The 144,179-nt window shown below is 39.2% G+C and overlaps 1 protein-coding gene across 1 annotated transcript; it reads right to left on the bottom strand.

The window, feature by feature from the left end:
* Positions 1-27,486: 27,486 nt before the first annotated feature.
* hs3st4 (heparan sulfate (glucosamine) 3-O-sulfotransferase 4) lies at positions 27,487-121,889 on the bottom strand. The gene is made up of 2 exons (XM_030056874.1): positions 120,453-121,889; positions 27,487-28,821 (listed from the first exon to the last, which is right to left on the bottom strand). The coding sequence occupies exons 1-2, from the start codon at positions 121,064-121,066 to the stop codon at positions 28,167-28,169; spliced, it is 1,269 nt and encodes a 422-aa protein (XP_029912734.1). The 5' UTR covers positions 121,067-121,889; the 3' UTR covers positions 27,487-28,166.
* Positions 121,890-144,179: the final 22,290 nt, after the last annotated feature.

Genomic DNA, 144,179 nt, shown 5'->3' with positions numbered 1-144,179 from the left:
TCATAATTTGAGTCTGTTCTATGTTAGATTAAAGGCTGATTCTTCCCGGTGCCTGCCGTGTATGCCAGTCTTTTCGTATGGTGTTTACGGCTTTTTCATTTCAACTGAATCATACGCCACCAGCACTGGGCTCTTGCAGACTTCTTGGGTTTTGTACACACCAACTCAAAGTCTGTGTGGAAAACATCAAACACCAGCTTCATCCAAAAACGCCAGGGAGCAGCGTCCTCTCCTTTCCAAGAAGTATCCCACAAGTCGCTCCTGAAGCCTGATGTCTTCGTCTCCAGCAGAGGAAGGCCTGTGGCTGCGATGAACACCGTGTGGTGGAGCAGAAACACGGCTGGAATTGGTTTGGTTAGATGTGATTGCAGGGGACAGGAAACAAGTGTGTGTTTTGTTTTGTTCTTTAAGCTAAAATTCTCCACATTTCTCTCTCGAAATTTAAATAATTAGGTTAGACTAAGTTAAAATTATGAGTTTTCATGAGTATGAGTTTTCAGTCATCATGCAGTTGAACAGCTACATGATGGACTAATCATGTAGCTGGCTTTAATCACATTTTTTAAATTGTTGCTACATTGCAGGCATTTAAATGTAGTTTTGACTAACTGTATGCAATTAATTAGTAATTTATTTAATTATGTTTTAAATGTAGGGAATATTGTTTAACCCTATAAAGCCATTTGTATCATATATGATACACATTTTCAATTCCATTTTTCGTTTTCAGTTTAATCAATACTTGGCCAAAATACTGTTGTATACTTTTGAACACTTCCCCTGTTCACCTTGGACCATACCATCGGCACTTCAAGTACATATCATATAACATACACCAGAAAGGTCATGTAATAACATATTTTTTGAATTATATATATATATATATATGTGTATATATATATATATATATATATATATATATATATATATATATATATATATATATATATATATATATATATATATATATAGGACTAAATAAAGGGTTCAATTTAAAAAAAAAAAATGGAATTTTCTACCAATTCTTTCATAGTTCAGGCTTTATACAAAAACGACATAAACAAGGCTTGCTATGCCACAAGGTTTGCTGCAACTTAATTGTCTGAATGATTGTCCTCTAAAATATGACATCAGCCTCATTATGCAAGGAAATCTCCAGAAATGTGAAATTAACCCAGAAATGAACATACTGACACATATTTGTGCAGTATAGAGATCCACAAATGGGTATGGATAATATGGGTAAAATAATCTCTGCTCTGTGTTTGAGAGAGCTAATATAGGAAACATAAACACATATAAACACATGAGTCACTCATTTTGATCATCCGCTGACTGAAATGCAATGCACAGAGAGGAAAGGAAAAAGAGGAAAAAGAAAGCAAAGGAGGGGAGGGATATTTATATGGTATTAGCATATTCGCATGTTCAATATGCAAAAAGAATCTAGTACAGAAAATTAGATGGAAGTAGTGTAAATTACATTGTTTTTCTAGTAGAAAGTGCTCTGACCCCTTTGTTTACAACACTGATGTAGTGATGTAGCAGGAAAGCACAACAAAACTAAATATGTTTGTTTAGTCATATTAGAGTAAAAAACAGTGCATAATGCGCATAGAAAATGTTCACTTTTTCCATTCCAGCTCAAAATTTTCTGTATAGGCCTCCATATCTCGAAAATAAATAAATAAATAAATAAATAAATAAAATAAAATAAAATAAAATAAAATAAAATAAAATAAAATAAAATAAAATTCCAGTCAGGTTCTAGTACATACTGCTAATCTGTTTGGATTCCATTAAAATGCATCTTTCCTCATTTTCCTCTCTGGACAAAACCATTGATCTAATGTGACTGAACACTAAACGACTCATGGAAACATGTAAAATCTGTGGTGTCTTCAAGCAATAAAGTGTCTGAGCATGTTATGAATAGTGCGTCATTATGACTAGCAGTCTGGCAACATCAGGGTGGGGACAGAGAGTGTGTTGCTGGGGTGAGGGCCCATTTTTTGTTTGAGCCCCAGCCCCCCAAAATGCCTGTGCACCATCCCTGTTTGTAACACCTGGGAGTAATGCAAGTGTATTTTTTTTAGCAGTATATTTACACATGTATGTGTATAAGCAGTACATGTCTATGTCAATGTAGTTCTACTGCATTGGTCATTTTCAGATTATACTGAGCGCCTGTACTCACTCTGGTCGGTCCTTTTCAGTCAATACCAAAACCTTGGGTGGCACGATTGGATTTTTTGAGCTTGGAAAATGTTCACTATAGACAAATATGTCATTGCAAATAACAGAATCACAGTGATGTGTCATAATAGTATTGTTTTGACAGACAACTGTCCAGCTGAATCTGTTAAAATGTTAATTCTTGGCTGCTCTGCATCGGTACACTGTACAGTATGAGCCTCTCTCTCTATGCGGTTTCCAATGGTGTGAAGAACTGTACTCCTGGGATGAGCAGCGGTGATTTCCAACATATTGCAAGTCTTTTTTTTTCATGACATTGTGGGCAAAACACAGGTGCATTCATTATCCTGTAATTACCCTGCTGTTAGTCTTGTGGTATATTATTCATTACAAGCGTTCTCGGCACAGTGTTGTGACAGGGAAGGTAAAATGAATGAGCACCACAGATAGGATCAACTACAGCAGCCTGCACTCCCATCATTAATACTGTTCCATAGTGAAGAAATAACCTGCTCTCAAGGCCACTGCTAAGTGACCCCTCCCTCACTCTCTCTCCCTCTCTCTCCTTTTTTCTCTCTCTCACTCTCTCACTCACACACACTCGCACGCACACACACACACACACACATACATATGGCACAACACATGCATCTGTGCATACACTCATGACACCTTGGCGATTCAATACTTCAGTACTGTGGTACAAATCTCAAACTTTTTTGCTCATATCAGTTCAACACAATGCTGTGGATGCATGTTGCATTAAACGCTTGGAACCTTCCACTTTTGTTCAGGAAAGGGCCAACAGCTGGAAAACACTTTTTTTTTCCACCCAGAAATGATGTTTTACGCTTGATGGTGAACACGACGATCACAGACTGATAATGTTCCGGGGGTTGAAAGGAGGCCAACTTTGCAGAATTTGGGAGGACACTGAATCACTCCACAGGGATCGGTACACAAGAGGAGCACTTACTCACACAGTAGCAAGGAAAACAAGGCGAGCGAGATCTCGGCGGCTTATAGGGAAGAATAAATTGAGATTGCATCAATCCTCTAGTGAACCCAGCAGTGAACTAGAGCAAGCACAGCACGAGGACAGGTCTCATCAGCTGTGGAAATGCAACACGCCATATGTAGGAAGGCGAACGAGACAGGTTGAAAGCACTAAAGATCAAATGCACTCCTTGACTCCCTAGCTGTCCTTACTTTCATGAAAATGTGTCGCAACCAGTTTCCATACAGCCGCAAAGGGCTGGCTTCCTTGTTTCCAACCTTTCCAGATGCTTGTGCATATATGTCTGCATTAAAGTGTTTCTATTACATCCACAGTAGTAATAACAATGAATTCCTACCACCATTACAACGACAAGCACCTTCACATTGCCTGCATCTATGTAATTCTTTGTACATGATACTATTTCAGAGTGTACATCCTGTTTAGTGGTAAAACAGCACCACTTGCAACCACTATGGTTTGTGGTTAGTGGTTCAAAAATTTTCCAACAGTCTGATGACATTACTCTGTGTTTATGTAAAAAGCTACTTCCCCTGTTAGTACATTTAAAATATTCAAATTGTTTCACGGTGGTTGAACTGAAATAGATTTAAGCCCCAATATAATTGTGGACTGTGTCCTTTTTTCCTATTGTTTGGATAGATTTGTGATTTGATTGCTATCTTTATTCATGGCGCGACTACAAAAGAGTCACAATATTTTGTGAAAATGCTTTGTCCGCCGCATCTCTTTGGTCTCTGCTGTATCTGACTTCCCAAAATTTCAGCAGTGATATTTTTCTTCATCGGAATAGAAAGCTTGAACAATTGAAGGAAATTAAGGGGCTGCGGGGAAAAGGCCTGTGGGAGGCAGGTACAAAGGTGTTTGGTTTGTCCAGACAATGCTGTGCTCAGACTGCTCATCAGCAGAATCATCCTAACAACAAAAAATCTGTATAAAACAATGCATCGTTGGAAGCTTTTTCTTCCCCATGAATTACTTATCTTATATTGAATATCTTTGTGGTGGATGGTGTTATCACTAAATGTCTTTTGTTATAATAATCTCAGAGATAGTCTCACATTATGAGCAATAACAATGACCATCTATGTTTACCAGTTCACTATGAGTCTCAGGATAACATTCAAAATTGATTTTGCTGCAGGCAATCCAAAACAGCGCAAAGGACTCCTCACCCTTGCCTTTTTCCTTGAACCTGAACTCCCACTTGGGGTTTGATTCTGGCCCTCATCTTGTGTCTTGGTCTACCAGAGTTTCTGCAACACAGCAACATTTATATTTCAACGGGTGAATATGAATTATGCACAATAAGCAGTGAGAAGGAATTTAATGATGCCTCGCTGGTACAGTCTGCCTCGACAAACGAAGAGTGATTCCCCCTTATCTTAGTTGGGGGATGGGGTGCTGATTTTAACAAATCTTTGACCTCATCCCTCTTGTTGCTTAGTGTTTGCAGTCGATGCACAGGTTTGGAGTGGGAGACGGGAGCGAGGGTACCTCACCCTGTCAGAATATTGATCCGCTCTGACATACAATGTAATGATTCTTTGTCAGTAATGAAATGACCGGACAGCCTGAATTTGGGTCGTATCACCAATGACTTTTAATTAAGACTCCTCTGCCATCTCCTTTTGACCTCGTCATCTTATAGCACGCGCCAGCCAAAGTGAGCTGATCTTTTTGCCATCCACACAGCGAGCGCTTCTTTCCCAGAAATTGGATGAGTTATCTTCTGCCTCGCCGTGTGACCTTGGTTCGTTAGGCAGATGAAACGTCCGCCTTGAAATAAAAAAATATATATACTAGCATTTTAACGGCAAGAGTACAAAAACAAATTCTTGTCTGTGCGTTGTGGTTTATTCACTCTCCGTTGAAAAGCTCTGCCCTCAAGTGCATCTCTAAGCCTCATAAACAATAGAACTGGAGATTACTCGGCCTCTCAGACAAACATTCCCTTTAAGCTTTGGGACCAAACTTAAAGATTTAAAAGTCTGCATTCATGTACACTGATTCAAATCTATTTTAATCTTTCACTGAATATTTGTATAGCATCTGTGGGTTTTATGAAATAGTAGGTGGAATTGTGTGCTAAGCAGAGAGACGAAACTGTGGAGGAGAGTTTCAACACTTTTTGTAACTTCATCAAACCCAGAGACGCTATTTTTGTTCACCTTAGCTACCACAGTGATGTATGTCCTAATCTTAGTAACCCAATCTTATTTGTGTAATTACAGACAGAGCTATTAAACCTGGCTCATTGCTGCTGGTTGATTTCAAATTGTATTTTTAACCCTCCTATTCTGTTCATTTTGGGCTAACACTCATGAGGTTCCCGGTCACATGTGACCGGTAACATTGTATTTGATTATAAATCCACTATGATACATATTATCACCTAATGTTGTGTTAGATCTTTTTATCAACTTCTGCTCTTGTGAAAATGACAAGTTTTGAACTTCTATTTGCTATGTATGTGCTGTAGGCCTAATTTACCTGAGATCATACCATTCGTTTTTTAGGGAAAAAAACATTATATAGATATTTTTTTGACTATAACAAATACTCAGATGAAACATATTGTAGTATTTATCACAGAGTACTTCATTTCAATGTTTTCCAAGGACACTGTTTTGAAAACATTTCAATTTTCTAAATAGTGGCAAAAAAATAGCATCTTTTGTGTTCCCGTCAGCATTGACCAGTATGATTTAGCTAGTCATTCTCATGACATTTTCACATGGAAGCTGACCGTTCCTCTCAGGTGGGGATGAGGTCCAGGAAAAATTACCATTTTTGGACCGAAAGGTGACCACAACTTCAGCTGGGTCTTCTTCCTGACACCTGACACCTGACAGGTGTCAGGTGTCAGGTGTCAGGTGACAGGTGTTGGCAGTTCCCGTGGTAGGTTCCCATGAGGGTTGCCATGGAAGCCAAAAAGGGGCAAAGTTGTGTGTGTCTGTGTGTGTCTGTGTCCATGTGTGTGTGTGTGTGTGTGTGTGTGTGTGTTTGTGTGTGTGTGTGTGTGCCTGCTCAAAGACACCTACATGTTGGGGTGTGGGAAAGAAGTCTGAGAGATACTTTCCCGTGGGGGTTGCCATGGAAGCCAGAAAGGGGTATAAGGTGTGTGTGTGTGTGTGTGTGTGTGTGTGTGTGTGTGCCTGCTCAAAGACACCTGCATGTTGGGGTGTGGGAAAGAAGTCTGAGAGATACTTTCCCGTGGGGGTTGCCATGGAAGCCAGAAAGGGTTATAAGGTGTGTATGTGTGTGTGTGTGTGTGTGTGTGTGTGTGTGTGTGTGTGTGTGTGTGTGTGTGTGTGTGTGTGTGTGTGTGTGTGTGTGCCTGCTCAAAGACACCTACATGTTGGGGTGTGGGAAAGAAGTCAGAGAGATACTTTCCTGTGGGAGTTGCCATGGAAGCCAGAAAGGGGTATAAGGTGTGTGTGTGTGTGTGTGTGTGTGTGTGTGTGTGTGTGTGTGTTCACACACATCTGTGTCTGCTCAAAGACACCTGCATGTTGGGGTGTGGGAAAGGAGTGTGGGAATGTGTTTAACTCTATTTTATACACTAATTGTAGTCTTACCCATTCATTTCCAATGACCGGTCATTTGTGACCGGGAACACGATGGGTGTATACAAGTTAAATAAAACATTCAAAAATTAATAAAAATTCTCCAAATTTATTTTATGTGTTCAGATGCCATGTGTGAACAAAGTCATGGAACCTCATGACAAACAGATGAAATTAACTGCATTTTTTGGAGAGAAAACTTGTACACCGGTCAGATTTGACCGCGAACACGACAGGAGGGTTAAGCAGAAAAATGCCCAAAATCGTCCTAAAATTTCAGGATGTCCTCAGTATGCTTTTGAATAGCCTCAAGGGTTTTTCCATTTCCATGTGAAATATGCTGTCATGGTGAAATCAATTTTGTATGCTGTAACATATATATTTGAAAATGAGTGTGCCATAATGGGTTACTAACCACAGGCCCACTACTCTTTGTCAAACACATGCAAATGTATTGGTCTCATTCATTATCCCTGCATATGCAATGACTTCTCTTTCCTTCTGTTGAACCTGTTAATATTTAGTTTTCAGCTATTAACATTTTGACCTTCTCAACTCTGAAATGAAGGGCTTTGCTCGACCATGATACTTGGAGAAATTAACCTGTGTTTGTAATACTGCAATTGTCCTTACCAATTGAAATAGCATGGCTAATGTTTGTGCTCATAAAATGTTTTCCTGTATTACTGATGTTTTCTGTTTTATTCTGTGTGACACAGATGAATATTAGCAGTGGATTTTGGCCACATGTCTGAAAGGATTTTTTTTTTTTTTTTTATGTTAAAGCATGTATTTCATACTATGACTTTTAATTATTTTACTATGTTTTATCTAAATTACATACTATGGGAATACATTGTTTGAATCCTAAATCAATTGTAGCAGTATCCTGCCAATGTCGCCGGAATGAAGTTAGTGTAAAGACACGCCATGTACTGAGACCTAAAACCGCCTCTTTCCAAATGATATCTCAATTATAAGGTTTATATGCAATGAGATTAATATGATATGAGAACCATCATCCCTTTTGCATGAGCAGTTGTTGACATGTAATATTAATATTAATGCTATGGTGACATGGGGTTTATCTACTGACAACTAAAAATGTAACTGGACAAACCTTGTCTCTTCCACTTTGGCCATGCCTCACCAACCCCACCCCCTTGTCAATAAGAGGATGCAAAATGAAACGCAAGGGAAATCGCAAAGAAAAGTAAGCACTGCAAAGAAAACAAAACAAATTGAAACAAACAAAAAGCCTTCAAACTCGACACAGCGCAAACACATTTGACTTTCATTTACAGTATTCTGATTCTGTTTAGACGTTTCATGTGTGTTTACAATACTTACCTGTTTTAGAAAACCTTGATGCAATTGCAATTTTATTAATTGTTTTTTTACACAATTTTTTTATTATTCATGTGGGCTTTAATGTGGGCTCATTTCACCTCCACTGCCACCCCAAAGCCACGAGGTTGTCAGTTTTCACTTGCTGGAAGACACTCATGCTGCACTTACCAGTAGGTTACCAAGAAACTAAATATTGCATTAGGACAACAACATCAAATAATTCATACGTGATGCGGGCAGTGGAACTTGGAACCAAATGCAGACACACTGAAGCAGATGTATGATGTGTAGTGAAAGCATAGCAACTGGTACAGGCAAACAAACCAGATGGGAATCAGCCAAGATATGAAAGTTCAGGCAACTGACAGACGGATGCAAGGAACGCGAGAAAGCTATGAAGCACACGCAGTAGACAATCTGCCGAAGGGTAGCGGGTAAATGATTGGTTGTATGTAGAGCTGAAGGCTGATTAAAGATGAGGAACAGCTGGCACAGGGAGGAGCAGGGCTGGGTTGATTACAGGCAGGGAACAGGTGGTAAACACCTAGTGGACAGGACCGGAACAACACAACCTGAAAGAGAGGAAACACACACACACACACACACACACACACAACACGCCACACACTGACAAACAGAGAGGGAGGTTTGAAAGTAAAGAGGAGGATGGCAAACTTCACCACTGCTGAAAGTAAAATGAGCAGCGGATCTCAGTAAAACAGATACAGCAAAGAGGAGCGACATGAATGAATGTATAAGTAAGCCCACTGCAAAAAGTGAGGCACTGGATCCATTTATTCTTCAGTTAACACTCGGGTGGGACTGGTGTTGTCTTCATCATCTTCTCAATAAAGACGAATAAAGTGATTCTTTATTTTTTTTCACCATACCATCTTTCCTCTGCTGCAGAATGGTAAGAATGCTGCCTGGCGGTTTCCTCCACTGATCTGAGGCATTGTAGTAGCACCATAGCATTGAACAGGTCTGAGAATGTGTGTGACAGAGTGCAGAATAATAATTGTACAGAATAAAACACCTGCATCAACGGGAATGTGTATGACTGTGACTGAGGTCTGGAGCTTCTCAACACACAGGCCAGGTGAGACCAAAACCCTTTATTTTGTTTTTACTGTGCATTGGCTAAATCACACATTTCTATGTGCTTAAAATAATTAAATCTGGTACTGTAAAAAAAAAAGTTTGTTTATTTTTTTTTCCCACATAGCCTCACTGTTACTAGAAATCTTGCGAAACTGACATAATTTTGTAACCACTGATATCATAACGACTTGTATTCATGACTTCATATTGGGCCCTGTAATAATTACAGTCATAGTTGCTGGTACATATTTTGAATCAAATTGAGTACTATGAGCTCAGCATTGCCCCCAGTGTCCAAAAGACTGTACTGCAACTTTTTTTTTTTTTTTTTTTTTTTTTTCTGGTTTGGGTTTTTCTTTAGTCTTTGATTATACTTAGTGATACTCTAGTTAAATGGTAACACTTTACAATAAGAGTACAACAATTAACGTTAGTTAATGTTAGTTAATGCTAGTTAATGCCATAATGGTTAATTAACAGTTAGTTAATGATTGTTATGGCATTTACTAATGTTAATAATATCTACAATAACCCTTAAATAACATATAATACCTTAGCATGAACAGCATTAGTACATGATTCTTTGACATATTAGTTAATGGTTAGTTAACTGTTACTTAATGTTTATTACCTGTTACTTAATATTTATTACGGCATTAACTAACGTTAATTGTTGTACTCTTATTGTAAAGTGTTACCAGTTAAATGAATAAAATCTGCCACATCTGACTCAGTGCCATTTCCTTTCTCCACACATAGCTAAAACCCTTAATTTGTATTTTGCTGCTTTTAGAAAAATAAGTGTAATTAACAGTAACCACAATGTTTGGAGGTGTGAGTTTTTAATTATTATACATTTGAAGAATTCAAACGGTTACTGAGATGTGTTCATTTTGTGAGTATGTACATGGCCTCAGGGCTTTATTTGAATCAAGTCTCAACGGTACGTGCTGTTGGACGTTAACTTGGAGTGGTGTGCTGAGTGTGTGCTGCAATGCAGTCTGACTTTTGTAAATGAATGTTGGCTCAATTTAGGGACAACTCTCTCCTTGCTGTATGGTTTGTTTGCATATCACTTAAACATCAAAGAATGTTTATGCTCAGAATGAGATTTTCTTAGCCTGCTACTCTATGCATAGCACATTTCCTCCTGCTGAATCAGATCAATGGCTTTATCACTGAAACCTATGCATCTAAATTATAAGTGGGAGATGCACACAGTACATTTCCCTGAAAACAATCTGCCCAATTGTCCACTTATTCCAGTGATAAATGAATCTGCAGTGGTGGAGTTTTCACCGGCCCCTTTTTACACACATCCCCTGGATCACACAGCTCCCCGTCATTCCCCTATGAGGTATCCCCATCTGCATTGTCTTACTATCAGACCTTTATGGGATTCAGTTATTTTGTGTCTTTGGCACAGCATGCCTCGTCCTACTATCTCTTGTGATTTCATATGCTGCCAATTTTCCATGCAATTAAATGATAAGCCTTTCTTGTCACTATTCAAACGATGGTAGAGTCCAATCAGTTTTCAGGAATAGGACATGGTTGTGACACTTGTGGTTATTCTACTCTAATTTAATTTTTAATTTTTTATTTAATTTATTTTTTATTTTTTTTATTTTTTTTTTGCACTGGAGGGTCTACCTCTAAAGCCAAAAGCTTCTTACTGCATTGATTTGAGGAACACTTACTCTTACTTGTATTAGTGAAAGACAGGTTTTATATTTATATTTGTGTCTCACGAAAAAGTGCACTGTATATATACCTTATCTTTCTTTTTTGACCTTATTGTTGATTAGAAAGTACTGGCTTCCACTGTAAAATATACAAATTGGAATACCCAGTAGACAGGATGTGGTCTTAGTTGTTGAAAAAATTAACATATTGCAGGTTGTTTGACAACATGGGCAGCATTCTGGGAATACCTGCATGTCACAGTGTAATCCCAGGAAGGTTCATTACGCTAAATCTACACACATGCCATACTCCCGCGAGGATTTGACAAAAGAACACACACACACATACACACACACACACACACATGCACGTACAACTACTGGGTATTTGAAGTTGCGATGTTCTCATGTTTGTACTGGAATCTTTTCTTGACTGTGTATTGTGTGTGTCGCTTACTGTCATTCCTATCGTACCTCATGCTGCAATTTTGCAGAGAAAACTGAAATGTTATAAAACAGAATGCTGGTTGAGCATAAGGAAACATAGGGAAAAAAATCAATTTTTTATTTGATTGATCAGTCAGGTTGTTAATAGATCAATCAATCAGTCAAGCTAAAGATAGGCTAGCGCTGATGTTCACCCTGGCGTCGGTCTGTGCCGTTTGTCTTTGCAGCCGGACTGCTCGAGGCACAAAGCTGACGTGACTTTGACTGCTGCATCATTCATGCGTTGTCAGCGTCAGGGTGCAACGGTTGCAACAGACTCAGTCGGGTGAACAAACATATTGACAATTTGCCACCAAGCAAAAGATTAAATCAGAGGCAAGATTGCTTCACATAATTCCAGTGGAATCAAATCATATTTATTCAAAGTGCATTTCGCAAAAGTGTCTCAGTGCACCTTAAACAGAGATTCAAAACAATGAAGAAAGTGAGCAAAGAGGCTGAGGCAATAACAATCATAAAACTATAAAAGGTCCCCGTCCAGTGGAGAGAGAGTGAGAGTGAGAGAGAGAGAGAGAGAGAGAGAGAGAGAGAGAGAGAGAGAGAGAGAGAGAGAGAGAGAGAGAAAGGTTCCAACAGAACAAAAACAGAAATCAAGAAAGTACAAATGACCAGCAACAGCGGAAACTTCCACACACACTAAAATACCAGCTGTGAGCTATGAGCGCACATGTCTGCAGCTGTGAGGCCTACAAATGCATGAAGCATGTGCAGTGCTGGTGGTTGCATGTGTGTGTGGTGTGTGTGTGGGTGAAGCGGAGGGGACGGGGTTCAAATGCATTGGATTGTGCGTACAGCAGTGGCTGCAGCCTTATTCTATGCACACCGAGTACAAACAGGCTATTAGTGGTGCAGCATGTCATTTATGTGGAAGGGTACAAGGCAGGGCACACACAATGGATGAGGAGAAATACCTACCAGTCAATGTGATACTGAAGGAAGCCGGCGCTGATGGTACAATGTGGCAAAAAATGTAATATTTCCTTTGAGCGTGGTGGCTTTGTTCTGAATCAATCGCAGCTTTTTGAACTCCTCAGCCTGGAATGTCACTGCAACCATGTGCACTCAGAAATATGTCAGGCAGTGTGTTTCTGTACGTCCAAGGGGCCTAAAATCCCCGCTGGAGTCTTATTTGCATTCAAGAGTAAGCAGCTTTTTGCCATTCCAAGATTAATGTCTGACACATGTGGGGTCAAGTATGCTACTTCAAACTTCATTTTCTAACCTGAAAGAAAGGATCGCTGCTGCCAAAGTGGCTGGCGTAGCTTTTTGTCGTATTTATGGGTAGAATTTATGTTGCTGTGAAAAGTAAACCCTTGTAGTGGCTAGGGCTGAGTTATATGGACAAAATCAAATATCACAGTCATTTTTACAGTATATCTCAATATCGATATTGTGACAAGACTGTAGGCATGACTATTCATGCTTGCACAAAATATTTGCACACTAAGACTTTTGCTTAATAGTCACATTATTAGTAATGTGGCTGTAATGACCAAGCATATAGAGTCAAACAGCAGAATATCTGGAACAGGCTACTAAGTCCAGAAAATTGCATCTCTTGATTGTAATGGAGCCTTTAAACAATTCCTGGGTATGTTAAGTTACATTTTGAAATATGAAATAATTCCAATATGCATTATTCATTCATATTTTTTAGTAATGGTTTAAGTACATGTGTTTATCCCAGGATAAATTCTGCATAAACACATTTGCTTATACTTACACTTATAATTTTAAGGATAAGTAATCACAGAATATATTATCCATGCATATGTTTATATTTACTCATATAATAAAATAAAAGTTTTAAAATTTACTGTATATCACACTTCATGGTGTATGCTTATGGGACTGGCCATGGACGTTTAAAATTTAAATTACTCCAACTCTAAATGCAATGTACTCAGCCTTCCACAGCTTTTTATAATAACTAATATTTGGGTTATGTGTTCTGACAATTTTATAATCCTGAAAAATCAACTTGGAAGATAAATGTGTACAGTTTTGACAATTTTTTCACACAAGGAATCCTCATTAGTGCCAGACAAAGGGCTGCTGGGTGTTGGTTCCCCGAAGTGTGAAAGTCTCTGTCTTCCTTAGTGTTCTTGTAAAGCAACACACTTTGTTTCATTCTCTTTTTCTCCCTCGATCAAAACTCTGCCATCTAACCGCTTCCTCAGAACTTTAAGCCATGAACCCCAGTACAACTTTAAATTATATAAATTCTTTGGGAAAGATGTGATATTGTTAGGGCTGTGCACAGTTTTTATTTTATTGGTATTTATTGCACACACACACTGTTGGTGGCGCGTTCAGGTGGACGCTGCTGATGTCACACTTCGGTCTCTTCACACAATTTTATTGTGGTTTCTAACCCAACAGATTGGTTTTTGAGTGCTGTTTTAATATATTCACATCATAACGCTCAAACTACAGCCTGACATAACTAACCTCACATTAAGCAGAAGGTAAAGTGCAACAACAACAACAACAAAAAGCTTGGAGAACAGTTATGGTAAATAACTTGATTATTTACAAGTAATTACTTTTTGTTTATTTGTATAAGCACTTAAATGAGGGGCTACTTTGTGTTGCAAAGTAGTTGTGATTACATAAAAACAATAATAATAAAAAAAAAAAGGTTTTAGTAATTCATAAATCCCTGCCTGTGCATTATTCGGAAACAATACTGTTAGGATACATATAAACGACTGGCTGTTTTGTGACTCAGCACCAAAGATGTCACTATGCATCTGAAACATACAGTATAAATTGATATTATAATTGGGACTATTATTCTTTTTTTTTCATTCCTTCCTTTCTTTTTTCTTTCTTTTACTAGTTCTTCAATTATTTTTTTTGCTCAAATTCTTACTTAATACTCACGTACTACACCAATTCTGACCAAACTTGACAGCACTGCGCGCTGTGTATGAACTATCACAGAGGGTGCTACCATTCAGAGCACACAGAGACACAGTCTGGTTGTCTTGCTGTGGATTTAGTGAGCCCCACAGTGGGTTCTCCTCAGAGCACTCAGTAAAAATGAATGAGTGCGATGTTCTGGTGCGGAGGCCTACCCGCTGGAGTGTGGCTTGTTTGAGGAGCACCGGCAGCCAAGACAGACAACATGTAATTCACTGTATTACACTATATTATATGATTTTATATTATTTTCAAATGCATGCGATTACAGTAGAGTGATCTCACAGTTGCACTTTAGCGATGGCTGATTTCCAGCAAGGTTTGGTTTATGAACAAAGATGCACAGTGCAAACACTTATCCACTCGGGTATGCAGACACAGCAGATTAGCCTTTGCCCAAGCCTGCGTGGTGTGCCAGCCATTTTTATCTAGCAGCGTGACTCTGTGGCTGTTACACACAGGCCACGCACACTTGGGCTCTTTATAGAGTGAAATGAGTTGGCAGGGAGAGAGAATGGGAATAGATGTGGACAGAAGGGGGATTTCAGGGAAGTCACTGCAGTGACTTTGGCAGCAAGAATTACCATTACTCTCGAAATCACTTGCAAGTCATTCTGCGTACTTATATTGATGTACTGACAATACACATAACTAATAGTACAGATCACAAGTGCTTGCATGCGGTTTTGAGGTTCTTTGTGGATTACTTTATTGACTTGCAGCAGCATTGCTCACAAATGCTGAGAGCAGGCTGGTGGCAGTTGCTCAGACAAACCTGGTGTCAAACTTTTTTAAATGTCCTGAGAGGGAGCTTTCTCCGTGATCAATAGGTTAAGCCTCTAAAAATCCTGATCCCTTGCTTTAGAGCCTTTCCTATTTCAGTTGTAATATACTGTAGCTTACAGCAAAGTTTTTTTTTTTTTTTTTTTTTTTTTTTAGGAGATGAATAATCACTTAGAAATCTCCTTACAAGTCTCACCAGAGATGAGGAATGAGTCTCGGAAAAGAATTTGAACAGAACTTGAATCATAAAGAAAGGAAAATCCCTTTTGTTGTCTGAGAATGTGTGTGTGTGTGTGTGTGTGTGTGTGTGTGTGTGTTATATTAAAAAAAAAAAAAAAATCACTCTCTATGACTATGAGGCACATTGGGACGCAGTGACCAGGTGCTGCACAATAATCCCTGATTGCCTGCTATAAAGTTATGAGTATTCAGAGCATAATAATTGCCCTCAAATGCATGCATGACTAAACAAAACAACACAGATAATCTCCCTTGTCACTTCAGGGGCAAAACATATTTTGTGTGATGTAAGAGAATTCACAGAATTGCTCTTGGGGGAGATCAATGAATTGATTAATTGAATGTAAGAAGTCTGCTGGACATTGTGAAGGGCCTCTAATGTCAGGAGTGTATTAATTATTTTGTTTATGTGGCTCCAATCACAACATGCACATACCATTCCTTTAGAAATTAATGATTACTGGCAAAAGGTTAATATCCACTCAGCTGAAAATGAATCAACAGTGAATTAATGAGACCATTACTTGCATGGATTGATAACGAAATTAGTCTTATTTAGAGACAGGGCTTTCTTGGATGTGAAGGTATTGATTGGAAAAGTAATGCATCTTTTAGTGAAGCCCTTGACCAAGATGTCCTGTGCTGGCTGATCCTTGACTATGACCGGTCACGTCAAACGTCGGGGTGGAACAATTAATCGATAACGCAATATATCGCAATCCTTCCACTTGTGATATATTTCCATACACTTGTGCCAAGTATTGATGTTTAAGTCTCCACTTTTATTTGTACAGATGCACATTTGAGTTACTGTGAGGTGTATTAATAGATATAGTCAACTTTTGTTATGAATGTTAACATATCAGCTGAACACAAAGCGTAAAAAAAAGTACCCCTTTTTACTTACATACATAGTGTTTCCTTTAACTGCTTCACAGTAAAAGCCTCCCAGTGCTTCACCGATCGAAAGCTTTTAATATGAAACAGCAGCCTTTGCGTCAAGTAGGTGTGGGCCAGTGTGTGATTTTGGTGGTATTTACTATTTCACAGGTGTGTGTCCTTTAGTATATGCACACACACACACACACACACACACACGCACATTCACACATGCATAAAGTATAAATATGTATGTAACAAATTGTTAATAAACTCACTGTGCTACAAAATTTCTTTGAAGCACAGTGAGGAGGGCATGAACTAAAAAATTGCCTTTTCAGGGTTTTTTTTTCCCCTCTTTAGTCACAGATATTGTGATGTATAGCTTATTATCTTATAATGTATTGCACCGTTATCATGGCGAAAGTATCGCACCACGAGTTAGCCAGTGATTCTCACCCCTAATCAAATGTAGGTAATGCATGTCAGGGATATGCTCTCCATGCAATATTTAATATGAAATGTACATAGTTTTATGTAAATGTAACAGGGAACACTACCCTCTTGCTCTTGCATGCACCCAGTAAGGTCTCATGTGGGACTGGGTAACTTCTCCTCCCACTGCCTAATCTTTCTATTGGTGTATTTGGTATAAAAAATGTCTTGTTTGGTAGCTTTGGATACACCTTTCACACTCTGTGCCCATGTTTCTCCCTTCTGTGGTCTCCTCTGTTCTCTCTCCAACTGGAGGACAGTAGAAATGCAATGTCATGCTGCTTTGGTCTTAGCATGTTTATTTTTGGTTAGATTCCCTATAACCTATTATTTTCCTTCTGGTAGCTCCCCTTTGTTTGTGGCTAGTGCTGACATCCATTTCAGGTAGCAGTAGGTTCACTGAACACCGGCTGACAAAGTGAGCATGCAGCACACAGACAGTTGTTATCTGCCTACCTTGGCAAGGACTTCAGTCCTGGCTGGCTACTCTCCACAATGGGTGTAATCAACCACAGATGCAACAAACTCACAAATTCTCAAGCAACACTTTTCATTTATTTATACTTGTCATTAAATGGCATTCAGACAACACACCACATTATCACAAAAAGGCTCATGACTTCTGAACGGATTCACTCGTCATCAAAAAACATTGCAACCAGACCATGTTATTCACCACAGAAGACTTGGTAAACTTCAGGCTGTTCAGACAAAAGGGGGTGGCATAGCACAAAAAGTGATATAACTTCCCAATAGATTAGCATAACAAATATTTTGAGGTTTGTCCTGGACTAGGGAACATTGTATTAACTTCTCACACTGATTGCTGCTCGTTTATTAACCAGAACCAGGAAGAGAGAGCATATTAGTCCGGTCTTAGCTGCCCTACACTGGCTCCCTGTAACATTTAGAGTTGATTTTAAATTTCTCCTACTTGTATACAAAGCACTTCATGGGCTAGGACCGAGCTACATTGCCAACTCCCTTATTGGCTATGCACCCCAAAGAGCACTGCGATCGGCTGCTGCTGGCTTATTGGTTCCCTACAACAGTCGAAAGAAAACTGGGGATGCCGCCTTTATTACTTATGCCCCTAAGCTTTGGAACACACTACCTTTAGACATCAGGGAGGCCAGCTCACTAGACATCTTTAAAAGAAGATTAAAGACCCACCTTTTCACTCTAGCCTTTAACTAGCTCCTATTTTATTCCACACTGTTATTTTTTATTGTTTTATTTGCATCTTTTGTTCTATTTCAAATTTTATTTCAATTTTTAGCCTTCTCTTTTTAATTCCACTCTGTGCTGTGTTTTATTCTTTTTAATGTTTTATTTAATGTGTTTTCAAATGTTCTTCTTTTTATTGTGAAGCACTTTGAGCTGCAATTCTTGTATGAAAGGTGCTATACAAATGAAGTTTTTTATTATTATTATTATTTGGCCCCACCCACTTCCTCTCAGGCCACGCCCATTTCCATTCTTTGCTGAGGCTACAGGATTGAACACAGTGCCACCTTTTGGTCAAAAGATTCAGTTCATGTTTGCTGGTTACAGACCCAAGAATTGCCCACCCACTTTTCCAAATTTAAGCAGCTCATGTGTGGCTCTCTTCAAGGACTACTATTTTATTGGAAATCCCATCCAGCCAGTCATGTTTTTTTTGGGGCAGAACACACATTGGTGACACTATGAAGCTGTGTCAGAGCCAGACCATGACAAGACTAACCGGAACCTTCCATTCGTTTTTAAATAGAATAAAAGTAACAGCTTTTAAATACAAGTGTGTTGTGCAATAAAGGCATTTCTTCAAGGGGAGATGTCTTTTTGGCGAATCTCTGAAGCTTTTCTAGTGGTTCATGGTGGCCCAATACCTTACTATGACACTTTATGTTGTTTTTCCCTTTGATATGTCACCCGTCTGTGAGCAGTTTGGAGGATTTGTGGCTTAGGTGTCACTGCTGCAATGGGACTAGAGTAAAGGAAAGACAACAGAACCGTCTAGGCAGTGTTTCCTCTGTAATTTTTGTGCAGCTGTGCTGCTTTTGAGCGACAGCTCTACGTTTGTCCCATATTTGTCACTGTTGGGGCCAAAGTTATGATTCAAGTTGAGGTTCTACTGCTAAAAATGTCACAATCATAATATAGTCATTCAGTTAAATAATCCAGGTATTCAGGTACAGTTTGGATGTGGTGAGATTGTGAACACACCACTGTGTTGTGTAGAAGTAGAAAGGACATTTATGTCTTAACTTTGCAAAAAAGAAAAACACACATAATTTTAAATGATTTTTTTGGCATTTCTGTTTTATTTGATAGTGACGGGGGGATTGACATGCAGCAAAGGTCCTAGGCCGTTGTGGTAAGGACTCAGTCTTGACACATGGTGCCTGCTCTGCTCGGTGAGCCACAGGGGTGCCCCCAACAGGAGGATATTTTCAGTGAGGACAGAGGAGGAATGACGGGATGGCAGAAGCTATACCTACCCCAAAGAAAAAGGCTAACTGAAAGTTTTGCTTGGCATCAGCATGTCCACAGTTGGCACACAAAAACAGGCCAGCTCTAGTTTGGACATCCACCAGCTCTGAACAATGACATAGAATTTGGGCAGTGAGATGAGAGAAGATGAAGACGGGCAGGAAAACCACGTCAGAGAGGACAGTTGCCCTCCAGGGGATCCCATCTTAGCTTTTGCTCTTGGTATAGTGATAGTCACTGTAATGGGCCTACAGCCTAGCTGATGCTTCTGCATGGAAAGTCCCAGAGAGTTTAATATTTAATTACGCAGACTCATAGTGTGTGGACTCCTGGGCAATTAATGCATTAATTTTTGAGTTATTGCCCCAAAATTGCTACACCCTTTAGGCAAATTGCAGAAGGCAAAGTAGTGGATCTGAGGTTGGACTATACCTGCTGCTGAAGGGCCTCAGTTACGACTGAGGTCAGCACCACCTGCATCAAGTCACTAAAGCAAGTATCCTGGTCCTTTTCTGGGCAAATGAAAAATCAGAGATAATCTTAAGTTTGTAGGGATTTTGACAGAGAGCTGAAGAAGGCTGATGAACATGGAGGCCAGCAGGTTGGTGCAGTTTCTAAGTTTCAGGTGAGAATCAGTCACACTGCCTGCAGTTTTCTTGATGCTCTGCTGCCTTTTTTACTCTTAGGGCTGTGATAGGAAGCGGGTAGGGCATAGGTGGCAGGTGGCAAGGTGTATGAATTGTTGAGCAGGGAGAAGAGGGGTTGGGAAGTGTTTGCTGATCTACTGTGGGTGTGAGGAGGGGGTAAAATAGGAGCTGAAGTCACAGGGAAAGGCAACTAAATGAGTGAGGAAATCTAGTGTATGTTAGTGAGCAAGAAACAGATACTGCAAATAGAGTGTTTAAAGGCATAGAGAAGATTTGATAGCACAGACACATCTGATCACCACTTGTTCATACAGAAATGCCAACCTGTTCTCTTTGTCTCACCACAGAGTTCTGCATGTTTCTGCCCAAGTCAGATGGGAGCCTTGCAGTTCCTCTGTGCCATCTGGGATCGCAAGGAATGATCAGGTTTCACAGAAGAAAAGAAGAGTGAGGTGAGAAATTGTTGAAGTCATAGGTTAACAGTTGTAATTTATGTAGGTGTTTTTTTTTTTCTTTCTTTCTTTCTTGAAGTTGGCCACTGCTTATGTATAGTCCAGGAGGTACGTAGAGGTGGAGCGATTCTTGCACCTGCCGTCAGTTTTGACACTTCACCAACACATCTGAGCAGGAGTTTAAAATTGGTCATTATGTTCAACTGAGTGGCGTACAGTTCTGCTTACAGTACAACAGGTCTTAGCCTCAGCCTTTGAGGGGTCATTATAGACCCTATGGACCAATCAGCACCATTGTTATGAGTCACCAGGAATGTATGTGCACCAAATTAAAAAAATAAATAAATAAATAATAAAAAAAAAGATCACAAATACATATCTTAAGTACTGGACTGAATAATCACTAAACTAGGGATGGGGGCGAAAGTGAGTCTGTTACAGTTACATTTGGACAATTTTTATATCAGTATATTGACTCTGAACCAATACATTTTCCTGATTTTAGACATTTCCAAGGAAAACTCAAACACTGTGGAAATATGACCAACATGTGGGCTTGTGTTTTGTAGGTTAAGATTACTGAAGAAAAAAAAACCACCATGTTTGTTCTTTTGTGGTGGGTTTCTGCCTTAAGGTCTGCAAATAAATGTTAAAAGCTCAAAGTAAATTTGACTGATGTGCTTATTAGACCTGTCTTTGGAAATATGATTCGGTTGGTTTTTTTTATATCCAAAAAAGGTCAATAATAATAATAATAATATTTTTTTAATGAAAATGCAAAATAGGATAAAAATGAAATTACAAGAATCACAGAATTGCAATACATATTGAATTGGCACACAAATTTCATTAACCAGATCATATCGTTGGGGTCCCTGCGGATTCACATCCCTGTAATTTAATTGAATTGAATTTTACAGCAAACCTAATTTTAAATTGTCAAAATTCATGAAATCAGTCCCAATCATCCCAGCCTCTTTAAACTAAATCTGTAATCTTTTGGTAATCCTTGGTAATCTTCAGTAATCTTTGTGGACGAGTCACCTTAACCAATCATGCATGAGCACTTTCTGAATTGCTGATTCACATCCCAGGTTTACTCTCCCTCCCCATAATGGAAGGAGCCATGTTTGGTGGGGTGGAGATGGTGCTGGTGGTCTTATTGTCGGAGGTGATGGGGTCATGGTTTGATATTATGCAGCTGTAACTGGATATTTCTGCACATTTTCATCCCATAGTTTGAGTTGCCCGTGCAATTTTCTACTGATTTCATCACACGCATTTAATTATGTTGGCCTACAATATTGTTCTGCATCATCAACATGTTTATCTTTCATTCACTGCAGTTTAATTGGTGATTAGACAGTAGCTGTGAAAACGGAGAGACTTTTTTTGTGTTAAAAATAATCTTTGTTCAACCAGCCCTTTAAATATTGCACAACTCCTGCATTTAAAACACGGCATCTCAGAACCAAAATGGAGACAAGTGAAATGAGAGTAAATAGCACATGCAGGCTAAAAATAGCTTAAAAATGCAAATGTTTGGAGAGCTTGATTTTTTTTCTTGCCATATGGCAACATTCGCACCAGCAAACCAACTTGTATTCCTGCATATCTTTTGTGTCTTACTCATTTAACTATTATAATCTGAGCACTAACCTCAAAAAATAGCACTAATTACACAAATAACAATGTATTTGTAGAGTGCTGTTTACTCGCTACAAAAACTTTAAATAGCTGTGGGCACAGGACGGTACGATAGAGAAGGCAGCACCCAGAGAGTATGGTGGTGTGGCAGAGATGGAAAATCACACCAAAAGCACAGAAGAAGAGTGAGTCTGATTCAAGATTTATAGGAAGATGTTTTCCTTTCCTGAGGTGGGTGGGGAGGAAGTTACAGATTCAGGAGGGAGCAGCAGAGGGAATGATTGCTCCTGGTACTGAGTCTGGTGTGTACTAAACTAGTAGATCGAAGGCGAAACTAAGATTTTTTTTCTTTTTTTTTGACTGGAGATGTCTTTAAGCATGTGTCATTATCGACTTTGTAATATTTAGTGTGGCAACTCTTTTTAGTTTGTGCGATATGATCGTGTTTCTATTAGGCGCTATGTTCTGCTACTGCAACCCTGGTTTCTGCACGCTGTAGGACACCGAAATTGGATGGCATATCGGCGCTCCTTCACAAAGCAGCGCAACACTTGAATAAATTGAAGATTCATGGGAAAGGAAGATAATGTAGCAACGAGGATCTCGGTGAAGAACCGAGAGGAGATAGTGTTTATGTTTAGGCTTAGGAGCGTGAGTATGTTCAGTCACAAATGTACACGTTGTCCTGGGCAACCGGGGAACACATTGCCCTCCTCCCCCTCCATACACATACATACACTCACATACATACAGACACACTTCGCTGGTAGACGTGGAGACAAATATTGGAAAAGAGAGGGGAAAAAAAGGATTGCAGGAAGGGAGGAGAGGGATTGCAATTGCAAAGAAACCTGAAACCGGTTGGTGCCTGTGTATTCTGAATTGGACTGTCACTGAGATAGAGATCTGGTGCAGGCTGGTTCAACGGGTAAGGTGCAGCCATCTGCATGCATGCAATATTGAGATTATGTGAATATTAAGGTGATAGTTACATTTAATCGTTTACACAGTTACCAGGGTGTGAAAATAGCACCTGAACACCTGTCAAACACAGGCTGACTTTGTCAGTGTCGGGTAAAGTGAAACAAATTAACAGACATATTGGCAAGTAGAAATCAGCTGAAAAAATAATAAAAAAAAAAATCCCTATAATATAAATGCAGGTTCATATGGTTACAACAGTCATGCAGTTAGGCTACAGTACACTGATGAAACGTGTCTGCAGTCTGGTTTTGTCAGCTTTTGAGCGCTATCAAGCCAAACCCAAACATTAACTTGAGCTTACGTGTTTCTGTGAAAATCATAATGGTCTAAGAGCAAGGACGAGGATGATGAGTATTTCGTAGTCTGAGGAGGATGATAACTGAATTCAGTGGAGGAAAACTGACACTCCATGTTTTCTAAGTTTGTAAGTGATATCACTTTAACTATGGTAGCCCTGCCTTTGTTGAAGAAAAAGACACATTTACTATTGTTTGGTCATTCAGTGGCATTGTAAGATGGATTATGTATTAAAATAAAGATTTAACAAAATGTGTGGCATAGCATGCTCATGTGGCTATGCAAATTTCATTTTCCTATGGGGAAAAAAAAGCAATTTCCAGAAAAATGTTCAAATGCCTGGTCATTTTTTAAAATCCACCAGACACAGTGGACACAGCAAGTTTTACATGCATTTGTTCACGAGGCTGATCAGTGCAGAGAGAAGGATGTGATGTGATGAGATTCGGCCCACAGTTAGGGAGGTTTACACGGCGAGTCAGGCGACCGAGCAGAAATCCAGGTGTGTTAACCAGGTGATGATTACACTGATGATAACGTAATCAAACTAAAACATTTACATGACATTTGCTGTAATCAGTGTATTGGCTTAATCAGGCTAATGCTGGATTATTTGTGTGCGTGAAAACATGCTGCATGTATGAGTAAGACACTTAAACACATGACTGCAGTAAGGCAGTGCCATTATTGTTGCCTCACTATTGGCTTTGTTTACGCTGTTTTGCCCCGGTGCACATTTCAAATACAATTGCACATACGGCACTGCAAAATACCTGAAATAACCAGACTAAAAATAATATTTTATGTAGTTAATGAAATAAATTAGAAATCTAAACACACTGAAATATGGAGAAAAAAGAGCTTATTACTGGATTTAAGAAAAAGTGTATAATTGCTTCTCATGTGAAGCCTGGTTTCTTTATTTTATAGTAATTTGTTTAACAGTGATTCAAGGTTATTTCAAAGACCTGCATGTTAATAATGAACAAATAAACACTGATATTGTAATGTTCAAATCCCTTTTAAAAAAAAAAAAATGTATTGAACATCCCCAGTGACAGCAGCAGTCCAACTGGTCAACATGGCCTCTGCCACACCACCATTACAGCTCTGCTGACTGTGCAATAAAAACATCTTTGCACAGCTGCTAGTCAGTCAAGTGGCATTCAGATGCAGCCAGAAATCCGACATTTGGATTTGAGTAAAGATTTATGTCACAAAGGTTCGAATGGGCAGGAACGGTTTGTGCACACATGCTTCAGAACGCTTTGTTCCCGGAGCCAAAATGTTCTTACACAACCTACTGTGGGTTGTTTCAAACTGTGCCTTTTACCCTATGTTTTTAAGACATGAAACATTTTTTTTTTCTTTTTTTAACCATGAGCAGATATTTCTTTAAAATGTGCCATCGCCAATGTTGAGGGTAACAAAAGAAGCTGCATAACAAGTTACATTATGTTATTACCTATGTGTGCAAGTTATTGAGAACAGGGTAATAGTATCACAGTCACTGCACCTTCAGAAAGCCTCTGTCCCTGAGATGCAGGGATCCTCCAGCGCTGACTGCGAGGATTAGGAGGTGCTGCAGCCATACAGGCGACAGTATGGTGAGACCATTCATTATTCCTGAGCGCCGCAGCCTGTTCATTATGTTGCTGACGCGATGACGGGAAGACGCTCTGGCTTAAGTGATGGTCAGTATCTAATTTAATTATTGTCATTATTTTAATAAGCAGCTCTCATTATGATTTAGCCCACACATCAGTGTTTTGTTTTGTTTCGTTTTGAGTTGTTTTTCAATAGTTTCCACTGTCAGCTTGTAGGCATATTAGGTTACCCGAGTCAAGATTATGCCGCTTTATTTATAAATGTACATTTACATTTGTGACTATTTGCAGTTGTTTTTAAACATCCTGTTTTTAAGCGAATTGTTGGATTTGTCAGTGTAACTTGCAAGTAGTGAAATTAATGTTAAAGTAACAGAATGTAACATAAGTAACATGATGAGTTGTATAGAAATTTGTGTAGTTGTATAAAAGTTGTGTAGAACTTTTTTTTTTTTTTTTTACTTTTTACTGAGGAGTAATAAGTAGCCTATTAGGCATATTTTGAAAGTAACTCCCCCGACACTCCTTGTTGCACAAACTCAAAATTGAGGCTGCAGTTGTATGTTGCAAAATCTATTTCTAAGTAGTTTTAGGTCGATGCCAGTCATTAGACATGAGTTTCTGTTTCAGTTCCTTGCCAGTGATGAGTGGCAAACACGTGTTTGTACATCAGAGTTAATCAGTGACAGCTGTGAAGAGTTGGCGATGCTCTTTTGTCATCTGAGTCTTCCTTTCTGTTCGCTGAAAACACGGAGGAGGCACATAACACCACATGACCCCCACCGGGAGAACCACGTCGAGGGCAGCTTAGCATGTCTTTCATGTGCTGGAAATCTCGCAGGATGTATCAAAGTACTCCACCTATACCAGCGCGTACCTGAAACAAGCAGGAGGTACAACAGAAAAGGTGTGTGAATCCGTTAATGAGAGGTTGAACACAAGTCTTAACTTTGGCCAGGAATTCCCACACGCACGTGTTCTTGGAAATGCAAATGATGACACTTTAGTGCACAAAATGCATATTCATTGGTTTCTGGGATGCTGGAAATGGAGTCTTCAGCTGTCCTAATAACAGCGTCTTATGTGGGTTCTTCTCAGCGTCTGAGCTCTTTGTGTAACTGGGATTGTTCAGTTTGGAGGTGATTGTTATGTATGTGCTGAAGCTTTGAAAATAAGAAGACTGTAATAAACATAGACTGCATATGTGATTGGTATGTTTTTTTTTTTTTTTTTCCTTCAATCTATGCGTAATATGTTGTTTGCAATTCAGTCATCTTAGCTCAGCTCAGCTCATTAAGGAGCACTGTACTGTTTCATATTATTGTGAAACAGCCTCTCAAGCACACCACATCAGCTCAGAGGATGAAATGAGGAATGATGTGGAGAGAGAGGGAGAGGAGATGGATGTGTTTGTGTGTGTGTGTGTGTGTGTGTGTGTGTGTGTGCGTGAGAGAGAGAGAGAGAGAGAGAGAGAGAGAGAGAGAGAGAGAGAGAGAGACTATCAAGGAGACACCATGGGAAGGCTGCACACAACAACCTCAAAGTGGAAGTTGTGACTCTGGTATAGTGAGACTCAGCGGTAAGTGTTCAGGCTTGGTGCTACAAAGGGCAGTGTAGCGCTTACTTTGATTGAATCAATTGCTCTGTGTAAGTAGCTGCTGGTGCCGGCCTCCCCAGGGTGACAGAGAGGTCTGTAGAAACTGAACCAATCCAGCCTTCTGTGGCCAGAAACCAGGGAAGATTAACAGTGCAATGCATCATAGCTGTAGCGACCACTGATGTGTAGCAGACTGTATTTATTGACTCATTGACTGTATTGATTGTCTCAATTGATGAAGAGTCCAGAGACAACAGACACACTCACAGAGGGTTATGCAAAAAAAAAAAAAAAAGATGATTGATCATGTTAGTCCTGTTATTCCACTGGATGAAACACGAGTAAAGTCGGATTTCTAGGAAGGAGCGTTTAATTGCAAAACCCTGTTATTTTCGGCGATGCTGTTGCATGTGTATCCACCTAGTTAGCACTGCTGATCACAAGTGGTTGGTAATAAATCTCAGGTACAGCACATTTCCCTGGCAGACATCAACTGATTCAAGTTAGGTACATACAGTAATGGCTTAGCAATTTATCTGGGCATGTATGTAGCTTTCCTTGACAGTGAATCCTTACTATGACATTGACATTGTTCCAGTGGCAGGTTTACCGAACAAGCCATTAATCTCTAATGACAGAAGACTGCGTTGCAGCAGATGTTTGTTAACAAACTTCTGCTCGGTCCTCCTGTGTTGTTCTTCACCCCCATTGACATATATTATCCTGACAAGGGGAGGGTCGTATGGCAAACAGCCAGATTTATCTCATCTGATATTTTGGGTGTGTATTGGCATGAAAAAAATTGTTTTTGTCAGGATGCATAATTATTAAATGCACAACTAACCTTTGATATTTGTAGTAAATGAATTCATTTGTCACATTATGCCAAACCCACTGATAATGCAACACCTCTGAGTGCATGGTCATCAGTATGCTAATGTTCAACAGTGAAACAATCCAGTTGTCGACCTTGAGTGATGGCCACTGCGCATCCATTTTGTTTTTGAATATGTATGCAATGAATGAGTGCAGAATAACTGAAATATCGATAGAGGAAATTAACACTTTGGTAATCTTAGATTGACACAAAACAGGATTGTCCTCACTCAGAATACAAACACTGACAACTTAAAGATGAGTGCATGTCAAAGGATTATTGTACTATATGTCTATCATTTCTTCTTTTTTTTTTCTTTCTACAGCAGCAGGACAGTGTTAAAAGAAATAATACATAGCACTTCATGGCCTCAGCCATTAGAATAGAATGTCTTTTTGTACTGTATGCTGGTGAGTGGGCGTGAGGGCAACAAACTGCAGGGAAAGTAAAGGGAGAAGAAACAGGCAGAGTTTACCCTTAGGGCTCATGAGGTAAGGACACTTAACTTATCGCATGCATTGCCATTAGTCAATATGATTTTTATATCAGCTCTGTGCTTTAAAAACAAAAGGAATAAATCATCTCCTTTTCACAAATATAAATATATTTTATGTATAATATATACAATAATGTTCTGCCATCATCAACAACATTAGTACTGAGGGAGAGAGAGAAAAAAGCATGTCAGTAAACTCTTGCTTATGGATACAGACACTGCAAAGACAGCCATGACTGGTTGGCGTGCTCAAGCACTCTTTCTGAACATGAAGCAATGCGATAGTTGTTTTATTGAGAAGGCTGGTGGTGTGGCTGCGCCGTGCCATGCCGCAGTCTGCTAGTCCTGAGAGCTATGATATTCACTGCCCTCCTCCAGCTCCCATTCAAAGTTCTGGCCAGTCATTTGGTAGAACATCATGTTAAAGGGTTTGTAGAACTTGTGCAGCCGCCGAATCACGTCAGGGTCAATTTTCGGATGAGTTCTCCCCTTAGACTTGCCAAGACACCTGGGAGCGCTGCTGTCCTCCGGCTTCTTCAGACAAGGAAATCCTTTTGTTTTATTAAAGTAAAAATGTTTATCCGTGACGATCCGCTTGAGTCCCAGGAAGTCCTGCACTTTGGCCATCTCGCCGGCAGGATCAACAATAAGCCTCTCTCCGCTGACAAAGTGCATCTGCGAGAGAGGGAAGTACTGCATCCAGCTCTCCAAGTGGAGTGCATATATTCCTATACGCAAAGCGCTCCATGAGGCATCTATAAGACCCAGCGTCCGGTTCTTAAAAGCCAGCACCTCAAAGGTCGGGATCTCAGGTTTCTTGGACAAAGTCTGCGTATAGTCTGAAATGGCTCTAGTGACAGGATTACGCACCACGATAATAAGCTTGATGTCCCTGGCCATGGAGTGGATGCGCTTCGGGGCATGGTTAGTCACAAAGTAGCTGGGTGTCTTCTCCATGGTGATCTGTCCCTCCAGCGTTGAAGGCATCAGGTCTCTGGCAACACAAACAGCAGAAACAGCAGCTTAGCACGGTATAATACCCAACACCTACTGCAGTGCAAATGAAATACCCAAGGACACGGTATAAGCAAATTTGGTACATTTATTAAGCAGTACATTATTTGAAATTACAAGTGAAAATAACTGTTATTATCACTGGACATTATGTTGCGAGGAGAAACATACAGCTAATTACATCCATGGAGTAATATGCAAGAGATAAAAGAAAGAAGATGAAACGGCAGGCGAGCAAGTATGCTCATTGCTTAATTGACTCCATCTGTGTTACTCCAGGAGCTGTTTTGGAACTTTAATAATGAGTTCACTGCATAACATTAATACTGGGGTGCCTGGGGTATTGTTTTGTCATACATTTATTATGCGGGCTGGGCTCCACACTCTGTGCAGGCAGTTTTATTTCTTCGTATCCACACACACTTCCCCAGCGCTGTGTATATGCACTTCTTTTCTCCTCCTTGCTGTACTACATTTAAGGTTAGAGGCATTTCATTGAAGGGGACAGTGATTAATTATGAGATTCAAGGTGATCATTTGTGGTAGAATAGAAATGTTCCCGTCTGGAGAAATTTATCCCAGGGATAACGGTAAACTATTTGCCATTGCTACAAATATTATGTTCAACTTCATCTCTGAGAATGAGTTCTGGGATAAATCAATGCAGAGGCAAGTATAATTCATACACACAGAAGCGAGTCCTGTTTCTACAGTTGCTATTTTTTGTATCGATAATAAAGCATAGCATTTGCCTCAAGCAAATCCTTATCAAATGCTTACACTGATGTTCATTCCAATCCGTGCGGTTTTCTTTGTTTATAGGCTATGTGATTCTGTGCTAAATTGGTACATTAAATCCTCTGTGAGACACGGCATTTATTTACTTACTGCAAATACTAGCACAGGAACTCTAGGATATAATGTAAAATGGAAGAGAGTCCAACCAGGCAGAATGTCCCCCCCCCCCCCCCAAAAAAAAAAACTAAATAATTTTTGCTTGGAAATTAAGTTATCGTTTTGAAAGTCCACAATAATCCCAGCCATAGGCGTACATGTTTAGTCCACAAAACTCCTTATAATTCTATGATTAAAGCCATTTCCCTCTCCCTCCAGTATTTTCTCCCGTTAAATTGGTCAGCACCACAAACCTACAGTTGTAACAATATAGTCACATCAATCATTTGCATCTCGGACATATTCTAAATGAACTGTTCTCCAGCAAAGAATCCAATTTACCCTGCAAAACACATCAGCTGTTATGCACATATCGACCACCCTCACACACATGCACCCTTGGATACTGGGCTGCAAGTCTCACAAGTGTCCTGGTAATTGCATCTCAGTAACAGTATTGCATTCCTGATGGGTAATTTCCCCCTGGATTATGTTTGTCTCAAGACACTATAGAGCTGTGGTTACTTCTTGGCCTGTAATGGGATATTAAACATATCTACAGATTGTCACTGGAAAGAGTATTAGTTTTCATTATATTCCATCACTTTTCCACCTCCTTCACTTACAGTAATGAATGGCTAAAGATTTTTCTAACCTTTCAAGGTCTTTAGTTGTGGGCTATTTAAACTCAATAAAAAGCATGGTAGATGGTATGAGGGTGGAACATCACCATGCGGGGAAATAAACAACGCAGAGGGTGATCTCGAAAACATACCGTAACGAATCACCTTGAAACAACCCATGCAATGCACCTTCAGTGTAGACCTGCTGTACGAGTGTCTCGGTGGTAATGTGCTGTGCATCTTTGGAGCATATCCAATTGACAGGACAGATGAACAATGTTCAAGGTTACCTTTTTGAAGGCTGGCACGTAACAAGCTATTGTCCTCATCAGGCTCAATGTTGCTCATTATATGTTTAATTATAAAAATATGGAAATTGCACAAGCCACATACTTTCCTATGTGATTGAGGTCCCGTTTTGATTGGGAATCAGTCATGGATCACGTACATCTAAAATGTCAGCGGGATGGAGAGGCGGAACAAAAATCAAAATGCTGATAAACAAGCTAATTTCTGTGTGCATGGCGAATGACTCTGCTGGCCTTGCAGTCTTGTGGAACTGGAGTAAACAAGAGCCAACAGTTAACTCTCGCTCCTCTCCGCATCAGCTGTTCAGCTCAACACAGGTCATTCAGGTGGGTAGGTAAATAAAATGCATAGCGCTAAAGAGCCCCTGCTTACCATCTGCTGTTTACCGGCTCAGACCAAGAAAACATCACATAACATTTAGTTCCTGTATTTTAACACACATCCAACCCTTTATTTACATAGAAAAACAAAAGTGTGAAAATAAAGTTGCCTCATACTTCTTTCAACTATGGCACAGAGTAAGTATAAGTATAATGACCCCTACTACGAAAAGTATACTAATGTCCGCTTAAATGGAAATTAACTTGTTAAAAGGAAAGACATTCATAAACGAGTAATTAACAAACACTAAATGATAGAACTTTTTTATACAGAAAATGACTCCACAGAGCTTTCACATAGCTGTTCATGGTGTACTGTTTAATGCCTTCATTCCAATAATTACTTTTAATGCTTTGAAGAATGAATGAAATTGAATTGAATAGAAATTGTCCAGTCTTACAAACATCTTGTAGTCTACCTGGACGGTAAATTAGACTGGGAAAAAAAAAAAACTGTGATGTTGTCTCGGTCAAGACTATTCTTCTTGAGGAAGCTTAAAGCCTTATATAGCAGCAAGAAGCTTCTTCATGGTTTTTATCAGCGAATCGTAGCTGGTGTCCTTTTTAAAGCAGTGCTCTGCCGGGGAGCAGCATCACTGCGGATGATAAAAACAGGATCAATAAGATGATCAGAAAGGCCGGCTCAGTGATTGGCCTTAACCCCAGACTCGCTTGAGGTCACTGTAGAAAAGACAATGAGAGCCAAACTGAAAACACTTCTGTATTTTGAAGGCCATCCATTATGTGGTGTTTTTAAAGCACTCAGAGGCCCATTCAGCGAGCGGCTAGCAATGCCTCAGTTTTCTGCTGAACGACTCAGAAGGTCTTTTGTTCCAGCGGCGGTCAGATCTTTTTAATGAACACTTTCAGATGTGGTTTTAATTCACAGCACCTTCCAGCTGTTAATCATGTTCCAAATGGAATGGCTTTTAATGGTGTTATTTATTTGTTGTGCACTGTGACTGCAATGTGTTGTCTCTTGTCTGAATGAGCTGATTTGGTTGCAAATGAGTTTCCCCATTGAGTCTATCTATCTATCTATCTATCTATCTATCTATCTATCTATCTATCTATCTATCTATCTACAGTTTCCTTTCAATGGCTTAAATTTCTAAATAAATACTGAATAAATGAATGCAGGAATAAATCTGAATGAGGATTACCAGCACAGATTCAGCCTCTAAAACTACCTTTCATCTGGTTGTTTTCAGATAATTTACTATAACCTGGGAAGAAAAGCCAATCCATTTCATACCATATCCACAAGATGGGCAGCCGACGACAAAGGAAAAGGCGCTATTCTGAACATGTAGTGTACCAAATCAGAGGAAATTTTGCGTTGGTTATAGGAGAAAATAATCCTTACACATAATCAAAATTCTTCATGCCACTGCATCCTAAATGCACAGTGCAGAAGTGCTCTGGAACATGCCCAAGCGTTTAACTCCATGTTTCATTATGTTCTATCAAACTAGTGAAAGGGGAATATTTTGAGACATGATGAGGTGAGGGATCACGGTAATTTACATCCCAGATACTAATAGGGCCGAGCTGTTTCTTGAAGCATAGAGAGAGCCTCTCCAGAGAAGCTTAGTTGTTTCTAATCAACACTGGCAGAGAAATAAAAGCTCCCCCAATCTCTCATTTGGATTGATCATGGCTCTGCTGCAGAGTGATAATCCATTGAGCTTTCTCCATGTCATGTTAAATGCAATCAATTATTCTGGAGGAGTCCACAAAATAAATAACATAAAATAAATAATATTAAAAAAAAGACTAAGATAATCATATATTAATGTGGGAATCATGTGAAAATGCTTCATTTTTTTAGTTTGCTGTCAGTCCCGACTCAGTAGCACAAAGCAATTTTCAGTTATTGGAAATGCAGAGTCTTTGCCCTTTGCAACTGCAAGGTGAGTGATTGTTGGAATAGACCGTTTCAGTTCTATTAAACAAACACTGAACTGAGCTAACCTAAACACCGAGGAGCTTTTTCACTCATCTTTCTCACTAATCAACGTAGTAAAGATATATTTGAAATGCCTGTGACTTCAAGATCAAGATTCAAGATTCAAGATTCCTTTATTTGTCATTTCACCCATAGTAAAAGTACACAGGTTAAAATGAAATAGCGTTTCTCTCTAGTTCTAGTGACCAAAGTGCAAATTGTGCAATAAAAGAGCAGTTTTTTTTTTTTGTTTTGTTTTGTTTAAAGAAAAGTAGCATTTAAAATAGATAAAAATAAATAAATAAATGAATAAATGAATACTAGTTGAAAGTCCACACAGCACTTATATCTAAAATGTTGTAAAATACGAGGTGCATACATTCTTGTGGTCTGGGTAGGAGGCAGACTTCACATGCAAGAGTTTTTTTGTTTGTTTGTTTGTTTGGTTTTTCAGCACAGCCCCACAGCAGCTTTTCCAATTACTGCTGGACAACGTCATGTTTATGAAGTTTTGAGTGACAGCTAAGTTACCTCTGCAGTTATTTTTCCTAAATGAAATCTTGCCGTGGATGGACAGTGTCAGCTAAACAGAAGTAACCGCATTGTGTTCATCTGTAATCCAACTGCAACTATCAATCAAGGATGTAAAAGGCAGCAGTTTCAGCAGCAACAATCCATCAAGACATTTGCAGTGAGAGACAGCGCGGTCAGTTTGCAATGAATGCTCCGTTTATTACACCTAAAATGACATGTTTGTGATTACAGCAGTACAAAGAACATAAACAGTGGTTTACTTTGAAGTGGAAAAAAAAAAAAAAAAAAAAAACTCGGATGGCCAAATGAGTCATTCTTCACCCTGCTAACAACAAGTGGATGTGTATTGTACATGTTTGGCAGACATAAAATCAAGCCTACAGGCCAGAGCACGGGGTCCTGGTGGGTCTGTTAAGGTGTGGGATGCATTGTTCTGTCATGGTTTAGCTGCACCTCTTCTAAAGCACAGCAAACACAAACAAGCACACACTGCCTTTCCGAGTGCGGCAATCAGCTACCAGGAACGAATCTGTTTCCTGATGGATATGTTTTTTTTTGTTTGTTTGTTTGTTTTGTTTGTTTTTCCCTCTACAATGCTCCATCTACGGGGCATAAGTGATCAATGGATGGTTTGATGAGCATAAAAATGGCACAAACTCTCTGCCAGGGGACACAGATTCGATGATTGACTGGTTGATGTTGATGTAGGAATATTTGCCCAAAGGCATCTCTGAATGGTAAAGGCCCACCCAATGGAGTGTACAAGGTTTTCTGCCTTTCTTTTTTTTTTTTTTTGACTACACCACACTTGCCTTTCCTGTCTTCTCTGTGTTGTAACAGGGTCCATACAGTTGAAGTAAGGCAGAGAGACATGGAAAAAGGTAAAACATTTTGTGATATTTGACTTCATACAGATACCCTAGAAACAATATTGCGATGATATTGTTGGGGTGACTCTTGGTGCTTTCATATGATATTTACACACTAGATATTTTTGGTTATGATCATCAAGCAGGTAGAGGTTCAGAAAGAAGTTCAGAAATGAACTGCATCTCCTTCATGTAACACAGCCTTCCAAGCCAGGAAAAGACAACACTTGCATCATATCACCATATTCAAAATCCCACAAGATATTTAGCCTTATATCATAACATTGATAATCTGAACCTTAATATATTGCCTAGCCCCTAGAGTTTCATTAAATATTTATTGCTTGGTAGTTTCATGGTGTTTATTGTAACCAGTAGTGTATATTAAATTAAATTTCAGTGACTTTCTTATGATTCTTCTTGTTCTGTCCTGCCTTCTGCACTCAAGAGAGCAAACGCTAAGAAGTCTTTGCAAATGCGGTGTGACAGAGATTTGGTTGGTCACCGGCTGAAACCTTTAAAACTAAACAAAAACAAAACAAACAAACAAACAAACAAAAAATCAGCTTAGGTGCATGCTGGCATAGAACGGAGCAAGGACATGGAAACACGTGTAGCTGTGGTTTCCTGAAATCCTATGCCAGAATATTCGTCAATTTAATGACGAGCAAAACATGTCTGTTGAATGGCGTGAAGAATAAGAGTGTGAGTTTAATTAAAACATAACAGTCTCCCCCACTGCAAATAAGCCTGTTTTACCTCTACAGAACAGTGAGTTTCAGCAGAATAGTTGAGGACAGAACTGACAGCTGGTCCTGATCAAAACCTTATTCCCTGCTCTCTTCCTGAGATCCCCTAAAGACCATTTCACTTCCAACAGTGGGCGAGCCAGGTACTTCTCTACCCACATCACCAGACTGCAGTGCCGAGATCTGAAGCTAAGCTCATATGCCCTTTGGACATAGAACATCACGAAATAAAGCAAAGGCATGGGAGAAAACTATGAGGATGTTTGGAATGCCGTAGTACCCTGCATCATTAGTCCATGATAGTGTGTTTATAAAATTAAGTCTATTTTTAACGGTACTGAAACCCAGGGAGAAAATAGATGCAATCTTAATACAAATCAAAGACTCAAAGGATATTACCTGCCTTTTTTCAAGTTCAATATCCCTGTCAGCATTTTTGATGTTATTGGCTTTAAAAAAAAAAAAAAAAAAAAAAAAAAAAAAAAGGTAACCATCCATTGTCACAATCTAGAAATAAGGATACAAGCCCCATACCAAAAATAAGAGTCTTATATAATGGCTCATCTGTGCTCAAATGCTCAAATAAAGAGAACGGCAATAGCAATCTGCCACTCCTCTGAATAATGATTTTGGTATTTTTAATGTTCTTTGCTTGTTTGTTTATTTGCCTTTGGATGAGCTGATGAGAGTGCTTCAGGCTACACTCATACAATTTGATCACAATTGCATTCAATATTCTGTTATTGATGTTGCCACTACAAAAAAAAAAAAAAAAAAAAAAAAAAAACAAGCCATCATGATGGGCAGCTGCACAAGAACAGGGAACAGACTCGTAAAAATCACTTCTATATCTATATAAGTTTCATGCATTTACAAAGTTGGAAAACTGTCCGAAAACTCTTAACCTTAAGCAGATCATATCAACCGCACTGCGAAAGTGTTCAGATGCCGCATTTCATCAGTGTTGAAATGCTTAGGATGATAATAGTAACGGGCAAGTCATTTCAATATGATCTCTAATGTTCCCTTTTGTTTGTTTATATGCTTTTGGATGAGCTGATGAGAATATTTCAGACTGCACAAAATCACTGCTCCCCTCCCATTGTCGGTATTTTAGTCGAAAACAAAACCCCAAAAAACTGATCTGATGCATTCTCCTCTATAAAACTGAAAAGAAATGACATTCATCTCTGCATCCTTTAATATCATTCACTTATAGGGTTAAAGCAGTATCAAAAAATGTATTAGCTTAAAGAAAAGCACCAACAGTAATTGGAAGTCACACCTGAATAAATCAGAAGCAAAGGCTAAAATTTACATCCAGGAAATGTTGCAGATCCAGTTCAGTTAAGCAGAACCAATTAATATGACAGTTTGAACATGACAGATTTCCTAGCCCAAGAAAAATGGCCAGCACTTATCCAATCTCTTGAGGAGATTTTACTGAAGTTGACCACAGATGCAACTCCCAATTCATGCAGCATGTGAAGCAACACTTTATTTGCATTTGGTTTTATAGCACATTCATAAAGGTTACATGACATATTCATGAATACTGATTCACTGCACACAGTGCAGTATGTAGTTTTTATTAGGTGTTCATGTAATAGTTATATTATTGGAGACGTAGCATCTCTAGAGTGTCCAACAGTGTGTCAATTTGCTGAGTATCATTTTCAAAATGGAAGCCTGTCTGACAATTGCCATTTTTAATTTGAAAATGTTGCGTGCATCCACCCTGCGGTAAAACCACATCTGACAAGATGACAAGAGTGAAGGGCATCTATTATTGTGTGGATAAACATGTGGGCATAGAAGACATAAACTGCTTTACATCAGAGAAAGCCCATATGGCTTAAACCATCCTTGTGGCCAAGTGACATAAAACCTGTCATTAAAGACACCAAATTAAAAAACATCTGTTTCTCAATTTATTCTCTACCACAGAATAGCGCACCGATCTTTAATTTTGAATAGAAGAATATAATAGAATAGAGAGCCTTTATTGTCATTGTACAAGCACAATGAAATTAGGCGTGCTGCTCCCGGTCAGTGCAATTAATGAGACAATTAAAGTCAGACATTCAATAAATATGAAACTAAAATAAATACTATAAAAGGATGCATATTGCATACAAAGGATGGATGAAAAGGATGGATATTGCACTTAAAAACACTTGGATATGCATAGATATATGATGTGTAGACTACTGATACTGTATCTAGCCCTTTGTGTATGTGATAATACTCATGTATGTTAAACTGGTTATATTTTGGTAGCATGTGCAAAAGATGTTTGGCAGGACTATCAGTTAGGCACATGAGCACTGACACGTCCAGAAAATTACGTATCAGAGTCATTTCTTCTTCCCCATTTTTCCCAATTCATTACAGAGCTGTGGGTCGGTGTGACACTGCAGAGAGGGAGCCTGCACAAACTCTTAACTTTGTCTACAAGAGACATTAGTGGATATCCAGTAACAAAGAAATTTACTCAGAAAATGAACTGAAACTCAGCAGTATTCTCCTCTGAGAGAAATTTCAGGTAACTCCCAGAATGTCAGGATAGATGTAAGGGCAAAATTACAGAAGGCAAACTTGTTATTGCTGTCATTTCTCATATAGCAAAAATGTGTGCCATAAGTGCTTAAAAATGTCAATGCCTGTCTCTGTTTGCTGAGAGAACAGGACTGCTGCTGCTGGCTGTACATATTGTATCAACCTTTACAACTTCCACAGAGTGAAGGGCACCAATGTATTTTTTTTTTTTTTTTTTTACATTTACTGGTTATTCATTTGCTTTGTCTGTACTGTAAATGTACTTGTAAGGCTAACAACATTATTTAAAACTAACTTGAAACATGATAAACCAACAATGCAAACTGTATAACTGGATATCTGGTATAAATGGGCAATAATGGACAATAAAACAGAGCACAATTGTATTCAGGAAAGCGCATAACTTTGCCAATACTATGCCAGTTCCACATGTTGGATATTCAACAAAAGTTAATCATGCCCACTGCCACACCTCACTTGGCCAACTGGTATGAAAAGCTAATGAGCTCCTCTTTGCCTAATAGCCAAACTTTCCACAATGTTGCGTGAATGTGTTTTAAAGTTAGTGCATTTTAATGTGAAGCCAATCCCACTTTCATGCCTTTGACCTGTCAGTGTGAAAAAATTACCAGTTCTTCCATGGCCCATCGTCAACCATTCCACCAAATTTCATGCATATCCATTTGTAACTGTACAAGATGTCCTGCGACAAATAAGCAGACAAACAACCCCTGTCCAGCTGGAGGAGGTAATAATACAGTATGTGCTTACTGGGTTGTATTATCTAAATGGTGGTGGTGGGAAAAAAAAATATGGCGATCAATAAAAAATATGGAAAACAGGAAAAAAGGTAAAGGTACAAGACTGTGTACATAGTTATTTAAAGAGTTAAGAAACATTGCATCCCATAAACCATTGTGACTTACATATTTCCAGTGACATCCAGTTCCTAACAAACAGCAGTTCAGCTTGTCTCATTTTGAATTTAGGGTTATAACATATTATAGTTTGTGATGTGTTTCATAGTTTAAGTGTTTCATATTGTGTATAGTTTTTTTCATTGTGTATATAGTGAGTTTATTGCATTAGTCATTGACGTGCTATAGTCCTTCATGTTGACTGCAATCATCACTTGGGGCAGTGTGGTTTCCATGGTAACAGCAAGCTCCACCAATCAACGGCATCACTGTTACATTTAAGGATTGCGGGCAGTGCAGTGTTAATTTTGACAGCAAGTTCTGATTTCGTTTTAGTCATAGTCTTTTGACTGAAATGCCATTTAGTATTAATCATATTGTAGTCATCTGAATTGTTTCAGTTTTATTCTAGTTTTAGTTGATTTAATATTGAAAGTCTTTAGTCTAGACTAAAATCTAACAGGTTTAGTGAAAGTGTAATGCATTAAAATTGTTTCTCTAGAATTTCCAAAGTCATTACTCCAGGAAACATCTATGAACCTGTTTTTATGGAATGGGATTTAGGTTTGAACGTGCAAGACAGACACAGATTTAACAGCTATGATATCAAACATGTCTTTATCTTAAAATCAAATACGAATAAAACCAAGTCTCATTTAAAAGAAACAAGGATATATATCCATGGACACATACTTCTGTTCTTCTCTTTCTCTTGAATGTTTCTGTACACAGTTTGTGTCGACATGCAGCGACAGCTAGTCGGCTTCCCAGGTGAAACTAACCTCTCACTCCACACCACACTAAGAGAACAGTTCTGATTGGATCTCTTTGCAACTCATCCCTCCCTAATACTTAGATTTCATCATAGCTTTTGCCATCATACATTAGTCATAAATTATTAAGTTATTGTCTTGATTTTGTCGTTTTGAATCTCCACTGCTCCTCAAAACATGTTGTTTCCAGAGGATTCCAAGATCTAAGTCCCATTTACCACAAACATGTATACAGTATGAAAGGCAGTGTAGCCATTAGTATTAAATAGCTGGCTTTTTCAGTGGATGTAACTAACAGCCACCTTGTCAAATGACCATCCTCAGCATTGGCGAGAGCGTGCCTCTGGCGAGTAACTCCTTTTTTCCAGAGCCAGTGAAGAAGAGGTCAAAAGATAACGACAGCTCAGGTCTTGATCAGCTGCACAGAGAAGCACTGCAGGCAGGAGTCCTGGACAGATTTGATAATGTCTTGACTGTTACCTTGTTGTTATGCACTACAGTCACCAAGATGTACAGGCACATAACTGTCTTTTCCTGTTGTTTTTAATGTTCTGCATTTTATCTCCATTACCTTTTTTTTCTCTCCTGGGTTATGAATTGTTGAGTTGATTTAATGGAAAACAGTGGTAGACTACTAACAGAATAAAAATGGCGTGGAATTGTAATTTATCGGTAATTCCAGTGCAATAACAGCCCCATCAGCCAAAATGCTAAGTGCATTAAGATTCATGGTTGACCCCTTGTAATGGGTGCATCTGCTAAAGCACACTGACATGCGATAGCAATGGAATATATAATGATGCCATGCAAAAAAAAAAAAAAAAAAAAAAAAAAAATGGTGGAACTTGATGCTGCAGGAAAAAAAAAAAATAGTGTGATGAAACAGTATGGAATTGCAATCGATGGCTCCAACTGGTCAAAAGCTAAGATCAGTGCAACAAAAGTAAATTATTTTCTCTGGAGAGCTGTACTTCTCTGTTCTGGAAGGTGAGTGTGGCAGCCCACTAGTGTGTGTAATCTCAGTCGGATGATTTCAAGATATTCACATTTTTCTCAGTCATCACTTTTTCTTTTTCTTTTTTCTTTCTTTTTTTTTTTCTATGATGATGAGCTGAGTCCTAACAGAATATTGCATTTCAACATGGGTGATAAGCTATCTTGCGTGTGATGCCGGCAGTGAATTGCTGGCCTGTTATTATTGATGATGCTATCCTCATGCAGTATTGCAGCAGTTTGAATATGGATACATCTCTTCCAATGTTATCTCTGCTACAGGTGTTTCTCATATGCAGTCTTAACTGGAGGAATGTGTGTTTTTCCTCTGCCTCTGCATGCTTGAGAAATGTAGGTCTTTGGGTCTTTGCATTTGGACGTCCTCCAAGATTTTTGTTTCTGCACCAAACAATTATAGGCAAATGCACAAAATGAAACACAATGAAAATGAATGAAAATGAAATGCTCGAACTTTAAATGAGAACTAAAATGGTTTGACCTTTTTTTGTGATAAAGACACTTGCTTAGAGACTTACAAGCAGTCAATAAATTGTGTATTTTTTTTTTTTTTTGTTCAGCACAACTTCCAACACAATGGTAGCAGAAAAACATCGTAAGTGCTAAATAAAACCATGACAACCTGACAGAGCACATGCTTTGTAGCCATATTTACATATGAACATATAAAGACAAGCCTCACTGCAACATGAGGTGCACATTATATATATATATATATATATATATATATATATATATATATGATGGTTTCTGAAGGCTTAAAAATAGCCCTACTGGACTGTGTTACACATTTTGTAAATGATGTGGCAAAAAAATGTTTCAGTGAGGTCTGGGTTCAAGGTAAACCTTTCATTATTAACGAGTCAAATGAGCTAGGTTTGAGCAAGGTTTCACAAAGTCTCGATCAGGGACAAATGTCAGCACTTCATGAGGCTCTCTGTCCATCTTCATTCTTCAGGCAGTTTCACTGTAATAGCACTTGTGATGTTCATACAGTTATTACAGTAGTGTTATGTTGTAGCATTAAAACCAACTAGCCAAGGGGAGACCGGCCAGTAGGGGTGCATGTAAGTAAGGTGAAGTCATCAGCTGATTTTTAAAAATTTTTAATGTGAGATTGGCAAATAAATTGTTGATAATAACATGAAATGAATTGCACAGTATTTCAACTAGGAACACCGAATGTCCTTTATCATTTCTGGCATTCCTGTGTTTTCATCTTGGGCACAGGCAAAGGGGAGGATTTCACAACAACCAACAGACTGAGGCTCCCCTGAAGCAACTTTGATTTTGCGCCAAAGAGCGTCTCTGTTAGCGCTTTGCACTAAACAGTGAGGGCGAAGTTGTGCTTCAGTCATTTTGAGGTTTTGAGTATTTCTGGATTTCTTTTCTAATTAGGAGGATTCTGTGCTGCTTGCATAGCCCTTGATAATATTAAAAGTCTGATGGCGGCATGTGCAGGTTCTGTGCAGAGTGTGTGTTGACACTGTAAACTGTTTACATTGCAAACCATGAATCACGGTTGAGAAGGCAGGGATTTTGAGTGTTAGCGTGTACTGCATTGGGCTGTAGGAACCAAAGAAGCATGCTGTGGTGGAACTGTGGCAGTGATCAGCTGCATGGCGTGGAGCTGCATTACAAATCATATTAACTACCTCATGTTTCTCACCACTCAATAATAGTATTGAAAACACTGAGAACCGTTTTGCTAACCTCCTTTGGTATAGTGCTGACAGCTCTCCAGTGCGAGCTGGACTCAGACAAACTGTGGAGACCCAAAGGCTATCTGGCAATCTGCTGCTCCATTGTGTCAGTGCACCATCGTAGGCAGCTGGTCACTGGCGGCTGTCAAGGCTGTGCTGCTACCACAACCGCTCAACACAGATGCACCGTGGGATTTTGCTTTACTTTAACCCCTTACCATTCCTCCGCTTTCTTTAGACCCATTTTGGTGGGAGGGGATCTTGAGAGAGAGATAAAAGGTCAACAGCAGATGCCAAATAGAAATGGTCTTCATCACCTGGAAGCTGGGAACCTGTAGATTCATTTGAGATACAGCTCAGCACAAACATGCTGTTCTGGTTAGGCACATATGTATGCATTTATTCATTCAGTTATGTATGTATGTATGTATGTGTCTATTTATTTAGTGTGTAGACTGGGTAGAGCATTATGATAGAAGCATATAATAGCCATGCTCAACTATGTTTCATGCTTTGTTGCAGCAATTTTTGGGTTGATACCATTTGTACCACAGATTTGATACAAAGTTGTGTTTACTTTTACTTGTACTTTTTATATTTTTAATAAAAAATGGTCAAAAATCCCAACAAAATAGAACTTTAGGGCACAAAGGCTTTAAGGAAAACCATAGAAAAAAAATCATGCTTTGATTTGTTTTGGAGAACACTTGGAAATTTCTGTAAGAATTGCATTTTTTTGTGATTGGATGGTGAGCAATTTCTTCAGGAAATTGCTCAGAAACTCTGCTTTATTGACAACATACCGAGGAAAACCATACATCCTCTGAAGGGCCTCGGTCTCTAGTTTGTGAATGTAAAGTTTCATGAGGCTATGATTATCCTAAAAGTCACTATAGGTCATTTTATACAGTGATGTCAAGTTTCAAAAAATGGTCTCACTACAATGAAATGGCTAATATGGGGGATGGCATCATCACACATGGATAAAATTAGGCATAATGAATCCACAAGAGTGTCAGCTTTCCAGTCAAACCCAATTTATGCAACTCCAAGACTGTTTAGCCTCCAGTTTGCACAAATTCACCATTTTAGATGAGGCAAATATAACACCTTTGTACTGCATGTGAAAACCTGCATGTTTTTTGCCCCAAACTGCATGGGATAAACATGAGGTGGGCATGTCTACAAAGGGGAGACCCGTGGGTAACTTGAACAGTAGAAAACCATTTTCATTCAGATAGCTTCACAGATAGCTGAGAAGACCATGACCATGCCTCGCCAAATTTTAGCCTAACTTTGGAACAATGTTTAGCCAAAGTTTAATTCCGGTTCCCAGTTTTCAGATGATGAATATTACTTCTATGTAGCATCTAGTTTTGACCTTTTATCTCCCCCTGAAAATCCCCTGTCCCCACTGAAATGGTCCCCCACTAATATTTTATGTACTTTGAATGCAGAGCACTGTGTCAGCTTTTGAATGCAATACAAATGAAGTTATATTATAAAGTTGCAACCCCAGTAAGTAAATGCCCAGAAGCTACCAATAATTTAACTAAATATGAATAATTCATGTTCTTTGCAATATTTTGATTTATTTATTTATTTAATTGCAAATGAAAATTGAAAATCAGATGGGAAAAAAGACAAAAAATAATGATAATAAAAATAAAATCATTAGCTACCAAACAGGTAATAAAGTGATGCATTTTATCTGTGTAGCACTTTCCTCTCATTATCATAATTTTCATCATTTTTGTGTCCTCAGTAAAGCACTTTCTGCTGTTGCACTGGAAAGGTGGACGGTAAGGATAGTTGTTATTATTATTGTCATTATTATCATTACATAATATTTAAGATCAAGGGAATTTAGCTTGGTCTTATGCTTCACATAAGCCTTGGTGAAGGGTTCTTCAGAGCCACAAAAAACTTGCATTTAAACTACTCAGTGTGTTCCAGCTAATTCCCCTCATTGACAATAACACTGTTCGTGACACACTGACAATAACACAGTCATCAGGGTGCTTATCAATCAATTGTCAGTGTTTAGCGATCAATACGCAAGCGCTATAGGACAAGAAAACTGACAGTTTTTGTCCTGCTGTAGCACCTGTTTATTGACTGATTGTTGGTGCTTGTTGACAATACACTCTCGAGCGGCGGTGATCACACTGAAGTTTACACACACACACACAAACACACACACACACACACACACACACACACACACACACACACAATCAGAAAAACAGCAGTGATATCTGTGACGTGAGAGAATAATTCACTTAATGATTAATGTATTTCTCTGGAACCACTGGAACGGTCTGGAGGGAGCTCTAATTTACTGTGCGGCAACAAATGGAACGGGTGAGAATGAATTACCATTGACAGGTTTGGGAATTACTCGACTTTTTGCAACAAGTATTTTATGGCGATGTACTTGCACAGCGTGTGCAAAATGATTGAATGACTAAATATCAATTAGTTATTTTGCATATGCCAGCATTTTACCGTGAAGTGACAAGACTGAAATGTCTGAAGTTGTTAAGGTCTGAGGGTGATCTGTAAACAAGTGAAACACACTAAAAATCATATGTTTGAGGTACAGTAATAACATTCATAACCAAAATGTGCCAAATCAATGATATAGCTGACAATATCATAATAACTAACAAACACTATTCCTAATTATCAGCGATACAGAGTCACTGTTTCCTGTTGAAATGCATCATTTTATTGATGCAAAACATATTTTAAAATGGGGCATCGTTTCATCCCTCGCTCATCAAATGACTAAATTTGTATTGAGTTTAAAAGGAGGCAATGATGTTTATACTGGAACATCTGGACGCAAGGAAATAGGCTGCTAAGAATGTTATAATCATGCAGACAAGGCCTAAGCTGCTCCATTAAGAGCTAAGCTGACCTATCAGTGGAGATTTTGCTAATCCAAATTGTGCTTTAGCCGGCAGAGATTGCTCAATTCAGACAATCTGGTGGAAAAAAAAAAAAAAAAAAAAACAAATAAAAAATAAATAATAAAAAAAAAAAAAATGTAAAAAAGTAAAACGCTAAAATATTTCACATGCCTTGTGCGCAGCTGTCGTTTATAGAGATGCTTGTCGCTTGATACTGTGTGCACAAAAGCAAAGGTTATTTATTTATTTATTTACCCGTCTTCATTTAGAAAGCAGATACAGTATTCCATTTGCTCTCCATATAAATGCCAGCTATGACCAGCCTAGAATGCCTTAAGCGTGCTTTCATTTGACACAAGCTTAATAGCCCCAGCTGCCGCGCTTACATCACACTCAGATGTGCTGGATGACAGTTATATTTGCAGTTGTAGAGGAGGGCGAGCACAAGAAAGGTTCTCTTATGTAACATTGGTTATGTTTACTTGTAGGAGCACATGAATGCTTTCTCTTAACTCTGACAAAAAGCTCTTTGAGGACACTAAGGCATGAAGACGTATGGTTAGACCGCACTAAATTCTTGTTTGTCTGCAGGCCCTCGCTGTCTTAGTGAAACTGCTGTATATGGACTAGTGCACAGAAACCAGGCTTTAATTTACACCTTTTATTCTATGACTGGTATGTATGTAGCTAATACCTGCGCCTTGTGAGCTTCTGTTTGACAGGAGGCAGATATAACACAAAAGAAATGAATCTGCTATAGTCATAATGATCAGTTGTTTGATCGCTGTTAGATCTAGTCCAGCACCAGCATTTCAAAGCATTTCTTCTTGTCGCTTGCAGAGGTCCATACCTGACGGGATTAGAGATACGGTGTACTAAAAAAAGCACCCTTGTTCCACAACACGGGGACAAGTGTGTTGACAAAACTGTATAAAAGAAAACTCAAAAATGGCTTCCGCATAAACCACTCCATTTAATGTCTCTCTCTGTACTGGAGAGGCTTTACATAACAGCATCCAAGCTTTTTTTTTCGTCACGGATTCTATTGTCATGTATATTTGATGATTCTCAGGATCAAAGCGTGGCATGTGCCTTTCCACTTTCACTGTCCAGAAAAACCACTATTTGCAACCATGATATTGGGAGAAGTCCAGCCAATGAGCTCAACTCGCTGCATAGCATGCTTGTGCAGCACCGTCTGAGCTGTGTATAATGGATGTTCAGCATTATTACTGCTGGTTACAGTGCCAAACCAATACAACGATATTCTTTATCTTTGAGAAAATGGACTGACAACACCTCAGCTGTGAAATGGCTGTCCTGTTGAACAACTCGCTGGTTTCAATACTTAAGATGGGTGGAGATATGAGTGTAATCCTTGAATGGATCTTGGTATAGCCCTTTAGAGGCCTTTGAGCGGCTTGTTTAAGCACTTCTAGTAAACCCCTGTACACACCCTTAATCTCCCTGGCAGAGGTAGTCTGACACTGCAACCGAAGCTACCGTAAACACACATCGCAAATGCAGGATAATGTTTTAGAGATATACAGATTAACGCGTGTAATCCAGGCTGCCAAAGGGAGAGCTTAAAGAGAAATGTGTCAAATGTTTATGGGCGGCGTGAAACCAAATATTAAACCTTCATCACCAAAGGCTTCTTCTATTGTTGCATTCCACAAACTCTGCTCTCTTCTAGGAGCACAGCACATGAAAGCTCAGTTATTTCCTCTGTCAACATGTGAAAATATTTCATCTTGAGAGCAGGATAGAGAAGCAGATACCTGAGGAGTTTCACTGACATGTAGGACACATTGGTCCACTGTGACAGAGGGCTGTGATGCCGGGCGCTAGCACAACACCAAACACAAACAAGCTCCATAACGACAGTGTAAGTGACCTATTTACAGCACATTTGATAATAGTTATGAAAAAAAAATCACACTTCACAAGCTATTTTGACTCCTATTCATTCACCAGCACACTGCTGAGCAACAGAATATTTCTAATTTGCATCATCATTCTCATGAACTTCATGCATTTTGGCTTAAATCAGCACAAACAGACAAAATGAGTCTTTTTTGATTGAATATTGGGGATAAAAGGAAGTTGAGAGGGGGAAAAAAACAAACCAAAACAAAACAAAACAAAAAAAAATGCCTAGTCATTCAACTGATTATTCTCTGAGCCATTTTAGCGGAATAAACAAGTGCTCCAGTATCATACAACATTTCTTAATTAATTTGGCAAGCAAGGGGTTTAAAAAAAAAAAAAAAATCCTCCTAATCAACACTGCCAATGCCGCCTTTAACGCATAAACAGATATTCTATTGGGAGATGTATTGCTACTCCACAACTGAGCTGTTGTCCGGCTCAGTTGCAAGAATCAGGGTCATTCCATGTAATCCTCATATAACTGCATTTATGACACATGATAATGCAAATGTAGAAATAATTTATACTGTATAACCATGACATGGGGCTATCGGTGCTCCCTGCTCAGTTCTGGCTCTAGGCAGGTACACTGTGGACGGGTCAATGTGAGGGAGTGATCGACCCAGGAAAGTAAAATGAGACCAAATCTGACATACCAAGAAGCACAGGCTCTGGGCTTACTAATGTTGATGTCGTATTTTAGCCTGAAGCATGCATTTTTCTTAGAGTTTTTATTTAAAATTTAAATTGTGTATTATCACCATTTACAGCACAGAAATGCTTTGTTTATGGGAGGCAAAGCACTTTTGTTCTCCACATCGGCAATTTAGTGCATGGGGGGAAAAGAACGAATTCTAGTATATAGCCAAAGACTAACTCCTTGGCTGAGACAGTCACAGTTGATTGCTCCTATAAACTGCTTTGAGCGGTCCTGAGGTTACAATTCAGTGACAAGTCAGAGAAATAAACCTAAAAAACAGAACAACGACAAAAAAGCTATTATTTCATGTGATGTTTTGTCTAGAAATATTAATCATGGCTGAGGCAACAGCACATGAGGAGCGGTTCCTGTACGTACTCGTGTCTAGTGCACTCACTTCCTGCCTGCACATGATTTTTAAGTGATGCATGCATACAGTATTTGTAAAGTGATGTGTGTAGTCTACTGTTTTGCACTGTCTTATGGCACTGAACACGGACTTGACATTCAGGTATATTTGCCACGGGCCAGTGGGCACAGTTGTAACCACTGGGCCACTGGGAATGCAACGTTCAAGTACCGGTGCAGGCATGTTTGTTCAGAGGAGCATTTGTGAACTGTTATCAAAAGGTAAAGACCTGAGCAATGAAGCAGTTTAGTGACAGTCACATCCAGTGTCGGTTTCACAGGTGTGCACTTTTTTTTTTCAGATCATATTTGTATCATCACCACTTTCCAAATCAATAATTACATATAGAGTACATGCCCTTGTAATCTATTGAGTTAACACTGAGCACTGATCCCTTTATGTAAGAATACATTTTTAAAGATATGATTTCATTATTCTTTGTGTGCCACAATGCACAGCTTTTGTATATGATCATTTAGCCGCTGGCACATATATGTTCAAATGAATAAACAATGTATTGAAATGTTTTTTTTTTTTTTTCTTTCCCATCTTGAAAGATTCATATCAAAGTGAAACAGTCAAGGATTACACATTCAAATGGCTTTTGTGATTTCAGTGCCTCCAACTAAGTAAGTAAAGTGATGAAAATGAAGTGAGGTGGTGAAAATAACACAAAATCGCCGGTGCACCTTGCCGCTGCCCTGGCCGCTGCCCTGGCCTGAGCAGGTGGGTATTGGTGGGCGCAAATCACGGTCATCCATGACACCAAAATTACAGTGTGACACTGGTTTGATAACAACACACTAGTGCTGCAGCTCTCCCGCCGCCTTGATGCCCAGCACATCAACAAAATACTAAACCAGCGCAGGTGAGGAGAAACCATCTCTGCATGTCAAAAAATGTCACTGCACCACTGATTGGCCTTGGTTTGCACCATGTACCTGTGCAAAAAAGGGTCCTCTGTTTTTTGTCCGTTTAGGAGCTTGAAATCTATTAACCTGACTGGGTTATTTAAAGGTTAATCTGCTGGCCCTGGCCCTGAGGGCAAATGGAAATGTTGGTCCCTGAAAAGTGAGGTGTTGGTGAACCATATGTGTTAACAAGAGCTGCATTAAAATGTGGCTGCACTCAGACAAACTCCTCTACATTTATTACACTTGGATAATGAATTAGCTCCGGTTTGGATTCTATGTTTCATAATCTGATGGAATTTCACTTAATTAGGCTAAATCATTTTCTGTTGCACTGAATCATGCACTTTCTTCACACCCTCTGTCATGCTGACTGACGGGTGCAGGTTGGTGATGGGAAGAGGAAGCACCCATGGACTATAATTTCAAAAAGATATCCCTTCAGGGACTGAAATAATGAAAACAACGGGCAGACACATTTCTGTCATTACGGTCTCTGTGGGTTTTTAGCCACCATAGTTCTCATGTTTTGAAGTTATTGGTTTTATGGCACAAACAAAAGAACTGACAAGCGCCTTCACCAGATATATCCAGATCAGTAGATGCCGACTACACCTGCTGGCAGCTTTAGAGGGCCGTCCGCATCCATTTAACTGCTTGCACATTCCCAGCTGACATTTATGGTGAAAGGCAGTTTTAGGTTTGATGTTGTCTCGAACTTTTCACCTTCTCAATTAATAGCTTTGCGACAACAGCACTTATTCCTCATCGGCTGGTTTTATTTTGGAAGAGGAAACAGGGCTTATTTTCAAAAGTGTTGGTCAAGTCAACGGCATTAATGATTACAAAACCACTGCTGGTTAAACACCCTGAAAATCTGCCCAAGCTGTGCTTCACTTATTGATTGTGGAATAAATGGAATATCATCAGGAGTCTCAAATTTCATGTTTCTTGCCAGTGATTGTCTACCACTCCCCATGTTAAAAGGCAGAAATGGCTTAGAAAGTTCAAGGTTGAAAGTTTTGACTTGGAAGTGTTCATGCAATCAAACTCAGTCAAACTGGTTGAATGCCACAGTTTCAATTTCCTGCAGGCTTTTGCTCATGACTTTTTTTTTTTTTCTATTAACCACTGCTTGAAAAACTACTCAAATGCTTTACTAAATTAAAACTTAAAACAGTTTTTTAAAAGCAAAAGTCCTGCATTCAAAATTTTCCTTCAGTCAAATGACAGAAGTATTAGCAGTAAAATGAGCTTAAAGACCCCATGAAATGGATATTTACTTTCTTTACTTTATGCAGTTCCTGTTGAAACAGGATGTTTGGGCGGGACATGGCGCAGGGAAGGATCGATCACAAGTGCAAACCAACAGGAAATCAGTTTGGGAGATAAAAACAGTTTTATTTGAAGGAACAGGTGCATGGGAGGATGTTTACAGATTTGTGAAGGTTTTATTGGCAACTCATGTGTTTCCTCAGGATTTAGCTGATTAACTGCCAGGGAAATGGAAACCTACATGATGGCATCAGCCTTCCAAACATATATCAAAAACAAAACAAACAAAAAAAAATCTGTTGTAAGAAAGCACCAAAAGACTGCAACCCATGCACGAGTTACTCTGAGTTACCCAAAGTAATGAAGTGGGAGTTGCTCCACTGATCACTTTGTCACGTCTGCCTCCTTAGCCAAAGCTCATTGTCAGCCTCATTGCTATATAATTCTATAGGGTGACAGTTGTGGACTCGTATGCCAAGACTGATTAAGAATAGGTGAACACAAATATACCTCTGACTATGAAAATACATCATCATTAAATAACATTTGAAGCAGGTATTCTTCCTATGAGCAGGATAAAAGGGTTAAAGCAAATTATTCATATGGGCTGAGTTTTAATTACTTATGAAACCTGCCTCGCTATCTCTAGCTGCCTGCCTCTCACATCAGTATTCAATTAAGCACTGTCATCAGATGATTTGGCACAGCAAACTGCATTGCGGCTTTCTGCTGTTTCTCCTAGTATAATGCAAGGAATCTTACACTGATGTTATTACAGAGACACTTTTTTAGTTTGAAATAAATTCAAAAATGTACCTTTATCCCTAGGAGGATTTCTATGGCTGGCAATGATGGCTTAGGTTCTTTTAGATTGTCTCTGTTTTAACCTGATCTAAAGGCTTTAAAAATGCTACAATATTCTATTAAGAAAGAAGCAGAGTGGAGCCTTAACTCCCCTCTTATCAGTACCCAGGTCTTCTCCAGCGTTGTAGTAAGTGCTGTGTCACATCATTAACCACTGTGAGCTCTTCGCTGATTTATCATCCAAGAAAATCAGTCTTTAGTCTGTATACAGGCGGAGCTGACCAGTCCTTGAACTCCAGCCGACTTCATGCTACGTTGCCATGGACTCTGATCCACCCCTTACATAAAAGAAAGTCTAGTTCACTGGGAGAATATAATTTCACTATCAATCCTCCCTCATAAATTCAAGTGGACAGCGGGATATGTAAAGTTATACAATAAATTAATTGCCTAATGACTCTTACACATACAAGCAATATATTCTGACAATTGCAGTGGCAGAACAGAGGGCTTATGAAAAGCCGTGCAGATGCTTTAGCAGGGGCGCACAAAAGCCGTGAACAAGAGGCCTTAGTTGCTCCGAGATAACAAGCGTGTCTTGTAATCTTGCGGTGACGGCTCTGATATCAGTCATGACAACTCGTGATGACTTATTTTCATCTGAACGGATGTGTTTGGGCAACAACCGCATAAAGAAAACGCAAAACAATTTAGCCCGAGGGCCCTCTGCGCTGAATTTATCAGCCCATTCAAATGCTTCAACACCTCATGAAGTAAAGTATGATTATCTCCAGCGGTTAGAAATTCAATCAAAATGAAGTTCCAGTGTGAAGTCGATGAATATACAGGAAAATGACGCTGTGACTGTTTCATTTGGCGTAATTAAATTTTACCCCCATTTGTCTTTGAAAGTCAATTGCCAGGAAGGCTTTCATCAAGAATTTCTATTAACAATTAAAATTAATTGTCTGAATTAGAGAATATGACTATTGTGCACGTAAGTGTATTATTAATACTTTGATACTGTCCGTGTGTTCAGTGACTATTAAGGTAAGTACACAATCTACTCCAGTTAATACTATCCATACTACACTGTTTCTCCCTACATTCGAGAGAGAGTTTATACAGCATATCAAAAAAACTATCCAAACTTCCAATATCAAAACTGCAGTTGTTAATCTTTATTGTGAAACATGCTCTATGACATATCACAAATACTGGACTTTAATCTCCACCATACCCTTCAAGAAGCTACCTACAGTTTGAGTATCAAACAAAGTTAACCAATAAAAAAGTACAATTATCTCTCTTAAACTAGTAAGATCAGTCATTTTTTTGAACATCGGCGGGTCACTTTCCACTAAATACTGGCTATATCGTCACATTAAAGCCACTGACTTTGATATCTATTATAGTTTTACCAACCAACTGCCCATTTGCACTTTTGATAGCTGAAAAGACTTTGAGTGACATTCAAATTGAGCATGTGCTTAGGGCCACAGGCAAAATTGTATACTGTACAGCCAAGTATAATGATGGTAGTTCACACCATCATATCCCAGAAGACGGCTAGAGTTTTTTTTTTTTTTTTTTTCCATTTTTGGTAGGGCGTTTATAAAATCATAACACATTTATTTCTGCAAGCTTCTCCAGTTTATTATAGCAGGTGCCATGGAGATGAATACGACAGCATCACGCACACCACGAGGATTTATGCTTCATCGTTCCAACCGGCAAAATCAAATTGTAGGCCTCACCAGCCACTTGGATCTTGAAGAATTTATGAAGTGAAAACAGGTTTCAACAGGGATAATCTCAGATGAACTGAACTGGTTATCGTTATTAATGTTTTTAATGGACAGTTTTTATATCCGAGCACGGCAGTTAAAAGCCTGTTGGAGGGAATTTTCTACTCAATTAATCCTCTGCTCGGCCTTCACATGATCACATTTCAGATGCACGCGTTCAAGTCAACGGGCAAAATGAATCTATACAAGCCAGCTGAATGTTGTCAGCACAACCTTCATCAGTTTGCATGACACATGTTAATGTCCACACACATTGTATAAGCACGTAATGTGCTGTTGGCTTTTTTGAAGAGGTGTGATTCAAAAGGACGTCAGGAAGGGTTCTGGTGCATGCTTGGGCAACGGTTTGCGAGCAAACAGTTTTATAGGGCATATTATGAGTAACAATATTATCACGAGGTCCAGCCTATGATTCCCTCATTATAAATCATCTCTGCATTGACTTTTACCTCACAGAGGCAGCAGGCTATTAACAGATGCGCATTTCTCCTCCTGGTTGTTCATTATTTCTCACAGCAAAGGATGTTGACATCTCAAACAAAAGCCCCGAGGTGACCAGCCTGTCACAAGGAGTTGAGATAAGCATCACACACGTATTTTTTTTTTTTTTTTTCCCCATGTCCCTAGTTCTTAAAAATGAACCAGTAATAATGAGGTACCAATCATTAAAATATCATTTTCAAAAGCAAGTATGCTATGCTGGAAACTGCAACATCTTTTACATCACAATACAGAGGTATCACGCAGTTTGCCGGTCTAACCTGGCTGTGAAGCAGCAACAAAGATGTCAAAGATGAGTGGCTACTGCAGACATTTCTCGGATAGTGTGATGCGGTCAGTGTAAGACGTCTGTGAGTGACTTTTATTATTGGAAAAGATATATAGCAGGGGTCCCATTTTGATGCCTCTGTTGTCATGAAGACTTGATGTGCGACTTGTGACAAGCACAATCTAATGACCATGTTGTCAGACCTTATCAACAAAGCCTGCAATTATTCATGTTGCCTAAGTGCTTCAAACCAGACGTCGAAATAATTTGGAAGGTGAAACTCGCTTTAGTGAGAGAAGCAGGGACTGTTAGAGTTGAACTGGGCATTACTTTTATCTGTCAGCAGTCAGAATCCTGCTGGATTTCAAATAGCTATTTCAGAAAAGACCCTGGGCACAGCCGAGTCTGGGATGTTTTGAAAAGGGCGAGGGAGACAATGTAGGGCAAAGACCCTTTTTATGGAATGCGACATCCTCCCAATGTTGCCAGGCAATTAAAATTTCCAAATAGTGTGTTTGTACACATTTAAGGTTAATTTTATTAACCCAAGCTGTGTTTTGATGTCCCTCACACGATAGTAATCAAATCAGACACTTATTATGTTGATTGGATTAGTATTTAGCAACTTAGCGCACCCATGATACCTCCCTGTTATTCTCAGACCAGATGTTCAGTGCAATCTGATGGGGCAAACACGACGGCGTGAAAAAAGCTTCGGGAACAAGCGTGTCCTTTTTTACCTTGTGGAACGGTATTCAGGGTCTGCGCCAGTTGTCGCTGAGGTTAATACAAAGTGTGAGGGGTTGACTTTGATTTAGTCAGCGGACAGACTGTGTGTGCATGTGTGTGTGTGCGTGTGTGTGTGTGTGTGTGTGTGTGTGTGTGTGTGTGTGGGCAGAAAAAGGGCGATGAATCCAACTTGCCCCATGGCGCATCAAGGTAAAAGTTTTGAACACACCAAAGGAAGATTTCAAGGTTCCCAGAGCTGACAGGTGGCTCTGCAGCAGGCCAATTTATTGTTTTGTGGTTTGTAAATATTTGCAAAAAAAAATTATATATCCATGATTTTACTGATTAAAATAACTACCTAAACAGCTTACAGTAAACTCATTCAGTGGAGCCAAACATAATGCAACACCTAGTGGAACACCTGCTGTGTGCAGGAAGTGGTTTAGTCCAACACAGGGCTCTGGCAACACTCCTCTCCAGGTCTGTGGATTCAACGGAGAGCTATTTTTAACTGTGCATAAAGGTAAGAGATTAATACAGATGATACATACATATTTATATGTTTGTAGTGTGGCTGCAAACAGGGCAGAAAATTCACCAAATTCACCCAAGGCAAGGAATTTAGCAATTCAGTTCAGTAAGTACAGCAGATTAATCCTCAAACTGTGTATTTCCAATAAAGAGTAAGGTAAGGTGTCGATAAAATTTCACTGCCACAATCTGTGGCATCATTTTCTCCCATTGCTTGAGTTCCATCTCCGGTTTTTGTGTCTTTTCCACACTTGTGATCCAAGGACTCACCACTGCCAAGCTGCTCGTTGGAAAAGCTGAGGTGACAGACAGGCAGACAGGCAGGCAGACAGACAGACAGCTCTTTAGCTCTTTAACTCGCTGACAGAAGTAGACAACAGTAGCGGCGCTGTGAATCAAACTCATCCAGAAAAAGTTGTTACATATTAAAGCGCGGCTACCTCTGCCAGTAAAGTTGGAGGGACATTTTGTTTTCGTCGCTGCCCGTTTGTTTGTCAGCAAGATGTCTCACAAAATTATCAGTAGATTTGGCTATAATCTGGCCGACAAACAGCTCTTTGCACAAGGATCGGCTGATTAGATTAATTTGGGGAGGGGGGTTCTGTTTCGTTAGATAGGTAAAATGGAGAGAGACATGAAAGACAGTGTGGAGAGAGTGGACGGCGTGCAGCAAAGGGCCCCGGCTGGAATCGAACCCGTGTCACTGTGGCTGAGACTTAGCCTCAATCATATGTGGTATGCACTCTACTTTTTTATATTTTCTATATTTAGAGGCTGTTTTAATCTATTCAACATTAAACAATTAATAAATCAGGTAGATTTTCATTAAATTGTTGGCTATTTTTATTCTCTTATCAATTTGTTTGCTGTAAATGTGTTGTTTAAAATTTGACATTGTTATTTTTATTTTTTTTTTTTTCTTTCTGAGACAAGGACTGCAGTTGATAATTATCCGGCTGGCTAACACCAGCACATTTACATAAATATTGATTAATGAGTGTTGTCCTTTAAATAGAACAAAGACAAATACAAACACAAATTCAGCACGGTGGATTGTAGCAGGCTAGCAGCACAGCGATTCCTCTGCTGTCTCCTTCGGCAAACAGTTCCCCACATTTCCTCTCGGCTCTGTGGGAAATGAATGAACAACCGTTGGGTCCGGTGATAGCGCGGCTGCTTCTGTGAGTGTACAGTTGCACCACCAATCACTTGGGGAACGAGGCAGAGGTGTCATTTTCTTTACCTGCTCAGCCAACGAAAAGATCTGTATCGGTAGCTGAATGTAGACAGACACCTGGAAGTGGGCGTGGTGTATACCGGAAGTCACTTAAATCAGGCAAATGTTGTATTATCTAATCTAATATTCAATGGAAATGCAATTGTTTTTACCATCAAAGCATCAAATTGATCGCTAACTCTCTCTCTCACACACACACACACACACACACACACACACACACCAACAAACCTCAGGCCACTGTGCTGCAAAATTATTCTAAAAGATAAAAATGCCTATTATTGTTTGCAACATAATGCATTTGATTTCTCACAGCTCGTTTCATTAAGTACACATTATTGAAAAGTGATCGCTTCTGTAGTTGCCTATTTCTTATCCATTTGGTCTGTGTTATCGGTGTATTTCATTGTTTTTCAGGCTCACTTGCTTCCACCGCTCGTGAGCAACACAAAGATTGCGCGGCACGCCCCTCTCTTGATGTGAATGGATCTGCCAGACGTGCTGCAGCTCTGCAAAGATTTTAGGTGACAATATCTGCATCACTCGGTAGTGGAAGTAATCCTGGCTCCTCAGATCCTCACACAGAGAGTATTTTTAGTTGTACATGTGCACTCCCCACCGCAATATGACCACATTTTGGTTAGAATCGGGTAGACTCAGACTACACACACATCAGATATACTTCAGTTTCACAGTAACACCACCAGAGACAAAGTTACACAACAGGTACACCTGAGAGAGCAGCTGACAACGCTGACGCAGCACGGTTACATCTATCTGTTTGAGAAAAAGGACCTTGATGGGGAAGAGGTACAATAAACACTGAAGCTACAAAACATAACAGACAATCAGATATGGCTTGTCAGGGCTCTAGGAAGTGCCCATGATTTAAAGGCATGAATTATTGAAATACAAGCTGAAAATGAATGGATTTATTGTTTTTTCGGAGGGTTTTTACACAAGTTTGATTGTGCTTTTAATTTGCCCTGTCGAATTTTATTATTACCATATTATGTTTTACAAGCGGAATATGAGCTACATATTTTTCATCGCAATGTTGAGGCACATGCATAAAGCGGATGTCTAAATTAGTTACGAGAAGATACACAAGGTTTCATTCATAAGGTCTCTGGCCGCAGTCCAAATTTCTGCAGCCACACACTCAAGCCTGCTTTGACTTCATTTACATACTTATTTATCGCATGAAATTAACACATTAATTTAAAAATAGTTTATGCAAATTTTTCCATCCAGTGTTTCAGGCTATCATCCCAAATACTAGAACCGGATTACAATATGTAGTGTCAAAGGCTTCCCTTGTTTCTTCCCTGAAGAAAAAAAAGGCTAAAAATAAAAAAAAAGGCTATCAAATATAAAGCCACCAAATAAATGACACTGCCTCAACTCAGGTGCACATTACTTCACTCACCTAACTTTGTCTTTACTATCCATAACCTAAAACGAACCATTACCTCTGCTGCCCTAATGTTAAAGTCCCATTCCACTCAAAAATGTGTTTGTCTTATGTTTATGTCCTCTAAAATGTCTGATCTTGACTATACTGACTTGTATTGGTGCAAAGTTTATCACTAGGGAGGTGTTTTTGCATGCATGCCTCTAAAATTCAATACATCACAAATCTAGCAGCCAGTCCCCTCAGCTCCACCGGTCACTTGAGTGTTTTATTGTCTGGACAACAACAAGACCAACTCGAAATGGCTGCTTCACTTGAACAATATTAGTGTAACTAAAATTCTTGCTGAAAAAAAAAAAACCTTTTATTTTCATGGTTAGATTCTCAAATATGGCACATTTTTTTGCAGCTTTCTGTGAACAAAGCTCTGGTTATGAGCCGGTGTGCCAGCAGACAGAGAGGTGGGCAGGGATTATTTGCATATTCATAGATCCACACATTTTTAATGATGACACATTTAGAGTTACATTTAAGCATTTTAAAGGTAGTAAGAGATGTTTTTTTCATGGAAGAAAGCGTATAAATATGTAATATTAATGATCAGATATTATTTTTTAGGGGACTTAAGAAATGTCTGGCGTCTTTAACCTAATTAAACAGCCATTTTTTCTTGCCTAATCACAGCTGTGATATTCAAATTATCCTTAAGGCTATCCAGGTAAAACTTGCACTTACAATGTGCATATTTTATGATTTTTAAAAAATAATATGGCACACACTCTTGCAGTTTTTTTTTCAAGAGTATGTTTCTTGGCTCCAGACATACCTCCACTGCAAGCTGAGTGACAGAGAGTCCCGTCTGGCTGTCATTTGGCCTGACCATGACAGAGAGGCACATGGCTGGAGGCTGCATACACATTCCTCTGCGCCGAATCTGCCTACAACACTGACACTCCATCTCAGCTGGAATGAGCTGTGTTTGAGGGCCCCGAGAGCCGGTGCTACTGTCTGTAATAGAGGCACTTTTGAGGAGCCTCTGAATACCTGTCAAGCCACATTGTTCCTTTTGGCAATTTCCGGCTACTCTTAACTAAACCAGCAACAAAAAAAAAAAAAACATACAAAGCAAGCTATGAAAACTCAAAGTGTGGAGAAAGACAAACACCCGCCCCACAGCTCATCAGCTTGTAGTTTGATGCCCACCTTCATGCAAATATCTCTTTTAGATAAAGTAAAAGTGCACAGATTTGAATTATGACACACATCTTAACACATTCATCTTAATTACCGGGTGAGACACAAACCAAAAGGTGATCATTTTAAGGTTCAGCTATAGTTTGTATTTTGCCAAAAGGGTGAAGCATTTCCAGTTCTGCAGTCAATAAGAGACAATGTGGGACATTCACTGTGGCTATTTTTCAGTTCAGTTGCATTGGAGGATTGTTTTCTCTTTTTCACCTCTTCACGATTCATATTGCTTGTGGAAGTGGAGGGAAGATTCACCTCAAGTCCCTTGGTTTGCTTAATCCATTGTTGATGATGTCGTATTATCATAGAGAAGTAGACACTTAGACTGACTGATTGATTTTAACTCAATATTTGCCAAGTCACTCACAGCTGGGAAATAGCTAGCACTAAGCTACTTGTCGCTTTTTTGTGTCAATTAACATAAACCGGCCTAAATGTGCTGAACAGTAGCCTTCCTCAACACCACCCCAGGGGCAATGCCTTAGAGCACAAAATAATTAACAGCTGTGCTGACACTGATATCTGTGCTGTTTTACTGTTTTCATTATCAGTGTCAAAAACATTTAGCTGTGTCATCTCCACTGAGAAAGAGCAGGAAATTGTAAACATTTAAGTATTTTGAAATGGCATACATTATTTTGAAGATAACCATCTTGACTCCATAGTTTGTCACTCTGTTATCAGGGAGCTGAATGGCCTTAGTCATAAATTAAACATCCTCAGCGCGAGATATGATTGGGCCTGGGATTTTTGTCTGAGATATGGCAATATAGTGAGTGCATCTTAAAGACTTGACTCGTTAAAACATTCTGTAAATCACTGCATAAACATGCCCTCTTGGTATGTGAATGCTGTGAATGGTTTTAACATGTCACATCCAATACTATCTTACTTTTGCCTGCATAAATAATTAACACTGAGGAAAACAGAATCAATTTTAATGGGATCTGGAGTCAGATTGAGAAAAGCCCATGGGACAAACACTTACAGTACCTTTACCAACAATTATTATTGCTCTACAAGCTAAAAAAAAAAAAAAAATATTATCAACAACTCCATATATTATATTTTAATATCAGTGGTATGAAAGTGCTTGCTGTGATTTTAGTGCAGTGTCACTGTTTCTTCTTCTTCTTCTTCTTCTTCTTCTTCTTCTTCTTCTTCTTCTTCTTCTTCTTCTACTTCTTCTTCTTCCTCTGCTTTTTCTTCTTCTTCTTCTTCTTCCCATTCCCAGTTTCATCAGAGTTGTGCTTAAACAGCCACCTGGCACTCATTCAGAGGCTAAACATGTTAAATATCCTCCCTGGTAAGTTGCGTTAGAGAGAGTGCAAAAGCTAAGACTTGTGCAACTGCCTCCTTCCCTTCCCTGCTCCTGTCAGGGAGTCTCATAATCACAGAAGAGGAGCCGGTGAGACAGATCAACAAATTCAGGATCTCTGTGGGGAATAGCTCTCTGTCCTATAAAAGTACAACTGTCTTAAATAGCCTTCCTGTTCTGTTAAAGAAAAGAGGGAAAAGAGAGAAGGAAAAAAGAAAAGTGGATATTTTTAAACCTGTCTGGTGATGGGTATAGGAAAAAGAGCCCCATGCCTATGTGTTTGTTTTAACACCATGTGTTTGATTGGACTGTTCTGTTTGTTTTGCTTATCCTGCACATGTCTTGTCTTTTACTCCTCTTGTACTGAAATATTAGAGAACCTCCGTGGGGATAAGTCTTAATTTTCTGGGCTCCTCTCTGCGCTTGCATGAGCTACTTGTTGTAACTTTAGAATAAATCTTATCTAAATGGCTGTCATTCCCTCCGAGCAGAGCTATTTCAAAGGTTTTACAAAGGAGACGGCGGGGCTATTACCCACATAGGCAGTAGTATTTTGATAGCTGTCTTGATAGGTTGGCCTTGTGAAATCTTGTGAATAAAAATGTGACGAAAATGTCAGTCAAAACAGTTAAATGTCATCTAAAATACTGCGCGGATCAGGGCTGAAAACTTCATTGCACCCAATTAAAGATAAATATGCCAAGGATTGATATGAAAGGCGCTAGGTTATCAGGTCACTTCCATTTTACAGCAATTAGTGTGCTGCAGAGTCAAAGTTCCTCTGAAGGCTGAGCCGCACGACGCAGCGTGAAGAGCTGTGCAGACCTGGCACATGACATCAGTTAGCTGGAATCAAAGTGTCTGACCTTTGCTGCCTCAAAGATTGTTGAGTTTTCTCTAGAATACTGCCTAGAATTGTAGTGATTACGCACCACAGCCAGGGGTGAACCTGTGACCTCTGGGTCAATGTGCAGGCCACTTTATCCAATGCTTATTGATGCCCTTCATGTCCAACCACACATGCCCTTTATAAACTAAAAAAAATAAAGAAATGCCTTGAATGACCTTTTGGTTGTTCTACCATTGCCATTAAAATCGGGCTGCAGGGCCTGTTACTCTTCTCCTTTGCCTTGCAGCACACAAACAGTTCCATTGTCTAGGAAGATAACAGTTTTTGGATGTGAAGCAGGTTTGGCACTCACCGTGTCATTTCAGGCACAGTCATTGCAGTAATTTTGCATTTTGCAAGACAAGCGGCAACTTCAGCAAAATTGTTATTTTGCATTTCAAAATTATCAGGACATCAGAATCTTCTTCATGTTACCTACCCTTTTTTTTTTTTTTTTTTTTTTTATCAAAGATAAAACGAAAGCCAGCACAGCAGCGGATTTAGTTTCACCTTACAGCTGTTCAGTCCCCTGTGCCAGCGCACATGATACATCTCTGTACCTGTTTAAAATGTAATGCTGGAGATGAAACTGCACTGGCAAGGCATGTGTAACATGGAGCCTCTCTTCTTGTTTCATTTAAAATTTCTCACCGTTCCTGTAATGTCATGAAAGTAATCACATATTCACAACATTGTTCCACCAGTGTATTAGTGGTACTAAGAGTGTGTGCTAAACGGCAGTTCCAGTAATTAGGATTTGTCCAGTACTTTTCATTTAATTTCGAACCCTAACCTATCAGTCACATGACAGTGACAAGTTCATGCCCGTCTGCATTGACATTTCTTGACCTCTTCTGACTCTATGAGTAACACAGGTCAAATATTTTGCCTCAGAATTTAATTATATACTTGACTCTCTTATTTCAGCCTGTGGTTGCAAACACAACAACATCTTCAGTGGGTTCCTGTAAAAATCATTATTTTTGGAGACCTTTAATCTTTTATGAAATAGGGACAACTGAACAAAGAAGACATTAACCTTCAGTCCGTAACAAATCTCCATGTGCTGACAACTTTTTTTTTTTCAAATTGGCGAGACAGTCATCCGCACCTTCCTAGAATTTAACAGGTTAATTGCCCAATTACATTAAAGCCCGTTCACATACAAAGACTATCACAGATGGACCCATAAAAAATGCAGATGGATGGGGTTGATCTGATGCCATACATACTGTAAACTAGCTGAGATGGCACTCTGGAGAGAAAGAGATGGAAACAAACAATATCATTAAATATGGATGTTTGTCTTCTCTTCTAAAGCAGTGTATTTGACCAAGTAATGGATTGTTCACATGGCAATCCAAAGAGACACAAAGAAAAACGCCATTCAGGCAAAACAATACGTGGGGGCCCTTTGAGAGGCTATGATCGCGGTAACATCTATATCTTTAGCATCTACCACTGTTAGGACTCAGCAGTGGGAAAATGAGAGGAGTGCCGTGGCTGTAGGGGCTGGACAGAACAATGGGACTTCACACACACAGGTTTGAGAGGCTAACTAAAGTAGAAGCTGGTCTACAGCTGTTGGGTTTTAAAGACCAACTACAGTATAGTGGCTCTGAATGAACACCACAGTACAAAGTAAGTCCTGTGGTGTTCATTAGAAATCTATGTAAAGTTGTGGATAGACCTTTTGGGTCCCAGTTTGCCCAATTTCAGTTTTACGTCACAACATAAACAGTGCATTGCATTCTACAGTAGTAATCTCTGGTCATCAGTATTACATATTTAGAAGTTATGAAAAAAAAAAAATCTCTCCATGCCTAACAATAACTCTAACGGCTCTAGTTTCGTAGACCGGGCGAGGCGGGGGCACAGTGTACCTGCGCTTTGCCAACTAGGTGTGGCCAGGTGGATTTTGCAAGTTTGGCACGCCATGCACGGTGACACAAGTACTCCGCCGTCCCTTCTACCGGCAGAAGGGAGGAGAGAAGGCGTGGAGTGGGTTTGACACAGCCGATTCACTTTAAACCAATCAAATGAGCCCCTGTCCTCGCCTTTAAAATGCGCTGTGCGAAGGCGTAATGAACGTTTACACAATTGACATAGAGGAAGAGAGCAGCAGCAACACACACTCAGGACAATGAGGCCAGTCTTGGCTGCTGGAATGTTGCTGGAGCTACCTGCCATCCATCTATCCACCCATCCATCCATCCATCCATCCATGCATCTATCCTTACATTCGTCTTCCTCATTCCCCTTTCTTTGCATTACCTACCTGCCTCACATCTCTTTTTTTTCCAGCTCTGTCACCGTCTGTTAAAGTTATTGATTTTTACAAGCAAATATAAATTTTACTGTGAAGCTCCCATTTTTAATGAATGTTTTTACCTCAAAGGATAATCCTTGCCATCTTCATATAAATACATGTTTGTTTTGCAACTTTCGACTCCATCACTTACTGATGCAACAACACACTAGAGGTTCATGAAAGCTTTTACATTCGCTGTTCTAAATGCCCAGTGTCTGGCAAGGAACTGATGCATTTTACATTTTCGATTTGTGTGGAATATTTATATATATGGAAGAAGAACTGGGTAGTTAACATGAGCAGCGCCAGACACCATGACTGGAAAAAAGACATCACCATACTGGACACATTGACTGACAGGTGATCAGGTAGGCTTTCCATTACGCATGCCAAACGGTGCCAATCTCCTTTGATCTGACATCAGATGTGACGGGACGATATGGAGATAAATTTATGTGCTGATTGAGATAGTAGCATTGAATAGTGGTTTTTGTGGGTATTTATTGCATTGTTAATGTGCCTGACATTCTGGAAACCTGCCTGTGAGGTTTTGGTGACGTGTGTGCACTGCGCGCCGGTCAGCCAAACTTCCACCACACCGGCTGTGCTCCGCCTGCGCTGACAGTAGACCTGGTTTTGAGTGCACCTCGGCGAAGCCTTTTGGCACGAAACTGTCACTATGCCAAGCTGAATCTGTCGACACCTCTCCCTGCTGCAGTGCCACTCCCATCTCAGGACACCTCGGTCTGCCAAACTACCAAACTGAGCGTGCCTCGGGTTGCGTTGCTTGAAACTAGCTCTGCGGGGGGTTTGTGTCACTGCACCACCCTGCGCTGTGCTGGGAAACTAGAGCCCTAAACCTTGCCCTGCCTGTTCTGTTCACAGAACGAGGAAGTCCCGTCCTGCGAAAATTGTTTTTTTTGATTGATTGATTTTTTTTGAAAATATAACATGCACGTGCAACATCTTTGTGTACAAAGAGCAAGGAAGACCCTAACGCTTGTGAAAGTTGTACCATGGTTGATAATCTAACCATATACCATGTAAAAAACTATTTTTTTTTTTTTTTTTCAACAAATCTCTTTGTTGCCGTAATATTGCTGCCATGTGAAGTTGGTCTTGCATTTTTTTTTTTTTTTTTTTTTTACTTAAGCAAGGGACTGGCAGAGCTGATGCTGATGATATGGAAAGCACAACGCCATCTGGGATTGGCTTGGAAGTACCAAATCTAGCTGGCACAGATACAAGTCAGTGCAGTCAAGGTCAGACTATACTGACCAGAGAACATAAAGGTAAGAAAAAACACATTTTTGAGTGGGAATGGTAAAAAATACATCAGTGGCCCAGTAACGTTAGCAGTGTAACAGAGGTTAGTAATGACTATTTTGTTATTTCTGCTGGATGTTGATTACAGACTAGCAGCCAAGTTGAAATTGTGTTGTGATATTCTTTTGTTAAGTAAAAATGTGTGTAGCCAGCCGCTCAAAGTAGACACTGTGTTCAAGTTTGTGTCTTCGCACAGAGACAAGTTTAAATATGTCAGCCCTTCTGCTCGGATGCAACAGGAGAAAAGTGTCAGGACGGTAAAGCTGAAAAATCCAGCGCTCTGCTTGTGTACCTGGTCAGTTCACTGGCTATCCCAGTCGACTTGGGGCAGATTTAAATTTGTACACCTTCGTTTTCAAATGATGATTAAGTGAGTAGTTTACACCTGCAACTGCATTTTTTTTTTTTTTTTTTTTTAATGGCAGGCCATTCTTTCTATGTGTTTCTGTCATAACTGCTCATGCCACCTTCAGAATGGTAAAATAAAATGGAGGAAATCTTTCTGCACTTTGGGTCGGTCACTGTGAAAATTTTTACATTCCTGTTCACTTGATTGGAAAGTACAAAATGAAATGACAAATAGTGAATGGGCTGTATGTTTCTGAAAACTAAGGTATGCAATGCATCACTGTCACAATGAAGCCTTTCCGCAGTTCACATCACACCACACACAATCTAAGTCCTTCCAGTTAAAATGCTACACAAATGAGGGCAAAAGTCAGTTGTCTCACTTTGGAAAGTCAGTGGTTATTCCAGAGGGTTATTCATTATAATTTCTTTGCAATTTTGTCCTTTCTACATAATACTGCAACTCTGGCTGTGAGAGAGGGACAGCATGCACATTATTTTAGGTTGCCGGGCCACAGGGGCTAGATTATATATTATAATTTTAGCCAGCAATTAACCTGCAAAGTTAACCACCATTCACATTTAAAAAATAGTGAACTGCAAATGAACTGCACTGACATCCCTATGGATTCATACTCTATCGGTTCTTACCACAGTACCTGTGAAGTTTGATATCTGTCTTCTAAACTGCAGCCTAAAAGCTGTTCTGCCATCAGGTTTAGCTATAAATATTATTCCTTTCATTTCATCTCTCAGCATCAAGACAGAAAACAATGGTGCTCTTATTTTGCATTTCCTAATTTCATGACCAGCATCACACAGTTTCACGCAATATTGCTTTTATATAACATGTTTCCCCGACAAAATCAAGACTGGCTGCTTTCATCTCCGGGGGAGACATAACCCCTGTTCAATTCTACTTTCAGACACTGTCTGAAGTGCATAGAGCTGTGGGGCTTATTTACTCCTCTCATCCATCATCTACATGTCAAAACCACTTTTAAACTCTTATCACTTAATCTAGGGGAAGAGAAATGAAATGGCGCTGTAAAATGAAAAATGTGCTTGATAATGACAGCTACGGCAACCATGATAAAAGGAGTATGAGTACACTGCACTGACATGTCTCCTGACAAGTGTGGCCTTGTTTAAAAAAACTGCAGCTAGTGTTTGGAAAGGAACAATCTACCTATCGATCTATCTATCTGTCTATCTATCTATCTATTTATCTATCTATGTATACATGTTTGTATGTATATATACGTGTGTGTGTGTGTGTGTGTGTGTGTGTGTGTGTGTGTGTGTGTGTGTGTGCGTGTGTGCGTGCATGTGAATGGACAGACAGGATGGCAGCTAACACACACACACACACACACACACATATATGTACTGTATAAGCCTATTTCAAGCCTCATATCTTACAAGACCCATGTGAGGGAGGACATGTTTGCACCTGCACAGAGTGGTTACCATGGTAACAATAAGAAAGGATCACATCAGGGCCCTCTCTTTATTGAGAAAAATATGAAAAAAAGATGAAATGTTATATTGTTGTGGCTGTGAAAAAACAACAACAAAAAAACTAAAATACGAAATTCAGGGTCAAAGCTTTCACAGTCCTCAAACTGGAGTCCTACTCGGCGTGCTACACAACAGAAGTACAAGTTTCATCCCAAAATAAGATAACTACTCTTTTTATTATTTATTTATTTAAGGTAGTGCTGCTGTTTAACGCAAACATGCAAAAATAGATTTCTCCCTTATTTTATGCGTTCACATGCATTTCCTCAAATGTGTTTCCCTAAAGTGCTTTGCACACACATGCATTTAAAAATACTATAATATCACAATTAAATGTACCAGAATTCAAAGGGTCCAAATACGTTTCCAACGCGCTGTATATCATACATATTATTTTGACAAAAAAAAAAAAACAAAACAAAAAAAAAAAGTTAATAAATAAATACAAATCGGGGACTCTAACAGCCACTGTCACTGAACAGCCACTGTCACTGAACATGATAAGCCGACCAAAAACATGACCTGAAAGAGCAAATACCTGATTTCTCTTCCTTCGCTGTTTATTGAAACTCCCTTTCACTGAAAATTCCCGTCGTGAATTTCAATCAGGCTTTACCTTAGAATGTTTATTTGGCAATTGTTGCATTCACATCTTATAAAACAGTGACAAATGATAACGAACAAACAATTTCATTACCTATTTCTTATGTGTGGTATGAGTGATAAAGGGGGCAACTTCATCTGAGCACCACAAACAAGCTTTGAGAAACAATAATAAAGCTGTTTTTTGATAAGCGCCATTTTTTTTTTCATTCATGGCTGATATGAAAACGGCTGCGATGACCCACTGGACGCCACACACACACACACACACACACGCTCTCACACACACACTGATAAGTCTGCCATAATGGAGTGGAGAGCCTTTGTAAGCCAACCTCCAATCAAACTCAGTAAGGAACAAAGCCCTGGTCATCATTTTTTAAATTATTTTGTTTTCGGGTTGATGCTATTTAAAAGTTATTTGAATTCAGAGGAGCACACAGTATTATGTTTAATGTGTGCACTTGAAGTGTGTGAGGAATACAAGACAATGCTAAATTTCTGCAGCTTTCTAGCAGTGAGGAGCCATGCACTTAACTGTCGCAAGAGGAATGATAATACCATGAGATAATAATGCAAACATTTCACAAATCGCATTGAAGAAAGAGTAGATGCATAGATCAGATATTTGATGGATGGTTGTCAAATAATAAAACGTCAAGGCTGTATTTACCAGTTGAATTGTGAAGGGGCGGGCGCCATATGAAGTTGATGATATTTATTTACATTTTCTTCTGGAAAGAATTTCCTTCCAGTAGCCCAACAGCTAAAGACTATCATTTCTTCCCAAGTCTTGCTGTTAAGGACATAATCCTGTCTGCTTGCTCTCTGAAAAAGCAATTATGCTGTCATACAGCTGTCCCACAAAATGACGGTTTAGAGCCAGAATCAACAATAGTTACTTTAAGTTCTTTACTAATGTTAGATATTATATTTCAGTTAACTCATGTTTGCTTTCTGAGAGGACGAATACATAAACCAAAACTTAACTTATGCATCTATGTGTGCGCCAGCTGACAGATTCTCAGTTCCTTTCTAACTTGAGATACGTTTGACAAGAAAATGGCTGATATTGATATTATGAAACCACTCAAACACAATTTGGGATTGGAGTTGCTTGCCAAACTTGTATGGATAGATAACCTCAATAGATTAACAGACATTAAAAATAAAAAGCCCTCAGATTAAAAAAAAAAAAAAAAAAAAAAAAAAAAAAATGCTGTTCATATCAATCATTACAAATGCAAAATCTGGAAATGACGGAGCACAACTGAGCTCTTTACTCCCAGATAATCCTTTAAATCCCAACAAATTCAAGGAATTTAGGAAAATAATGCCATGCTTGACCACTGTGATATGCCTGTGCTGCTTTAGCACGGCGACGCAGAGCCAACAGTGCTGGTTTTGACATCTAAATCGCTGTTTGTCAGCAAATGATCTTTGTGGAGATACTCTCAGGGACACGGTGCAGCCACAACACTGCAAACAATCAGGAAAAGGTAGCGCTGCGGAAGCTGTAATTATTGTATTTAGGACTGAAGCAGACAATAAGTATTATTAAAATGAATGACAGCTACAAAAAAAAAAGACAAATTAATTGAGCGTGTTAAGTATCCTCAAACCAAATGAGGTATGACTAAATACATCCTTGGAAATACAAAACTGCATTTGCTGCTGGAAAACAAAGAGTCATGGCTTTTTCTTTACCACACTCGGCAGAACACACGAGCATGTGGTGTCGTGCCAGCCGCATAAAATAGCAATCAGAAGAAGAAAAACGGGCGCCAAGGAAAAATCCACGATGTTAAAATGTGCTGCAGCTACAATGGAAATCCTAAATAAGCCATGCGCTGTTCTCCTGTCCTTCTCATTACACCGTGATGTGCCGCTTTCAAGCACCAATTGCCATTCTTAAAGCAATCAAAAATACATAAGTTACAGCAATGAAAACACAATCACTAATTTAAAAGCCTGATGCCAAACAACTGAGGTTAGTTTCAGGTTAGGTTCATTTTTATTTATTTATTTCATGTTCTTCTTCTTTTTTTTTCTTTTTTTCTTTTTTCTTTTTTTTTTTTTTTTGCACAGATTTCCATACTGCAAACGACCGCTCTCCTCATGCATTCTATTAGTTTTACTTCGTGGCGACAATGAAAGACTGTAAAAATAGACACAGTGATCAAAGGCACATCTGGGGACTAGTGAGAAGAAAAAGAATTCATCAGCAGTCGGAGAAAGGCAGCTCTGTTCGCGCCTGTCTGAAAGCAGCGTATGTACTAAGGAGTCGCTGCACACACACACACACACACACACACACACACACATACACACACACACATCTCCTCTGAGAGCCAGGTGCTCAGCATCACCTGAGGTCGCCAACACGCTTCCCACATGGACCTGCGTGTTCTCTGCAGGTTCAATCAATGTTTAAAAGCTCCATAAGCATGGAGAGCAAGTAACAGAGCAGAACTATTTAAAACTGAAAACAAGAGAGAACAGATACCGGTAAGAGGATAGGGAGAAACAGGGAGGAAAAACGAAGTGGAGGGAATCGAGACTGGAGAGAGAGAGAGAGAGAGAGAGAGAGAGAGAGAGAGAGAGAGAGAAGAGGAGGAGGAGGAGGAGGAGGTGGTCATTTTTGTTCACTTTTCCACCCATATTTCTGAAAGCTCTTTTTGAAACCTAAAGTAGGTCATTCATTTTGGACACTTTGTGTCAGACAGATCTAACAAATCGACACACAAATTCCCCTCTCTGCTTAAAAGCAGAATATGAGGCAAGTATGAAAAATTGATGGGAAACAAAAGACAGCACTCCCTGAATGGCAATTAAATCTTAGGGTCGTTGTACTGTGAATGCGGAATATAAATATATATGCAAGACAAAATGTCCCCTAAAAACTGGACAATAGAGCCTTATTTTATTCTAACATCAATTTAGCCAACAAGAGTACTGCCTTGCGGTGTACAACTATGGTAATTGAATACTCAGTCACTAAATATGCTGAGGACGTAATTACTCCCTAAAGCTGTAGATGAAGAATGCAGTGCTGTTTTTTTTTTCTTTTCCTTCTTCTTCTTCTTCTTTTTTTTTTTTTTTTTTTTTGGTGATTTAGCAGGTTTTACGATGACGCCTAGCTCTTTGGAATTTGGCCCAGTCACCGCCTAACACAATACTCCATATTGTGTGCAATGTCGTGTGTACACTTCAAACAAAAAGTGACATTTGGCTGAAATGCAGAAGCCTGTTTTGTAATTTATGACAATCACAGCCATCAACTAAAAGAAAGCTGTCTGCGTAGGAAAGCCATTACTCTAGATGGCTGAGGTCATTACAAAGTGCCAGACCCTGTTGGTCGAAAGTGGCGCATGTGTGAATAAGTGCTTCTGGCTTGGGAGAGCAATACTGAAACGGTGACATTTGATCACAGGGTTGAAGTACACTGCATATTTTCTTTGGGAATCACAGCTTTGCCTCGACGACTATACTGTAATTCACTAGCCAAACCTATTTCCTCAACACATCAGCCCTGAAAGCCGGACGCTTCCACATAAATGGCGCTCTACAGGAGATGCCCCTCGATATTTTCTGATGACAAACCTTCCTACCAGCATGTGATGTTATAGAATACTCTTCTATCTTTATCTATTCTATCTTTCTTTCTTTCTTTCTTTCTTTCTTTCTTTCTTGGCACAAAACCATGATTAAATGGTATGCAGCACTAACAAGACATAACATAGTCACAAAATTATGCACACGGCATGGCTAAAATATAACTAATGTTAGATGGGTGATTTAAATAATACTTGGGCAAATATACCTTTGTCTATAGTTCAGTTCATTGTGCTTACATTCTTACATTCAAACAAAATATTGCCTCTCTTACACACGTGATGCAGTGTTCAAGTGCCTGACAGTCAGCTTGGCGGTGTAAAAACTCAGAAGTGTGCATCTGGCATTGTTCAAAGACATAGTACCTATGGGTATCACTTCATAACACTCATTAATATATATATATATATATATATATATATATATATATATATATATATATATATTCATAACACTTGAGCAAGAGCTTGAAGGTTGGTTAGATATTGTATTCATAGTGACTTATGGGATAAAATTTTGAAAATGAAACTACCCTCATGACTGTCATTTTAACTGGGAAATTCTGCTCTGGTTTCTCTATAAAATGAGTGTTGTAATGCTGTTGTTTCCCTGTATTCTGTTGGTTAAATAATCTGCCTTTCCATTCCAGCTGTTATGAAGCTACTCAGGTGTTATGAATGCCCTGTATGAATTGTATGCATAGTAAATTGTTCACATTCACTGGACGATAAAAGTGAAGCAATAGTATGCCGTCAAACTCTACCTCATTAATGGTAGCATCATTAGGCTGAAGGCTCGGGGAGCAGTACTCAACCATGTGACAAGACTGCCAGAAATATGAGGTGCCACTGCGCTTAATGAAAAATTTGCATCTCAAAACAAATCTTTTCTATTGGGCAGGGCTGAGCGCCGGCTCTCTCGCTGTGTTTTATGTACATTTCAAGTTGTCAGTATTAGCCATGTCACATTCCTGAGCATGGCGCTGTGAAAGCACCCACTGTGCTGTAAACGAGATGAGATGAGTCCCGTTGAGAGGTGGCTGCACAATCTGTCCTTTTTCGTGCGCCTCTGACCTTCTAATGATCGAGTCATCGGCCCGGGATGGCAAACCTGACTGGAAGTGGAGCTCAAGCCGGAGTCTGAGGAGGGAGATATGAACGCTTAAGACTATAGAGTGCAGAGACTCATTTCATACCACCTTGCAAAGCTGATAATGAAATCCTTCTGACATTAGGGAGGTAGTTGGCTTCCCATTTTAATTACCTGGGAAACTGCAAGCCTAATGGTATTACTATACCCCTCCTAATTCTTTGATGGCATTTGCCATTTTGGAGAGATAGGAAAAACTGTCAAGTAGGGCTAACCCCTCTCTAAACTGGCACATAGATTTCCTGCTAATCCGGGTGGGAGAGGGAGACTGAATGGATAAACACTGAAGAGAACTGAGCAAGCAAACAATTTTAGCTGCAGCTCAAAGCATCCCTGAAAGTAAACACCCCCATCCCGGCATGAGAGATGTTCTTAAATTGTCATACCTTGAAACAGAGGATGTACTACCAGTGATTTTAGTTCCAACTTGGGGGGGTTGGGGGATAAACCATAAACTAGTGTATGGTTTTATTTATTTATTGTGCTGTTTTAGCTGTTGGAGGATGGGGAGCATTTTTACAGAGGACTCTTCTCATAATGGTCGAAAGTCTCCCTTGAATAAGCCAGGGTCTTTTTTTTATATTTGAGAGTGAGAGAGAGAGTGAGAGAGAAATGCTGTGTTCCGCCATTGTAAGCAATATGCCCCGGGTGAAAAGGCGCTAAAAGCTATGGTCTGCTCAAAGCTTGTGTCTGATCCACAGTATACTTAATGGCACGGAAACATGTAAGGCCACGGCAGATGTTTCTTTAAGATGTTTGTGTTGGTAACGGTGCAGTGTCCCTCGTGGTATGGGCTAAAATGATTAATGAGGTCACAATGCCCTGAGTGCTTGTTAAGACTTTCACCATGCCATCGATGCTTGATAAATGTTGCTCTTAAGAAGAATGTTATTTTTTTCCCCCTTTCCTTTATACTATCTCCGAATAGAGGCAATGCCTTTTGATGATAAGGACTGCATTTTACTTGAGCTTGAGAATTCATGTTCAAATACATAAAGCACCAGAAGAGAGGACAGCTTTAAAAATGTATTTGTTTTTGCAGAAAAAGAAAAAGAAAAAATTCTGCTGTTGGTCACTTTTCTAATTGCGTCAACAAATTGTTTCCCATAGAGATTTTTGCTGTCAAAAACCTATAGTGCCTTCCCACCATTTTACATATTTTCAAGTGGTACTGTAAGTAAGGATTTTTAAAAACACAGGAGAACACTGGTTTGCTGAAGGTTTTATTTTCAGTCACAAAGTACAGTAGCACCTTGTCCCAGCAGCAAGACTCTCATCATAGTCAATGTGGTTGTCTTAATAGGTTGTGGCCGGTGACACGACGTGCCTTCTTCATACAAAAGGTCAACAGCCGCCTCGTCTCTATTTTGCCACACAGCGTCAACTTCATCCTGCTACTACTCAACCAGGTTTTCATTACTAAAGTCACATAGATCGAGTCTGCAGTTTGTATACATTTTGACGTGACGATCACAGTGTAGACAGCACCGGCTGTCGCGACGCGCTGCACAGACACACCGATGTAGTTAGGACAAGGTGTTATATTACTCCGATCACTTCCCAGGCACTGGGATGTTATTCCTTCCTCCTAACATTATTTTGACAGCAATATGTCCAGGAACTTGCTGCCCACAAAGTGAGTACCTGAAAGAATCTATAAATAAAATAAATAATACAGGAACACTTTAATGAAGATCTTGGTAAGACAAATGGATATTTGAGTTTAAAAAAATAGAATCCAGTGAGCAGAAGACTGCAATATAACTTTAAATCAGGACAACACAACTATCAAGATGCACATGCCAAAAATAAAATAAAGGAAAAAGGTACACTGACACTGAGCACTTTGAAAGTAGATTTGGTGATGATGGCAGTGTTCCCTGCCATCATCGTTTTTCCTATGGTGATTTTATTTCTCTCTCAATGAGTGTGACTGGAGAGGATGATAAACAAAAGCCATCAGTGGTCACTTAATGGCCTAGTAAGCGTGAAAACAATGTAAACCATGTGTTATGGCTGTCTATGTCTGAGGTTTTGACCCAGCTGAGCAACTGTGAGAGCTTCTGTAACTAAGCCAGGATTTTCATGTGCTACCAACAAAGCTTTTGGACACTGGGCATTGGACACTGGTATTTCTAATGGAAGAATGATGCTGCATCAACACTGTAGGGGACCTGACACTTGCAGGATGTATACCAATGTGCACTGAAGCTATTTTTTTTTCCTGGAGGCTTGCTGAGCCCTAATGCCCAATAAAGAGCCTTATTTCCAGTGTCTCTATTATTTTGGCAGTTATCTCTAGGTGGGTCTGCAGTAATGGATGACTTAAAGAGATTTTGAGATAGACTGATACAATCATTTAATCATTGTGGTTTCACAGAGATAATGGGATACAAACACTGTTATTCGTAACTGTAATCAGTGTTAAGTACTGCAACACACTGGCATATCTTTTAGAGCTGTCTTGAGTTTAAGTAGCACAGCAAGGTGATGATGAATGAGCCTGTAGGAGGATCCTATTTGTCTCCTTGATCAATGTTATCTTTCGTTTTTCTGCAATGTTTTCTGCACTCCGTTCTTGTCCACTAGCACTAAGTCTCACTTGAGATAGTGTCACTGGAAGGGTATGGCGAGCACTTTTACTTCCCCCCTGTTCTTAAGATGCTCTTCGTTTTTCATCAAGTACCCAACCAGACATGGACAAGCATGCTAAAAGGTTATCAGTGGTCTTCACAGATCACCATCAAAGATAACACCTCCAGCACTCTGCCAATAAAAAGAACTTTAGCTGGGTGACATGGCAGTATTTTACCAAAATACAAAGCAAAAAAGGGAAAGTTCAGTTCAGTTTAAAAAATAGAAATGTAGAGTTGTTTCATAAGATGGCTGAATTCTTCCCAAAGAGTGTTACTAACTGGGTAAACAACAACCCTCAAAAACCCAGAAACCCATAAACTGTATGATTTTTAGAAACCTGAAACAAAATACGTCTCAGGAGAGGAGAAAAAAAGAGGAGTGTGCTCATTTGATTTACTGCAGAGACTGCAAAGAAGAAAGTTGAAAGACACAGGTTTACTAGAGTGAAGCAAGGTTTCCCCCGGCACACAGTAAATTATCTTTTTCACTTTGAAATTTATAAGCAGAGCTTGAACTAGCAACACACCCTTTGGGGTAAAGTTGGACATCTGTTACAGTGAAACAGAGATATTTTTCTCGCAGTGAAATGTTGTGTATGTTTACATCATTTGTCGACCCAGTTTGAAATCATTGACCTGAAGTTGGTTAGGGGTTCGAGCCTGAAGGGCTGAAACCCTATTGTTTTTGTGCTGGTTTATTATTTCCCTTCTTCTTCCTCCTCAGAAATGTTTTTGAAAATTCCCATGAGATAATAAATAATAGAGACCTGAGATTTTCTCATTAATTGGAAGCTGTGTGCAAGTGTTGCCCAAGACATGTGATCTCAGTCAGCCTGATGGGGGCGCTATAATAAAAGGCCAAATTTTTGAACTTTGAAAAGTCATAACTCCTACACTGTAAGTCTGACTTACATAAAACTTGGTACAGACATCCATCAATCCTCACTCTATGAATTTACCTCAAGATCCCATTAAGTCTTCCTTACTGAATTTTCTGTCACTTATAATTTTTTTTTTTCTTTTTTCTTTTTTTTTGTTGTTGTTGCAAACACATTGATCTCCAAATTTGCTGTGGGTCATTACTGGACCAAGCTTATCAAAGCTGCATAAAGCTTATTTATTTATTTAATTTTATTAGTTTTCAAGATATTGACCAATGAACTACCAAATGGCATGGCTCAACAAATAAACAAATAAAAGTGTGTTGGAGCAATCATCACAAAACCTGCAGGATATGTCCACAAAACCAACCGAAATATACCCTGACAATTTCCTTCAAATAAGTCACTTGAAGCTGCTACAAATGCAATAAAAAAATATATATATATTATATATTCATTTATTTGGTTACTTAGTCATTTTGTTATTTATTAATAGAATATAATTAATATACTGTAACTTGGGCAAAAGAAACAGAGGTTTTACTCCACTGTATTAGCAAGATGTCTACATTATGCAATGTGTGGTGACATTTAGTAACGAATACAGTTTTCTTGTAGGTTATTTACAGTGAACTGCCTCGTTATTAATTCTGATTGAGAAGCACAAATGTAGAAAAGAGTGCTGTATATTTTCTGTTAATCTGTGCTTAACTATCTGAGCTCATAAACAGCACTGATTATGACTGTACAGCTTTACATTTGCCTTAAACTTACTGATATAGACATGGCACTTATTTAATTTCCATTTAGCAGCTGACCTTGATCACTGGGGGAAGACACCATGAAGAAGTGAAAAGGCCTGTCCACTGATAAATTAAGTTGGCCCCCTCTGCTCCTGACATGTGGTGTCATGGGCCACGTTCTCCACATTTAAGACTTTATACGGACTGTGGCTTCCAATATGTTCACCAGAAGTACAAAAGGGAAAAGGAAGACCAGCCAGGCATTTTATAGGTACAGCAATTATTTTTTCTCTCACCAGGGAAGTGACAACATGTATGCAGAGATGAACAATGCATGCATGTTTGTTTGTTTTGTTTTTTTTTTTCAGCAAAGACTGGATTCAGTGTATATGCACTCTTGCTGAGGCTGCTAATGATATCTCCTAGATGCCTCTTTAATGTTTGAGTCGCTGTGTTATCCTAAATGCAATGTCATTCCTAAATGTGAGAAGCTTTAACCATTAATGTGTTGCCTGCCTCTATTCAGTCTCAGTGGATGTATGCTTTATCGGCCTGACAGAAACGGGACCTATGTTGCCAAAGCAATACACTTGATCACATCATCACCAGTGAACTACAGTTTCTTTAACAGTTTACCAATAATGTGGCAGTTGCTCTTATTTGACTCAAGTGTTAAAAATGTAGAATCCATTTGCAGACTACAGCATTTCTTGCACTTGAAGGACAGAGTGCTTTCGCAATGTTTTTCCAATGTGTTTATACTGTGTTTTAGTTACGCCTTACAGTTTACTTGATTTAATGAGCAGCATGTGCATATAATTACCCTAATTGGTAAGTTCCTTTGACAGGATTTAACAGTTTACAATGCATAATAAATATTCAGCATATGTAAATTGCCCCCCATAATTAATATAAGAGTGTATTTGGTACATGGGGTGTAAGTTGGGGTTCATTGCCCAAACTGTAAAAAATGTATGAGTGTTCATTTGCAGAACAGAGTTAACTGAGAGTGAGAAAAAACAAAAACTTAGTATCGAGAAGCAGTACATGCTAATTCTCTGTATACTACTTTGTGTGGAAAAGTAAAATGGGTCATGGGGTCCTGTTTTTGTGAACCAAAGGCACATGCAGAGCCAATCAATGATGCCTTGTGCACGACACGTGACCACCGATTTTTGATATATATTTTTGTGGCCAGAGGCGTACAACCCACCTGTGGAGAACCTGGGAGCAGAGTGAGATTAGGAGGAATACACAATCAGTGGGGGGGTTGAAGCTGTGTTGTGTATTGCTCTCATCCCCTTTAAAAGTAAAAACACTCCTTGTCATAGTGAGGTATGGAGAGGAGACTCCAGACTGGCTTCGCCCACAAAGAAACTGCTGTTCTTGTCCAGGAGGGGCCGAGTCACAAGGTGCGGCTGTGCAGCACCTGAAATATGAATGTACAGCACTTCACACTATCAAGGGCAGATGATGTCCCTTTTTAAGCTGAATTCACATTTTTGTAGATACTAATAGTCTGCTCACTATGGTTTCCCTGTGTAATGATGCGCAATGACTCACACAATAACCACATGTGCAGATACAACTAATTTTGTACAGTTTGTAGTACGGTTTCATTTTTTTTCGCCAGGTGTTTGCAGTTTGACTTTAGTGATTAATAAGGGTGCTTTCCATTAGTCATATTTGGCTGTGTTTACAGATGCACAATACTGATCTATTGCAGTAATGCTATAAGTAAAGCAGCAGTTTGTTTAAGCCATTTACATGACTGCATAACCTGGCAACTCCTCATAATAATCCTGTTTAAGTGACTGAAAAAGCCTATTTATGTCTGTTTTTTTGGCATTTCTGCTTAATTTGACAGTCACAGTAAAGAGAGACAGGAAAGGCAGGGGGAGGAGTGGGCATGACATGCAGCAAACGGCCTGAGGTCGGATTTGAACCCCGGACGCAGTGATCAGGACTCAGCCTGAACAAGTGGTGCATGCTCTTACAAGCTGAACTACCTGGGCACCACATTTATGAGGATTATCAAGAGAGAATTGTGGCTTGCTAAAAAATATCATTTGCTTCCTGTCCACTGCAATTCTGACTGGACTGCAGCACTGACATTAACCATTTGGCTGACTGAAAAGCACAGACTTGACGTTTTATTAATTTATTTTCTTTCTTTCTTTATTTTCATATGGCGAATAGTTGGGCTTCCAGCTCTCAGACCTGTCAGTGTTCAGAATGTGACACACCACTGTCAGGGACAGCTACTCTAGGACCCCGAGCCTCAACATTGTTCTTCATTTTAAAGGATAATGTTAAATTGAAAAAGTCACATGTATTATCCTCATCCCTCAAACTTTATAGATGTATTTGTCTCCATTAGCATTGTTATAGTGCAAGTGCACTTCAAGCAAATGATGATACTGAGTAGCTTACTTAGTTATGTTATATAGTTAAATCAGAAGCAGCATAGTTTAACCACCATAATTAAAGATTTTGAAGCTGTAGACTAACCTGTTTAGAAAGGAAAGTTTTGGTGGTAGTGTGTAAGTCATTTGGTCATTTTTATTTTATTTTATTTTTTTTTTAGTTTCTCTTCTCTCTTTGTGTGTCCTCCAGCCCCTCTCCCCAGCTTGAAGTCTTTTCTCTGCAGCCACAGAGATCACAGCATGCAATCTAATGTTGCAGGGTATGCAGCAGGCAAAGCACGTTTTAACTTTTTATCATGTGTCAGATGAGCCTACCTTTGTCTGTTGCATGCCCTGCAACATTAGACTGTACACATTGTACAAATTAGCATTGTACACATGCAATATGCTGGCATGCCTGGCCATCAAGTCACACCGATTTTAATGAGTGCAACAACATTTAATCTCTAAAGGACACCTTGACAGGGATGGAATCGGGTTGTAATGGGAATCAAGCTTATGACATTGTAATGAAAAGATTATAATATAGATATACATGGCCCACCCATGTAATTATAAAGTACAGAAATAACTACCAGTCTCGGCTTACACGGCGTTCATGCTCCCACTGATTTGTCCAAGGTTGGAAGTCGTTCATTTCAACGGAGGGTGGTTTAACAGCGAGTAGCAGGTTAGCGCCCCCAATGGCCAAAAGATGACAGATACTACAGGAGTTTTCCGAACTCTGCATTGTCGGATTCATCAAAATAGTCAGCAGTGACAAAAATATAACCATTAGCGTTGGTTTTTGGGATAGCAAATTGCCAGTAAACATTCTTTTCAGCTTACAGAAGAAGTCAACAGAAAATATTTTAATGTTTGTCTTCTTTGGAAAAGTAAGTATTTTGGCTGGTGTTTGCTAATGGCTTACACGCTGCTCAGGGGAGTGAGATTACATTGGGAAAGATGTTATGCTGAAACAGCAGAGAAAGATGTGAATGAAGCATTTAGTTTATTAACATTACAAAGTCATTAAATCTTAACATTTTGCATTCTGTTGGAAGTGGAAAAGGCAAATGTGTGACGTGGCAAATGTGCAAGCAAATACATAGCGGTTGCTGATGAGGAAATCAAAATATGTGGCTGGATAGAAATTTGTAACATGTAAAGATCGAGTTGCCCGGTAAGAAGCTTTGTCTTTCCTTCACTCACCCCCATCTTGATGTGCATCTGACAAGTTTTCCACATGGCAACATGTGCAAAGAATGCTAAGATTAGCTGTAACACCAAAGGACACCACATCTTTCAAGATCAAAACAGATGCCATATCCATGCCAGATGCTAAAGAGCATGTGCAAGTATCCTTCAGTAGAAAAAAAAAAAAGTGTATCAAAAACAGCCCATCTTGCTGTTATGAGGCCACATATGAGATTGCCTGCTGGCTGAGGCTTTAATTAATTGTCATAGAATTCCAACTTGTATGCCTTCTACACAGGATGAGAACAAAAGACAAAGGCATAACAGGGCTAGTTGTCTTCGATATTGGATATTACAGCTGATGCCCAAGGAATCACTAATGAACTTCATCCAGCTTCATTCTAATGGTTATCAGGGTGATTTCATTCCTCTGGCCTTTGTGTGTAATTATTGATTGTCCCCAAGAAAGGTGGGGTGCACAAAGCCCAGTAAACAGCAGGTAATTAGTATTTCTGGACCTTTGGCAGATTATACACAGTGTTGCTTTTATTTGTATGCATGAGAGCAGAGAATGTAGCCATTCTTTTCACAGACTGAGATAACTGCGGGACAATCCTCTCAAGCTTTTATCTGAAGGTTTCTTTTTCTTTTTTCTTTTTTTTTTCTTTTTTTATTTCTAGGACTTGGTTTTTGCAATTGGAAATGAATAATGTTTAATAAAAAAAATAACTACGATTAATTATCTGGGGAGAATCTGAACTTTCGATAATCCTAATGAGGAAAAATTACTGTAACACGGAATAAGCCTCCCTTTTGTGGTTTATCTGTGCAACATATCAACCTGCTTGAGAGAGACTGTGTTCAGCTGCGAGATTACACATTATTCCAATATGCTGGAGTTGTTCTCCTTATTATTTTTTATGTATCTCCTCAAGAACATGCAATGTGCATATCTTGCTGTTTCCAATGGGGGAAGAAAAGAACATCACTTCAAGCAGCAATGCTAGGAAAATGCTGTCTACAATCCAGACATCTTTAACAAAGTCATATCCCCATCAGCTGTCCTCTTAGGGGGCAGAGGGCTGAGCATAATTAAGGCTAAGTTTGTTTCATCACCGTTGAAGCTCCATTTAATAATTAGCATTTAATATTCACAAGCACTGATTACCAAACACACTGCAGGTGGGATGCACAGTGTCAGCTTTGCACAAGCAGAGCATTAATTCACCATTATGGCAATCCCGCAGTGTGAGCGCATCAGTCGGGGAGGTGGGGAAGGGGGGTGCGTTTGCCAGTAGAGAAAGTAGTTGCTTTGTCTGCTGTTTAATGCTCATGCAAGCGGAATTATTACTTGTATCGCCATCAGGGGAAGGAGCTTTTTATCGATGGCTGGGAAGACATTTTTCCCTCAGTGTCTTTCAAGCAGAGTAAAATGGAGAGTTGACTCGTGGTGAAGCATCAATTGTGCTGGCATTGTGGGCACGACCTAAGTCAAGATGGAAGAATGCAACGAGCTTGTATGGAGGGCAATACACCATGGTCATTTGTTGTGGATCACTCACTACAAAATGTCACTAGAGTTTCAGGCTGCCACTGTTTCCCTTCCAGTCCTGGGAGTGAGATGATACTGCGTCACTAGTGGAAAGCCAATGCGGCGCTACATGTGGTATGCATGATTCATGCGCTGCCAAGATGGATAAAGAATCCCCACACCAAAAATATTCCAGGAAAACAGGAACAGTATAGTAGCTTGTGGAAAAAAGATGACTGCAAAGTGTAAAACTGAAGGATCTTTACAGTCCATGGTTTTGTACTCAAATGGTGAAAAATATTAGAATATTACCAATCCAGAGGCTGTATTTTGATCCCTCGCTTTGATGCTTTAGGTGTCTACAGTCTGTCCTGAACCCTCCATGTTGGCTTGGTTCCCAAATCCATGAAAACTTCAACTGCCTGGAGGAAAAGAGTGCTTGTGCTCTGAGCAAATACACAGAAACACCCACGCATGAGTCAAGTCTCCACTGAAGCTTTGATTTTTTGACATAGAACTCTTTTTGTCTTCTTGAGGTGATAGGAAATTCATCCAGACCATTTTTTCACATATCTTGACTTTTGAAGTAATTACAGTTGTTGATTTTTCCATTAAAGGCCTAATCCCTGACTGCAGCTAAACAACAGCCAATGAAACATCATTGCCCCAGTACTGGTGTTGTTTAATTAGTGATTTACTTTTCCCTACTGTATTTGCATTTTTCATTGTTTCTAATAAAAGAATTGCATTATATGCCCACTAAGCATAAATTGTAAATGGAATTTGGGGCATTACTAGGTGAGTACACGCAGCTGAGTGCAGATCTCTGCCAGGCGTGTTGTCTTACCTTGGCATGCAAATCGGGAAAGGGGAACAATTCCAAAACCCAATTACTAAACCCTTTTTCTACCTACCAGGAGAAAGGAAAGTATGGAGGAACTGCCTGTGCATCTCCCCTTCTCTGGTGCTCAGATTTGGGTAAAAAAACAGCTGAATAGGTTTTTCCTAGGGTTTGAATCACCTCAACCATGAGTGGTCCTTGATACATATAATCATAACTGTGCACCAAAAAATATTTGCCTGATAGGCCAAGTAGTATGCAAGATTAGTTGCAGACAGGTACACACACACACTGACAGATACACACACACATACACAATATATATATATATATATATATATATATATATAGGAGAACCGAGGAGAGTATTAGGAATGGAAGTGTAATATATATTTTGGATTGTATCTTTTAATGAGTTTGAATGTTGCAGCTACATAAACTGAAACTGAAGATCGGTCCAAAAAACTTGTTCACAGCTGCAACTGCTCACAAAATGTTTGCATTCCTGTTTATTAAATACAGATTTCAAAGGAGGAAATCAAGAAGAAGCTGTGATTGATTCAGTTTTGTGAACTCGCTGTTGAGGAGGTTCATAAACACCACCTGCAGAGGCATATGTTGTCTACGCCCTCCTGGCACTATAACTGCTCTATAAATAAATGCAAAATGAGCACACTATATTTAATGCAGATTAAAGAGTGGTAAAGCAAATACTGTTAGTACAAAAATTAATTAAAAAAAAAAAAACAAAAATTCCACAAACTACTAAATGATTATCAGGTGTGCAAAAACAACAAAAAAAACTGAAAACTTTTTTCAGAACTATAAATGAACTAGTAATACAGCCATAAAAACTCAGTCTACATTAGCCCAAGTAGGCCAAAACCATTATAATGTCAAAAATTCAAGAACAAACTGTTAAATGTTTCAGAGATGTTTGCAAATCCTCGGAGCGAGAGCAGCAAAATCTACTTTTTTTTTGTGTACCTGATGTATTATTTAACCGCTTCGTAATGACACTAAGCAGTCTGAGAATTGAATAAACTTCAAGAAGGCACCAACTAATTAAAACAACCTTTTTATTTATGCACATAGCGGTGGTGCTCTTAACAAGGCTGCCGGTGATTCAGGTAGTCTTGTGGTTCGGGATGCCTGCGCTCCCTGATGGACAGGCAGCCTCTGGGCTCGGCTGTCTCCCCCTGACACTGAATGACCCGATTGATTACGGCTACTGCCAGTCTTCCTGAGAACTGCCAATATCCCCTATCAAGAGTCTGATGAGCAAGGCCTTGCCAAAATAAAGGCATCAAGTGTGTATCTACAATTACCAAGCAGAGACCCTCTGCAAGAGGACGGCAGATGGATCCACTGCCGAACGACAGTGCGCAAGCCCCCGATGCCTGAAATTTCATATGCTCAGAGCTCCACTATTCTTTTAAATTTGGGCCTCGGTTCAGAAGATTAAAGTCATCAACAGCTCGATGGTGCTTTTAGTGAAGTAAAAAGAGAGAGAGAGATAAGCCAGTAACATGACCGGATGATAAGAAGCTATCCATGGAACACGACAAGGGAAAATCTTTTCAGCTCTACAAGGTATAGGGTAATTACTCTTCAGTTTTTCTTTTTTTCCCCCTCTTTTTTAATCCACATCTGCAGTGTTAGATGTTGGCTCTGACATAATATAGAGCCTCACACTGGAATACACATTACAAAAAAAAACAAACAAAAAAAACAAGTCACATCGGTGTACTTTCTGAAAGGTGACTCTTATTGAAACTACTTCATCTAAAGTCTAAGGAACAATGAAATGTGAAAAAAAGACAGCCATATACGAAGAAAACACACCTCTGCCGTTAATTAATTCTGCCACATAGCACTCACCATAGCATCTCAGATTACAGCGAGCAAATTGCCATGTAATTACATGCTAAAAGTTAGACAATTACAGCTATGCTCCCTTTTCTACAGAAACAGCTGCATAATCACATGTAAATTAGTTTGGGGGTTGTTATCACTTACCTATGTGAATGGCATTCTGAAATCACAAAGGCACAATTTCACTCTCAAATCATTTATTCCGCCATTAGGAATAACAAAGGCTCACATACAATTTGAATCACGAAGAGTTAAGCTGTTAATGCACCCAGCCGTTTTTAAGGTAAATTTCAGGGTGAGATTCCAAAAAGGGTTCACCTCCCCTGTTGTTAAAATGATTAAAAAAAAAAAAAAAATGCATTATTAGCATTGATTTGGTTAATTTAGCTCCTCGGACCTTTTACTGGAAAGATTACAGAACAGTGAGAGTTAGGTGCATGATCATTTTTTACAATATTTCAAGGGAAAAGGGGAGAACAGGAGCCATTAAGTGAGAGACCTAGCTTGGCAAATCCAGGGAAGACTTCCTCTCTGCGTCTACACCGCAGTACCTCCTAGTGATCACTTAGCAGGCAAATCAGCTTAGTCACTGACCCCATGGCCTCTGGCACTCATTAGTGCAGACTGTGACAGTGATGGAAAGGTGGGCTTGTCCTGGAGTATGCTGCTCACACCGGGAATACACGGGTCACCACTAGTGGGTGGCCAGATTAGTGTGTACCAGAGAGCTCTCTCTCGTGTACTCTGCCCCAGGCGAGCTTTTGCCTTCTGCATGAGGGGGCTGCTTTAGGACCGAGGAACCAAGCAACCCCACCGCTCCTCTCCCTCTTCCAGTAATCCCGTTCTTGTTACCTGGGATATCGGAAGAGAAACTAGAATCTGAGAGTGGGTGCACTGAGTGATGTCATACAGCTCAGGCAAGCACTCAAGGCATTATGGGCCCAACGTGCTGAGTGCACTGAAATGAGAGTGGATCAACTGCAGCTTTCTAGCTATTTCCACAGCACGGGACATGCACAACAGCGTGCAATCTTTGGATAACCCCCGAGTCATTCTGGCAGTAACGACTGGAGCTGGCAAACAGCAGAGTCTGTTTCTTTACATACATGACCCTACTGCGTTACAGAAACAAAAAATATGTTTTTATATCTAATACAGTAAGGGTTAACACGGTAGGTTTGAATTATCTAACAGTGACTGTTAGTTGTTGACTGTTGATCCTAACAATAGTTACGTTCTTGTTCAAATGCGAATAATGTGCTTACACTTGCAAACTGTTTTGGTAAAAAAGGGGAAAACTCTAAATCAATAAAGCAATTTACAGATAAGAATTTAATAATTTAAGTAATATTATTTGCTTTGAAAGAGGTAGTATTGCAAGTGTATCTTCACCACTGAAACACCATAACACAAATGATAAATGTCAGTCTAAGACAAAAAAAAACAAAAAAAAAAAACACTCACACACTTCAGAGAGCTCTTTACATTCGTGGAATCTGTCTTTTACAGATCAAGTGAATTATTTTCAGATCCACACATCTCCTCCCACCTTTTCACAGCTCCACCTGGAGACTGGCTTTTCAGTGCTGATACTAGGTGCAGAAACTGACGCATTCGGGAGACTTTCCCCTCCAGCTTTGGGCTTCTGTTGACTGCATTTCTATAAATAATACAAAGTGCAATGTTAACACAACAAAAGGATTCTGCCATAGATATCATTACCTTGTGTGTTATGGAAAAAAGAAGAAGAACTAAAGAGTTTGAGAAGAGAGAAAAGACTTCAGTATGTGGGATGTGTGGCTAATTTCATTCTTTAGCATAGGCGGGTGTGAACACTATGGAATAGTGTGCTTCACCCACATACTGTATTGTCCAGATTAAGCTGGTTGGACAGAAACTCCCGTGGTATTTAATCAGCTTCCCCAGGCCATTACCCCAGCATGGGGGAGTGCAAACACCCAGTATTGTCTTTTCTCTAATTCGGTGCTATCTTTTATTAAACTGGCAGGACAAGAGTAGGGGCTGGGGTGCTAGTGGCGCTGGCAGAGTTGGGTGGGGTGTGCTCATGCAGCCCCATAAGGAAAAATCAGCAGCAACAGAGGGTAAATAGAGGAATATCTGAACCTTGAACAAGGAGTTTAATTGGCTATTCAAGTCTTTAATTGCATAGATTATGAATAACAATTATAGCAAATATATTACTTTCAATTCTATTAACACTTACCAATTTGTCACACCAACTATATACCTACGATATTCACACTAAGAAATTATGAAATTATACTTCCTCTGTGATAAGACATAGAGATTCAAGCTGAGGAAATGTTCCAATGTTCCCTTTTATTTCTTACTAATCTGCACCTTGTGGCTGTGCTTGCAGTTGCTGGTTAAACTCAAAAGACTTAGCCTTGCTTACTTTTCAGATTTTTTTTTTTTTTTTTTTTTTTTTTTTTTAATCTCTCTCTTAAAAATCTCTAAAAATGCTTGCCGAGTGTAATGATAGTAAGTTTTACTGCAGAGTAAAGAGCTGGTCTTTGCTAAATGGACAGGCTTAGTTCAGATGACCAGAGAAAATATTGTATTTGCTCTATAGTTTCAAAAGCAAGAACTTCGTTATTTATCACACTGGGATCAGATGTAAATGAAAGTTCATGTCTTAAAAATGTGATTTTTTAAAATACATGTAAATATTTTAATGAGCCTTTGGCTAGGATCAAATGTGCCCCGCCAAAAACTGCCCACATCTAAATAATTTACAGTATTAATGAATACCAAAAAACAGACCAGCAGCCAATCGAGCTAACAAATATTTGTTTTAACCTTCAGTAATAAATCTGAGGACAATTTGCTTTTGATGCATTACATTTATAATTAATTTATAACAGCGATAAATATTAAGTGGGGGAAACTGTTCACAGTATCACAGTGGTTCTTTGAGTTCTTACAAAACAAAACAAAACAAAACAAAAATGGCACATATCTTAACCACTGAACAGAGTGAGAAAAAAAAGTCACAGGCAGTCAAGACCTATGGCAGAACTCTCTCAACAGATAAAAGTATGAAGCTTTGTAAGGTGCAAGATCAAGTTGTGAAAACGGCGCTGGGGTGAAACCCACAGGGAGCAGCGGACTCGCCTCTATCCTGTAGCACTGCCTTAATGCAGCTGTGCCACTAAAGCTGTCAGGACGTGGAGCAGCGGGGCAGATGTACATCTGCTAGCACTGAAATGCTATTACCAGTGAAACTCAAATATGTACAGCTACAAGTATGATGTCATGAGGGATAAGGCGGCACAGGGACACAGAGATTGCTGTGAAGACTGAGGAATGAAGCGGTGATGGAGAAAAAAATAAATCGCACAGCATGAACAACTATTTTTCATTGTGGAATATTTTATGGATTTGCAAAAAAAAAAAAGCTCTTCAGTTTGTGGCTTGTTGCAGGAAACTATTGAATAACTTTACCTTTTCCAATATTTGCATTTTATTCTGTCTTTTAGGATCACGTTTAGGATCATGTCTGTAGTAAATGCAGCCATTTTTCTTTCTTTCTTTCTTTCTTTCTTTCTTTCTTTCTTTTCTTTTTTTTATTTTAGCATGTTGTCACTTTTATGTAGCAGATCAGTCGGCTATTTGAAAAACCATGCTTTCATCTCACAATGACTGATTTCACAGAAATGGAGCCAGTGTATGAATGAAGCTTTTTCAGTGTACATCTATTTCCATATCCAAAACAGGGCCATGTTACAGTATGGCAGACATGTAGGGAAACGCTACAGAGGGACGGCAACATATACCCAAGAGCATCTTTTTCCTCCAACACCATCTCTGTTTTTTTGTACCCATTATGTTTGTGAATCAGAGGGCCTTAGAGGGGGAAGACAAAGAAGATTTACTTCATTCAATACAATGTAGGCCATATGCCTTAAAGCAAGGGTCAAGCCCCACAGAGTATTCTCTTACCATGTCTGGAAGAGAATCAGAGAATACCACCAAACCCACGATAGTCTGCTGGGGGTTTTCACGCTCCACTTAATATATTTCATAGGAAAACAAACAAAGCCACGAGTGAACTCACATAATTGCTTTGCGCTGTTATGTAAGAAATTATTGCCCTGTTCTGATGACTCTTTTCCATGAACTGCAGATAATGTCTCTATTTTCTAGCTAAAAAAGCATACATCATCTTATACATCACTGCTTGCTGGTAGTGCTTAGCGAACCAGTGTTCCCACATGATTTTAGTGTGTTTTTGAAAAGTGGGTGTGCACGAACATGGTTCGGTGGGCTACAGTGAGTAATAAACACCCAGAATGATGACATTTAGCTGTCTAACTGTAAGTGCAACTATATATTTGTTCATATTGAGCTCGAATGCAGCTGTCCAGAGGGAAGCGCAGACGCTCATTTGATATTACACACCACAGACCCCATTTCTGGTTCAAGAGAGAAACACAGGATGTTTTGGTGTCAAGGTTGTTCCAAGTCTGCCGGTGAAATTTGCTTTACTGACCTTGAATTTGACCTGTCCTGCAACTGTCAACACAACGAGTGCAGGCTATAAGGATATCTAATAATAATCTTCACTAAATAATGATACTAATTAAACACTGAAGTTAATTAGTGGACAGGACTCCCCGTGCACAGCCAATATTTGCAGTCAGGCGCTGGTCGGTCACAGGAACATCTCAGGGAAGACTTAAAATAAACCACCGCACACTGAAATAAGTTTACCGTGACTTTATTGGGAGTGAACAACGCGGTCCACCCGTGACCATGTGACCAATCTGTATTTATCACACCTAATTACTTCATCTTGTTGAGTGAACCTGAAGAAGCAACGGGCAAAACGTGTTGTTTGCTCCCAATAAAGTCACAGTAAAGTTATGTTAGTGTGTGGAGTTTATTTTTGTACTCAGTGATATTAATTACTAATGACACATTTCTTACCAATAAAGAAGGAGGTTGCAAAATCACAATCTTAATGTTAAGTATGAACAAATATGTAAGATAAAAATAGATGTGGTTTATTTGATAATAGTAGCTGTGTGGATTATTTGAAAACCACACCCAAAATACTTCTAAAAGGTAGATACAAGCAAACAAAATCACCTGCACACTTTATATAATAGTATTAGTAAACTGCACTATAAAATTAGTGAGACTGTGGTTGAAATGGATGCAAAGAAACTGGAACACTGACTACGAGTGTTTGTTATTGTTCAAAATCAAATCTTTTGGACAACAGGGCCTTTGTAAGTCTCTATAATTACATTGTAATCCTTTCATGATTATAGTTTAATCAGTGATCAGTCATTGCTTGTGCTGACAATTTACTGATTTTTTTTTTTTGTTTTTTTTTTTTTAAACTGGCTCCATAAATATTGTGAAACCCCCATTAAAGAAAGCAGGCACCACCTTGAAAATCAAGTCAAACAACAGGAAATGGTGGCGGCACGCTAAAAATACTTTCAGAGATGTTCAGATGTTTAGCGACCTTGAAATTTTCCCTTTTGCTGTCATAAAGATGAAAGGCAACATTTAGCTTTATTTACGAATCGGGGAGAAAGTCTCAGTCTTTTTTCTTGAAAACACGAGCCCTTCCATCAAACTGGCATGTTTGATCCACTGAGATGCCTGATTTAGACATGTCGCATAATCTCTCAACAATATTATCTCCAGGAAATGGTTCACCTGCACTGTACACGACTAAGATGCAGCCAGACCAGTGATGTGTAGATGATATCAGATCTATTTGATTCAGAACATTTTTGCCCAAAGCTGTCAGAGCACTGCATGAGTTTCACCTTGGGCCATCGGGAAACAGATACTTTTGATCTGGATAATGTCAGAGCATCAGTCACTGAAGAGGTCGCTCTGTGTGGGTTTGCTTTTACCATCGCTGACCGAGCAATTGTGCTTGCCACGCGATTGTTAACAGCTATGTCTATTCAAGAGGAGCACCTGCATCTTTTGTTTCCAAAAGATTAGCAATTATCAGTGCTAAAACCATCCCATTATGGTGCTTTTTAGGTGACTTAAATTGACTGGATTATACTGTGCACACAAAACACATTAGAATAAATAAATAAAAAAAATCTTTAACATTTTAAACTGTTAATAATCACTGTAATATTGTTCAAATACTGAGATGGCACTCTGCATTACATCAAAATTAGTGTTTTTCTCTCTCTCTCTCCCTGGTAATAGTGATGACATCTGGAGAAGACTTATGGCAACATTTTGGGATTTAATTTTCATCTTTGTACACAAAGGAGGCTTTTAAATCTGTGCTATTATAAAGGTGGAATGGATGCACTGTAAGATGGGTTTAAAAATATATTTTAATGTGAATCTAGAAAGGTTAACGTGTTCAGATTCAAAAGTGGAAATTAAATTAGTACAGTTTACATATATAGGTCATGTGCATATTGAAAAAAAAAAAATAAATAATAGCACATTGCATGACAGCTTCAACATATGATAATCACATCGTTCTTTTCCCCAAATGCTGTTTCTACAGGGTTGTGTTGTGCTGAGATTTATTAATTTTGCCTTTACTCATGCTGCACACCATTATGGTCAGATTTAATGCTCTCTCCAGTGTGGCTTCAGCAGGAACAGTATAGCATCCAGAGATTTTTGGCACACTGACGCAGACAAGGCAACTACATGAAATGTGGTCCAGTTGCCATCAAAAACTGGCAAATCACATTAACATTTTTTTCAGTTACATAATTTAGCAAGCAGTCGGCCTCTCTGCTTTCCTTGATTCAAGGGCAGTTCTTTTGGCTAATCTGTGGTGCACAGTCAAGAGCTCGTTTTGATTAGCTGGCTAGCGGAGTGAACAAGGCGGTTTTTACTGTTGTCGTTCACACACTGATTATCTCGCCGTCTCAACAGAGGCTATTGTTTGCGGCAAAGTTCTGACAATACTGTATCAAAGAAATCACAGCGATCAAAGCCTTTATAAAATAAATACCATGTTCAAAAAAATGCGCAAAGTGCATGTCGTTATTACTAGTATTATTTCTGTCTCTATTAAAGATGAATAACAGCACAAGGTGTCACACTCACTCATGAGCTGCTGGAAGTCTGTCTGACCTGAGTGCTCAGTTCATAATATGACACAGTGGTTCTCAAGCCTCGTCCTCCATGTTTCCTATCCTGCCAGTTAATTGTAGCCACCTGGTGCCTCAGGTGGGAAACAGTCCCTGAAGAGGTGCCTGGGATGAAAATCAGCAGGGCTTCAGGTCCCCAAAACCAGGATTGAGAGCTAATGTTGTAAGGTAATGCATTAGCAAACCATCGTCTCATATTTTTAATTTCTTTGTCTTGGCTTTGGTTTCTTCTTTACAAATCGTATGTTATAAGACAAAAATTAGTTGCTGCAGAACATAAAGGGCTTAACATAAAATAAAGTATTGCAATGTTACTGGAATTTCAAGACAGAATTTGGTTAACAGCAAAATTCACCATTTCATGTGTTTAGAAATCAGTTACTGCAATTATACATGTTTTGTGTTTTACAGTTGTGGTGCACAAAATGATTGTATGTCCTGCTGGTATTTTTCAGTGACTACACAGTGCAGTGGAGACTTTTTTTTTTATCTCCACACAGCCAGGATCAGGGGTTCGCCCTGCCAGGAGCCAGCCGTGGAGCTGCACCTGGGTGGCTGAGTGATTGACTAGATGATTTGTAGCCCCCCCGAAAAAAAATTACAGATGTCAGGTATTGCACTGCTCCAAATTTGGTGGGGGGAGGAAAGCCAATTAGGTCTCAGCGAGGGTAAGTGCAGTATCAGCCATGCCTCTGGCTCTGCCCTGCCGGTGTTACTTAGCTGTGACCGGGGCGGCGGTCCACACTCACCAGCTTCTATCAGGAGGGATGCAGCAGGCATACAGTCAGACAGGTATCACTACACAGGATGAATGAGGACAAGAATGAAGGTGGATATTAACATATTCTCTCATTACCATATTAACAGTGTGTATTAAAATGTGGCCCAAGCAATTGCCTCAATTAAACCAAAGTTAAATTCCAAGGTCACAGGCTCTGGTGTTGAATCTAATCTTTCTAAATAGCCAAAATAAATCAAACGAAGGATTTTTGCCTCCAAAACAATGCATTTATCATTTCTATAAAAATAAATAAAAAAATATGATTATCTGAAGGTCAGTTTGCTCAGATATTAGATCTCATTCTGTAATGTTTCTCAAATAAAAACAAAGAACAATCATGCACTCAGATGACGAGGGTATGATTAAATGCCACCTCTTGGTGCGGAGAGCATCTCATGATTTCATGTTATTATGGGCAAACTGGTTAACAAAGCGCTGCTGGGTTTGAGGTATATTTCTGTCCAAATGTAGTGTTGCAGACAGATTTGGCTGCTCTGCAACCCCTTTGCTATTTTGAACGATGCCACTGCACAGTTTGACAGTTGGCACTGAAAGACAGGAAGCGATGAGTAAAGGGAAGGTTAACAAAGACTTTGGCAGAATTGTAATTTCCGCATCTATATAGGTAGTGCACTATTACATCACATCCTAAATGGAGTTCAGAACCACAAGAGGAAGCAATAAACTGCGACTTTACATAAAGCCGGTCACAGAACAGCCAGCTAGGTATTTAATGAGTGCTGCCGAGCTGGCTGTTTGTTAGCAAAACATTTATTTTGGTTGGAAAACTGCAGCAGAATTCAGCGGATCCAGTTTAATTTAAGAGAGAAGCGTTCCTAGTTTTAACCACCAGCTTACATCACAGACTCTAACAGGGATGGCTGTGTCAAAACTACACGTATTTTACCCGTAGAGAAAATGAAATGCGTTGAATCCCGAAACCCGTATTTGTTCGGCAAAGGTTTGTCAGCGTTATGTTTGCCTTCTGAGGCCTCTTGGCTCCAAACTTAGAAAAAGCCACACTCCTCACCAATCAGCTCTGTGGAAAAATGCCATCGCCATCCCTGAGTGATCCTGTAGCCTTTTAAAAATGATGCCCACTGAAACAATACCATCTCCAAAACCTGATATGAACAAAAACACTGCTTTCACATGAATTAGGAAACTAATTAAAAGAACTGTACAGGGGGAAACTATTGAATAAACTGCTTGTAAGAAGGGCTGTTCAAGGGGTGACGGTGTACAGAGACCGGCACAACTACTTTATTTTTCATGAGAAATAATAATAACAGAGATTTAATACAAGTTTAGAGCATCTCTAGGCCTTTCTGGTTATACCCTTAAGATGCTTCTATTCATGCATTATATAAATAACAATGAATTGAATTTACTGTTGGATATTGAGTGCAATGAAATTCTTCCCAATGATTCCCAAGACTGTTTTATGCAATAGATTGTACGTGTATTCCCAACAATACAGCTCTGGGTAACATGGAGCAAATTTTATGAATAGCGACTCTTTTCACAGCCTCACAGTTCAGCTGCATCAGATGTGTTTTTTTTTATTTATTTATTTATTTATTTATTTTATTGTTCTGTCTGTCGGTATCAAAATGCTCAAATCAGATATACAACCATTTGCTTCAACGCAGCCGGCTCCACTGGCCGCGCACGCAGCACGTTGCGAGGTCTGAAATGGACTTGATCGGAGCCGCAACTTTTTTGAGACAAGATTAGATCAGATTTTGGAGTTTTTTTGTCCTAAAGAGAGGGATGTCATTCTTTCAAAACTGTTAAGGCGCAGAGTTCAACACCTCATAATCAGATATCACCAGCCTGACGCCAAAGAGCTAAAACAGGTGTGGTGAATAAAACAGTTGTGTATGATTTAGTTGTTTTTTTTTTAACACTTTGGTGAGTTGTGTGACTGTTGGCAGATAATGCTGCATATGAGCAATGGCTCGATAACGGTGTGAGACAGTCACGGCATGAGGTTGACACTGAAGCGCTGGTGTCGTCTGATGACTGACAGCCACTGTTGATCTCTCTTGGTAACCTCTGTAGCATGTTGTGCAAGGGACATTTATTGTCAGGGTGATGCCCAGGTATTTGAGGGCTTCAACAAGAGAGCTGTCGCAAAAGCCGAGCATGTGCCCTAGGTTACTGGATAAAGAGATACACAAGTTCTACTTTTGTCTCTTATTTATTGGAGACATAAATATGTGTAAATGTCAAGCTGTTTCTTGATATCCATTGATCTCCATGTCAGTAAACAAAAGCCAATATCACCAAAAAAAAAAAAAAAAAAAAAATGTTGAGATGAGCTCTATGGTCAGCTGGACCTTATACTTATATGGTCCACTGTTTCTCAAAGTACAACTTGAATTGTTGTTGGGAAAAAAAAAAAAAAAAAAAAAAATATATATATATATATATATATATATATATATATATATGCATAACTAGATAGTGTTTTGTTCACCCACAGGCGCTTGCTGTGTAGTTTAGGTGGCAGCTAAGGTGATGTCTCCAAGCTGTATCAGTGAAAAGCATGACCATTGTGTCTTAATGACAAGGTAATGATAGGTTTACTCAGACATTTACGATATTTGTAGTTTTACCTCCATAGTCCTCTCTAGCGTTCTTAAACACATTTTATATTCAATGAAGATCGCATCTCGGAGGCGGAGCGCTGTGAGATTGCTGTTGGCTGATACAAATGTCAGTAGTTTCTTTTCCATATCCTCTATTACAGTATGCATAATGCTTGATAATTTTCTACTATTTTTTATTGCTTTTATTTTAAAATGTGCTAATTTGAATGTGTGCATGTTATAAACACCACCTTTTTATGTAAATGTGCTGTTGTTGTACCAAGCAAAATAAACAAGTGATTTATTACTCAAAGCAATTGATTGGTTTGAGTAATAATAACGGCCCACAGTACCACCGTGCTTTTCTATCAAACCATGGTGTTCAGTGTAGAAGTGCATTGCACAGAAAAATGAATTACTGTAAAAATGTTAGCTTTAAGGTTATGGCTTTTATTATTGTTCACTGCAATCATATTGCCACATTGCTAGATATTTTTCATTACTAAGAGAGCTATTGCATAAAAAGTCAAAATGCAACATTATTATACAGATATAATAAAGATCTGGTCCATCTATACAGCATGCTGTAATGTGTATCTATTACCAGAATCAGAAGTCACTTTGCAAAAGTGCATTTCTTGACCCATCATATAAAGGATGATAAAAGATGAATCATTTTCAATTTATGCCAAATCATGTAACATCTTCAGGTGAATACAGAACCTTCCTGATTCCTCGCTAAATGCAGTGAACCTCATTGAAACCAGAGGGCAAATCCATTATGCACCAAGAGCAGAATATACTGTATATGCAAAATGCAGACACCTGTTAAAAATGTTGCATACTGTATCCAAATCCATCATATTTGTCCCAAATATTCAGTGAAATTGCACATTTGTAGGCATGTTGATATGACAGGCTGTCAGTTTGAGGGATAGCTTGTCATTGTCATGCCCATGGGCAGTGCGAATTGAGTTGCACAGCTGGAGTTATGTTAAACGTAAGGCGAAGTGACAGAAATGCTAATCAAGTATCAAAACTGACACAGCATTCCCATCGATGCACATCAGACCTTCAATGATTTATTAGTCAAAGTGAAAGCATGTGTCAGTGTGTGGAGGGGCTCATGGGTAAACACGGCCCGCGCCAAGGTGCACCACTTAGCAGCTCCCACATTTCCCCTCGAGCATGGACAGCACTTTCCACAGGGGCCGCTGACAGCACGGATGAAGAATAACTTTCAAAAACATGTGAGTCACACGCAATATATCTAAGCAAGTCACTTAAGAGTGTACTAAAGGGCTATTATAAGAGCACAAGGTAGAAGGAGTTGAGCATGCCTACTTCAAATGGGCTCCTCTGCTGAGTAAGCCTCCCCTCCCCCAACCCCCTTTCCATCCCTGTCTCCAGATCAGAAAGGAGAAGGAGAGCTGCAGCAGACCCCAATTATCTGACCGTCATTCACAATCCTTCATTTACCTCCTCAATCGTTGCTCACTACTGCATTAATTTTCATCAGGATATTCCTGCCAGAGCCTTGGGGAACCGAGGGTGGAGAGGTTAAACACTCCACAGCTCAACTGAATTTGGCATAAGAACCAAGGGAATGAGACTTAAAAGACAGCTTGCTCTGCTTTTCCCATAGGCCACTGGATATTATTTGCATCGTGGACAGAAGTAGAGAGATATCTGTTTACTGTGTCTCCACTTTGGTGTTGCCAATTAATGCTGAATTTCTTTGTGAGCAGAATACTGGAACAGTGCCTGGTTTGATGCATAAACAATGCTTCTGTGCATAATTTAGTTTGGGCATGAAAAAGAAAACATGAGATCCATTCATTTTCATTGTGGGCAGCCCTAATACCTCTGATAATCCATGATGTCGCAGCCACCAGTCATATTAAAGTCTAAATATGTAATACAGATAATCACTACAACTTTCTCATATACATTAAAGAATATTCACATATAGTGATAAATATTGGAATAGCTGGTTTCTGCATAATTCATACATCTTAACATCTGAGAGAATGCCCACCCCCGTCAAACCATTTCATTGGTTCCCTCGCAAATCAAGACCAAGTCCCTGCTGCCAAGTTTTGCAGCTATAGTGGGTTTGTTCATTTTTAATAGCAAGGGGAGAAAAAATAGAATGGCTAATGATGTTGATTATTCAGTGGAGCAAGCCAACATGTTAGGTTTTTCCTTGAGAAAATCATGAATCATCAGAGAATCACAGACTACCCATATAGAAAATATTGTCCTCATTCAGCACAAACAAAACACACACGTGTGCACACACCGATGCACACAAACACGCATGCACTCAATTTTTGTTTCAAGGTTCTTATTTGCATTAAGCCTTTCATCAACTTTGATCACTAGTAACGAGATTCTTTTGTTCTTATATGTAATTAACGTCTTTGATTATTTCTGCTTCATTTATAAAAGAAAATAATACTTCACTCATGGCAAAACTTATTTTTACAACATCATAATTATGTACAATAACATCTTTTCAACTTTGAACAGTGTTGTCAGCTTTATTTTTTTTATTTATTTTTTTATATATATAAGACAGGTTTCCTTACTCTTGCAAAGTACTTTTTTCCTGTGAGTGTTCGGTGTTACAGTATGGACACCGTGAACCAGTGTTGCATGAGAGTAGCCTGGAGCAGTTTATGCTTTCATGAGAAAAGAAGAAAGGATGCTGTAGGAGATTAATGTTGTATAAACAATAAGAACTGGTGTCCTGTGTATTTTTAGGGCATTTTTTTGTCACTTGGAACTCTATAAATCATAAGTCATAATAGAAGGGTTGCTGAGAGCTTCAGGTCTTCAGATGTATTTGGAAATAAAATATGCAAGCTGTCTTGCACACACAGACCCTTACCATGGTGACTCAACACTGCTATAGATTTCTACCTAAAATCTCTAATGGGGGGAATATGTTGCGTATGACATGTTTCATTTATGACCGCAGCTACAGCTGGTTCTTATAAATCCTTTTTAAGCATCTCTTGTCCCACTATGAGTCCTTCACCTGTAAGTTTAGAAAACAGTGGACATCCCTGCACGGTTACACCGTCTCTCCTTCAGCAGGCCTGGTGGCCTATTTCCAGTGACTGTAGTCTTTGACAACCTGAGAGATGTAGCAGGATAGAGCTACAAAATAATTTAAACACATCTGAACATCAGAGACTAGCTGAGCAATTATGGCAAAGTCAAACAGTGTTTCTGTCTCAGCAACTTGTGAAACTGATAAAAACAAACAAAAAAAAATAGCTTGAAATGAAACAGAGCTTGTTTTTTTAAAGATGAATCATGAAACACATTAACAGCATTTAAAGCTCACCTTCAAAAGACACACAAGGGTTTTGACGGCAAATTTGCACTTGGGTAAAATGAAATGTGCTTGTGAGGTAAAGTTGATTATTCAGGGCTGCATCAAGATAAACACATGCTGACAACAATAATAATTCTTCTGTCTAACCACATCCATATCATTTGATGAAAGGAAATCTGATATGTTTGTGCAGAAGTCGGGCTGCTGCAAAGTCACATCCCCGGCGCCGTAGTGCTATCTGAGAACGACACATTTTACCCTTTGTTCCATTTCACACAGGTGAGGTTTCCTTACAAATCTGAGTACACGTGCACTGCATATGGATACATTTATTGCTGTGCTAGTTTGTGTCTTAAATGCAGTACAAAATTTACATCAAGAACTGGATTGTGTCACTAATTGTGAAAAAAAAAATGCTGAATGCAGTTATTTTCCACCAAAGGGAAAGAATTAGTTCTTTAAGAGGTCGCTGAATGACTGAACATTACATGGGCTTATGAATCTTCCACAAATCAATTTGGGGCCCTCAGAGAGTTTCTAATGGAATGCAAATGCAACTATCCCACAGGGGATAGTACCTTTAATTAATTTGGACATGGACCACATGTTTTGGACTGGTGATTGAGGTGTAAACAGAGCAGTGTTTGGCGATATACTTCCTCTCCGTAATAAAGATGTCCCCGTAGCACATCCAAATAGCTTCAATATGCAAGGGAGGAAATTCACAGTATGCCCCTGATTTATTTGCTGTTATTAATGGGGCAGTGTTGAAGGAAGTGGTCTGTGGCTGCCAGCCCAATATCTGACCTCTGAGAGTGCATTAAATCAAGGCATTAGGGACTGCAGTAATAAAGAGGCCAGCTAAGGCACTGAACCCTCTCCAAAACAAACATACCGCAACACTGGCATCGACGAGGCTGAAATCACACCCAGAGGCTTCTCTCATACAGAAAAAAAGCTATCATCAAAGTCCACCATCATGCATCTCTGTGCTAGTGTGTGTTAATACATCAGCTCCTGCACAACTGGAGCCTGTTCTCTCTCAAATACTGCACAGTTCAAGGCATATTGGGAAACGAAAACAGTGTCTATGAAAAAGACAGCTCGCCAGACTATTTAATGTAACTTCTGATGGTTGAAAGATGTGCAGCTATTATTTTTACACTTATTTTATTCATTGTAGCAGTGGATCTGCATTAATTTCTACATCTGTTTGGTTGGACTTGGCAGCAATCAGTCTACAAAGCCTTGTCAGTCCTCGAGTGGCACACAGCATAAAAATGTTTAGTCAATCAGTGTGTTCCAGGGAAATTTGTGATAATAGGCTACGTCAGTCCAGGACACAGCTATGGGGACACTTTGGGATGCAGCAATTTAAGCTTATAAAGCAGCAGCCATGCCTTCTGCAGTCATTGTCTGTCCCTACCCATTGGCTTATACTCCATATTAACTGCAACCTTAATATATCATATTTTTCCCATAAACTTAACATTCCAAACTAATTAACTAACTAGCTAAATAAAATAAAATAAAATAATGATTGAAAAATTAGGCGAGGCACTTTGGGAAATGTTGCCATATGGCAAGTGAAAAAAAAAGTGTATTTTCTTATAAATTACACATTTCTCTTCTAATTAAATAGAACTTTCTGTTATAAATTGCCATATGCATATATTTGGAACTCCAAACTCAATATAAGTTCATCATTACCTTTTATCCTTCCATATTGTCCTTAAAACCATTCGGCTCATCAGTGCTCCATTGCATTACCTCATCAGTTTTTCATGGAAACCTCCTATGGAAAAGGTGCTACGAAAAGGCTTCACATGAGGTCAAGTCACTGCCAATCTAAAGCAGTCACACGCAGACACATGCATTGGAATATATTAATGAAGATTCACACGTTGTTTCAAACTGGTTTCCAGCAGACCAAACGTGTCACCTGTACCACTGCCTCTGACGACTCTCCCTCCCTGCTCCCATTATCGCCTGGCTCGGCCTCACTGTCACCACATGGAGGAACTAAATCTGTGCTCTTTTCCCCTTGTCCTTTCCACAGAATGTAGCTGTCACAATTTTGTTATTTTTGCATAAATACAAGTATATACAGTAAACTGTTTATATAGTACAAACATCTAGAAATAAATAATTAACTACAATTACATAACTGATGTCTCTACCTATTAAAAATCCCAGTGGTGAAATGAATTAGGCCTGCTGCAGGTCCACTGTGGTGCAGAGCTGCCATATGGCAACATTCACATTATTGCAATTTGCTATGTCAGACAAAGTTGAGTTATGAAAGTTGTTTGCAAACAACATCTATTTAACTTCCCAAAGTTGCACAAAAAAAGGAGAATCCCCATTGAGAAGGAATGTTCGGAACTCTTTACAGAAGGACAATTTGTGCAGCGCTTTGACATTTGTCATCTAAAAGTCAAATATCATGGGACTAATGCATAGCTTACTATTGGATGATTTAAGTCCTAATTCCTACAATGCAATAAGTTTTTTTTTTTTTTTTCTGAATAGCAAGAAAAACAAAATTATTCTGTGTTCAGACTGGGGCATTTTGAAAGCAGGCTCTGTCATTTCTCTGCTTTGTTTTGTTTTGCTTTTGTCTGCCACTAGAAGTAGCTATACTATTGATAATTGTTTATTGAAAATCTGATTGTGTAAATTATTTGTGAAAGCACCAGCAATCATCCTTACAATATCGGCACGGTATCAATATCGAGGAATTCAGTCAAAAATATTGTGCTATTTGATTCTGTCCATATCGCCTGGCCCAAGTTTTAATGTAGATAGTCCAAATATGTGCAAATTTCATTGAGATTGGATCTATTTTGACAAATTGCAAGAAGTAGTATGTACAGTGGGTGTTGCATGAAGGAATTGGAGGGTGAAATATTCTAGGCCATCCAGTCCAGGAGTTACTGGTCAGTATGTAAAGTTGTTGGTTATTTTGCCAGCTGATTGGGGCATTTTGTTTTGCCTGAATACTGAGGGAGAACTGAAACTTATCTCGTTTGACTGTAACATGAGGCTTTCAGGAATTTGCCAGCCGTCCTGTGTTCGTATCTTTTAGTCATCACATTTTTTGTGCATCACAGCCAAACAGTAACAAGTATCAAAGTTCTGCGAGAGAGACATCAGTTCAAATTTCCTGTGTAACTCTGGTGGAGACCAAGGCAGCTTTGTTAGAAGACAATGCCATAAAGTGTCCATCGCCAACATATAAGCTAGGAAGTCCATCTGTGCTGTGCACTGAACTTCAGAGAGATTCAAAGTTTGCAGTAGGCATGGGCTTAGGTATACCTCTCTTGGGAAAAGTGCACATTTCCAGTTGAACATGAGTTGAGAGCTCTCGTCACAGTAACGTGAGGCTGTGTCATTCTGCTGACTGCATATTCGTAACACAATAACTGTGCATTGTAGAGCCTTGTGATAAATTTAATCAAATGTGGCTAATAACAACTCGAATGCACTGTTGAGGTTATGTTACGCTATAGGATCTTTGAAATCATAATTGAAAAAATACCCTTCATCCTTTTACACATAGATAGAAATTAGTTGTGTAGGCTAGTGCATACACTACTGGACTAACATACAAAATCAATAAGGCATCAACATGTTGGCCAAACTACATCTGCACAAAATGCACAGACAGCTGATGGAGCTACATCTTATTTGCTTACCAAAAAGGAAAGAGGCTGACACACCAAATTACACCAGTCTGGCACAAAAATACATTAATAAATCGAAGCCTCAGGTGCTCTCTATCTTCACTCCGGCCACCAGGGCATGCATGAAAATTCACAACACAGAGTCTGGCTTTGCCAGTCTTCTGATGTTGTATGAATCTCCCATGACTCAGCCACGTGAGTTTACAACAGAGCCCAATCTGAAGATGTAATGGCTAAATTATACACAAGGCTTACCTTGGGAAATGAGTACATTTACTGCCCAGCAGGGATAGAGAGTGTGCACATTTGCTAGTAAATACAGTTTATAACCGTTTCCCAACATTTATCATAATGTATAGACTGTAAAAGTGAGCAGCAAATTTTACTACTTCTGTTTATATGATAACTCATTTCCTTATTTTCAAAGCCCTATCCAATTGGCCTGCTAATCCAAATAGCTCCTGTTCAAACAAACAAGCTTATTATATGTGTACATGGATTTTCCTGTCCTAATGAAAGTATGACATTATTATTATTATTTCACAGATATTATAATGTATACTTGGCATGGATTTTTTTTTTTTTTTTTTTTTTTTTCTCCCCACTTTGCATGCTCATAGATCTAAAACCTGACATTCTTTTTGGTAATTGTATCAGATCAACAGGAGGTTGGATGATTACATTAATTTTCACACCACGATTTCACTGGTGACTTTCAAAAATTGACAGGCTGTGTGGTGACCATTGTTGTGCCTTTCAAATTTTGATCTTGCACAGGTAGACAAAAGACCTGTGACTCACAAAACAAAAAGCAATGAAGCCATGTGGAGCAAGGACCATGTCTGACTCTGTGGGTTGCCATTTATTCAGGGCAGGGGGCATGGCCTCTCTGATGTCAAAGTCTCCATGCAACCCACTGTTTCATTATAATTCATAATTATTTGCCACTTCACTGCTGCAGACAATCCTTTGTAACTTTGCTTTGTGAAAGACCGCCGGTCTCACAGGAGAATAAAAAACACATTTTGATGTTTCTTCCCAATATTGTTCAGGCTACTTTAATTTTTGTTATTGTTTTTTTTTGTTTGTTTGTTTTTTTGTTTTGTTTTGTTTTGTTTTTTTCATTCCATCCTTCCACGTGATAGTATTTTATACCTTGAACACCGGGTGAATGCAGTTTTGTTAGCTGATAGGATATATCCAGCAGTACTTGGAGTCTGGAGCTGGTGTGACGTGAATGCTGACAAGGTGTGTCATGGAATTATATCCTCACCATAAGATACTCAAAATATCACTGTCAGAAGTTAATTTAAAAAATAAATAAATAAATAAATAAGTGTACTAAAAAACAGGAAAAATGAGGCACAGTGATTCAGTGGCAATAGTAAAAACCAAAAACAAAACAGAACAAAAAAGCGGCATCATAGTCTCCACACCCTGCTGTGACAGTGTTTACTTCACTATGGCGCACTTTTGGAAAACTGGCTGACATTTGGCATTTTTTAGGAACACTATGTGCCTGTTTTGTCTTTGGTTAAATATGATGTAATTGTTTTATGAATTAATTATACATTAATTGACTGATGGGTTTATAGTTTGAAGCTGTAAAGTGTACATTGGCTAAATAAAATCTATGTTTCTGGAGAATACCATGGAATTCAGTCAGTTTCAGTCTATTTCTTGGAAGTAATATTTAAGTAATGGCCTGGTGAGCATTATACATATTGAACAGAATTGTATTCTTTATGTATGAGCATGTACATACTATGTGGAATTTAGCTGTGGAAATGGCAATTAGGGCAGGTGGCATGAGGTCCAGAAAAAAAAAAAGAATAATGTGATTTCTTGCAATTTGTCACATACATATTTATTCAAATATTTTAAGGTTGGACGTTTTAAAACTTCATTATGTCAGTTTTAACAGCTCGGCTCACTGCCATGAGAATCACACAGCTCTTGTATGCCCATAGTAAGTTGTAACACACTAATGTCACTATGTTACTGTAGTGTGTGTCTATAACTACATTTTATAAACAGGAATAAAATAGAATGTAACATTAAACAAATATGTAAAAATCCAGGTACCAAAAATCTTGGGGGAACACATGCCCCACCAGTTTGAATGGGCATGACGCCTCTGCCTTGGAATATGTATTTTTTACAAAAGATGTGCCTCGGGGCCAAAAGGCTCAGGCTCAAAAATAACTAAGTAATGCAATCAAGCTATTAAAGAACAAACTAAGTGTCTATAACAATTATAAATATACCATACATGAGGAATATCATCTAGATGGAAATGTATCCTTCCAAACCAGGAAATCTTGAAATAGATAACCTTGGCTGGTTGAGTGTGTGATGATACATGTGTTAAAGACAACAGAATGAGCTAAATAAGACTGGAACCCTGCAATAACATGAAGAAGCATATGCCCATTACAACAAGGCAAATTAAACTATATATTATTAAGCTCAAGGTGTGAAATTCCTTCCTCTGGCATCGCTCCGTTGCTTAACTAATTATCATGGCACATTAATTTTCTAAACCCTGAAGCATTTGTTGAATTTACCCACGGTACAGTGTGTACGTGTTTAGTCCTGTAAAAAGTAGGTGTATTACAAAACAGATTTAAGAGAAAGCAATTCGCCACGAGCTGAGACAACACAGAGCCAGGGGCTGCTGGGATTGCTTCATTTGTATTCTACAGATTGCATCAGGAATTTGGAAAATGTTAATTGGAAACAATGTGGCAAGAACCAGATATAGTCTGACATGTGACAGCCATAATGGTATTAAAGATAAATTATTACAATAAGCTAATGGCAGAGACAGTGTGCATACATGATCCATAGAAATACATAATTGCTATTAAAAAATAATAATAATAAAAAAAAAAAAAATCACCAGGCAACCAGCAAAAATATGTTGGTTGCCTTTCTGTTGGTACATTTGAGCCAAAAGACATTGCTCTGTCTTGCATCCAGCAGTGGACATGTTTACAAAGCCCTCATTTATTACAGATTCCCAGCCTAGCAAGCATAGCCCCAGCGTGACGCTGATTAGAAGGCTTGTAAGAAATAAGCTTGAGAGCCCCATTTCACCACAAACCTATATTCATTTAGTTCTGCAGATTTATACATCCCGCTATCTAGGCACGAAAATCCAGCATGACATAAGGGTGCATTTTGCCCTTTTGAAAAGGAGGTTAATCTCTCTTTCTTTCATGAAGAAACCTCAATCTTACAGTGGCCAGCATGTCTCATATGATGCAGGGGCTGAAGCAATAAATTGAATTAAATAAACCCATTAGTTACAGCAGCTACCTTCTCACCTCGGCCCAGATGCAGTTTCATGGTAAGTTGGTCCTTTAAAAAGACCACAGGACACAGCTTAAGACTGTGATGGGAAAGTGACCTTGAGTCAAAAGACAGAAAGCATGCCCTTGTTCATTACTCAAATCAATTAAGATAGTCTGTTTGCTGCACGGCTCAGCCACAGCGTGTTCTGCAGGTGTTTAAAGGTAAATGTATGCTTATTCAAAAATCAATTCATACTTAGGATTCTGCCTTCTCTTGTCTTGTAGACATGAAACAAACTAGAGGTCGATTAGAGTGGAAAGTGACTACTGGGAGAGTCACGCCAGGCATACTTGAAATGCATGGAATTAAAGATACTAAATATACAATATAGATATTTTATTATTTATTTATTTATTTATTTATTTATTTATTTATTATCTAAAATATAGTGTCTTTACTGTCATAAAAAAATATCACTTATATACTACACTATAGCTACTGATGAATTATGCAGGCAACTATTTTATTATGTATGTTTCAATGTATGGATGTGATTGGTGCTTTTTGCTGTTTTGCTGATCTACTTATTGTCTGTTTTTTTTTTTTTCCTAATCTGTTTTTAAGAGCTGCACTAAGGCAAATTCCTGTCAATTAATGTTGACATGGTGATAAAGAAACTTAAAGTATTTTTACATTCTCTTTGCTTGAAAGTCACTGTATTTTTGATAATAGTGCACTGCGCTTAAGAACTAATGATCATCTTAGACTATCATCAGACATTCACCAGGAAATTGCATTAACTTGATTACTACTGCATTAAGTTAGTAACAATGCTGATGTTGTTCTGACATGCTTGTAAAGCCTTACATCCAGCCCTACATTGGCTTGTGCTTTGGTTTTTGAAACCAGCATAGAAACCAGCCTCAGGAGAGGTGGTTCCTCCGTTGCCCTCTATTGGTTCGCTGCAGAACCTCCACTCACTCCAGTAAAGATCAGTGGCACTGCAGCTCATCTTTCATGTAAAAATACAAAGTCTTTCTACCAAAAGTCATAGTTTCAATAGTTCACTTTTTTTTCTTTCTTGTTTCCCCCAGTGTGTTCCTCTCATGGTGATTTTCATTAAAAGGATATCACTGGATGTAAGGTGGCGTGTCTGAATAATTTCACTCTTGGCAATAACATGTGACCGTATGAGGTAATATCAGCTGCTTTTTTTCCTGCAGGTATGAGCTACACCCCCGGCTCCACCCACTCCTCCCTATTTCCTCTGCGGCACTGATTCTGGCTCCAAAAATACAACACGTAATTATTATACGGCTTCAGTGAACTCTCGGTTTTGATTGGTTGTTGAAGAAATTGCGGGGTTTCTTATTTCTGAGTAACAACATCGCTTCTTCATATCTAATCCTATCCCCCTGCTTCTACGAAATCCGGTCAGTTTGTTTATTTACAATCACATGAACTAGGGACAACTTGTGCCAGAGAGACATTACCATAAACTCGGTATGGGTGAGGCCTCAGACACATGACTCAGACACATCATGGCGCTGTGACTAACGCAAGTGACATTAGTACACGAACGCAGTGAGCACTATGAAAAGCATGCTCCACGTTTGAAAAAGGCAATAGTAACCGGCTCTATCTGTTGTATTTGTATTTGTACGGCCCCCAAAAGGACACCAACACAGTAGGCTGTCAGTAAATTTTAGCAATGCACTGATCATAATATTTTGATATATAATACACAATCAAATGTTATAATTACTTAAAAAAAAAAAAAAAGGAATGATCCGATATTATGTAATTACACTGACTGACGAGCCACTACATGAAATATTTTAATACTTACTGTCAAGTCCAGGTATTGAATTTGGTGCAAAAGTTGCATAAATCTTACTACTGCTGCAATACTTACAATACATTACAAGGACATGTGATTTGATAAACGCACATTTTCCCCCTAGTGGTGAAAGATGCACCACTAGGTGCATCTTTCACCACTAGGTGCACCACTAAGCACTCTCTGTCACAGTGAGACAAGATAAGGCCCTACAGAAAAAAAATGGCATAAATGTTTGTCTAATGAATGATTGAAACCTCTAGAGAAAGCTTGTAATATGTTTTGTTTCTAATTACAAAAAAAGTAAACTTAATATAGATAGTGAGATAGTGAGGAGAAAATCTGTCCATAACTAATGGCTGTGACATGTCTCCTTAGTTACTGCAGACACTCAGCTAATCATTTAAATATTGCTTTTTTATTTAGTCACTGAGCACAAAACTTTTGAGCACTGGTTTGCAGCTGAAAATGCTTTTTTTTTTATTGGCAGTATTACTTTAGTTTATAATAAAACAGTTAAAATGAGTATTTTGTGTCAAATGATGAATGTGTTTGCTAAGCAGCCATGTATGTCCAGTAATGAGTGCAACAGTATAAAAGGAGAACGCCGTTATTGCAAAATAACCCCCTTTAGGGCCATCAAGACATCTCGACTTTGCATCAGGGACTTGACCCACACTGTCCGGTCTTATTTTGCAATAATGACCGCCTCAAAGCATATTATGCTTTCCCTGTAGTTCAGAAATCCCATTTCCCAGGCTTCCAACAGACTCAGAGAAAATCAGTGGGTGACTTTGTTCATTATTTTGCCGCAGTCTGTGTGCACACTGCGGCCACCCTCAAGAGGGCTCTGTCTTGGCAGCCGAACAAAGTTATTTCAGCTAGGTTTCCTTTTCAATAAAGTATTAATATGAAGGCATTATTGGTGACATATCAGTTTACACCACAGCCCATTCATTAACCTTTGCTACAATTCTGCTGGCTCAACAATCTTTGCTAAAAACTGAGGATCTCCAATATGACCATGAGAGAGTGTAGTAAGTCACCTGAAGTTAGATGCAGACTAACTATTACGCGATTAACTTATTGCTAAGTAGAAATCACATTTATGTAACATCACATTAATATTGTTTTGGGTTTTGCAAAATTGCAAACCGGATTTTGTTTCCAAAATAAACAGTTATCTAACAATACAATACACATGCAATGCACTGTTTTACCACAAGCACAAACATGTCTCTGTTTAAATGCTATATTGTATATTACTCTTTTGAGTGTAGTTTGTGAATGGTGGGTGCACAACCCTGAATAAAAAGGGGTTTTTGGGACCCAAATCAAATTCTCCCTTTTGGGCCTGGGGCAGCCATGTTTATACTGTTTAATAAGCATCACTTCAAGTAAAGTGTCATGAATTCTCCTATCTCTCTGAAGCACATTTTATTGCATGCTGATTTTTTGCATGCGTATATATTTGTCTGTCCGTGATTGTGTGTGTGTTTTGAATGATGCCACAGAGTACGTAAGACAAAATATCACACTCATCAAATGCCCCATACGGTAAGAGAAGGCTTCACATGGCTGTGACAAGGTAACAGGCTGATTAGAAAGGCAGAACACGTCAACTCTCTCCTAAATCTCTAACGCCAATAATCCAAATTATCCAGGAAAAACAATCACCTCCTGATACACCAATTAGTAATTAGCATAATCCCTAAAAGCGCCCTTTTGCATTTCATTGGCTTAATCCAAGTCTCAAGGGAGTTTGGCAAATGCCACAGCTTGTATAAAAATGACTTCTAACGTACGACAAGCAATGCAAGACTTTGTGTAAAGCAGGGGGCAGATTAATAATTGCTTTAAACTGATGTTGATGGAAATTAGAAGTACATTTCATGAGGACGTGCTAAAATAAGAACCGCAGTGAATGAGTGCTACCTCTTCGAAATACCGATCAATCCTGAGCAGCGGCGTCTCTACTGTATGTAAGTATTGTGTTGAGCGCAGTTTACACATCTAATACTCAGCTCATACATTGTCTCACACTGTGCTAAAATTATTCTAACGGAATACCCCATGGTGATTTCAGGGAAAGAAAGAGCATGAATAAATAAACAACATAAAGCGATGAGAAACTTCAAAGGCGATGGGACAATCACAGCAAACAAGCTCCTGGAAGCCAATGAATGTGTTTGTCTTTGTTTGTGACAGTGACTCAGGGGTGTAAACAGAAGAATTAGCTCACACCTCCGGAGTCTCAACACATCACACTGCCATAATTGAATTAAGTCTGTCAGGTTGTTGTTGAACTACGGATGGCATGAAGAACATGCGACGCATGAGGCTCAGAAGATCACATCTACATCAGAGCTGGAACTCTGCTCTTCGTTAAACATCTGAACAATAGAGCAAAGAATGAGGATCCTCAAAAAGCACTTTCAAGCAGCTATTTTTTTTTTTTTTTAATTATTACTATTATTTTTCTGCTTGCTAAAATTCTGTGCTGGGATAAATGGTCCAACCTCCATCTGTGGAAAAAGCCATGCATGTATTCTGTTATGGGTGTACAAGCAGAATAATATTAATAATAATTATAATATAGTTAATACTATTGATAAAAGCTAATATTTTCATTCTTCCTACCCTTTGGCATTCCATACAGCTGAAGCACATATCGGCTCATGGACACATATTTGAAGCATACTCCCAGAAGCCCTTGCATCTTGGCCATTCCTGTCAGCATTCTCCTGTGACTGAACAAATGCATCAGTCTGCTTTTAAGTTTGTGTCATGAGACTGTATTCCTCACATCCGATAAGGAGCGCGCACGGCACAAGTGCTCCAGGAGATGCGGGAGGAAAATTGGAATCCTGACAAGTATGATTGACATGCTTATTTGTCCCAAGGTAGTCTTATTTGCACAGATTTAAAGACGTCTGTAAAGCAGCATTCTGCTGAGAGGAATCATTGTTCCTTTTAGAGCTGGAGCACATCATGGCAATGTTGTGGCACACAAACAATCTTTTGGGAGAAATGAATACAATGCCTCCAAGTTGCACTTTATTGTTTGGTCTGAAATAAATCATTTAACAGGTAAAGCGGTGTCTATCTTTTTTTTTTTTTTTTCAGGCAATGCAGCCCATGTCATTGAACAAAAATACAAACCTACGTTGTCCCTTGTATCTTCCTGACAATGCAGTAGAAGGCAGCTCTGAATTTTATCCAGTTCCTTTGATGGACACAAAAATAAAGTGGATATGAGCCTTGATGGTGAACCGTACCCCACGGCCACTTCATAGCGATGAAAAAAAAAAAAAAAGATGCCGAATTAAATTCTAACCATAAGTAAAATAGATTTCCACTTGAAAGCAGTGAACTGTAGCTACAACAGGGCAGAAGATAGAAATGAATGTGTGTGTGTGTGTGTGTGTGTGTGTGTGTGTGAGCGAGAGAGAGAGAGAGAGAGAGAGAGAGAGAGAGGGAGGGAGAGAGAGAGAGAGAGAGAATGCATGTGAATTCTGAATAGGACCAAAGGCAGGATGAAATTGGCTATACTAACCCATTAACTGCGCAAGAGGGTTTTTTTCTCCATAAGTAAGAAAGGATGAAGCAGTATTTCTTCTCCCATAATCCTTGTGTTACAGTAAAGATAGCCACAGTGAGATCAAACCAAACCTTGACCCCAGAGTTAAATGAAAAAAGACAAACTATCTCCTAAAAAAAAAAAAAAAAAAAAAAAAAACACCATTACAAAGGAAAACCTCCTGAAAGGCATTACAACACTGTGCTGTGTACATGATGATCCACTGTATTATATCTGCTGCAAAAACATATGAAGAATAGCAATGCATGTTGTAACCACTCATTACATGTGAAGAATATTCATTGCTCTGTGGCAGCACTCATGGGAACCTGATATTTGAATCTAAAATTCAATACAAATGAGGTCTTTCACCTTCAACTCAAAATTTCCAAACTTGTTGATGTCAGTTAAGTACATGAAATTCGTGGCAGGCTCTCAGCAGGTACTGCTTTGTTTTAATGGCTAATATACTTGTGATCCTATTTTTACTTTTGGCTGTCTGCCAATTTGTGTTATATAATTTCTTACATAAGTAAATGTTTGCATATTTGCTAATAAACTTGCTTTTACTGCTCCTTCATACTGCGACTTGATTTGTTGACTGATTTGATCACTGCAGCCTACAAGACATATTAATATTAGCATTTTCCTCATATGTATTAGCATTCCTTTCTGTGTGGAGAGAAAAGCTGAGGTGCTTTACACTAAAAGAGGAGGATGAAGAAGAAGAGGAGGAAGGAGAAGAGGAAGAACAAGAACAAATAATGACCTATATGTGACTCGGCACAAGGGCATAACATCTTTGTGAAGCTCGGCTATACTTATAAATGAAACCACGATGAGTAAGTGTATTTCTAGTTGAATATAAAAGAAATAAGTGAACATGCAATTTTACTTTTGAGATTGCACCGGCACTTGACAATCAAGTGCATGTTTTATAGTCACAAAGGAGTGCCTTTTAAAGGAGGAACTCACTTCATGCTGCTAATGTTGAATATTTAATCAAATTGTACTTTCTTCAGGGTGGGCAAGGATAACATGCAAGCACAGCACTGACACAACTGATATTGCTCAATACATGCATTTACGTGAGACACAGCAAGAGACAAAAGCTCTACTTTTGTCCTTTCTGGCTGCTGAAGGTGATCTGGGTAATTTTCCTGTGCTACGCTTGCATCTACAAAGATGCTCTAGCAAGAAATAAACATGATTGCCTCTGTGGTCACTGGTCGAACCTCGGAGCTGTATGATGCTTGGGAATTTAATCAAGTGGAAAGGGGGTGGGCACTGAGAAAGACCTGACTGAAGCGGTCCACTCTCTAGACAGGCGCCAGGGTACACTGCTAATTAAAAAGTTTAATTCCACAACTGCTGCACTGGCATCAGAGTACTCAGAGGTGCGTCCTTGTGAGTCTTGGCGCCGTCTTATCAGGCATAGGCAGATTCTGCCATGTTGGGGAGGCGCGGGACAGGGAGGCACTGCAGCAGCACACAGGCCCAGCTGGAAGATGCAGGGATGGCATCCTGCCTACTCAGGGATCTGGCCCACCTCTCTCTTTCCCATCTCTCCACTGACTGGAGTCACGGGCCCCTAGTCAGGTGGCAAGAGTCAGGGGCTAAGCTGCCTGTGGAGCAGCTGAGGGAGGGAATGCAGGGCTAAACAAGGGATAAACGCAGGATTTAGACTTTCTGCTGCCGGGCTCAGCAGTGGATCCATGTCTCCATTACAAACTTCCTGTCAGAGGGTCCTGTCTTTACGACTGATGGTTGCGGGTACGGTAAAGCCCGCACTGGAGTACACATTGTACTTTCTTCAAAGTCCCACAGCAGCTGAATCAGGCACGATACACTGACACCCCCCTCTCCGAATAGAATTTGATATTTCAAAAAGAAAAGACCATGGGAAAATCACAATGCTGTGCAAAAAAAATGGTATTTCTTCTCTTTGATAAAATAGCAAAAGGAGTGAGAGCACTTCATTGTATGACCTTGGCTGAGATAAAAATTTCTATATGGGCATGAGAGCTGTGTAGGCTCTATTGATTAGAGCACATTACATCAATTCGCACAAAGAGAAAAAAGCCTTGGAAATGGCAAGGCTAATTCTATGACATCATTTTGAAGGCTATATCTCATGAGACATCAACAACAGAGGTCTGAAAAGCCTTGCAACAAAAGTGAAATAATGAACAGGAGTGTGCTGCAATATAAACACTGTCTGCTGGGACTAATCACTGCAACACTGTGGTATGACATTGCCTGTTGCCGACTGCGTTTGGAGCACAGGGAAGTAGCCCTGAAAGGGTAAGAATACCGCTCCAACAGATTTATGATCCCATCCTTCATGCGTTTATTACATAGAGGGTTAAAGTGTCATTTTAATAACACTGAGACATTAAGTCCTGCAGACTTTGTCAAACTAGGAGTCTGCTTCAGACTTGCCTGATTTATCTCATGCACACTTTGAACAGTTTCAGTGCAGACAAAGGACATGTTACGCACATTCAGACTTCTCCTGAATAGGTTTTTATATCAAATTTGGACATATTGCTTCACAGATAATTAAAAATATTGTGTGTGTAGGATCTTCCATTTGAATAAGCTTTTTTTTATTTATTTACTTTGTGGAACACCTTAAAAAATGATCCATTCATTCTGATAAACAGATCTAGGACACAGTCCAGTTTGAGACCAAAACCATGTCAACAATCCAACATGAATTAGTATATTTGCCCATTTGAAAGCTGCAGTCAACTAGCCTGCTGTTCCTTTATCAAAGACTAGAGGTGATAAATTACAGATTATTATTTTATGGGTATTATCTTTTTTTTCCAGTAGAGATTGGCTTATTTTGACTTAAAATAGGTTAGTGCTGCCTATACCTATATAGGTCTATGATTTTGATAAATGTTGTATTCACTTTGACATAACAGGTGAGCTAAAGGAATGTGATCTAATACTGGGTCACACTCAATGTCAAAGCATAAAGCATAAAGTCTACAAACATCTTCTGGAGGATTGATTCATAGGATCTACACTGCTAGAATTTTAACTGTTCATGTAGATTTAAAAAAAAAAAAAAGAATAATTTAATATCTAGTTTGTGCAGCACTTTTTGTTGTTGATGTTATGCCTCTGGTTACTGTTCATTTGAAAAGCTTAGGGCTACTCTGATAGATTTATGGTGATATTATTTGAAGAGGTATATCAATCTATTTTAAATTCTGTCAAGGCTCACAATCTGAAACATTATGTAGATAATTTATGATATTTGAGCAGTTATTGTAGGATTGTTCACATTTGTAAATCATACAGAACACAGCATCAGTTGGCATTAAAATAACCTGTGTTATTGTTAATTATAGTGAATTGGCCAAGTAGGCTTCTTTTCATATCCATAGGCTATACGGATAGAAAGCTGGTGTTAATGTGTTAAAAAGGTGGGAGAGACTAATATTATACTGTGTTTCATCCAAATCACATGAGATTATTAAAAAAGCTACTGGTGCCAAGACACAACCTCAAAATATCAAGGCATACAGATGTTGGTATTGAATGTGCTTTGCACTAGGCCAGCTGTGAATCAGAGCTTTTGTACAGTAAAGTGATTGATACACGTTCATGGAAGAACATTTTAATTTTGAATAAATGTAATATTTATTACACATTGCACATAAATAAATTACACATCATTTATTACACATAAATAGATAAAATATTTATTACACATTTCTGCAACACTTTTGTTGTCTTGATTGCACAGCATATTAATCACTGCATTTATTCTGAACCAGGTGTTTTGAAAGTGTGAAGACAGGCATTCTGGCTCCCTTCAGAAAACACTTCACAGTTAACAGCTAACAGCTCACCATCCCCCTCTCTGGCTCAGTGACTGCTCAGTTCAGATAACAATGTACTGCACAATTCTGAGCCTCAGTAGATGAGAAATTTCATGCAGTCTCTTGTATGATTTGTCCTGGTCACACACATTTTTTGACTAAAATTAATCTAAGGTTGAAGATCTGACTCATTTGAGAGTTGCTTTATTTTTCAATTCAATGTTAATGTTAAAGTGGCTGAAGACGTTTCTGTTTGTGATTAGACATTTCTTTAGACATTCTGCAAAATAATAGCTCCCCCCTGTCAAACAACGTTCCTTATAATTAATTGTGTCTAATTTTTACATGTCTCTCAGATAGTTAGGAGCACTCTGCAGTTTACCGGGTGTCTCGCTGTCATGAGCTAGCACCTGTTCGCATACACATTTTAGCCTTGGAGCAAGCCAATTTCAAGATTCTGTAGATCTCATTATATGGTCAACCTGCTGGTCAGGTCAGGACTTGCAGAACTCTTACAGCTTATTTTTTGTTTTTGGAGACAGGTTACCGAATACTATATATAATGGTAAGCTTCTTGTCATTCAATCAAACCAATTAATTTTCACATCATTGGTGAGCTCTGTGAGAATAAATGAAATCCGTTGTTGTTTTCTTGCAATTTACAGGACTTCATTTTGAGATCCTGCCTTTTAAACAAAACAAAACACGAGATCCAGTGCTAAATGAGACTTCGAAAGCGTGGTGGCTATTTGGGGCAACAGGTTTGCCTAGGGGTTAGTCACCAGGTGATGGATGGGCTCAGGCTCTGTGCCGTCAAGCGTCTGAGCTGCTGAAGTGTCCTTGAGCAAAAAACTGAATCCCTAACTGGCTCCAGGGATGCTGTCCTGTAGCTGCGCCTGTGCTCTGACCTCCTTATGCAAGAAGAGAAAAGGAAACGAGAGGTTTCTTTCTGGGATCAATAAAGTATAACATTATTATTTTATTACTATTAGAAGTGTGGCACATCTGCATTAAATGTGCTTTGTATAGCTCTCACACAGAAAAGCATCACCGGGACTTGAAAAGGTGCAACTGTTTCACAATAAGAGCATGATGTCTGCACATTGAGAATCTATCTATCTATCTATCTATCTATCATACATTTGAAAGCAGATCAGATTGCCAGTCAGTTATCAGGTTAATATATTCTTGAAAAATAATAATTTTTTAAACTGTTTAGATTTTCATCAGAGGCAATTAAAAGTTCTTATTAAGGCGTATGCTTCTCCAGTGAGCCTGCTTTGTGAGAGTTGTTTACTTGTCACACATGGATTAATAAGTAGTAAACAGTGTTCTCCTTAATAAACTATGGTGTGCATATACAGGGAATTCACCACAACTTTAGCTGTGTGTTACTTTTGTAGCACTACATCCTTCAATTTATTCAAACTAAAAAAAAAAAAAAACTGTGTTGTCACCCATGATCTAAGCCCTTTCCTGAATGGTTTCTACTCGGTTTCCCAGTTCAGGACGGGTGTTTGCACTAGGCTGAGAGGTGCTCTAGCGAACAGACAACTCAAACCATTGTTTTGGTGGCTCGTCCTCTTTCCTCAGGAATGAGGGCAGCATTAGAAGCACCAATTGGCTTACATGAGTCCTCTGTGTACTGTGATGATGGCTCTACATTGTCAATGCTTGTTCAGCTAAGCCCAAAACACACTGGAGAAATTGTCACGAGTGCTAAAAATGGGCAAACAGCAAAAAAGCGATCGCCAATCTGGACTTGTGTTTGGAGACCACACCAAACACAGACCAGCCTCTGAATCCTGATTTGATCATTAGACGTGTTCTGAGTTTGCACAAAAAATGAGCACTTTCCATGGACGGAGAGGTTCATGTCTGTGCAGGAAGCTGAAAAAAAAACTTCCTCATGCCGCATCCGGAGCCTGTCTAAACCTCACCCAAAACCAAATGGATTGAAATTCTGATCAGAAATTCATATCCACTGTGGTCTCTCTATAAACATCATCTACATAAACAGTGATCAGAGGATAACTTTCAGATTGTACCTGCTCAAAACTGAAAACCAATGCCAATGCTGGATTACTCCAACGCAGCTTTCTAATCTTCCTATTGAGTTACTTTTGCTTACTTTGACACAAGTTCCCCACACAGACGAAGCCGACTGTAATGGGCCTGTTTTCCAGAGAGTAATAATATGGCATAGAAGAAGAGCACACCGCCATCTTTGAAGTGCAGTGATATGAAACCCGGCATACAGAGGTAGGATTTTTTACTACTGTTTTTTTTTTTTTTTTTTTTTTTTTTGTAAATCCATCACAAAAGGTTATACGAACTACATATTCTGTTTAGAGATTCAACAACACTGTCCTACCAAGACCCTTTGGTGTTAAAGGGATATGGAAATGTGTTAAAACATTAATGCAAATGCGCATGTTACATTTCACGATACAAAGCCACAAAAAGCAACACAGCCTCATCAGTTGCTTCTGTTGTCGCGTTTTACTGTAAATGTGAACAATTTCTGTTTCAGTCATCTCACCATGCACTGTTTTGAAAGCCAAGGCTCGAAAACAAACTTGCAAGTAAAACATGAAGAAAGCTGAAATATGATTTAAATTATTATCAAATAAGAAGTCACAGGTTTGTGTTTGCTTGAACATCTCTATAATTTTAGTCCTAATTTGAATATAAAAGATGCAAGTTCCACTCAGGCAATGTAGACATTCACAGTCCTACTGGTCCAAATCTTGCTGCATTGAGACTGTAAACCAAGCAAGATTACTAGCAGGTATTTAGCGCAGTATACCTATGGCATAACTAAGCAGCAAGAGATTTTAAAGAAGAGTGTGTTATATTCTCTGACATAGTGAGGAGTCGTTTTGAGCCAGAGTACGCTAAGAAAACAGACCCGACATCAGGAAGAAAAGTAAAAACACAAAGTTGATGTGAATTCTGTTTTTTTTTTTTTTTTTTTTTTTATGTTTCACTCGGAAGTTAGTATTTGAGCCTCAGTTTGTGAAACACATTGGAGTGAGTCAGGAGATGGCTGAAACTGAAATCGTTGACATTCAAAATGTGACCACGGAAACGACTGATGTGCGTGAGCGTCTTTCTGTCAAACTCCCATATTCCTTTTACAGGGGCGTATTTTAAAGCCAATCCATCAAGCCACTCCATCATGAGTAAATTTGCTCCGTTTTACAAAATTGAATACTTTTAATTATATTGTCCATATACTTATTTATCATTATGCAGTCCAACTTAGGTCTCAATTCTGTCAATTGAATTCTTATCATTTTTTTCTAACAGATATCTGTAACATTATAGTTGTTACAGGTCAGCTATGTAGGACTAGTTCTTCCCTACTGTACGTGGCAGGTTTACTGTAACAGACATGCCCCAGAAAAGCCTGAACTCTGACCATCCACACTCTGTCTTTTCATTTCATGGCAGGCTCTTTTCATTTAGAGCACCAAACTCAATTGAACTTTCCTTCTTCCCTGTCTGCTTTCCTCCTGAGTATCAGACAAAGTAATAGTCCTCAAGTGACCCCACCCCCACCCTTACAGCAAGCCACAACTCTGCACAAACACAGGCACACACACACACACACACACACACACACACACACACACGCATACACACACCCCAACCCTGCTCTTCTTATAGATGGTTAAGCATGTGATTATGTGAAGGGGAAACTGTAAAGGACAAGCATCACTTTCATCACTGTCACATAGTATTAGCACTAATAAGTACCAGCTACTATTCAAAAACCGTTAGCGTGACATCTGGAGATTCAATGTGTTGTGACTGGATGGCAAAAGCATTTGACTACGTGCGAGCACTTACAGCGTACTTTTACTTAGACTATATTATCCCCCGCAGTCGATTGTATCATTCCTATATCCATTATAAAGTGCTGCTAACAGGTCTGAATGTATTAAAAGGATTTGATGAGATTACTGCGCTCATTCATCTAAACCAACATCAAATGGTGGTGAACATCAGTAATTGATCATAATTTCATTTCCAGTATTAAGTGCACATTAGTCAGTGCATCGCTGACAGAGGTGATGAGGAGATGGATTTAAAAACCAACAAAAAAAAAATGAATTTCTGAATAGATTTGTATATCCGCTCCACTTGTAACATTGCGTGATATCAGGAACAACAGCAAAACACATTATCATGAATTTAACCACTTAGAATGCAGTTAAATGTTGTCCATGTTGCAACATCATGTTTTTCTCATTGGCCAACCCGAGTTTTTCCTTCCTACACAAACACGTCCCCCTGAGGTTAAAATTGCACACATGCAGGACAATCTCACATATAAAATTAAGGGTTCCTCAGGGATTTGTTTGGCTCAGGGGCATTAAAACACACAAGCACACTTATTATTATTTATGCAAGCCTGTCATCTTCCTGTCTAATGAGCCTTGTGCCATAACTGTAATGAAGGAGTTCACATTGACACAGGCTAAATGAACAGCCGAGGCTCCCAGCTCTATGCAGCAAGATGAAAGCAGATGCTCTCCAACCCAAATTCCTGTGTAACAGACCTGGCTCTATGGAGAAAACATAAGGGACCTTGAGTTGGTGTCGTTCTCATCAGCTCATTGACTCCATTAGAAATCTTCAATTCCCCTGGTCAAACACCATCATGCAAGAACAACGCTTAAATGAGCCACTGCCACACGGACCGTGATTGGACCCTGGAATTGATTTTTCTTCCATAAACACGCACTGATAAACAAAAACACGTCCCTCTCTGGGTAATGCACCTGGACAACGAGTGAATGTCGCCAACATAAACTGATGACAGTGACACCCACCGATTTGTGAGCCAGCTGCAAAGGAGAGACAACACACATTTCAGAAAATGTTGCATTTAAAGGTTACATGCTAGATTCTGTGTTATCAGACTATATACAGTTGAAGTAATCTGTGTGTACCGGTGGAGCTCTGCTGTGCAAATGATGAGGGGTGCTGACATGATTAGTCGATTAACCACTTAGTCGACTGACAGAAAATTAACGTATGATAATTTGGATGAGTGATTAATCATTTTAACAATTTATCAAGCCAATATACCAAAGAATTCCTAGTTTTACAGCTTCAATGATATTAATGTTTGCTTGCTTTTCTCTATTTTGTGTTGTTATAAAAGGATTACTTTGTGGGGGGGAGGGGGTGCTTTGGCTGCTGAACAGACTACGGGAGCAATTTTAAAATATCACTTTTGGCTCTGGTAACTTGTGATGCCATTTGTCATTTTTTTCCATATAGGCAAAATGATAAGTTATCAAATCAAAAAAATAATTAACAGACATAGGCAATGAAAGTAATTGTTGGTTAAAGCTTTATCGATGAGCTGCTGAGAAGGAGGAGAGACTGCACTGACTTACATCCAAAAAGAGACATGTACTGTAATGACGCTGATAAGACAGAATTCAGAATATCTCAGAGAAAGAAGCGGGAGGGCTCGTGTCACCTTAAAATGCCTAGAACTGTATTACAGTATATTCTGTGCACAATACTTATCAGATACAAACATGTTAAAATTTAGCAGTTTGATCTCTTCCTCTCTGTCCTTATGTGTGAGTGTGAGTGTGCACACGCATGCATTCGTGTCTCTCTCTCTCTCTGTGTGTGTGTGTGTGTGTGTGTGTGTGAAAGAGAGAGTGAGTGAGAGAGGAACTACACAACTGAAACTGACTAATCAATCTGTGCAGTCTGGAGAGGGAAATCTAGAAGTTAATATCATCAACACATCCAAGAGCATAGATGTGCAGCACACTATGAACATCCTGTGGTGACTCTCACATAATCAGTGTAGATCTCTCTCTCTCTCTCTCTCTCTCTCCCTCTCTCTCTTTCTTTCTGTCTTCCTGTATGTGTGCATGTGTGTGTGTGTGTGTGTGTGTGTGTGTGTGTGTGTGTGTGTGTGTGTGTGTGTGAAGGTCCGACCTATAGCAGATGAGTTGCTATACATGACAGGCTTCATGCACAGTGTAATTCTCAGCACCACAGAGAGCTGTGAGGCCACTGTGGATTCAAGATGATGTTCAGTATTATACTATACAGCACACGCACACGCCCACGCACACGCGCACACACACACACACACACACACACACACACACACATCTTGTCACACTTCTATTGGCAGCCCACTGATTCAGAAAAGAAAGTTTCCAGTGGTTCACTCGGTCAGCTATAGGTCCACTCTAATAGAAAGCTAGTGGAGGTATCTTGTGACGTTTTTTTCCACATAAACTGTTGCTTTGTAATTTCTCAATTTTTCTATAGCACCAACGAATAATAATAATAATAATAATAATAATAATAATAATAATAATAATAATAAGTGGAGCTCACCTGTACCAGTCCAGCCCCTTCTCATAGTTCCTGTCGAAGAAATGTGGCTCATTTCCCACGGCTCTGACGTCCGGATGGACTCTCAGAGCTTCCAGCAGGGCTCTGGTTCCTCCTTTTTTCACCCCGATGATGATGGCTTGGGGAAGTTTCTTCTCCCCATAATCCGACGTGCAGTTCACCCTGAGTTCGCTGTCCGTGGTGCTGAATTCCTGGTGCTCCCTCTCCAGAGCGGTAGTGTGATACACCGACGCTGATTTAGTTGGAGACGCCTGAGTCCTAATCCACTCCAGTGTCCTTTGTTCGGCTTCAGCATGATCCTTTATGGTGGAAATCGCAGTGGTTTTCTCAGCGGCAGCGGCCTCGGTAAATTCCTCCTCGGGAAAGCCCTGGGTCGAAGCGTAATAAAGTTTTTCCCTTAATGTCACAAAAGTTGTCTCCTCAGTCACCAGCCTCCCTTGATACACGTAGTTCTCTTGCAGAGGGAACTGCAGCGAGTTGTAGCAGCTCATCAAGCTATAGAATAAGTAGGTGACAGAGAGGGAGAGGGTGAACATGAATAATATTTTCCGGGGCACTTTAGAGGTGAAAACCGAAGTGCTGGACCAAAATGCCATCTCTGATAGCAGTGATCCTCTCAAAGAAGTGGCCAGACATGTTTCCACCCCGAGTCTTGCATGGACAAATCAACAACAATAATCAGTCACTATCAGCACTGCTCCAGCTGAAAAAGCGTGAAGCTGGACCACACCAACCTAATCCAACCGAATCGCATATTTATAAGGATAGTGGGGGAAATAGATCGTTAAAATTCCGGAAGAATATCGCGTCCCTTTTCTTGAGTATCGATTTCTTATTCCAAGGCTGACAGACAATGTCACAATTTATTGGACTGAACTTGCAGATTTGAAAGGCTGGGGGTCTGGCGTCCTTCCAAATGAGCAGCCTGGTTTGAACTGTGCAGAGTATGATGGACGAAGTCCTGGCATTTTATACAAGGGAAAAAAAAGAAAAAGAAAAAAGCGAGCAGCAGAGTGTTTGAAGTGGGATGTAGGCTTGTTTTCATCCGTTCAATTCGGAGTCCAGTCCAGTCCTCGATACACTGGCAAACACCACAGTGGGTTCACATCCATCCAGCCAGACTATATCAACTGGATCTGTCCAACCAGAGACGTATGGCTCCACAATCCTCTGCCTCCCGACTACTTACTTTGTGCAGCCGCTGCACATATGCATTCACTCCTCCTGCTGAGGGACGCTGCTTGCTGTCCTTGTGCCTTTTCACATTGGTAGGATCCTATGATGTGCGCATCGGCTGGGTGAGCTCATCTGAACTGAAGCACTGTGGAGCCACACAGCACAACTAAAGTGTACACCCACTTTTTTTCTCTATTCGTGCACAAGTAGACTATAAACGTCAAAACAGTGGAGCAGAAAGCTACTCCTCTCATTGCACTGACTACTTATGAGACGGGAAACGCAGTGCTCAAATTTGTGAGAGCCTATTGGGCTGTGAATTGTTTCATACATGTCTAAAGTTAGATATAATCTCTGGAAGCTTATGTAGACAGATATTTTACGTTTCCACATAAAGCTCATGTCTGCACCCTACTGGTTTTCTGTGGAGCATTACACAAGTCAATCAACAGAGAAAATGAATTTGATCTGGGTGAAATGAAAGCAGGTTGTGTGAATTACAGTGGATAATGAGCTATAGTATGTTTTAAATCAAAATGATAGGTCAAGGGGGGTTGTGAATTCTCCACTTCACAAAATTGAATGCAATAAAGTACACGCTTTCCATGCAGAGAACCCTTCTGTCCTCTGCATAATGTTGCACAGGATGCTCTGGGATATTATATACAAAATGTATTACACATGGCTACAGACTGTATTTACTGATGAGAATTTTCACCAGACCTTAAGAGGAGTCAGGCATGCATGCCACTGAGAAATGTCTCCCTATATTAGAGAGTCTCATTCATCATACACCTCCAACACACTACCAATGCCAGTGTCACACTAAATACTGGGTCACAAATAATTTGCAATGCCTAGCTTTGAGGACAGCACGCTACTGATTAATTTAAAATTCTGTGTCTGGAATTGAAAAAAAAATATATACAAAATAAAAAGAGTGCTGACCTAATATGTGCTATTTCTAAGTGTATGCAGCCCACTCATCATGCTAACACGTGGTGACACAAAGTTACGGTTGTGCTGTATTGTGTTGCACACTTTATAACCACATAACTGTTGCTCTAGCACAAAACACAGTAATGTAGCTCTTCTGCATTCAACCAATGCACCTCCACAGAATCAGAAAATCTATGCCATCCAATGGGACTTGCCTGTACAGACAGAAAATAAATCTTTCCCTTCCTCACTTTCCTAACTTACAATCAAGATGCTGCCCCTATACCCGATGCAGATATAATCATTGCAGAATACATTATGCTCTGTTAGGACATTTGCCTTGCCCAACTGTTATTATTGAGTTCATTGTCTAAACATCTTGAATGTTTCTGTTCTTCCTTTTCCTCTCAGTGACTGCGAGGACTACCCCACCTTAGTCATTTAATCAACTGATTGGTTGTTAGTGGAGCTGAAATTTTCACTCAGTTATTAACCTGTTTTAATCATTGTTGCCCTCAAATATACATGTGATCTCTTGAACTGTTAGAAGTGCATCACTCACATAATCATATTTTTCACAAATACATGTCGGTCTATTTTTAAGGACACTTAATCCAAAAGTCAGTTTGTATGATGGGGCTGATTTGCAGAAGGCAATGCAGGAAGATTAGTTTTACAAAATTGGTTATGAAATAGTCAGCAATGAATACATTCTGATTTTTTCAGGTTGCAAGTTTATATTAAATTATTGCTAGGGTCTATGCATTCGACACATCATATTTTTTTCAACTCTTAAATAAAAATAAGGTCTATGGATAGGCGTGTTGCATGGCGGGAAACCTGAGACAGGACAGGTAGTGAGGAGGGCAGCTGGGAAATGAAGCATAAGCCAGGCTAGAATGGGGACTATGGGTGTCTGGCACTCAGGAGAGCCAAAGAGAGCTCAATGGGCTTGTTGAAATAGGTGTGATCGTAAATTGCCACTCCAAGAGCAAGAGTGCTCTCTGACACTAACTGCCCTGTTTGTAAATTCCCAATGTTATCAGACTTCCTGCCTGTCTCTAAGAGTCACCCCCTCACAGGTTTCTGAGCATGCCCAGATACTCTGCAGCAGCAGCAGCAGAATTTTCCAATGTTAACAGCATAAGTGAAATGTATCAAGGTAGCTGCCAGTCCACAACACTGAAAGTATTTTTTTTTTCCACAGCACACATTTGAAAATGTATTGACCCTGTTTATCTTCCCTTTGTTGCATCTGAACCATTCATACATCCCTCAGCCTGTCCCGGTGGAAGCAGAGTGCCCAGATTGCATTTGTTTGCATTTACAAAGAGACAAGCAGGAAAAAAAGATTGTGTGGATTAAATTTATTGAGCTTTGGTTTTCTTGTTGATTTATTTTAAGTCCAGACAGCTTTTCTGTTAAGAAGAGAATCAGGCAGCAGAGAGAAAAAAAAAAGTCAGTATCATGTGTGCATGTGTGTTTCCACACTACCTGTGGGCAACAAGCCTACTGTAGACAGAACATTTGCCAAGCCAGGGGTAATAAGGATTTAAAATTATTTCTCAAAAACACTGCTAGAGTTCCTGCCCCCGTCTAATGAGAACAATTAACTCGGTCCGGCAGGTAAAATAATAATGCTTGCTTCAAACACCTGCTAATTGTGGATTTAGCCCACAGAGCATAAGCTAACAGAGGGCTTTTGTTTCTCTGCCTTCCCCTTGTTTCTCATCCTGCACACTGTTGCATCTCCCGAGGCACAGCCCTAACCACTCCATCCACAATTTCCAGCACATACTCGTGGCAGGGTTCATCAGGATGAGAGACCCTGAGCCACACAAAGCATACACTGGCCCTCTTTACACCTCGCATTAACATTCAGCTCAACAGCCTCCCTATCCAGATAGAATCCAGATATGAATTACCTATATTATATTTGCACCTGGCATTAAAAATGTTACTCAGCTATCCAGTGCATCCCCAATTTCCCTTGCACTTAATGCATTTCAACCCTGAGAACTTTCTCTCACAGTAAACACAAAATTATTAATCTCATGTGTTAAAAATGCAATCTCACAGGTTTTAAGGAGGATCCAACACTGAATCCACTTTCTTTTACTTCAGAGACTGTCTGCAGTAAGCGCACTGCAGGAAACATCTGGCTCACAATCTTTCACTGCTCTCCAGTTAGCTGCTGACAGCCATTGTTTTTCCTTATGCAAGTCTGATTTTTTTTTTTTTTCAACTGAAAATGGAGGCCACCAGCACCCAAACAAATAAATAAATTAACAATGAGCCATGTCTCTCAAAGCCTAAGTGAATTCTGTCCAACTATGATTTTGCCAGATTAATATACAATTGGCATTATAGTGCATCTTCAGTGTCCATGTTGAAATTGGCCCAGCAAAATGCATGCTCTCAAATATTTGGTAAAATTTCTTCCTTCTATTATCATTATTCTATTAGCATCAACTACAGTGAAAGGTAATTTCATGCAGCTGGTGCTAGAAAAATTAATAGTATATGTAGACTAAATTTACAGTTGACACTTTGTTCCCAATTTATGTGTATTCTGACTATTAAAATTGGCATTTTTAAATGTTTTTTTTTTTTTTTTTTTGCAATTTTGCAAGCCTTTTTTGTACATAGCAGACTGCTCTACATGTTCTATCAATTAGTGGCAACCAGAGCTGCTGTTCATTGTGCTGGCGTGCTGGGGAGGCAGCAGGATAAACAAAAAGGTGAGAAAGGCTGAGCCTGGACAGCCTGGAGGCAGCAGCAAAGGGGAGAGAGACTACACTCAACTCCACGTTAAACAACGCCTCCTACACCCTCTGTGGCGAGGTGATGCAGCTACAGAGCACCTTCAGCCTCCAGCTGAGCACCCCGAGGTGCTGCACGAAGCGCCTCAGGGACTTTTTTGTGCCCTCAGCCATCATACTGTAAAATAATTCCTGTACAAATGGCGCCAGCTAACTCTGTCCATACAGACTCTCTGGGATTCTCTGGATTAATCTATAGTTAGCTTAACTTACACAATTTACATGTCCTCATTGTATTAGTAATTTCTTACATGTACTGTATATTGCATGATTTAACTATTTTATGCATGAGATTCCTCCAGCTAGTAATGCATATTTCCAAATCTGTATTTCTGTGAAGTGAAGTGAATATATATGTAAGGTACATCATTTTGCCTGTGTACATCTATGTGTCTTGATTACTACATCATGTACACAAGACTGGGTTAAACTGCCAAAGCAAGCAAAAAGGAATGTGCACATGCAATGTATTTGTCACCTGGAGATTTCTCTCGGCGTAGGTGAAAGCTCAAAAGTTCTGCTTTGTTTTGGTATCACATCCACGATGACTGGCAGGTTAAAATTGATTTAGTTGCCAGTCGATGTTACTGCATCAATAGTTACTGTGATTTGCCGGAGGCATCAAATATACAACTTTGCTTTCAGCACTAAAACCCTGCCTCCAAAAAAAGGTGGAAACAACAGTATGCACATTCAGATTTACAAATCTCTGTGTAAGACAGGTCCATGCTTATCTTTTAACCTCGCAAACTCTCACAATCCACCATAAAAGGCCCAGTTTGGCCAGAAAAGTAGAAATTATGCACAGTGGCAAATCCAGAGAGTGAGCCTTCCAAAAACAGAGGCCCTTATGTGGTGCATAAATTTGACGGGAAAAAATGAGTGAATTGTTCAGATGTAATGGTGAGGCAAGGCAAAGCTCTTCACTATCAAATATTTTTTAAAAATCTGCATTCCCCCTATCTACGGTACATGATGTCACCAAAGTCTTCAAGCAGTACCAAAGCAGTCAGACTCTGTGAACATGTTAATAACTACAATAACTGAGGCCAGCTATCAATAGACCTTCATCTGAGTGAAAAACATGTGCATTACACAGCTCACATTAAGTTACTGATGCAGTAACACCGATCTATTCAGTACTGCCATATATCAAACCCAACAGTGCACTCACATGGTGGTCAGAATGTAAAATAACACATTTTCACATGAAAGTTGCTTTTAAAACACTCCAACTAGTCTTGAAATGGTACAATTTTGTGCAAACATATTATTTATATGGAATGCTCCAGCTGCTCGCAATTAAACCATTTCACAATACTTTGCTGGGCATATCTACTATGTATATAAAAACAGGTCGTACGCATTGAATTGCATATTTCACATATTCTTTATAATGTGATTGGTATGCCACACCAACAAACATTACCAACTATGATGATTTGTGACTCATTAAGTTACCCAATCTGGAAAGATATGGGAAAAATCATGGGACTGAAACATTGCATTTGTGATAATTTTGTTCCTCTAGGAACAAATTACGTTCTGTTCACAAGCTAAAACTTTGTGCCAGAGTCTCATTGTTTCTTTGGTGCAAAATCCTGTGAACTTTCTATTTTTATCCCTGTAGGGCTTGAAAGTTCCTGTTACAAGAGATATTGAGAAATCAGTCCCCACCTGTTCAATACTTAGAATGCTAGAGATGGACACTGATTTCATCTAGCACTGTGGAAATGTATTATGGTGTATTACATGTATTCCATGAGATTTAATTTTTTAATATATTTTTTATCAAACATTTGAGAAATTAATGCACTCATATTGTTGTTACCTCTGCTTTGCACCTACATTGATTGATTAAGCACTGTCAATATGAAATAACATCAAGAGCACTGTTTATTGCAGCCATAAAGATAAGATCAGCTCTTTAAGACATTAGAGTATAGAGCATGAACATGAGCTGCACTATTCGGTCTCATTGTCTTCACTACTTGGGGGTATTTACCTAATCAATTCCTCCGGAGAGTTTCCCTTCAGTAACACGGGAAAAGCAAGCATTTCTATAGCAAAGAGCAGAAGCATTGCAAAAAGGATAAAATCTTTAGCATTACTAGAGAGTTTTAGCTTTTTAATGTACAGGAAAGGATTTTCATCATGGTATAGAAGATAACAAACTATCGAGAGGGGAGGAAATCAAGTGATACACCAGCTTAAAAATCAGAAATATCTTTTTTTTTTTTTTTTTTTTTGTGATGCTTGTAACAGCAACATCATTCAGCTTCAAATTCGACCAGCCAAATGAGAGATGCAAGATTTCCATGCTTTATTCCTGGACCTGGCAAATGCATTTGGTTCAGTACCACACAAACCTCTGTGGGAAGCATTTGGTTTCGTTAGCATACCAAACATAATCAGAAATCTAGTTAAAGCATATTTGAAGGCAAGCCGAAGAACAAAATGGGCCAAGTAAAGCCACAAATTCCATGCATCCAGAGACCTGAAGCCTGAGGCCTCTCATATAAACAAAATCTGGGATTTATAAAAGCAAACTCAATGTGCAAATGTGTGTACCACCATGCATTCAGTACACCATGGGTATGCATATTACTGTTGTCAGGCGAAAACCTTGTATCTACAAAAGGTGAACTTCTCAGTATCTTAAAAACAGTCATGTTTCAGCTTGACGTATGTGCATTTTTGACACTATCAAATGAGTTTTAAAGGTGTTCATAAGCCCAAAAGTTCCGAGAATTTTGCCAGCCTATAGAGATGCATATAATCCTTCAAATGAAGTAAAGATATGAAAATCCACAACAGCAATATTTTGATTAATTTTGATTGAATTTGCTCGTCTGGTATGGTAACTCTGAAAGATAGTGATCTCATGAAGGAATTTATAGTGCTGAAACTGAGTGTATATTTATTATGTACATTTAATATTTACTGTGGCTCACAGAAGCTATTCAGCCCTATTGGCCTTTCCCATATGTTGTGGTGTTGCAGCCATCAATTCTAAATGAATTGCACTGACATTTTTCTACACAAAATACTCAATAATGGCAAAGGGAATTCATGCATTTTAGAAATGTATGTAGCTTTATTGAATATGGAAAATAGAAATGTCTCATTTAAATATGGATTCAACTCTATGAGTCAATATTTTGTAGAAGCACCGCTGGCAGCAATTACAACTTCAAGTGTTCTTGGATGCACTTGTATCAGCTTGGCACATCTGCATTCTGGGATTTCTCTCCCTAAATTTTAACTAGCAAATTTGCTCTAGTTCTGTTTGGAGGGATGTAGCAGCTATGTTCATGATTTTCAATAGGACTGGAGTCTTGCCCTTGTCTGGGTCACTCAAGGACTTTGACATCCTTATAGCATTGTGCTCAGGGTCACTGCACTGTTGGAACATAAGATTTTGCCCTGATCTTAAGTTTTTCACAATGGAAAACAGGTTCTTCTCTCGAATTACACCAAAAGACCCCATGAAGAATGTGCACACTGCTCAACAGAAAGAGGGTCCTTTTTACTGATGCACTGGAAAAATATTCTATTTACTTTAATGATTTGCTGTACAAAGACTGTCAAACATGATCACATCTTCCTCAGGGCCAAAGTCTATCCTTGCAAGTGTCCCGGTCCCTGCCACTGAAAAGCCTCCTCCTCCCTCCATAGCATGATGCTATGGGTGATGAGCTGTGCCTGGTTTCTGACAGATATAGTGCTTTGCATTACAGCTGAAGAGTTCGATTTTCATTTCATCAGACCACAGATTCTTTTGCCTCATACTCAGAGTTTTTTCACAGGCCTTTCTGCAGACTCCATTTGAGCTGTCATGTGCCTTTTTCAGGAGTGGTTTCCTTCTGGCCATTCTGCCATACAGCCCAGATTTGTGAAGTGCTGCCCTGACTGCTGTCCTTCCAGATAGATCTTCCATCACAGCCAAGCAGCTCTGCTACTCTGTCAGAGGAGTCCTTAGTTTTCTTGGTCCATATTCCCCAGATCTATGGGTCCTAACATTTCTGTCTTTAACTTCTACGGACAGTTCCTTGAACTTCATAGTACATTTTCTTCTCTGACATGCAGTGTAGAGACATCTCAAGAACATCTAAAAGAATGTGGACACACTTTAATTCAATTTGATGTGTCACTGCAAAAGGGTTTTTTACTTATTTACTCAAAATGTTTCAGCTTTTCATTTTTAATGTATTTGTAAAACTTGCAAAACAATCTACTTTGACAAAAATGATAGGTCATTCAGCAAAAAAAAAAAAAAAAAAAAATCAGTTAAATCAATTTAATTCATTTTGGATTCAGCCTATAGCTCCAAAAATGGGAGGAAAAAAAAACCTCAAGGGAGTTGAATGTACTGCTATATAAGGATATAAATGCAGTTGGCTCTTAAAAATAGCATTACTTGCAAGGGTAAAATTCAGATGTATATTTTTAAATTCAAAACATAGATTAAAAAAGACCAAAGGGATAAAATTGCTCAAGAATATAATTTATTATTAGACACCCTGTCACATGCATTACATGCATTTGAGGTGATTTTTAATACTTTTGTTCCTGCATATCACCTTCACCTTGATTTGGATATTTGTTAACTTGAACTGTAATAAATTATGACTAACTGGCTTCACCACAATCAAGTAAGCCCTAACATTTGTGCTTGTACTGAAATCTCTGTCATTATGCCGTGTTATGTTTGTGAGTAATAATGTGCAATAACTGCTTTGGCACTCTTGGAAGACAATGGCAGTGTTTGGCAAGAAAGGGTATTTAGAGATCCTGCTGAATTTTTTGGTCCTTGATAGAGACAATGTGGACTCCAAACTCGCCATGCACACTGCTGCCATCACTTCCACAAATGTGACAATTTGGGACAAATTCACAACACCATGTTTTTTGTTTTTTTGTTTTTCAGGACTCATACCTAATGCACAACGATCTGCTTCATAATCAGTGAGGCTTTGGTCATTTAGGACTGTAGCTCTATGTTATTTCCATTTTGTTGATAGAAATGAATGAGGTCAAATAGGAGGCTTAGGCGAAAATCAGGCATTTTAATAGGTAATTGTATGAGCTGGCAAAACATGGGCATTAAGCTTGCTCCTGTGCCAACAAATTTATACGATAGTGATATATGACAACAATCATGTGTAGTATGGTCTAATTTGGTAAATCTGAGAAAACGTGCCTGTAAATGTCAATTATTTTTTGTGTGCACAGGTGTTTATTGGTCGTTCTGCGCAAAGTTTTGTACCTGAAGCCACTCATGAATCCCCTGATGATGCATAGCATTCCCTTTGTGGCTCAGTTTTGCAGAGTATGCATGTTTCGCTGAAGTCAGACTGGATAGTCTCACTCTGCACACAGTCGTCTTCTTCCATAGCTGCTATAACCCTGTTGTCTGATGATACAATATGGTCTGTAAATTCCTGAGTGGGCTGTCTCAAGTAGCTGCAATACCTGTCACTTTAGCCTCTAATTCCCAGTAGAAAGCAGCCTCTGAAATGCTGAACTTGCTAGAATAAGTCAACTGTTGATATAATTCATTGATGCTGATGACAGGGGAAATATAGACAAGGGTTGCTGGATTAAGGAATTAGCTGTTGAACATTCTGGAGTACTTCATTTTAAAAAATAAAATTCTCTGATAAGAGGTGCACACTCATCCCTTTCCTTTATCAACTGAGCAAGGTCTCCAAGCATTCACCCGAGATTATGGCATAGGCAATGTGTACAAAAACCCTGTATGCGAGTAATTTTCCGGTGGTGAAAATGTGTCTGCTGGTATCGAATCTTATGTATAATTAGGCAAACATATTGACCAGGGAAATAATTTACGGAAAAATTACATGTCCTCTTTTGAACATGTGTCTTGCGAAGAACTCTAACTGCACTTTGGTGCCCCAGCAAAATAAAGTTAACTTAGTAAAACTCAAACTACTGGAATTCTATAACTACTAAAAAATGACCACAGACATTCTTACTGTCAATACATTATTTGCATATAATTGCAATAATCAGTGTAACATCTGAGAATAGATGGATCTGTAATGTTAGGACAGCTAATAATAAACATCAGGACATGAAATTTAAATTCTACTTAATGTGAAAATGTATTAGTTAATTGACTAATACCACAGAACCTGCTATTGCAATTTCAGATACAATTTAGAATCAGGTTAATATTGTATTATTTTCTTTGTAAAATAATATTAAAAAATTAATTCGTTCTTGAATCTCAGGGTGCAACAGCTGAAAAAAAAATCACCAATATGCGTTTGAATACATAGTAAAAACATTTATGGGCACAGATTAAATGCATATACCCTAAAATGGTCCATCTGACAGTCATAGAAGAAGAATATGAAAATTTGTCAAACTGCAGGAAAATAAACAGATTTAGAAGGCAATATTTGTTTTAGAGAGTAAAAAAATATCATGCTGTAAACTGATATTGAAAATATCATGCTGTAAAATCTTAATGAAAGCATCACAGTGTCAGATGACCTTTCAAGAGTCCAGGAGTCACTATCTGAACGTGCTCTTCCATCAGACTCAGCGTCATCAAGGCTCATTCTCCTTCTTGCCAGCAATTCATTCCGATATTGTATTTCTGTTCATTTTGATCTGATCACAATTTACTTTATTCTGCCCTTTTCAGTGCTGTTGTTTATTTGATTCAAACGTATGGCCTTAAATTAGCCTGTTTCAATAGAGCCTGGAAAGTTTTCTTTGGTTTTAGCTCGAAGCTAAAGCTCGGTTTGAGCTTTGCAATTGTGACCAAACACAACATCTTGCACCAGACTCCCTAAACCCGCTATTTGCGGATTTAGGATTTAGGAAGAACCGTTCCCCCGTAAAAGTTGCTATCTTGTGCACCTCCCGCTATCCGCAAAACACCTGCGCTACCCGCTATATTATGCATAGGCGTGTTTTGGGCGTTACGCCAGTTAAACCAATAAGTGTGCCAGGTGCCATTGCCTTTAAGGGCAGGATGCGCTATCCTAAATCCTAAATCCTAAACCCGCGATGGAGAGAGGGAGGTAGATTTTCTCAGGGCTTCTACTGAGGCTAAAGCAAGTTGGCTTTATATACATATTATATATTATATTATAGGCGAGTTAATTCGGGAGGTGGAGCCACATGTGTCCAAGTGGACGTGTCACAAGGTTGTACTGATTGAGTAAAATCCCCGGGCCACACCACAGACACACAAGAGGCAGAGGTGGAACTATGTGTAAACTAATTTATTGACAAGGTAGACTGGGCAAATAAAATATTAAAAATAAAAATATAGCACAGCTGCTGGCTTATGATAAAACAATAAAACATGCTGGCGTAAGTGTCCAATTAAAACAGTCTTTCCTCTAAACAGTCTATATGAGTAATATACTCAGTCCATTCCGGCGGCGTCCCGGTATCAGTCCGACCGTGTGCGTGGCGAGGCTCCGTCGGGGCGCGCATTGAAGCTGCCTGGGCGCGCTCTCCTAACAGCCCAAACTGTAGGGATAGCGGATAGCGGGTGGTCCTGACCACCCACTATCCGCTATCCCTAAAGTGTGTGTGTAAGATAGTAACTTTAGGGATAGCGCATGAAACACGCCCACGGACACACCTCCAGGTGCAAATGATGCAGTCGGCATAACGGATAGCGGGTAGCGGGTGGCACAAGATACCGTTTAGGGATAGCGGAAGTTCCTAAATCCGCAATTTGCGGGTAGCGGGTAGTGGCAGCGGATAGCGGGTGGCACAAGATAGGGCCCAATGTGTTATAACTCTGAAAACCACACATACCAGGAGGAAAACAACTCATCCCTCTTCACTGATTTTGTATTGCATGATGGTGCCTCCTTGGCTGCACTGCTAGAGCGGGTGGCGTCGGGCGACTAGCAGGCTCTAGCAGAAAAATACACAATCACTGGGACAAGATTTTACAAAACCAAAAAAAAAAAGTTTGTTTTTCACTATTCACGCCTGCAGTTCAAACTAAACACACACAAAAAATACCACCAAAACTCTCAGTCTTCTGCTGAATACAGCCATTCCCAGCGTGAAGCAATCTGACGAGTACATATGACATGATGACTGTCGAAAGCCAAGGTGACACCTTCAAACAATACAAAGAAAATGAAGAGGGAAGAATTGTTTCCCCTCCCACAGTAGGTGGGACTTAATTGCGCTCTGTCTCTGTAACATAAATAAACAAATAAAAAAAATAGCTGCTAGGCAACAGAGACACGTCTTCAAGAGTGCAAAGAAGCATCAAACACTGAAATGATACACCATCTATAATGCATACTGTCAGCTTCAATGTATTTTAATAATTTTAATATTTAAGAAACGTCAGAGTCCCATAGTTACATGGGCTTTATTTCAACAAAGTTACTTCATTGCAAAACTGAAAACAGTCAAAATTATGGCCTTGGTAGTTATAGCGTTTATTTATAGGAACAAATATATACATCTAAAATATGTTAAATATACATGTTTTAATGTTGTTGGCCATGCTTTTCTTGCCATGTCTTCCCCCTTTAAATCTGTTTCTGTTTCTCCCCTAACCAGCTCTACACGCATGCTACCGCACTTCAAAATATGTGCGTCATCCAACACAAACCTGCGCACCTATAATTTCATCTCACAGGGTTTCTAACCAACACACTGTCGAACAAGGTAATATGCAAGAAGGAAAAGCCCTTTATTTATGAATGTAATGGGGAAAAAATATGTATCGCCTGAGGGCAACAATACATGATAGAGGGTTATGAATATCAACAACCTTTTTCAACTGTACAAACTACCATCAGTGACAACACACCGTCGCATGCATATATTTCCCTGTTTGGCTTTAAGGCATGCTGTGAACATCAAAAACTAACTGTGATTTTTCAGTCTCATTGGGGTTTTACAAAGGTAGATTGCTATTTTTTAGGTAATTCCATAGTTGTAATGGTTATATACAATGGGAGCTGTTACACTGCAATGTGAATCAATTTCATTAGCCAGTGGCAGCAAGTTAGAGACAGGATGATTACCTCCCTGAGAACAAACAAATAGCCGCTGTTTAGAGTCGCATTCATGACGCTCATAGACTCTACTTTGCTGAGGCTATATGGTCTGTGGGTTCAAATGGTTAGAGTGTCGATGCTTAGCTGAAATGATAGATACAATCCTTTACCTGATCAATAATTCTGCTTTCCTCCAATGTTGACCAGGCTGCCACTCTGCGGACTAATTAGATGATAAAAAGTGATGGATGCGTATTAAATTCAGCTGGCCCTTAAAGAGAACTCCTTTGGGCTTTGCTGCATTTCCAGCTGACCTTTTAGATCCTAACTTTATTGTATGTCTATGCAATTATATCAATGTGTTGGAAGCTTGTGATGCAGCAGTTGGCCCCAAGATTGGATAGATTGGCCCTCCTTGATTGTGGTTGGGGAAAATACAAAACAAAACAACGTATGGTAACATGCAGAGCAATTAAAAGAGTGGTTAAAGGATGGAGCAGTAAAATGAGACCAGTGCAAACGCTCCAATATGAAGATAAATAACTCTGAAAATGGACAATAGGTCAATTTCCAACATCCCACCTTTATGAATAAAACAAAGGATAAATCCCTATTGATCCTCATTTCAAAACACAAGATAATGAGATTTCACAAATTTGCCCCCAGATAAGTCACAGTGGCTTTGCTGCAAGAAAAGGGACAAATTATCCATACTGGGGTTTGTTGTGCTGGAGAATCCAATAACTTCTGCGAATGGGTCATATGTTCAATAGCGTCCTATAACGACGTGAGGACCATGAGACCATTACTGGAGGGAAAATAGAGACGATGTAAATCAAAGCGCCTTGGAGTTCACATGGATTAGGTATTCCCCACAGAATCAGTAAGAGGCCACCAGAAGGCCCTTACACAGTAGCTGCATTTTTTTTAAACATTGTCTTTCCTTCAATAAGGTGATTTTCATAGGCTCTGCAAGTTTTGTCAATTTGAGGCATAGTTGGTGTAAAGTCAAGCTGTTGTCAAGCAATGTATTTGTCCCTAAACCCCTTGAACTCTGATTTTCTCTAGCAATTCCCTTTGTGTAGCTTCATAGTTAGAAAAAAAAAAGCTATATTTTTAGCAAAGTAACGTGCATTGACGAACCCACCGTGAGACAAGCAGGGCTGAACCAATTTTAAAGCCCTATGTAGAGCATTAACCTCAACATTCAAATTACATTAATGAAAACTCATTCGACCACTGCTGTGAAAATCGGTTTACTTTGTGTGTTACCTTCTGTGTGTGTCTCTGCCTCTCGGGGTTATGATTTGGTGTGAAATGCGCAGGACTGACTTACGGCACAAAGATAGAGCCTCAACCAAAACAGAGAAAGGACTGCCTTATTCTATTTAATTGCAGCATGGAATTATTATATTTTATTGTATTATATTATATTACAAAGATAATCCTGCTCAGTCTTACGGCACCTAGCCAGGTGTACCGGATCAGATCCATTTGACTATACTGCAGGTTAGCTGTCTCTCAGTATCTGTTAGCCAAAGTATTTTGTATATTAGCATTGCCCAAATTTAATAGATGCTACATTTGAAGCAAAACTGATTGCCAGCTCAATCTAGTTGTAGCTAAAAAATGTTTCAGTATTAATGCCATTGACTGAAACTATGACTATTTGTCAACCACATTTTTCTAGGACAAAAACAACACAAACCTCTGTTGACAAAAGCTATGATGAAATATCTTGAAATTTTTGTCAACAAATTAAAATTAGGTGACTCATACTTCATACTCATACTTCTGGCAAAATGCCAGATGTAAATAAAGAGTGGTGCTTCACATCAGTGACATTGTGTGTCCTTGTTGATCACTGCAGTCTCCAGTGGGCATGAGGTGGCGAGTCTCTTCGTGACAGCTGTCCTAAAATACTACCACTAAGGGACTCAAGGGGTCGCCAAGGTCAGCAAGTTTTAATAAATAAGTTCTTTTTAATCTACCCCGAAGCACAAAATGACCCTAATTTATCTGTAGGAGGAAACTATTGATGATAACAATAATCAGCAATTACTTTGCCAGGTGCTAAGATCTCTGGTTTTCTAAAGCATTTCCTGGCCCTGTAATCTGCTCTGGAACAAAAACTTCTCCGTCTCTGGCATTTCAAGAGACTCCCACTCAATGGTGGAGGATGGTCCTGCATCTAGTGACTGGAATCACAAGAAGGGTCAGCTATCGGGGCTAACAAAGCCATTTTCAACCAAAAAAGCAAATAAGAAAGCAGAATTATTGCAGTACTTTGCATTGGAATATGGATTTAACATTTATTTTGCATGGAAGCATAAAGCACTCAATCAAGGAAAAAATAATAGTGATGAGATTCTGTGCTGTTTTTTTGAATTAACATGTTAATTATTTAGTATTTTGGGAAAACATTTTTATGGGGAAAAAAAATGAAATGGAAATGGAAAACTGCCCTGTTTTTCTTAATTAATGAGATAATTATCTCTGCATTGTGAGATAATCCTCATTAATGAGACAATTATCTGTGAATGCTGAGATAATTATCTCAGTAATTCAGAAAAAAAGCAAATTTCATAGGTGGAAAAAAATGCCCTGAATGCCTTGCTTTTTTGAATTCATGAGATAGTTGTATAAGAATTCTGAGGAAAACAAAAAAAAAATGGATTTATTTATTTATTTGTTTGTTTTTGCTGTCTGAATTAATGAGAAAATTAATAAATTAATTAATTCAAGATAATCAATTAATAAATTAATGAATTAGAACATTTAGAGAATGTTTTTATCTCATCAATTCAGGAGAAAAAACATGCTTCTGTAACCTTAGATCTCAGTCCTGATTAGCTACCTTATTCTTCTCTATAATGAAAATATTACTTTATTGTTTGGGTCAGTTCCTGGCCATGTTAAGAGTTGGAGTTGCCATAAAGACATGGGTATGAGGAGATTTGTTCTATCAATGTTGTTTAGATTGCTAATGGTTTTTGACAGATGCCAATAAAGGTCATAGATTACTTTATTGCTGTATTTAAATGCTGCCTCGCATATAATTTAAAACAAAAAGCAAATTTGTGGGAAGAGCTTTTTACTATGTAATAGTTTGTAGTTTTGATTATATTCTTTTTTTCATTCTTTCTCACATTGAGCCTTTGAGCTATCTTTAGGGTGGCAATGTGAGGCTGATGCAGTGCCTGGCCCGCTGTTCTCTTTTTCTTTAAACATGTCAAAGCACAGCCAAATAATGGGGTGCCGTTACAGCAGTGGTGAAAATGTTCTGTTGGAAGCCTAATCACAGAAAAAGAAAAACTCTTGAATGAGTTTCTCTCAGAGCTGGACTAAAAAATCACTTTCCTCTAATGACCTATCATTGGAAAAAGTGTCTTGAATTGATGACTTCCATTTGCCCTTTCTTCAATTTGTGCTTGGAAAGTCACTCCCACCTTTAATGTCCTTTGCGGACTTGCTGTATAGGCTCACTTCTCCCAAGGTGGAACAGTGAAGCCCGCATGGAGCGAGCTGCCTGTGGACTGCAGGCCTTCTCTTGAGTCGTTGTTCCTGAGTTTGCAAGACGTCCCCCAGTGCCTCCCAGGTGTGGCTCCCACAGCATAATTAAGGTGGGATCTGCCAGGGCTTCTGGGCCAGGGTCATTCATCAACTGGATCACCCGCAAGATTAATGTGCACTTGCTGCAGCGCTGCAATGGATTGCTGCCACTTGCTGAGATCATTAGCGTTGGCCTGCGTACCACTGCAGAGGGCTCCGCTCAGTAGAGGGGGAGATTTGCAGCTTTGCATACTAAATGAATAGTCCATCATCGCCTAATTAAGGGATTATTGGAGACACTTGTGTCCAGTCCCCTGGACAGTAAACCATAACTGAAGGGCAAACTAGATAGATTAGCTCCACCTGCTTAGTAGCAAAGTGCAAAGTAATGAAACTGCTGACAAAGGTAAGCTCAAAGGAGAATGAGGAAGGAGTGCGTCATTACACAGCACGTAAATCCCAAAGGGATTCAGAGACACTATTTAATAACCCAGAGACTCCACAGTGTGAAGAAGCAAGATTGCAGCATTTCACCACTGAACCACTTAAACAGCTCTTACTCCTGCTGATAATCATGTGCCGTCGATTTTTAATGACTACACTTGGCTTGGGAGTCTGAGATAAGAGCGGTACCTACTAATAATATGGTGGTAGCAGTAAGGTATCAATCTTGGATTAGTACTCTGGTGCTAAAACAAAACCATTTTACTCTCCATCTAATGATTGCAAGATCATCCCTGGCCAGATAAAGATTGAAATTTAAATTTTCTGAAGGGATTTCATAAAAAAGATGGTGTGGGGTAAAAGTCTAACATGGTCCAGCAAGAATATACAAGAAGTTACTATTACCACCTTATATTCCTAACGTGATTGCCAACATGAGGTTTACAGTCCATATTGATGAAGAATTTAATGGACATTTTAGCAGCGACAAGGCTTAGTTGTTTGTTAGTCTTCCTGAGGTGAATATACAAAGCAAGGCCTCAAGTTACAGTTTGATTCAGTCAAACAGATTGCACACTTAGTGTTTATTCTGTAGTTCTTCTAACTTTTCATTAAGTGTTTCAGTTTAAATTAGATTAGTATTGTTAGGCTTAACTTTGCCAAATAAATTTAATCAACCTTATCCACTCAGCATATTTCATCCTCAGATGACACCCATTTCATTCAATAATAGAAATAATTTATTAAATACGAAATGATTGTTTTCTGCAGCTACATCCTTGGATGCTGTTTAAATGGTTCTGAGTTTGGTAAGAATATCTGTTATCTATCCAAAATTGACTTCAGGCCTCAATCCAAACCAAATTTAAATTAGCTCAAATTGAAGATGACCCATGCTGTGCCATGGAAAGAAAAACGATTGGAGCTTCCACTTGTTGTGTAAACCATTATACAGTTTCATATTCAAAAGCAGGGGGAGGGCTGAGCATGGCTTTTCTGGCTGTAAGCTTCCCAGTATATGAGGCTTGTTTTTCATTGACTGTGTCAGGAATCAAGAGGGCTAATCCCTCAGAGACTTCAGATGAAAGTTTCAAAAGAAATAATGAAAGGCATACTGCCTGAGGGTGTATATCAGGGTGAACGTACAGCAAGCCGGAGAGAACAGCAGCGGCGCACGACAAGCAGCAAAGGAAGAACATAACAGATTCTCGTGCCGCTACCCCCACCAGTCAAACTATAAATCACATATTCTGTCTCCAAGACATAAACAAATAAGCAGCAGAGCACATCAAAAACTTGGCATGGAATGAATACTTAAAAAACTTAACATTTTCGCAGCTTGTACTTCTAAAAAATCAGAATGATCTGTAAAAATGAGTATAGAATATAAATGGGAGAAAGAAACCACTCGCTGTTGCTGTTGGCTATGCACCAAAACAACTATCTTCCAGTATGAAATATTTGCATATTTTGTGACTCAGATATAGGTAATTACCAGGATACGCTCCACACGAGACAATACCAATGAATCAATTTCACATGTTGTTCGGGAAAGATCCTGTGTGTCTGTGTGTGTGTGTGTGTGTGTGTGTGTGTGTGTGTGTGTGTGTGTTTGGATGCATGTATGCATGAGTGTATGGATGCCATATGGATTCTGTCCATGTTGTTATGGTGCTATATGCCACATGCTAAATCTAACCCCTGCAAATAACAAAACAGGAATTTAATAGGATTACACATTAAGATTTTCCTATTAAAACAACAGATTGTTAAAGCGTATGTACAACAGAGTGACAATGAAGACAGGATGGAGCAGGTGGATGGCTCTTCCCCTTTTCCATTGAACCTCAGGATCATGGCTTTTGACTCCAAGCTTATGTGAATTTCTCAGAGGGATTTTGTGGCAAAGCCATTGCCATTTCTTCTTTCAGACAGTAAGTGTTACCCCTGTTGGCTGAGTGCTGTTAATGCATACCATCTGTGGACTCGCAACAGACCACAGGGTTGCTCAATAGAGGAATAGGCTTGAGGGTGATTGCATGTAATTCTTTGGCAAGCTGGCCCCTTTTTCAGCCCGAGGCTGGGATTCCTACAATTGGGAGGAAAGCCATATGTTTCAGCACTTCCACTGAAAATACAAGATGAACCACCTTAAGAGTCAGACATCATCAATTTTGCCTTGTCATTACTTGCAGTTGTTTTTAAGACATGTTTAACAAACAAATGATTTCCATGGCCTCATCTGCACACAGAGGCTCTGATTTGCAAAGGGCTTGTGCTGCATAGAGTGTGTGCACTATACCTCTGAAATGACCAAATTAGAATGCTATACTGTTCATGAGCCATGTGCAGTGAATGGAGAGCACCCTTAATAGCACTGGAAGAAAAATGCATCTGCATTCTGCTGGTCATGCATATGTAGATCTCTTTTTGTTCTGCACTTAATAATGGTTTGTAGGTGGGGCCACACAACTAGGCCAATAACCGAAAATTGTGGCAGTAAGTGCAAAAGAAGATTTTTTTTTTCTCTTCTTCTTTTTTTTGCATGATGCTATTAAGTCAAATTCCTGTCTGAAGTGAGATTAGTTTGGCTAATCAGAAAGGTCGCTATCACTAATGCCAGACTCTGGCACACGCAGCAGGTAAGAGGGAGTATTCAAATCAAGAATATCTCTTGCAGCTTTTTGGAAGCTTTCGCCATGGCTCATAGCTGACCTTGTTGCAAACATGTATTCAAATAAGTCTAAAATACGATGTAACACAAGAATTATTAAATAACTCAACCTTGGTTAAACCATGTGCCTAGTTATTGCAGTGTACAATGCCTCATACCTCTTCAGCATCAGCCATTTGCCTTAATATTTTATTTTTAAACACATATGAACTACCTGTGCATTCTATGTACACTATATAATTTGCCATCTACCAAGTATTCAGTATGCAGCCAGCTTGTAAAGTGCGATGGCAATATGCTCTCTGGTGGGAACAGGTGCAGGGTGACTGGTCAAATCAGCTCTAAAATGCTCCTCTAGCGCTGTGTGAATACTGGTGCAGACATTCAAAAAATTATTTAGCAACAAGGTCTCTGAACTTTGGATAATCACATCTGTGACTGGCCTGGCTACTTGCTCTTGTCATGGAGTAAGTACAGTGTGAGAAGACAATAATGAAAGGTAACTGTAAGGACTGGACCACACTCAGAAGACTTTAGGAGTGAAATAGAAATACAGGACCCTGCTGTATATTCTGAACTGCATGTATTAAACTATAAATTAGGTAATAACCAGGTGGGACCCAAAGTAAGCAGCAGCAGCAGCAGAGGGAAAGGCTTTTGTCGTACTGTGGTGGTTTGCAAGGTCGGAGTGAACATCAATAGGTAATTTAAAAATATGACATAAAATGACACTTGACTACAAAACAAACTTTAGAACATATTTATCGACATCTATTTATTCATATAAAATGCCTCTTTGACCCACTACTTACAGAGGGCACGGTATATTAGCCTCATTTTGCAAAGTTTGCAACCTGGCTGAGAGCGCTTAATTTTTCTTGTTTTTATTTAAATAAGAGCTATAAGGCTCTGTCCTAGGGCAGGTTTCTGCAGGGTCCACCGAGTTACACTTAAGACTTTTTAAGATCACTAAGGATGCAATTTAAGACCTAATTCACAACCATATCTGCCAAAGGATGAATGCAGGATGAAGGAAATTGACATGGAGCAATATTGCGAGGTAGGCGTAGACAGACAGCTGCTGGTTTTTCTCACCAGGTTTATGTTTTTCTAATTTCATGTTTGACTCCAAAGCCTTTATACCCATGTGCCTGATTTGACCATTTTTGTACAGATACAGCAGTGGGCTTCACACTCCCCTCCCAGAATTGACTGTAAACAAGGACAAAATGCACCAGACACAGGGCTGGTGCATTTTTGGTGGTGTACTTTTTTTTCACCACTGTAACAAAACCGTCCCGAAAAGTAATTTAAACCATCTCAAAGTCAGTGTAAACTGTCCAAAATTCTAAATGTTATCCTTTTACTTTGTTATTATCATCTGTAGTAGTTATTTACATAAACACACACTACTCAAATGATTACGAAATACATTACTGTATTTTTACTAATATAGCTGCTTTAACTAAAATAATTCTTGACATTAGTACCTTGAATTATGTATTATAAGGCGCTTGGAATTAATGTTTTGAAGTTAAACAGGTCATATTTCCCTCCCTAATATATATATATATATATATATATATATATATATATATATATATTATATTGCTGTGAAAATATCAACAAATTTCTCCTTACAACAATTTGTTGTTTTTATATTTATCCAAGATTATCGCCAAAAACATTTTACAAGATTATTTTTCGCCACATCATGATCATTTAGCTTCATCCAATACTTGGTGTAACACTCCTCCAACTTGGAGCTGGTTATGGATCCGTATTGGCAGTCAGTTTGCGTGTCATCTGCGATGGTGCCCCCGTTACTCTCTTTAAATAGCGCAACAGGTATCATTGCTGTCGTGACCGTGGAAATGGTCGCTACCACAGGAACATTTCAGAATCATTATTTTTTTTCACGGGTCTCGCGCCTCAGTCAACCAAGGGGACAGCCAGTGATTACTAGCAGCAAGAGAAGAGGCGCTGTAGTCAGAGTCAGCCCCTGTAGTGGAAAACACTGCTTGTAGCCCATATACACTCAGCTCTGCACAGGCTTTTGCAACTTAATGGCATTACATAAAATTCTGAAGCAGTGGTGGCAATAATTTTGCACCGGTGGTCCGCTGCTCTAAAATGTATATAAACACTGCTATTCTAATTATATTGGTAGCCTCACAGTTTCCTAACATATCATCATTGTCAATACATTTTTTTGCACTCTAAAAAGCACAGTACAGTATATACTGTCTATATTCTTTTTACTTCATATCCAAACCTATGTATCTATCCATGTATATATCCATATCCAATATTTATTCTAGCATCTTTGCACTCTGCTCCATTGCACTATTGTCTTCTACTTCACTTTTTACATTAGTTGGCAGTTTTTTGGGTTAGTTTGTTTCCTTTTTATTCTTACATAGATGCATATTTAAATTTAGATCTGTACATAGCAGTAATGTGTTTGCTTACCGTGCTTGTATGTCTAAGCACGTGTGTGTAAATGTGTGTAAGTACGTGAGAGCGGCGGAAGTAACCACAGTCAAATTCCTTGTATGTGCATACATACTTGGTGAATAAAGCTGATTCTGATTCTGATTCTATACATATATTCAATTAGAAAATAATAACTAAAAAAAAAAACTACAACTGTGCATTTATTTAAAATAAGACCTGGGTATTTTTCAAAGTGTGTAAGAGTCACAGTCTCCAACTCCTGTGTGGGACCGGTATGAAGACAGGTGTGTATGTTGTCTGCCTTGTGTGTGTGTGTGTGTGTGTGTGTGTGTGTGCAGTTGAATCCTACCGCAGCTGACATAGGTGTTGTTTACTTCATAGTCTTCCTACTGCAGACAACAACTTCTGTATCTTGCAGGCTGGGCTTGTCATCCAGTCCTGGAAAAGGTTTTCTCAGGAATCTCTGCAGCCATCTCTTGAGTCTGTGAAATCCTCCCTGATGGCCCTCCTCTGAGATCTCCTCTAAAGTCTCAGGCCATTTTAACAGGACTCCACTCAAAACAACAACAACAACAACAAAAAAAAAAAACTGACCTGTGAATAAGGTCAAGATAAAATGACCTTT

Source organism: Myripristis murdjan, chromosome 8 (genome assembly GCF_902150065.1).
Source record: "Myripristis murdjan chromosome 8, fMyrMur1.1, whole genome shotgun sequence".
NCBI classification, from domain to species: Eukaryota; Metazoa; Chordata; class Actinopteri; order Holocentriformes; family Holocentridae; genus Myripristis; species Myripristis murdjan.
This window is presented reverse-complemented; position numbering and strand designations above follow the sequence as displayed.

Coding starts and splice junctions, on each gene's coding strand:
- hs3st4 (XM_030056874.1), bottom strand. CDS start 121,066: ATGGCATTTTGGTCCAGCACTTCGGTTTTCACCTCTAAAGTGCCCCGG. Junction 28,822..120,452: donor AAGGGGCTGGACTGGTACAG/GTGAGCTCCACT, acceptor TTGTGTTGCCAG/AGACCTGATGCCTTCAACGC.